The sequence below is a fragment of the Nyctereutes procyonoides genome, unplaced genomic scaffold, assembly GCF_905146905.1.
Source record: "Nyctereutes procyonoides isolate TBG_1078 unplaced genomic scaffold, NYPRO_anot_genome, whole genome shotgun sequence".
NCBI lineage: Eukaryota > Metazoa > Chordata > Mammalia > Carnivora > Canidae > Nyctereutes > Nyctereutes procyonoides.
This window is the reverse complement of record NW_026575139.1, coordinates 22,635,144-22,776,775: the sequence shown is the minus strand read 5'-3', so window position 1 is coordinate 22,776,775 and position 141,632 is coordinate 22,635,144. Positions and strand designations below refer to the sequence as shown.

General features: G+C 49.8%; 3 protein-coding genes, 1 long non-coding RNA gene and 1 pseudogene across 10 annotated transcripts; 2 read left to right on the top strand and 3 right to left on the bottom strand.

Annotated features, from left to right (window-relative positions):
* Positions 1-2,459: 2,459 nt before the first annotated feature.
* LOC129495926 (40S ribosomal protein S24-like) lies at positions 2,460-3,395 on the bottom strand (annotated as a pseudogene).
* Positions 3,396-49,717: 46,322 nt separating this feature from the next.
* IRF2BPL (interferon regulatory factor 2 binding protein like) lies at positions 49,718-53,894 on the bottom strand. The gene has a single exon (XM_055304532.1). The coding sequence runs from the start codon at positions 52,932-52,934 to the stop codon at positions 50,571-50,573; it is 2,364 nt and encodes a 787-aa protein (XP_055160507.1). The 5' UTR covers positions 52,935-53,894; the 3' UTR covers positions 49,718-50,570.
* A 26,056-nt stretch (positions 53,895-79,950) lies between these two features.
* LOC129496238 (60S ribosomal protein L17-like) lies at positions 79,951-80,543 on the top strand. Its single transcript, XM_055304303.1, has one exon. It carries the CDS (start codon positions 79,992-79,994, stop codon positions 80,541-80,543), a length of 552 nt encoding a protein of 183 aa, XP_055160278.1. The 5' UTR covers positions 79,951-79,991.
* Positions 80,544-102,738: 22,195 nt separating this feature from the next.
* LOC129495861 (uncharacterized) lies at positions 102,739-115,276 on the bottom strand. Its single transcript, XR_008661631.1, has 2 exons — positions 115,161-115,276; positions 102,739-103,761 (listed from the first exon to the last, which is right to left on the bottom strand). It is a non-coding gene; the product is annotated as an uncharacterized LOC129495861 (long non-coding RNA).
* Positions 115,277-115,625: 349 nt separating this feature from the next.
* Positions 115,626-134,269, top strand: CIPC (CLOCK interacting pacemaker). Of its 7 annotated transcripts, none has more exons than XM_055304164.1 (4): positions 115,626-115,722; positions 123,159-123,346; positions 128,576-128,745; positions 131,918-134,269. In XM_055304164.1, exons 2-4 carry the CDS (start codon positions 123,211-123,213, stop codon positions 132,809-132,811), a joined length of 1,200 nt encoding a protein of 399 aa, XP_055160139.1. In that variant the 5' UTR covers positions 115,626-115,722; positions 123,159-123,210; the 3' UTR covers positions 132,812-134,269. The 7 variants fall into 7 exon arrangements, with proteins under 7 accessions (XP_055160139.1, XP_055160138.1, XP_055160143.1 ...); XM_055304163.1 differs by lacking the exon at positions 115,626-115,722 and adding an exon at positions 115,744-115,859; XM_055304168.1 differs by lacking the exon at positions 115,626-115,722 and adding an exon at positions 115,956-115,979.
* The last annotated feature ends 7,363 nt before the right edge of the window (positions 134,270-141,632 follow it).

The window sequence follows — 141,632 nt, the reverse complement described above, 5'->3', positions numbered from 1 at the left end:
TGAGGTGAGCTGTACAGTAGGAAGACAGGGCATCCTGCAGTAGAGAAGCCCCTGGCAGAGAAGGAGCAGAAAAGAAGCTACAAGAAAACCCAATGCTTCAAGGAGCGTGTGGTCAATGGGGTGGCTGCCAGGTGTGGCGAGACCAGAAGAGCTTCCAAGAGACAGAGCAAAAGGAGGACATTTGTGAGCCGCAGCAGGAGTAGTCTTGGTGGTAGCCGAGGCACAGTGACATACAACAGTCTGGCTTTGAGGCTGGGGAGGGGGGGGTAAGAAGCAAAGAGAAGAGCCACCTGAGGCCAGGCCAGCTCAAAACAGTCCTCGAGGCCCCAAATAGCCTCTTCCCTTTTCAGCCTAGTATTATTTACGTCTTTACATTTTTTAAAAGATCATTTCTTTTGGCCAATAGACATATGAAGAGATGTTCAACATCACTCATCCTCAGGGAACGCAAATCAAAACTGTAATAAGCCATCACCTCAGGATCCCTGGGTGGCTCAGCAGTTTAGCGCCTGCCTTCGGCCCAGGGTGTGATCCTGGAGTCCTGGGATCGAGTCCAGCTTCGAGCTCCCTGCAGGGAGCCTGCTTCTCCCTCTGTCTGTGTCTCTGCCTCTCTCTGTGTGTCTCTCATGAATGAATAAATAAAATCTTAAAAAAAAAAGTGGTATACACATACACACACAATGGAATATTACTCAACCATAAAAAAGAATAAAATCTTGACATTTGCCACAACATGGATGGAGCCAAAGAGTGTTATGCTAAGCACAATAAGTCAGAGAAAGACAAATACCATATGATTTTACTCATATGTGAGGTTTAAGAAACAGTAAAGAAAAAAAAAAGAGAGAAAGACAAACCAGAAACAGACTCTAATGCTAAGAACAAACTGATAGTTACTAGGGGGAGGTGGGGAGGAGATGGGTGACATAAGGGCTGGGGATTAAAGAGTATGCATATGATGAAAAAAATAAAATAAAATGATTTTTAAAAACAAAATTTACAGGAGAGAGAGAGAGAAAGAGATTATTTCTTCTTTTGTGCCCAAACCTGCTGCCCTATAAATAAATTCTACTTACTGTTATGCTGCTCCTCCTGGAGGCAACACACAATATGACCAGTGCCCCCATTCCCCTTCAAGAGCCAGTCCAGGGATCCCTGGGTGGCGCAGCGGTTTGGCACCTGCCTTTGGCCCGGGGCGCGATCCTGGAGACCCGGGATCGAATCCCACGTCGGGCTCCCGGTGCATGGAGTCTGCTTCTCCCTCTGCCTGTGTCTCTGCCTCTCTCTCTCTCTCTGAGTGTGACTATCATAAATAAATAAAAATTTAAAAAAAAGAGCCAGTCCAGGTGTGCCCTTCCTCCTCCTCTCCCCCAGTCTCCTCTCCCAGATTAAAGCTCCCATTTCTAAAATAAAATAAAATAAAGCTCCCATTTCTTTCCATTCTTTCCCCTCTCTTCACGGGCCCATTTCTGCCTCAGTGGCTCTCCTCTGACCACGATCCAGTTTGTTGGCTTCTAGAGACATGTCAAGTTCTGAATCCTGACCACCTGCGTGTGTTCTGCTGACATGCAAGGTGAGAACATTACCTTCCTCTTTCTAGATGCCATTTCTGCCAAAGCAAGCTGCCTCTCCTGTAGCCACACTGCCCTTAATCATGGAACTAACTCTCAAACTGGAAGAGAAGTGAGATTCTTAACATCTTAATTTTTTTTTATTCATGAGAGACACACAGAGAGAGAGGCAGAGACATAGGCAGTGGGAGAAGCAGGCTCCCTGCAGGGAGGCCAAAGCAGGACTCGATCCCAGGACCCCAGGATCATGACCGGAGCCAAAGGCAGATGTTCAACCACTGAGCCAGCCAGGTAGCCTTTAACACCTTAATTTTTTAAAAATCCTAATTTTGCAGAATAAGAACCTGAGGACAGCCAAGGCCACAGGGCTAGTTAGTGACCTGCAGAGGAACAGGCACAGCCCCAGGCCCCTGCGGTGGGTGCGGCCAGCAGGGCCCACGTAAGCTCGCAACCGGACTGTGCTGGCTGCAGTGGTGGCAAAGTGCGTGGGAAAGCAAAAAGCAAGAGTCCGAGGGCTGCCAGTGGGAGCATATACTGCTAGAAGCATTTTGGAGGGTATCCAAGAGAATTCCATCCTACAAAAATATAGGGCTCTTTGCAGATCAATGTTTGAGGATGCTGTACCAGAGACAGCTAATTATCCCATACTAGATGTTTCTCTGCCTCTTCTTGTAGCAGTAGAACCCCTACTTCTTGTGGGGGCGCACACCTACCACTGTAGAGATTATATTTCCCAGACTCTCACAAGCCAGGTGTGACCACGTGGCCAAGTTCTGGCCGGTGGGTGTGAGCAAAGGTGATGTGCAACTTCTGGGGTATATACACTTAGAGGTAAGGGGCCTTCTGTCCTGTCCCCTGCCACCACCTTCCAATGGCTGGGATCTGGACCTAGACGAGATGGTGCTGAGTCTCTTTGACCACGTAGACAAAGACAGAGACGGAAGGGATCTGCACGCCTGACAGAGCAGAGGCACCCTGGCAACCCGGTACTGCTTACACCCCTACGGACAACCTGAGAGATCTCTTCTATCTTGTTTAAGCACCTGTTACTGTGGTCCTTTTTTTTTTTTTAAAGAGTTTATTTATTTATTCAGGAAAGACACACACAGAGAGGCAGAGACATGGGCAAAGGGAGAAGCAGGCTCCATGCAGGGAGCCCAATGTGGGACTCGATCCTGGGACTCTAGGATCACACCCTGAGCTGAAGGTGGGCGCTCAACCGCTGAGCCACCCAGCTGCCCGTGGGTCCTTATTAAAGCAACCAAACTGTTTATCCTAGCTAGCCCAGGTAGCACATTGTTTATAGGTTGTTTTATTTTTATTTCGTTTGTTTGTTGTTCTTAGTTTATTAATCTTCTCATGAAATATCTGCCCAATCACCACAAAGTCCCTGCACAATCTTTACTCCTTCTGTTGTCCAATGTCCAGCTCCCTTGTCGCCAGTGCCAGCAGTGACTTTTGCAACCCTACCCTTGACTTCCTTTATTCTGTTCTTTCATTCCTTTCGCTGATTCCTTGAGGTCTTTTTCTTCTCATGCAGGCCATGTCTTGCAAGTCTATGTTTGGGTTCATTTTTCTTTGCATAATCCAAGGAATCATAAATCGTGCCAAAGCCAGTTGTCTTGCACCACCAAAATGGGTTCTGTATCCAAATACAAAAATGACATCTGGTGTGGTCTTGTACATTTTGGCTAGTTTTTCCCTAATTCCTGTCTTAGGTACTATTGCCTTTCCAGAGTGAAGAACATCAATGAGCGTTTGTTTCCGCTGCAGTAGACGGTTGGTCATGGACTTCCTGATCTGGAGAGTTACTGTGTGGTTCATGATGGCAGCCAGGCTTCAAGCAGCCAGGGAGAAATAGCTATTTTTCTTTTTAAAAGATTTTATTTTTAAGTAATCTCTACATCCAACGTGAGGCTCGAACTTATAACCCTGAGATCAAGAATCACATGCTCCACTGATTGAGCCAGCCAGGAGTCACCAGGTTGTTCTGTTTTTAATGGAAACACCACAATATCCATCAAGAACAGAATGAGAAAAGAAGCCATGCTGGCTGTGTACACTTGAGTACATGAAGTCATTACAAAAAGAGTGAAATAGATGTGTTATGTACACTGACTTGGAACAATGTCCCTGATATAATATTAAAATGAAAAAGGCAAGTGACAGGACAGTGAAGAAGATACTGGTTTGCTGGGTTTCCTGGAACCAGTCATTTCCTTCCTCCCCTGTAGAGGCTACAGAGAACACGTTCACCCTTGCCTTGGACAGAGTGGTGCTGTGAGGGAGGAGGCCCCAAACCGTGGCAGCTTTTTTGTGCCATGTGGGAAGATCCTAGAGCTGGTAAAGGGGGGAGAGGAGCAAACACAGTGGAGCCTAAAGAGAAAGGCCACACCTCCAAAGACAGAGAACAGAGAACCAGGTCTGTGAGGACACCGAGTGGCTGCCTCAAGTCCAGACTTGTCCAGTACCTGAATCTTCAGACTCCATTTGCTTGTGGAGTTTAGTCAATTTTAGCTAGGTTTCCTTTCACTTCAAAAAGAAGACTCTTTAGAAGACTGAGGGTATTTGTTATAGCTTCATTTATAAGCAACATATTAGAAAATCTAAATTCCCCTTTTTAAAAAAAGGATTACAGAAGTAATGGTACTTCTAACCATGCAATGCTATGCAGCCAAAATTTTCTCAAAAAATAACTCTATCTGTGGTGATATGAAAAGATATACCCAAGATAGATCATTAAATGAAAAAAAGAAGTGCAGAAGATTATGTAAAGTACGCCACCATTTGTGTGAGGAAAAATAATGCATAAACTTACATGTTTATACAAGTGCTTGAAATATCTCTTGAAGGATACTCAAGAAGTTGATAACACTGGGGACCTGTCTAGCTAGGAAACTGAGAAGGATGCTTATTTTGCACTGTACACCCTTTTTTCCTTTTTAAATTTCATACCATGTGCATGTAATGCCTGTTCAAAAAATAAAGTCGCTTAAAAAAATTCTTTTTTAAAGGGGAAAAAAAAAAACCACGCCACCTCCTAAATGATAGAGTAGGCACACGGGAATATTTATAACTGTCACACGCACCCACATGCACACACAAGTTGTGTGTCTACATGTTCCAAAAAGTCTGGAAGGATATGCACCAAAGTGGCCACAGTGGTTTCCGCAGGGACAGGAGCTGGAGCGTGTGTGCAGGCAGCCAGGAATGATTTACCAGCTGAAAGGTCACTCCACGCTGACATTTCTTGCAGGCGCTGTTCTTAATGTTAGAAACTTCAAGTCGTTTCATCCTTACCCTAGCAGCTTTGGAAGAACAGCTCCATCATCCTAAATTAACAAGTGGTGGGACACCTGGGTGGCTCAGTGGTTGAGCTTCTGCCTTCGGCTCAGGACATGATCCCAGGGGTCCTTGGGATGGAGTCCCACATTGGGCTACCCACAGGGAGCCTGCTTCTTCTCCCTCTGCCTATGTCTCTGCCTCTCTCTCTCGAATAAATAATTAAAAACAAACAAACAAACCAAAACAAACAAAAAACCAGGTGGCAATGTCAAGGGCCCAAAGGGGTTCCCTCACCTGCTCAGAAACCTGTGGTTCGGGATCCCTGGGTGGCGCAGCGGTTTGGCGCCTGCCTTTGGCCCAGGGCGCGATCCTGGAGACCCGGGATCGAATCCCACGTCGGGCTCCCGGTGCGTGGAGCCTGCTTCTCCCTCTGCCTGTGTCTCTGCCTCTCTCTCTCTCATTCTGTGTGACTATCATAAATAAATAAAAATTAAAAAAATTAAAAAAAAAAAAAAAGAAACCTGTGGTTCTCCAGCGAGCCTGGGGCTGGTGAGCAGTGGGGCCAGTTAAACACCTCCCTTTGGGGCACTAACCCTGCCCTGCCGGCTCCTAGGTGGGGCTGCAGGGGCCCCAGGGCCATGCACCAGGCGTGTGGAAATCCCTCCCAGCCCTCTCATCCCTGAACTCCTTCCTATGCCACCACTGAAAGCGTGGCGACCCTCACCCATGTCTTCCTTCTCTCTTTTTGCATGTGGCAGCCAGAAATCACCCCCAGCCCCCCACTTTATCTCAGCTGGAAAATAGGAACCCGGAGGCCGTTGGGGCCCCCACCCCACTGCCTCGTGCTTAAGCTCTGCTCACATGCCCCATGGATCTTGGGAAATGTAAGGTGAACGGTTAGTAAGGTCTAGTGCTGAAGAGGTTAGGAGAAAGAGGGTGCTCTTGTGGGGAGGATGGTGCTTTGGGGCGCACAGTTGTAGACAAACCGACCCGTTAAGGAATGTGCATACTCTCAGAACCAACCGTTCCACTTTTAGGACGATATCCTACAGAAATACTTGAACAAGTGTGCTGTCGGCAGGCAGCATTCCCGTAATAGTTATGGGCTGTGAAATTCTATGCAGCTGTCAAAAGGAATAAAGTAGCTCTGACTTATGAACAGGCACAGAGGATGCCCATGGTGCTGTGTAAAAGACAAGCTGTAAAGCAAGATGGAGAGTGTAACCCAAGTTTAAAGAAAAAACAACAACAAAATAGACACAATGTGGAAACATGTATATATAGAAAATGGTCTGAAAGGACGTACACCAAAATGATAATACTGGGAAGCAGAATTAGGGAGGACATGGGAGAGAGGGAGAACTTTTCATTTTTTATCTGTATATTTCAACATTATCCATATTTTTATAAGAATATTTCATTTTGGGAGCACCTGGATGGCTCAGTCAGTTAAGCATCTGCCTTTGGTTCAGATCATGATCCCAGGGTCCTGGGATCCAGCCCCACATCGAGCTCCCTGCTCAGCGGAGAACTTGCTTCTCCCTCTCCCTCTGCTGCTCCCCTTGCTTGTGCTCTCTTTCTCTGTCAAATAAATAAACAAACAAACAAACAAACATACATACATAAATAAAAGAATATTTCAGTTTTGTAATTACACTTAAAAACTTAGTAACGGGGCAGCCCCGGTGGCTTAGCGGTTTGGCGCCGCCTTTGGCCCAGGGGTGTGATCTTGGAGACCCAGGATCAAGTCCCACATCAGGCTCCCTGCATGGAGCCTGCTTCTCCCTCTGCCTATGTCTCTCTCTCTCTCTCTCTCTCTCTCTCTCTGTGTGTGTGTGTGTGTGTGTTGTCTCTCATGAATAAATAAATAAAATCTTTTTAAAAAACCAACTTAGTAACAGAGATACCTGGGTAGCTCAGCAGTTGAGCATCTGCCTTTGGCTCAGGGTGTGGTCCCGGGTCCGGGGATCAAGTCCCTTCTTGGGCTCCTCGCGAGGAGCCTGCTTCTCCTCCTGTGTCTCTGCCTCTCTGTGTGTCTCTCATGAATAATCTTTAAAAAACAAACAAGCAAAAAAAACAACAAAAAAAAAAACAAAAAACAAACTTAGTAACAATACATGAACTTTTCATGGTCCAAGTAACAGCTTACCTACTGACCCTACTCCCTTATCTGTCCGTCCTGTCCATACAGTCTTCTCTGTTCCTTCTACCATTTGCTATCTTTGGGCCTCAGACCCCTGAGCTGGCTGCAAGACCCCAGAGCCTCATCCAAACCATACTCACTAATCCCTCCTTAATCTCGGCTCCCCAGCAGCTCAAACCAGCTGCTGTCTCCTGTGGGAGGTGGGCAGGAGTTCCCTTGGTTGATGACCATCATAAAAAGAGGAGCAGAAAAAAAAAAAGAAGAAGAAGAAGAAGAAGAGCAGCTGTGGCCCTATGGATGCTCAGAGCTCCAGGACTTGGGGCCCAGCTTCTCCCTAGACAGCATATTTCTTCCTCTCCTCCCTGACACACACAGTATTATCAAAGCTGTTTCTAAAGATTGTGTGGGACTCAGAGATGGTTTTGACCAATGCTCTCACCTGGCAAGTGAGGACGCTGCATCCAGGCCAAGCCTTTGTCATCTGCTTCTCTCCAAGTGGGGAGAATATTCAGAGACTGAAGACTCACTTTGTTAACTGCTCAGTAAAGGGATTGCATCAGACAAGCAGCTGTCTACACCCATGGTTCTCAGGCATGATGGCACACTGGAATCACCGCGGCAGATCTGTGGACAACTAACATCTAGATCGTACCCGGAGAGGTTCTTTTTTTATTTTCACTGGAAGGTGGCCTGAACACTGGGATTCCGTTACTCCCCGGGTGTTTCCAATGAACAGCCATAAATGAGAACCACTGGTTAATGCGTTGTGATGTGTGTGTGTGTACACCTAATATGTGCATATATAACCCATGGGTTGGAACCCCCCCACACACACACACAATATGCAAAACTGGATTTCCCAATTTGCAAAGTAACGTGTACTGCTGAGGTCACCCGAAAAGCAAGCCACCCGTCAAAAAGTGTCATATTTAAAAAATGAAAAGGTAGTCATAGGGAAAATCAGAATCTTTATTGGGCTTTTTTTTTTTTCCTTTTTTTTTTTTTTTTTTTTTTTTTTGCTTATTTTCTGATGTGTTTTTTCTTCTATTACATGTGGAGGGAAGGGGCCTCACAATCCTTTCCAAGCTGAGCTCTGATCTGGCCCCATACATCCACAAAGAGGACTGTTTGCCCAGAATGGTGCTCAGGTTTTGTGGTAGAAGCATCAGGAGAACAGTGCTCCCATATCTGCGGGTGGCCCATGCATTTTGGGTTTTGGCCTCAGGGCAAGGTGCACATATGTATGACTTGTACGTGTCGGCCTGCCTGAAGCAGATGAGAGTCCGCCAACCTCCAGGTCATTTCCAAATCTAAGTTTGTGAGTCAGGTATACAAAGCGAGTCTAGAGGAAGACCTTGCGAAAGTCCTATGAGGAATTGATTAGTTGATTTTGATCTGAGCAATCAGGGAAGGCTTCCTGGAAAAGATAACATTTGAACTCTGCCTTTAAAGATGAGGATTGGGCAGCCTGGGTGGCTCAGCGGTTTACCGCCTGCCTTCAGCCCAGGGTGTGATCCTGGAGACCCAGGATCGAGTCCCACGTCAGGCTCCCTGTATGGGGCCTGCTTCTCCCTCTGCCTGTGTCTCTGCCTCTCTCTCTCTCTCTGTCTTTCATGAATAAATAAAAATCTTAAAAAAAAAAAAAAGATGAGCAGGATTTAAGAAGGAAAGGAGACAAAGAAGGTAGGGCTGCTAGGGCTGTCCCGTTCCTTCTCTCCACCTTCTCCTCCTTGACCTCAGAGAACCAGGCTGTGACTCAGGAGCCTTCTGCAGCCTGAGGGCTCTGGAGTGGCCAGGAAAGAAGGCAGAGGATCCCTCCCTCTCACCTCCCACACCTATTTCACCTCCCAGTGGGACTATCTGCCCCATAGCTGAGCATGTGTAACAGGACCAGGTGGGCTCAGCCCTGGTCTCCTCTGCTCTGGTTTATTTTTTTTTAAGGATTTTATTTATTTATAAGGCATTTATAAAAAATATTTTTTTATTTATAATAAAAAATTATTTTATACACAGGCAGAGGGCGAAGCAGGATCCATCCCAGGTCTCCAGGATCATGCCCTGAGCCGAAGGTGGCGCTAAACCACTGAGCCACCCGGGCTGCCCCTCTGGCCTGGTTTAGACCCTCCATGTCCTTCAGAAGCATCAGAGCATCAGAGCTCCAAGTCAGAGCAGGTGAAATGCCCTTAGGCCTTCCTTGTAGGCCTTGGGGCCAGAATCTCAACCTGCCGCAGAAAGACCTAGAGAGCTTTAAAATAGCCAGGAGCCAGGACCCCAGCCACACCTGCAGCATCTGACTGTCCTGGGGTGGGGTAGGTGCTTCATGAAGGTCCTTCCAGGGCTGCTGATGGCCAGCCAGGACTGAGAGCTGTGGCCAGTGCCAAATGGTAGGGGAGAGAGGATAGGAGACAAGATGGAAGGGATGGGGTGGGGAGGGACAGCTGCCCAGGGGAAAAGCTCAGAGGCTCTGAGACAGGTGGAGTACAGGACCAGCAGGGAGGTGCTCTAGGGAAAACAAATGCACAGCAGGCAGCCCCTGAATTCTGCTTCTGTTTCCCAGGCTCACAGGGCAGGATCAGGGACAATCACCACCAACCAAAGGAGAAAGACACAAAGGCCCCCAAAGAGGGCCTCTTCCTTTCTATAGTTGGTGGTCCCGTGAGAGCAAACATGATGTCCTTTGGTCACTACCGTCTCCCCAGTGCCTGGCACGTAGTAGATGTTCAGTAAATACCAGTCGAATGAACTGGCTGGATGAATTTGTAACCCCAGCCCTTTACCTGTGTCAGGACTGTCACGGTTTTCTCAGTCTGTGGGTTTCCTGAACAGAAACAGGAGCGAAACAGTGGAGCTGAGAACTTTGGGAAAGTGGAGGGTGTTTGGCTTGGGTTCCCTCTCCATCCCCCCACTGACTCTGCTTCTTTGGTGTTTTGCATTCAGGATGTCAGTGGTGAAGAGCCCTTGGCTGCCCGCTGCTGCCCTTCCAAACCAGCAGGCTGGAGGCTGGAGGAGAAGGGGAGAGGAGGGCTGGGGGCGGAGAGGTGCAAGTGGAGTAGAGGGGTGTGCTGGGAGCACGTGGTGGCTGCCGGCACCCTGAAAGGTCCAGAGAGAAGGGGGAGAGACGAGGGAAGACCCCTACCTGGTCGCTGAGCTCCCAGGGATCTGGTTCCAGAGCCTCAGTAGAAAGGACCTAAAGCCCCAGCACTCAGCCACTCGGTGTCCCACATCATGCAGGCCCCACCCTGGGCGCATCCCTTCAGGCCCGGAGACACTTCCCCACGGGTGGCAGGAGCACAGGGTCGGCCTGCTGCCAGTCTCGGGGGGCCTGACATTCCCACACACCCCGACCTCCAGACCTCAGCCTCTAGCCACGGCCCATCCAGCCCTAACACATACACCCCAACAACCACCGCAACCAAATGTGTCCTGCCCAGAGGGGCCCTGCTGTCTCAGGGGTGGGGACAACTCAGGGCTAGTGAATGGCTCTACCTCACACCTCAAGGCCCGCAGGGGCACCTGCATGGAGCAGGTGCATGAGCCGCCAGCTCTTGTCTCCAGAGCCCCTGCAGGGTAGGGACGGGGTACGAGGGAGGAGAGCCAGCTGTGTGCTGCTCCCACATGTGGCCAGGGCCACCATGGTGTGGGCACAGAGTGCTGGAGTTGCAAAGGCCCCGAATTTCATAGTCATAGAAATTGTGTCAGCTGAAGCCCCACAGTTGGTGAGTGCAGACCCAGGACTCAGCCCCAGCTGCCCACCTTCTGGAGAAGGCTCCTGTACCAGCCCGCCTCAGAACCTTTGGCCTGGAGCCCTAGGGAGAACTGGTTACCTGGCTTGGCATATACATTGCTAGAACAGCTTTCTGTCTTTAATATATATATATATATATATATATATATATATATATATATATATATTATATATATAAATATGTTATATATATAAAGATTTTATTAACTTGAGAGAGAGACAAGAGAGAGCATAAGCAGTGGGAAGGGGAGAGGGGGAGGGACAAGCAGACTCCTCGCTGAGTGCTGAGCCAGAAACAGCTGGATCCCAGGACCCTGAGATCATGACCTGAGCCTAAGTCAGATACTTAACCAACTGAGTCACCCAGATGCCCCTAGAACAGTTTTCTGGAACATTCTATAAATCAATGAACAGGCTTTCCTGTGCCCCCACCCAGCCTGATGCACATAGGACTGAGTCACAGCCCTCCTTCCCCTCTCCAAAGTCTCTTGGCATCAAAATCATTGGGCTTCTTGATTTTTAAAAATTTATTTATTTATTTATTTATTTATTTATTTATTTATTTATTTATTTATTTTAGAGACAAGTGAGGGGAGGGAGGACCAGAGGGAGAGAGAGAACCCTGAAGCAGACTCCCCACTGAGCAGGGGGCCCCATGTAGTGTTCGACCCCAGGACCCTGAGACCATGACCTGAGCCAAAATCAAGAGCCACCCAGGTGCCACTGGGCTGCTTGATTAAAATGCAGATTCCAGAACCCTGTCTCAGCTTTCTAAATCAGAATGTTTGAGGATGGAGTCCAGGCATCTGCCTTTTTATCTAGGACCCCTCTCCTACCTCCACAACTACTCTCAACCAGCTCCCCAAATTTGGCCAATATGTGTGTCTAAATGTCCAGATCCATCCTCCAGAGATTCCGGTTCAGGATGGAGGAGGTTGGGCCTGGAACCTGTTTGTTGCAAGCATCCTCCCGGAACACTGGGAGACACCTCACCGTTCTGGTCAAGGTTTGTAATGAAGAATACTAGGGAGGGAGAAAAAGAATCCTAGGAAGTGTCCACAGATGGACCTGGGCTAGAGTAGCTAATGACTCTGTAGGATTATCTTCCTGGAATGGGGTCTATAGCTTTTCCAGATTCCTCAAAGTGGTCCCTGACCCCAAATAGGTTAGGAACAAGAAATCTTTGTTCTAGAGGGATGTATGGAGAAGAGGGAGCCTAAGGGACCTTCTCTTTGGGTGAGATATGACTGGAGGCCTGGGTTCAAATGTCCCCCTTAGCCAGTGCCAACACCCTAGGCCTGCCCAAAGCCCGAGCTGAAGCCTGGCCTCCCACACCCGTTGCTCAGACACACATCTTCCCACTCCTCCCTTCTCCTGCCTGCCCTCCTCCTCCCCACCCCTGCTCCTTAGGAGGCAGCTAATGTGACCAATGGGGATTTCAAAGGCAAAGCTGAGACTTGTGGGCTTTGGTCTCAGGAGTCCACCCCTCCTTGCCCCCGGAAGGGAACTGTGTGTAAGTCTGTGGGAGTGGGATGGAGACTTGGCCCTGGTATTGGAGACTCAGACCTAGTTAGGTCAACCCTTTCCTGCTAAGAGCCAGCCTCTGCCTCCCTGCCCACCCTTACTGAGTAGGGTGAGGGACGTGTGGAGAGGAAGTGAGGAAGAAAGGAAAGATTTCTCTCCCTGGTGTCTCCACCCCAACAGGAGATGACCTTGTGATAATAACGTGATGCTCTCTCTATGGCCTGTGGGCACCTGCTTTGGAAAGCCAGCTGGGCTTCGGGATTCAACTCTCTCTGTGTGTGTGTGTGTGTGTGTGTGCATGTGCGTGTTGTACAAATGCAGATGTGAACATGGCTTGGGTGTGCTCGTGGGCCGGCAGGCCAGCCTCTGAGAATGCAGTACAGGTGAGCCCAGGCCTGGAAGCACACGTCAGATCACAATGAGTGTGTATTTCAGCCCCCCATAGCTGCATTTGTTTGTCCCAAGCAGGGTGCACAGCAGGGCCAGGCCCTCTGGAGTTTGTTTGAAAGCCCTCTTGGATGAGCACACAGTCTTCGGTGCTCCAGGAAGAGAAGGTGGAGGCCCTGCCCTTGACATTGCATCGCACCTGGTCGCCCAGCCCTGTCTGAACACCGCGAGGTGTTTTGAAGTTACCTGCAGCCCCTCTCACCTGTGAGGATCTGGTTGCAGGCCTTGGTGTGTCTGGTGTCCCGGTGAACTCAAGGCTGGCCCTGGGGCACTGTGGAGAGGAGGGGGCCCGGCCAGAGGTGCTCTGATGGGGGGGCAGGGGGGCTGCGCAGGTCTGCCCCTCCCTGCCCAGGGCTGGACTCTGGATACACGCCCCTCGCCCCCCTCTGCCAGCTACTGAATCCAAACTCAAGAAGTGAGTTCAGAGGCCATCCCCATGTAGTAGCCAGGAATTAATGCAGGAATGGGGACAGTTCTCTTCCTGCCAACTCCTTCAACCCTCGGCCTGCCAGGGGGTAGCCTCCAAGCCACAGACTCCCAGATACACCCCAGACGACAAGCTGGGTCCATTGCCAGACAGCCAAGCCTCACTGCCGGACACCCTGTGTCACTCACCGCCCCACCGGAGCTGTCCCTGCCAGTCAGATCACCATCAGGTTCGGGTCCCCAGCACGGGGACTGCCCGGGCACCAATGCTGGAGGCTCCGTAAGGAGGATGGTGCTTTTGAACCAAGCCTCTCCACTCATCCCCATCTTTTACCCAAGATTCAGACTCAGCAGGTGCCAGGGGGGCCTGAGAGCATCCAGGTGGGTCTGCAGCCGCTGAGACCACCTGCCTTCCCACTGAGGTACTGGTGTTCCCAGGCTTTCCTCTGTGACATCTGCATTCCAGGAAAGGACAGTTAGCCAAGAATGGAATTTCAGGTCCTGGGGTGCAATGGTTCTGAACCTGAACTCAAGAAGGCCAAATTCCAGAGCCTGAGCAGGGCAAGTCGCTTAACCTCCTGGAGCTTCCACGTCCTCGCCTGTGGGAGGGGGGCGGGTAATAACACCCACCTCACACCTCCCAAAGTTGCTTTGAGAACAAAGTGAGTACCTGGCACCTGATGCCTGTGAGTGGAAGCAGGAGGGGCTGTTAGAATCTGTGCTGTTTCTGGGACCAGATCTGTTTAGAAGTGGAAATGTCTTTTGGTGCCTCTCAAATCACCTGCAAAGGTGCTTTCTTACCTCGTGAAAGGCTAACACAGCCCTCTGGCAGAGACTCACTTTCAGGGAGCTGGTGGAGGGCCTGTCTGAACTGGGTTAGAAAATCAAGGCCTTTGAAATGTAAATGAAGATTGTGTCTCGACACACCCAGTTCTCAGGGAAATAGGTGGACGTGCCTTAAACCCTAAGGTCGAGGGGGAAGGGAGGGGAGGTGGCCACTGGTCATCAAACAACTAAGTGGAGAGCTGAAGAAATCTGTGATGTACCAAGTCCTATCTGCCCATTGTACGGATGGAGAAATTGGGGGCCTTACCCACTGCTGAGTGAATATTTACCTCATCTGAGACTCAGTTTCCCTATCTTCAAAGCAGAAGGTGTAACCTCTGTTTTGCCCAGCTGCTGGGTAGATGTAGGAAGCAGAGAAGGTGAGGTGGTTGGCGAAGGCCCTTGAGAGAAGTGTGCTTTCTGCCATAGGAGGCCCGATGGGGGTGGTGGGCAGGCCTAGTCAGGCAGAGCTGGGGTGTGGGGCCCATGCCCAGGGTCAAGCAGTGCCAGGCCATGCTTCCTGCTGACCCATACCTGGTCCTCCCATAAGCCGGGAGAGCAGTCCAGGCCAACCCTGTGGGAGTATGACAAAGGATGAAGTGAGGGCAGTGGCCCCCCAAAGGACCCCTGGAGGCTGGTTTCACATCACCAGCCCCTGTTCTGTGTCCTCTCCTGGATCATATTTGTGCTGCCCTAATTTCCAAGACTTCAGACACTCCTTCAGGGAACCAAACACATCAGGGGAATAAAAATTCAATTCACTTCTCCACTACAACCATTTCCTCTGCTGAAATGTTTTGCACTGATGTCAGAATCTAACAAATCCAGATTTGAATCCCCATCCCACCACTTCCTGGTGGAACAACATAGAACAAACCTAGGTTCTTGGAGCTTCACCTCCATCAACAAAGTTGGGAGAGTCATCTCTGCCTTGCAGTCTTATTGAGAAGATTAAATTAATTCAGTGATTTATTTCGACAAATCTGTACTGAGCATCTGTGGTGTGCCAGGCCTTGAGAATACAGCTAAGAATATGAGACAGACAAACAGGGGCATGTGCTCCTAGGGCCTTTAGACAGGTATTAACCAATCATGACCCCAGTGGCGATGCTACCAACTGTGTGGAGTGCTATGGAGACAAAGTACTCATGAGGAAGTAGTGAGCTCAGTTTTTTTTTTTTTTAATTTATGATAGTCACACAGAGAGAGAGAGAGAGGCAGAGACACAGGCAGAGGGAGAAGCAGGCTCCATGCACCGGGAGCCCAATGTGGGATTCGATCCCGGGTCTCCAGGATCGCGCCCTGGGCCAAAGGCAGGCGCCAAACCGCTGTGCCACCCAGGGATCCCATGAGCTCAGTTTTGAAGGATAACTAGGTGTGATCTATTTCATTGGATCTCAAACACTGTTGATTGTTGTCATATTTTTATTTTAGGTAACACCAAGAAAGGAAATTTGTGCCAATTAAGCATGACGTAGAACATTCCTCCCCCTAGAAGCTTCTTTTGTGCTTACTGAAAAAAGTTCTTTTAGACTTTCCTTCAGCCCCAGAGGGCTAGATAGATAGATAGATAGCCCCAGATAGAGCCCTATCTCCCACCCAACTTAAAACCAAAGGGTAAGTGTGGGGGGGCACCTGGTGGCTCAGTGGTTGAGTGTCTGCCTTTCGTTCAGGTTGTGACCCCAAGGTCTGGGATTGAGTCCCACATCGGGCTCCCTGCAGGGAACCTGCTCTCCCTCTGCCTATGTCTCTGCCTCTCTGTGACTCTCATGAATAAATAAACAAAATTTTTCAAAAGAAAAACCAAAAAACCAAAGAGTAAGTGAAGGATCAAATCCAAGAGAAATGCACCCTTCCCTACAGGAAGTTGGCCTGGTGTAAAACCCTTGAGTTAGTAGCAGACAGGCTCCCAGGTGCAGGTTCCATGGAAGGGGGAGGACAAGAGGGAGGTGTGGAGCAAGCAGGAAGAAGGGCAGGAAGGGTGAGGACGAGGTCCTGGCTGGTGCTCACTGTGGAGCTCAGCTTTGGCCAGAAAGAGAAGAGTGGCAGAAGGAACAGGGCCGGGTGCCAAACAAGGGGAGTCTGTAAAATGCATCCTGCTGTCAGAGATTTAAAAGATGCAGCTTCCCCAGAAGCACAGAGCACCCCAGTTCCCAGATCTTGGTTTCTAAATACCATTCTCCACTTAACAAACAAACAAACAAAACCAAAAACAGGGCACTTTGGGGAAACAGCCAATTCCAGGGCTGGCTCAGGGAAAGTACAAGATGACCCTGGAACATCTGGTTGTGCTAGGAAGTGACGATGTGCTAAAAAAAAAAACTAATGAGGACATGTTAACAAGAATGGAAGCCAGTGTAAAAGGGTTTCTCCTGGACAAATTTGGCATAGTTTGAGCACTGAAATAAATAATAAGAGTTATAGATTATAAATCAAAGAATAAAAAAACAATCCATGAGTCCATCTGACAAAGAAATAAGTGAATAAATGAATGGGTGAAGAACACTCTTCCTTAGCAAAGAATGCTAAGAAACAAATGTAGAAAAAATGATAGAATTAAAAAATCAGGGGCACCTGGGTGGCTCAGTCAGTTAAGCATCTACCTTCTGCTCAGGTCATTTACCCAAGGTCCTGGCATTGGACTCCCTGCTGAGCAGGGAGCCTGCTTCTCCCCCCACCAGCCCCTCCCCCTGCTTGTGCTCCCTCCCTCTCTCTCTCTCTCTCTCTCTCTCTCTCTCTCTCTGTCAAATAAATAAAATCACCATGATATTAATCGTTTCAGGCAAGAAGCATGAATAGATGCTACTGGTAGGGATGATCAGAAACAGGATATTTCCATAGAGTAAGACAGTACACAGAACAGAAAATTCTTCTTGAGGTGCCTGGGTGGCTCAGTAGATTGTCTGCCTTTATCTTGGGTCCTGATCTTGGGATCCTGGGATCAAACCCTGCAGGGGGTCCCTGCTCATCAGGGTGAGGGGGTTCTGTTTCTCCCTCTGCCTCTCCCCCCACTCATGCTCTGTGTGTGTGTGTCTCAAATACATAAACAAAATTTAAGAAAAAGAAAGTTTATTTCTTTAAAAAAAAAAGAGAAAGAGAATTCTTCTTTTGCTATAAACACATTAGTAGGACAGTTGGAGATGTTTGAATAACGTATGTAGATCAGACAATAGAACCATATATGTACAAATTTCCTGATTTTGATAAACGTACTGTGGTTATTTGTTATATGAGAGCGCCCTTCTTTTTAAGAAATACATGCTGGGGGCACCTGGGTAGCTTAGTTGGTTGAGCATCAGACTCTTGGCTTCAGCTCAGGGTATGATCTCAAGATCATGAGATCGGGGGCTCCGACTCTATGTGGAGTCTGCTTAGGACTCTCTTTCCATCACCCCCTGCCCCTCTCCTCCACATGCTCTCTCTCTCTAAAAATAAATAAATCTTTTTAAAAAATTACATGCTCAAATATTTAAGCATAAAAGGCATGACTGTCACCTACTCTTAAACAGTTCAGAAAAAAAAATGTATACAAGTGTATATCTTTTTTTTTTTTTTATGATAGTCACACACAGAGAGAGAGAGAGAGAGGCAGAGACACAGGCAGAGGGAGAAGCAGGCTCCATGTGCCATGCGCCAGGAGCCTGACGTGGGACTCGATCCCGGGTCTCCAGGATCGCGCCCTGGGCCAAAGGCAGGCGCCAAACCGCTGCGCCACCCAGGGATCCCTACAAGTGTATATCATATGCACATCCTATCCTCTCACCTCCTCACACACACAGACACTCTCTGAGAGGAAAAAGATCTTGATAGAACGGTGGCATGCTGGTAAATGTATAACAACATTTTCCAGGGGAAAACAGCCCGATTACCAGTTTCCATGGTGTAAATACTCTGCCTCCATAGCCAATTTCAAGCGACCCACATGAAGTCACAGAATAGGAAGTTGGGAGCAGGGGCACCTGGATGGCTCAGTCAGCCGAGGGTCTGCCTTCCACTCAGATCATGATCCCGGGGTCCTGGATTGAGCCCCGCATCAGGCTCCCTGTTCAGTGGGGAGTCTGCTTCCTCCTCTCCCCCCACTCCCCCACTCATGCTCTCTCTCTCTCTCTGTCTCTCAAATAAATAACTAAAATCTTAAAAAAAAAAAAAAAAAAAAAGACATTGAGAGCAGAGCCGGACAAGTGGCTCTAGTATCTAGCACACCTGTGTGAAAGTCAACATAGTGAAACACTAACATTTGGGGAAACCGAGTACAGGGAATATTTGTGCTATTTTTCTGCGACTTTTAAGTAGTCTGAATTATTTCAGAGTAAAAGGGTTGGCTTTTTAAAATGTGGCTCTTAGAACTGATAAAATCCAGGTGAACTGGAGGAAGACAGTGAAGGAGCTTCCAAGTAGAGAACCTGAGTGTGTAAAAGCCCTAAGGCTGGAAAAAGCACCATTTGCTTGAAAACAAAAACCAAAGAGAGCCGGAGTATGGGGGCAGAGGAGCTGAGAGGTGGGGGTGGGAGGGTAGGGGTTCGTAGGCCATAGCGGTTCCTGGTGAGGACAGCAGGGAAAAGTCATCCCAGCACTTTGAGCGGTGGGTGGGGGGAATGTGGCCTTATTTGCTTTTATCACTCTGGCCCCTGGCTGACCCTCAATAAATGGTGGCCATTAATACTGCTCTGCTCTCTGCTGTCACTTCCCCTAGGGGCCTTTTTTGCTCAATTGGAGTTGACAGCAGGCGGCCCCAGGCCCACAGGCTACTGGACCCAGCCCCACCTTACCCCCTCAGACCCAGGCAGACCTGCCTTCTGCACACACAGGCCCTGCACAGGCCCTCCCCCTTCTCCATTAGCTTCCTTCTGTCTGTCTTGGTTTCTAGTCTGGGAGTCCCAGAGCCCCAGGGGTGGGGATGGGGGTGGTTGGAGGCTGGAGAGGTTTGAGTTCAAGGTGGAATGAATGGGCTGTTTGATGGGAATCTCCCAGGGCAACCTCCAGGCTTGGTACAGTTTGAGTGGCTGTGGGCTTCCTTTTTTCCAGATGAATCACTGCTCTGTGCGCCTGTGACGATGTGTGCCCTCCCCCTGACGTGCCCTGGGGCCCTGCAGTAACAGGAGTGGACTGGATATGCGAGGAGCAGCTCCTCTTGGGCCTACCGTTAACTGCAGCGTGCTGTGTGCCAAGCATCCTGCTAGGCATTCCCGGGCATTCCTCATCCACCTTGCCGGCAGCGCAGCGCGGCGAGGGGACACGTAATTATATCCATTTTGCAGGACAGAAAACTGAGGCTTACAAGGTTTACTAGGCTGTTCAAGTTCACACAGTTGACCCAAAGATTCAACCCAGGCCTTTGGACCCCCAGAGCCTCCACTTCTGCCCACAGTCCCTGTGCCATGTCTCTCAGCCTGGGCATCCAGGCCACCTGGCCAGGCCAGCTGGCAGTGACCGAGGACTCTGCTGTACCAGGAAGGGGTTAACTGGGATGCCCTCAGCAAGCTCTGGTTTGGCCAGGCCAGTTGCCATGGTGATAGCAAGGGGTTTTTTTTTGGGGGGGGGAGGTGGGAGGCCAGTAGGGCGGGATCTTCTGAATCACACTGGATGTTTTTTCTGCAGTCAACCCCCTTCCCGAGTCTTCTGTGGCTGCACTTGGCCACCAGGAATGGCTTGCAGGACCAGGGGTTCTCTGAGAGAGTGAGGCCCAGAGGCCTTGGCCAGGGTGCACCTCACCTGTCCTGCTCTCACCAGCCCTGCCCCAGGAGCCTTTCCCACCAGGAAGAACCCAGGCTTCTGCTTTCAGCTCCCAAATTGCTGAGATAGGTAGAACCCGGGCAAGAATGCAGATTTAGGGCCAGAGGGAGTTAATCCATCATTTGTTTATTCATTCTTTTTTTTAAATATTTTTAAAATTTATTTATTCATGAGAGACACACACAGAGAGAGGCAGAGACACAGGCAGAGGGAGAAGCAGGCTCCATGAAGGAAGCCCTACGTGGGACTTGATCCCGGGTCTCCAGGATCAGGCCCTGAGCTGAAGGCGGCGCTAAACCACTGAGCCACCCCTGAAAAGAATGAAGATCCTTCGTTCTTTTACCAGATATTTTTTTTGCCTGCCCACGATACACCAGTCACCGCACCCGGTGCTGTGCCCTGGGGTCAGCTTCTGGAAGCCAGGCAGGCTCCCCACTCCTGGAGCTGCCCTTCCCAGGGGTTGGAAGACCCTACCACAAGCTCTCTGTGTCACCTTGGGCACATCCCTTTCCCTCTTTGACCTCATCTGCAGAATGAGGCGCATAACATCCACACTGCAGTGTGGATGAGACCAAATATTTGAAGCATTCACCTGGGTGCCTGACATGTAGTGGGGCTAAACACACAGTCATCACATGAATGTCTGTAGACTGCCCACCTTTCCCTCCAGCCTCAGAAGGAGCCAGGTGAGGACAAAAATCACAAACTAGCTCTGGATCCTGAGGCTCGTTGTGAGCAAAATCTCAATACTGACCCAGTTAGAGAGACCAGCTCTTCCACCACCCTGACCTTGGCTTCAGGTTACCCATTTGTAATGCAGGACTGATCCTCCCGCACTTACCGGGAGGCCAAGTACCTGAGTTGATGGACAGTACCACAGTGGACCCCTGACCATTCTGTCCCACCCTCCGAGCCACTCCAGAAGAGCCTAAGGCCACTACCACCCAGGCCTGGTGAGACTCCACCCTGGCCTCCCAGGCCTGGCCTCCTTCTCCAGCCCAACAAGCTTTTTACCTAAGATCCAGGTTTCAGCAGTTATCTGTTGATTTGATTCCAATGTGGTTTTCTAAGCCAGGCTATGCTGGCCAAAGGGAGAGATCCCTCCCGACACCGATTCAGGCCTCTGACCCTCTGCTCCCTATTTGGGGCTAAACCGCTGAGCCACAGGGGCTGCCCACTCTGCTCCCTATTTGGCTCATACCCACCCCCGTTAGCCCCAGACTGGTGTGCCTTGGCAGTAGGAGCAAGAACCTGATTATGTGACCCACGTGACACTGCATACCAGGCCCATGTTCGTCAGCCCAAGAACCACTCCTCACCCTCCGTAGCTTCAGGGCAGGGCCGGCCTGCTGGGGGCCAGGAAAGTCAGCTAGGCTGATTACAGTGGGAGCAACATGCATGCAAACCCCACATTTTAGGGAACCAGCGAAGGAGAAAACCATTTAAGAATTTCATATTTGGGGGCATCTGGGTGGCTCAGCAGTTGAGCATCTGCTTTTGGCTCAGGTCGTGATCCCAGGGTCCTGGGATCGAGTTCCGCATTGGGCTTCCCGCAGAAAACCTGCTTCTTCCTCTGCCTACATCTCTGCCTCTCTCCGTGTGTCTCTCATGAATAAATAAATAAAATCTCAAAAAAAGGAATTTCATATTTGTTATTGCAGAAATGCAAAACTACAAAGTAATCACCATGGGAAAATTCAAAACTCTTCCACTTACTCTGTGGCTTAGTGTTGATATTATTTTGTACTGCTCGTGGCAGTGGGGATGGCCTGCTCTTTTTGGAGTTTGGTGCCTCTAGAAGTCTGAATCGAGGTCTGGGAAATGGAAGTGGGGTGCGCAGTCTGTGGGATCCCCCCCCCAAGTCTGCCCCTGGGGGACAGAGGGGAAAGATGTCTTCTGGCTTCTGGCAGATACCAGAGGAGGTGAGCTGAAGCTTGGCTGGAGGTGGTGCTGATGAGTTATCCAGGATTTTCTTCTCTTCTATCTTGAATTTCCTCCTCCTCAGGCGGGGTGTCAGGGTGCTCATTTATAGCAGGATGGGGCCTCCAGAGCAGATCACAGCTGTCATTTGTTGGTGAAAGGTCGGCAGGCTGGGAGGAAGCTGCTGGGGGTGCCTGGAAGGCCGACAGGAGCTGCAGAGATGAAGAAGCTCCCAGCCAGCCCAGCCCCTGAGCTGGAAAATCTTGAACAAAGGATCCAGCCAAACCATAAAAGAAAAGGATGGGCAGACAGACAGGCTTAGCAAACACATCCTCCATGAGGGGGTCAGAAAATGCTTGGACAGCAGAAGGAAAGGATGCAGATGGCCCGAGAGGAGGTCTGAGGAGTTCTGTTCTGTTCTATGCTTTTTTCTTTTCCTTTTTTCCTCCCTCCCTCCTTCCTTCCTTCTGTCCCTCCCTCCTCCCTCCAATTCTTCCTTCCTTCCCTCCTTCCCTCTCTTCCTTCCTTCCTTTCTTCCTTCCTTCCTTCCGCCTTTTTCTTTTTAAATAGGCTTTATTTTTTGGAGCACTTGTAAGTTCACAGCAAAATTGAACAGAGAGTACACACTTCTCATATAGCCCTGCTCCCATTCGCAGTCTCCCCGACCATCAACACCCTCACCAGAGCCAGACATTCGTTCCAGTCCGTGAACCAATGATGACACATCATTATCACCCAAGTGTAGAGCTTACATTAGGGTTCACTCTTAGTGTTGTACCTTCTACGGATTTTGATAAATATGTCACAGGACATATCAACCAACAGGGTATCATACGTCCTAGTTTCGCTGGCCCAGAAGTCCTCTGTGCTTCACCTGTACATCCCTCCCTCCCACCCAACCTCTGGCAACCACTGATCTTTCTACTGTCTCCATAGTTTTGCCTTTGCCAGAATGCCATAGAGTTAGAATGTATTTAGCCTTTTCCTATCGGCTTCTTTCACTTAGCAATGTGTATTCAAGTTTTCCCCGTGCCTTTTCATGGCTTGATAGCTCATTGTTTTTCAGTGCTGAATAATGTTCCATTGTCTGGATAGATCACAGATTGTTTATCCTTTCCCCTACAGAAGGACATCTCGGGTCGCCTTCAAGTTTGGGCAATCATGACTAAAGCTGCTATAAACATCTGTGTACAAGTTTCTTTTTTTTTAAGATTTTATTTATTTATTCATGATAGACAGAGAGAGAGAGAAAGAGAGAGAGAGAGAGAGAGAGAGAGAGAGAGGCAGACACAGGCAGAGGGAGAGAAGCAGGCTCCATGCAAGGATCCTGACGTGGGACTCGATCCCAGGACTCCAGGATCATACCCTGGGCCAAAGGCAGGTGCTGAACCCCTGGGCCACCCAGGGATCCCTGTGTACAAGTTTCTGTGTGGACATAATTTTCAGCTCCTTTGGGTAATACCAAGGGCTGTGATGGTCAGATTATATAGGAAGAGTATGTTTAACTTCGTAAGAAACCACCAAACTGTCTTCCAAAGTAGCTGCACCACGTTGTGTTCCCATCGACAATGAGCAATAGTTTTTTCTTTCTTTTTTGTTTTTTTGCAATAGTTTTTTCTTTTGAATTTTTTTAATGTAAGCTCTGCACCCATTGGGGGGCTTGAAGTCACAACCCCAAGATCAAGGGTCCCATGCTCTACCGGCTGAGCCAACCAGGTGCCCCAGGGCAAGGTCTTGTTGCTGCACTTCCACACCAGCATTTGGTGTCATCGGTGTTCCAGAATGCGGCTTCTCTAACACTGTGCAGTAGTATCTCACTGGTGTGTTATTTTGCAATTCCCACATGACACAGGATGTGGAGCATCTTTTCACATGCTTGTTTGCCATCTGTATATCTTCTGTGGTGAGGTGTCTGTTGAGGTGTTTGCCCTGTTTTTAAAATTGGGCTATTTGTTTTCTTATTGTTGAGATTTGGAGGTTCTTTGTATATTTTGAATAACAATTCTTTCTCAGATCTGTCTTTTGCAAATCCTTTTTGCCCACTCTGCAGCTTGCCTTCTAATGCCCTTGAACCTCAGCTTTTGAGCTGACAGTTCCAGTCAGATGTGGCCCAGCGTTCAGCCTTTTCCACCCAAATCAGGACTCCTCCAATGGGCAATTGTTGCTCTGGGTGCCCCAGGGGGCTGGCAGAGACCTTGTCATATGCTCATGCCACTGGTCTGATGGCACCACCCAATCCAGTGTCCTGCCTCCTCCTCCTTGGGGTTGATCCCACTAATCCCTGTGCAGGCCTAACTCTCAGGCTCTGCTTCAAGTCAGTGATGGACAAGGGACTGGAGGTGCCCATTACTTTTTTTTAAGTTTATTTATTCATTAAGTAACCCCTACACCCAGTATGGGGCTCAAATTCATGAAACCAAGATCAGGAGTCAAATATTTTTCCAACTGAGCCAGCCGGGAACCTTTAAATTGGGAAGTCAGGGCAGCCCGGGTGGCTCAGCGGTTTAGCGCTGCCTTCAGCCCAGGGCGTGATCCTGGAGACCTGGGATCGAGTCCCACGTCGGGATCCCAGTGTGGAGCCTGCTTCTCCCTCTGCCTGTGTCTCTGCCTCTCTCTCCGTGCCTTTCATGAATAAATAAATAAAATCTTTAAAAAAATAAAATAAAATAAAATAAATTGGAAAGTCAGAGGAGGCCCTGCAGATAATATCACCATTCCAGGCTGAAACCTGGAGCCAGGACAGCACCCTGTGACAAAGGGCCCAGGAGACAGAAAGTCAAGTGTAAAGGCCCTTGCCTATGTGGCTGAAGCAGGGGGTGCCAAGGAGTGGGAGGAGATGAGGCCACAAAGTTTCAAAGACTGGAGTGGAGGCAGGCCATAGTCAGAAGTTTGGATTTATTCCAGATGCAGTGGGAAGCCACAAGAGGGTTTTCAGCCTAGAAATGATATGGTCTGATTTGCATTTTTAAAAGCTTGCTCTGGCTGTTAGGTGGAGGATGGGTTACAAAGAAGCAAGAGGGGAAGCACTTTACAGTTGGGCACTTTACTGCTTCAGTTAATATAAATATCCCACCCCAACAGCATCTCCCTTGCAGACAACCATGGGAGCCAGTTGCATAGAATCCCATGCACACTCACTGCAAACCCACACACACCTCAGGTCTCCCCACACTTGTCATCACACATGGCCTGTCGACACGGGTGCACATGCACGCATTCATGTTCCATCACATGCACAGGCATAGAAGGCTCATGCACATATGTCACCATGCACGGCACCAGCAGAGATGTTTTCATGCACAGGCAAGTACATTTATGCCCTTCCTTACGCCTATATGAGGGACTTTCATCCACAGACGTGCATATAGCTACACATATTTCCACACAGCTACACCTATACCCTACTTTCCAAACAGAAGCAGGCCTGAGCAGGGGAAGTGGCTGGGGAAAAGGTGTGAGGGGTTTTATGAGAGGAAGAGGTAATTGCAAACCTTAGACATTGGGGAAAGAAAATGCTCGAACACCTGCTTTACCCTGAATTGCACCTGATGGTTGGGTCAGCCAGTTATTAGCAAGACTGCATTAAAGTCCTGGATCATCAGGTTGCGTGCTTCTCCCCCTCCCTCATTCTTACCTTGCAGTTCCTCCTCCAGCAGCCACTGTGGCCCGGCTGCCCACCCACTCCTGATATCAAGCAGCTATCACTGCACTCCTAGGGACTCAGAGGGCCTGGGGTTGGGGGCAGGGGTGGGAGGTGGGTGGGGCAGTCCCTGCACCCTAAGGCCTGAAAATCCCTGCAGCTCCCAGGACAGAGAGGAATGCCAGGTTTCCTTTCAGGGCCTCAGGAGTCAACACTGTGGAGGACAGACTGGAGGGAAGGGGGTGAGGTAGTAGGGGCTGCTTTGGGAAAATCTAGACTCCTGAGAACAACCTTTCAAGGCCCCTAGAGCCCCACCACCCTCCCTGACAATGCGTGACCAGCACTTTCCGCTTCTAGCTCTGAGATCCAGCCACAGTGGCCTGCCAGCAACCAGCAGTTCTTCCAACACACACCTTCGGATCTGTGCTTTTTTTTTTTTTTAAGATTTTATTTATTTATTCATGAGAGACACAGAGAGAGAGAGGCATAGAGACATAGGAAGAGGGAGGAGCAGGCTCCATGCAGGGAGCCCAATGCGGGGCTCGATCCCACATCCCAGGATCATGCCCTGAGCTGAAGGCAGATGCTCAATCGCTGAGCCACCCAGGCATCCCTGGATCTGTGTTTATGCTCCTCCCACGACTACCAGGAAGAGCTTCCTTATCCTTTCATACTCAGTTCAGAAGCCACCTCCTCAGGAGAGTCTTCCCTGATTGTCTCACTATGTCCTTGCAATTAGAGGTCCCACCTGTGCTCCTGTCTATACTAGCACTTTACCGTACTGCCCATCACCCACAGGGTTATACTTCTCTGCTTCTCCATCAGGGCAGAGAACACGTCCATTTGATGCATTGCTGCCTGGCACATTGTAGGTGCTGAACAAATATTTTTTGAACAAATAAAGTTGCTCTTATGTGCCAGTGAAAATAGAAAGGAGATTATTTCTGGAAAAAAAATTCCTTGCTCCCTCTACTTTCTTTTTTTGCTAGTCCAAGAACCACCTGGATGATTGCTAAGGCTCCAGTTCACATTGTAGGATACCTGTGGCCATGATTCTCTTCTACATCTTTTGTCTTCAACCAACCCTGGTGCATGTTGCTGGGGTTATGCCAGGTACCCTGGATTGGGGTGGGAGATAATGGGGGAGGTTTGGAAGGCGGAGTGACATAGGATGAAGACATTCAAGTTAAATGCATGTAATTCCCCATAAATTTCGATGGGGAGAGGGTAGTGGACACAGGGGTGTATGTGTAATCTGATGGCAGGGAGAATTAGGCTGGGCTTTTAGAGATGGAAAAAGAGCAAGAGAAGGTCCCCAGAGAAAGAAGACCTTCAACAACCTAGACAGGGCTGAGCAGTTTGCTGATTAAAGGAAAGTGCTGGCCAGAGCATCTGTCCTGCTGAGAAATCTGGGCTGTGCCAGGAGACGCAGCTCGATGACTCAGGACCTGGGCTGTGCTGGCGGTCAAACAGGGTCCTGGCCTTTGTGACCCCAGCAGAATCCAACTTCCTTTCCCAAGGAGCATAGAAATATAAAACCTGACAGCCATCATTTAGGGAGTGTTTATGACAGAGAAGGTAAGTGCATCCTACTGCCATTTCCCAGGCATGTGCCATGACAGACATCACTAATCAATCTTTTTTTTTTTTCTAAGATTTTATTTGTTTCGTCCTGAGAGACACAGAGAGAGAGAGGCAGAAACACAGGCAGAGGGAGAAGCAGGCTCCATGCAGGGAGCCCAATGTGGGACTCGATCCCGGGACCCCAGGATCACACCCTGGGCTGAAGGCAGCGCTAAACTGCTGAGCCACCGGGCGTCCCATCACTAATCAATCAGGAGTGCACCTGCCACTTCCAGGCCAGGAGATGTTGGAATCCTTCACCCAGTCTTCCAAGGAGCCCTTAACTGATCAGTGGGAGCTGGTGTATCAGGGGGGCCCTTTTGGTCATCATTGGTCTCCTGAGTGCCGAGTGCTTAAAAATTGATCTCATCCAATTCTCAACAGAAATCTATGAGATAAACATTAATTTTTATTTCCCAGATGAAGAACAAAGAAGGGTCAGTGTGACTAAGGAACTTGACCGAGTTCCTACAGGTACTAAGAGAAGGGCTGAAAATTCAGACCCTAGGTCTGTCTCCAAAGTCCATGCCCCTGGCCTCCCCTGGATGTCTGCACCACCACGTTGTGGGCATTTGCTGGGGCTCTGTTGCCTCCCAATCTCCAAGTGTCCTGTACCATTTGAGGTGCCAGCAGGAAAGAGGTGTTACACTCAAACAGGGCAATTGAGGAGCTTTTCAGAAAGGGGCTATTTGCCGAGAGCAAGCAGTGCTAAGAGAAACCAAGAGGAATGGTGAGGACCTACCCTGGTGGGGCAGGGAGGGAGATGACTAGAATCTGAAGAGAGCCAGAGCTGCAAACGAAAGAAACAAAGGGAAAAATACCCCCGTGTCTCTCTGCCCATCTTCCCAGTCTCCTCCAGGGGGAGACCCCGGAAGCCAGAGGCATGGAAGTTCGGCTGATGCAGCCCACACAGGTCAGCCTCCTGGACTTCAGAGTTGGGAGACAAGAATGGAAGGATGGAGCTCCAGAGGAACACACTGGGAAGGCCATCCAGAATGCTCCTTTCCTATATGGGGAGATGGGGTGGGGATTCCCCTCCCTGAGGAGTATTTATGGGCCAATACTGTACATTTCAGTCTGAATCCAAAGACCTGGAGGACCAAGAAAGCCAATAAGGCAAGTCCCAGTCCAAGGGCAGGAGAAGATCTATCCCTCTGCTCAACAGTCAGGCAGATAGAAAATTCTCCCTTCTTCTACCCTTCTGTTCTACTCAAGCCCACCAGCATTGAGGGTAATCTGCCTTAGCCAGACTAGGGATTCAAGTGTTAATCTTCTCCAGAGACACCCTCGTGGAAACACCTGCAGAATAATGTTTGACCGAATATCGGCTATCTCGGGGTCCAGTCAAGTCATTACATAAAATTACCCGTCATCACACCGTTGATGGTAGAGAGGTGGTAACAACAAAGGCATCTAGGCAGACTGCCCTATGGCATGACTTTGGCAATGACGCTGATTGCTGGTATCTCTTGGATGCTGCCCATCTTCCAAGCTGGGAGCCCAGCCTTCCTGCTGAAGCTGTGAGCAGCTCCAAATCTCTGCTTAAGAATGTCAGAGTCCAAAAAAAAAAAAAAAAAAAAAAAAAAAAAAAAAGAGAGAAAGAGAGAGAGAGAGAGAGAGAAAGAATGTCAGAGTCCAGGGGCATTTGGGTGGCTCAGTTGGTTAAGCATCCGGCTCTTGATTTCGGCTCAGATTGTGATCTCAGGGGTGTGAGAACAAGCCCGGAGTGGGGCTCTACACTCAGCAAGGAGTCTGCTTAAGATTCTTCCTCTTCCTCTGCCCCTCTGCCCCTCTGCCCTCCCCTAACCTGCTCACATGCTATCTCTCTCTCAAAAAAGAAAGAAAGAAAGAAAGAAAGAAAGAAAGAAAGAAAGAAAGAAAGTCAGAGTCTATTTCTGCTGCTTGCAATCAGACCCCTGACTGGCACAACCATCCAGGACAGTGTGATGATACATATAGCCATGACTCCTAACAGGTGGGGCGGGAATGCATCAGAGGAGGAGACATCCTCAGAACCTCCAGGTTCCCCTTCTGAATGTCATGGCTCTGTCATTCCCGAAATAAGGCAAGCTTGCTTTGAGGTCATTTTCAGCTGAGCTGCCTCTGGGACACCCCAAGGGATTTAATGCTACTATGTGTGCTCCACTCCCAGACATGGTTTGCTGTTGGAGGCTGAGAGAGATTAGACCACCTTGACCCCCAGAAAAGACTCTGCCATGACCCCTGTGTGGCCACTTTGAAAGTCCACAGTCATACAACAGATGCTCCTCCCTGAAGGCATCCTCTGAAGGTAGAGCCCCTCCCTGCCCACCGGGCTAGCACACCCACCCTCTCAGCAGCCTCCCTCTGCCAGAGGCCTGGGGCTGAGGTTGATCTTGACTGATTTGCCCAAAGAAGTAGCCAGCTGTGTTACCACGTCCACCCCTCCCCCATGCCTAGGACTCGGATGTCTCTCTGCATGTTCAATATTTGCTCAGAGAATTAGAAGAAAAGCAAAACCGTCGAGGTGTCAGGCTGGTGCCAGCGGTAACTGGGCCACTCCAGCCCCGGGGTTTCCAGGGAGGGCAGGAGGGGCCAGGGGCAGGGTGGCAGACAGCCTGAGGACTAAGGGGGGGAACCCAGCTGGCTCTGCTCCCCCTGCCACTCCCTCCCAGGGCTCCAGTCTGTGGACATGTCGGCGCCAGGGTCCCACTGTTGTGCAGAACTGATGCACTAAACCAGGACTAGGGCTCATGCAATCACGGGCTGCCCTGAGAGCAGTGTATCCCTGTTTCTTGTGCCCAGGAAGCCAAGTGCTTGTGGGGGACACAGCCAGATAAGTACTCTTGTGAGGGAAACACAGGCATGTCACAGGGGTGCCTTGAACCAGGTCCTCTCCCTGAGACCCTGACCCTCCTCTTTCTCCAGTCCCCTGGGTTCTGAGGACAAACCCTCTCATTGCCCCAAACACACGGTCTATCTCTTCCCTGGGGTGTCACTGTCCTGGCCAGCAGTCCCCAAGGTCTTGGAGAATGACCCCTTCCCAGGCCAATAGGGTGTGTACCCTGTCCGGGGGCGGGGCGACCGTCAGCCCCCCTCACACCCCCAGAGTCTTGCACCAAGCACAGCTTGGCAGTGTTTGCTGACGTTGCACAGAACAAGACCCTTGCCCATAAAGGGGAACAGGAACGGAGGGCCACTGGCCCATGCTTCCGGGACCTCATCAGACTTGAGCCCGTCTGTGTCTGGGCCACCTGTCAGCTCCCCTCATCTGAGGCAGCTGAGCACAGGGGGGCCCCCAGGGCAGGCCTGCCCCCCTGCCTCACCGATCTTCCCCACCTTCCCTCGCTGCCTACTCAGAACTCATGGCTCCAGGCTGCCCAGGACAAACAGGGGGCGGGGGGTGGTGGTGGTGGTGTCTAGGCACCTGTGAGCCCCTCTCCTTGCTGGGTTGTGTGGGTCCGGAGGGAGGGACTGGGGGACCGGGAACCCGAGTGCAGGAGAGTGGGCCTGTCATCTGGGCTCTGTAAGCCCAGCCCCCGCCCCCAGCCCGGAGCTGGCTGGCATTGGCATGCACCATAAATCTCCAGGACGTCGCAGCTGTGACTGGATTATTTATAGTTCCCGTCTTACATTTCTAACTCGAAAATATCACACAAAGGGAAAGGTAATGAAATCTCACCTCTCCTGCCTGTCCCTCACTTGCAAACTGCAGGGCTTTCCAGAAGCCCTCCTGGCTGAAGGAGGGATGAGAGAGGCCGGCCGCCCCCTCCCCTCCCTCCCTCCCCCCTGTCAGTCACCCGCGGCTCCCCACACCGCCCCTACACACTCTCAGACACACTCCCTCACGTTTCCCTCTCTCGCACAGACACTTCCTCCCAGATGCACAGACAGCTCAGTGCTCTGGCTCTGGCTCGCCCGCCCTGCCGCCTGCCCGAGCCCTTCCTACACCCCAGACACACCCCGCACCTCCTCGCCCTTTCCCTTCCACTCCCTTCCACCGCCGCTCCGGCTGGCTCCCCGGGTCCCTGCGTGACTAACTGCCTTCGCTGGTGTGTTTGCTTTTTGGCTTTGTCAATGGAGACGCGGGCACATTAATCACCAGGTCCGTCCTCAGAGAGGCACGTCAGCTCCTTGTCAGTAGTGGGTGGAAGTGTCGGCTTACATCCCTCCTGCTCTGCCTTTAAAACTCCCGTGGGCGCGGCCTCCCCCGGGGGTGGGGGACCCATTCTGTGGCACGTGGCAGCCAGGACACCGTTCCCTGGGCTAGACGTGCACCGACGTGCACCGACGTGCACAAAGCGGAGGCCACGGAACACGCCTCCCGCCGCGCAGGAGGGAACAGCTGAGGATGTGCTCAGCAAGGTGGATGCTGGGCCTGGGTGGGGGCACCGTATGGCGCAGGGGATGAGGAGGGGCTCCTTCTGCCTCCTGCCCCGCTGTCTCGCTGGTGTTAAGGGGGATGAGCTTCATGTGCCATCGTCTCACAGGCACAAGCCAGAAGCTCTTGGAGCCCTGCACAAGCTCTGGTGGAGAGAGCCAAGGCCTCTCCCTTCCCTGCCCGGCGCCCCCCACTGCCCACCCCATGCCCAGGCCCCAAGAAGAATCAGCAGAAAGTGACACTTCCTACTGCATCCCAGCCTGACATGGTCCATGACTCACTCACTTCTATCCAGACAGCCACAGTGACTGGGAACTCTGTGTCTGCGTGTGCGTGTGCATGTGCATGTGTGTGTAAATACATGCATGCATGGGCACACACACCCGCACACACTCATCCTTGTGCTGGACAGACTATGACAGTTCCCTGAGCTGGGGGCCAGGGGTGGAAGCCTGGGGACAGAAATCCTGCAACCCACCAAAAGCGTGGCATTCCTTGGAAGCCTCCTTTTTTATCTTAAAAATTCACCTGGCTTTTTGTGTTGTTCACTATAACATACGGCTGCATAAACATGTGTTCAATGACTTATAATTAAAATTTAATTTTTTTCTGAAATCTTTGCTTACCGCTGACCTCCCTGGAAGTTGAATCCCAAAAACCCTTCGGCTTCTCAGAGACTCTGAGAGCACCAGTGAAAGATTGAGGGGACCAGTGTAGGGGGCATGGATGCGGAGTATAAATCTCTGGGGGAAGAGTACGAGCGGGGGCTCTCGCGTTCACATCTTGGCTCGGCAGAGTATTAGCCATGTGACCGTAGCTGAATCACTTCATGTCTCCTTGACATGAAGCACCTGTAAAATGGGTGTGATAATAGCACCTGTCACCTAGGGCTTTTATGAGGATTAAATGCATTAATGTATGCAAAGTGCTTAGGACAGCAGCTGACATGATACAGATGTTTGCAATTATTTTTCTGTAGCAGACCAACAGAGCTACCACATCAGCCACAGGGACTGAAACTGGAGATCACTCTTGTCTCCTTCCTGGGATATGCTTCTGCCCTCGGCCTGTGCCACACACCCCGCTACAGGCCTCTGCTCACGCATTCTATTGTGTCTGCAAGGCAGTCAGTCCACCAGCGCTCTCCTCTGTCCTGAGCAATGTTGCTGGACTGGCATTTTGTATTACAGACGATCTTCCAGAAGGGGAGATAGAAACATGCAAACAGCTTATGGGCCATATTCAGAACGGAAGACCTAACAGGAGTAAATGTCATTCCTTCTTTCAAAGAGTCACTGCCCAGCTGCCGGGACTGGCAGGTTAAAGCAGTGTGTACAGTACAGTGTGATAATGATGACTTTGTCTCATGGCCGGGAACACTTGCCCCATGTCTATAGCAAGTCTCTTCTCTGATGTCATATCACCTGCAGGGCCTCCTAGGACCACCTTATGGTCCCACCCCAGTCCCCAATCCCTCTTCCCCCCTACTCTATCTGGCTTCTCAGCCCTTGGCACCACCTGACATATTTTGACATATTTATTTGTTGTTGGTCTGCTGCACCAGAATGTAAGCTTCCTGAGGACAGGACCTTTGTTTTGCTTCCTCCGAATCCCCTGTGCTTGGACTAGAAGCTGGCAGGTAGTAGGTGGTCCATAGGTATCTGTTAAATAAAGGAACTGTGAGCAAATCCCTCTTCAGTGTCTTGCCTTTCCCTTTGGTGAAGGAGGTAACGAAGTCCCACCCTTACTTGCCACATGGGGAAACTCTAATTTGAAAAGAGGTAAGACACAGGAGCACCTGGCTGGCTCAGCCGGTGGAGTGTGTGGCTCTTGGTCTTGGGGTCATGAGTCCAAGCTCCATGTTAGGCAAAGTGCCTACTTAAAAAAAAAAATAATAATAATAAATTATATTATATATATATATAGAGAGAGAAGAGGTAAGACATGATAACTGGATATTTGTTTATTTATTTATTTATTTGATATGCCTTTAATTCATTGAAAAAATTCAGCTGAGACCAAATCCATGGCTGGCTTTGCATTCCCTGCGGTTTTAGCAATGAGGAGTTGTGGTCACTAAGAGACCAGGTTGCCTGCTTCTCCAGCTCTGTCCTGCAGTTGGTCCATCTGGTCATGGAAATGATGAATCCTAGCTCTGTCATGTTCAAGTGGGTGACTGCCTGTGGGTACATAGTCAGGGACTGTGACTTTTATTATTCATGAGGACTTGCCTGAGAGTACCTAAGGCGGGGGGCTGCAGAATCAAACAGCTTTTTGGTGCAAGCTCAGGACCTAGGGAATGACAGAAAATAGCCATGTAGGAGTCCGGGTTCTGATGCCAAGTGAGAGAACTAGAATGGCAGGCAGGTCAGGCTTTGGCTGGGCTATTTTGGGACCAGGCAAGAGCAGGTTAAGAGGGATGTGGGTGCCCGGCAGGTGCAGTCAGGGCAGGGTGGAAGGTCTCTCATCTGTGTATTCACTCTCTGCAATGCAGAGACATTCTCCCTCGACCTCTGTGCTCCAGCTACAGAGGCACTGGATGGCCTCCTTAGAGAGAAAAATTTGGTTCAGGCCATATTTTCTTCCAGCTGAGCCCAGGGAAGAGTAGAGACCAAAATTACAATATCAGGGAGATTCACCTTCAAACCCAGAATGGCTTCATTCCTGAGTCATTCTTTCCCTCAAGCTTAGAGCACCTCCCAGAACTCACGCGTTCTGCACCAGGGCAGTTTCTTAGCTTAAGTGTTGGACAAGTAAGAGCTGGAATTTCTCCCTCACTGCTCATCGAACTCCTACTCACTTGTCAAAACCCAAGCCAAAGAGCCCAACCTAAAACCACGGCTCCTCCGTTACCAAGTTTTGTGTTTCTGGAACTCTTCCTCGCTAGGCTGAGCATATCAACAACAAAGACTTTGGCTTATTTATGACCACATTCCAAAAGTTGAATAAATGGTAATGGACTAGAAGACCCAGTAAGGCAAGGACAGGCCATGCTTCCTGACTCTGAGAATGTGATTACATCTCTCGTTCTTCCCAAATAACCCAAGCAGCAGCTCAGCTGAGGGGGGCAGGATGTTCCTGCTTGGCAGGGACTGTTCCAGGTTTTGATGACCTGCCCCAACCAGATTGGTATCTCCTCCAAGTTATCGCTGGTACATACTCCGCAGGGGGCTGAGGGAAATGTTTACATAATCTAAGGAGAGTGCATCAGCCTGTAGCAGCAGCACTCTCTTCCTCCAGCCACAGACCGTGGGCCCCATTTAGGCTGTTTCCATATATCCTCCAAGCACCCCACAGCTACCAGGCTCATTGGAACCCCGGACAGGTGCAGTCAGCTTCCCAGACAGGCCAGAGAGCCTCTCTTTGGGGAGGACCCTTGGGGTGGAGTCAGTTGGGAAGGGAATGTCACTGCTCCTGTCTGGCCATAGGCCCTGGGGCCCTGCACTCTGAAAGGGTCCATCTGTGCATTCCATCCTGGGGACAGTGAGCACCTGCTGCTCCCTCGCTTCTTCAGCAGGTTTTTTGCTACCCCCCAGGGCACCCAGGTAAGGCAAAGACCTGGTCCATCCGTAGCCTCCCTCCTATGGCTCGAAGTCTCCGGGCTCTGGGACACAATCCGCTTTGGCAACAGCCTCTCAGCTGAAGCTTGTCACTCCCCTAACTACCTTCCCTAACCCCCACACTGACTTTTTCCTTTAGGAAGATAATAACATCCACGCATTGCCAGGACTTCGTCGTTAGTTCACAATCATTTGATTCCCTTCATCATGCTTTGAAGGAAGCACTAGTCTTTCTGCTTCACAGAACAGAAATTCGAGGCTCTGAACGACTTCTCCAAGATCACTCTTGATACAGAAGAAATCCAAACCCTCTTCCATCTCATCCCAAGGTCTGAATGAATTCCTTCCAAACGCCCCATCTCTAGACTTTATGGCTTTTTCTGGGGGGAGCACTGAGGGAGGAAGGAAACGTACAATCTAATCGATCCCCCCAGGGCAATGGGGACAAGGCTCGAACTCCAAAAAAGGGCAAGAGAGCAAAAGACACACTTGTGAAGCTGCACTCCTAGTCCTTATCTGTCATTCCTCCTTGCCAAGCCTTTCACCGGAGTGGCCATCTGTCAACACCAGCTCCAGAATGAGGACCTGCAGCCCTGCTCTCCCCGGGGAGACTCCGGGAAGCTGGGCTGCAGGGCCTGTCTCAGGGATAGGGGTACTGCCCCAAGGGGCTGTTCTAAGGCTCAGAGTCCTGTAGGGGAAACCCCCTGCACTTGTAAAGAGCTCTAAATCCACTCATCCTTTCCTTCTCTCCCTGGGAATGTGAAATTTCCTGCAGAAAACATCTAACCTCTGGCTTTGGTTTCTTATCGAGAAGAATCTGTGGCTTTGTAGGGGCTGGATGCTGAATGAATGTCTGTTCCCTTGGTGAGATGAAGGGGGGAGCACGTTGGATGGGTGCAGAGTGCTGGCTGGCAGGCGGACAGCCGAGCAGGAAAGCAGTTGGGGGAGCAGTTGGGGATGCAGGGTGTCTCCCAGCTTCATCAGGGGGTTGCTCAGGGGAGGAGCAGACAGGAGGTAGAGGACTGTCCTCATGCCTCATTCAGGGAGAGGGGAGGACTGAGGCAAGGCCAACAGGGCTCTGTTCCACCTGCCATTTTCCTGCTGATCACCTTATGGAAACCACCTGCCCTTCTCTTTCTAGGCCTGTTTGCTCTCTGCAAAATGAAGTGCTCTGAAAGCTCCCACCCCCTTAGAATTTTCTAGGCTGCTCATCAGACTCTCTCTCTGGGGCACTCTCTGATTATGCTTAAGAAGGACTGGTCTTCCCGCTGGTGTAGAGCCTTCTGCCTGCCTTCCCTACCTCCCACCACGGCACCTTCCTTGCCAGGCACGTGAGGTTCAGTTTTAACCAGAGTTTACAAGCAGGATCCGGAAGAGCCAGTCTGCAGAAGAAATCCCAGCACTTAGCTGGCTTCCACCCAACAGGGAGGGCAAGTGGCTTGGGGTGGGAAGACCTGCCGGACAGGTGTGGAGTACAGGACAGCAGGCCTGGGGACTAACCTTGGCCAGCTGGAGGACTGGAAGGGGGCCCGGGCTGGCCCTGGCCACTCTAGTGGGAAGGAGAGGGTGTACTGTGGCCGGCCGGGGCGGAAGTGGAACCTTCTGGGCTTTCCTGACGTCACCTCCCCAGCAGCGGCTGATTGGCCCAGGGCTTCCCTCACGCGGGGGGGGGGGGGGGAGTCTCTGGACAGAGTGACCCAATGCCCCAGTCCTCTGTCCGGCTCTGGCACAGGGGAGGGGGCAGGCGAGGCCAGGTTGCCCAACAGACAGATTTAGTATGTGCTTAGGGCACTGGCAGTAAAAGGGCATCAACAGCACTCTGGTTTGGTTTTTTAAAGGGCTGATTCCTAGTATTTCAAAAATAGCAAGGAAGTAGTCATCCTGGGAAAAAAAACAGAACTCTGTTGGACTTCCTCACACTGATTTTAAGGTTTACAGTGATTTTTATTTTGAGATTGTATGTGAATAGCTTGTGGGTGGGGGGAGGGGGTCATACACCTCAAACTCTCAGCTCTCGGGGCTGCTTAGAGGTCTTAATCCAGCTCAGGGTAAATCAAGGATCAGAAAAGGGGTGGGGAGACCAGGGGGTTGAAAAGGAGGCAGCATGTGACCTCAGCCCATACTCTGTTCCCTGGAGGGGGAGGCCCTCCAGAGAGAAGGGCACTGATCAGGCCCGGCACTGATACAGGAAAAGCTGGGCTAGCCTTGCCACTGCATGGGCAGCGAGGCCTGTGTTACAGCAGACAGGGTCTCAGGGAAACTAGGGTGTGGAATGGTGGGGGGAGTGAGGGGCAGCGCCCTGCAAATTCCCAGAACAAGGTCTGGCGGCCTGAAATTCCAATCACTGGACTAGAGTTGCGATTTGTTCTCCCTCTGCTCACTCTGGAAATGGCAAAGCTCTTGGCCAGAAGGGGCCAAAGACAGTGGCCACTTTGGAGGGGGAGCTGGCCACTCATTTCTTTGAACGTGGTTCCTGGGACAGCAGGTAGGGGCCTCAGGGCCTCTTCTCTCCTACAGTGCACATTAGTCACAATCCAACTGCCTTTCTACCCCAACCACACACTTGACAGTAAATATTTGCTAAGCACCAACCATGAACCAGGTACTTTCCATACATTAATTAGCTAATTGAACCCTCAGGGCCCCTGGGTGGCTCAGTGGTTGAGCATCTGCCTTTGGCTCAGGTCATGATCCCAGGGTCCTAGGATTGAGTCCCTCATGAGGCTCCCCACAGGGAGCCTGCTTCTCCCTCTGCCTGTGTCTCTGTGTCTGTGTTTCTCATGAACAAATAAATAAAATCTTAAAAAAAAAATAGTTGAACCCTGGTACTGTTCCATGATGTGGTCACTCCCTCCCCATTCTACAGATGAGGAAATAGGCTCAGAGATGTCCCTTACCTACTTCAGAGCCCACAGCTGGCTGGTGGCAGAGTGAGGACACAAACCCAGTAGTCCAGCATACTAGAGTATCAATACCGCAGGTCTCACGCCTGCTCCAGCCCGCGGGAGGGCCGGAACCATAAGCTGCCTCCCCCACCCCCTCTGGCCTGTCCATGCAGCTCTCAGCTGCTGTCACCTGCAGCGATGGACCCTCTGATTCATCACGGGCAAGGAGACAGACAAGCACCCCAGGCCTGAGAACCAGGACCTGCGACAGAGTTAGCAGGCTCCCAGCAAAATGAAAATGTAGAGCTCCTTGTTCAAAATGATTAAGAATTTCAAAATGGCAACACCAAAGCATTAAAACATCCCTTTCAAACCTGGTCCATGTCTGTGAAGCCAGTCCTGCCCAGAACCCATTATCCCCTTGAACAAATTCCTCCCTTAACTGGGGAAATCACATAGGCAACTCGAGTGGGTTTGATTTCAAGGGGCCCTAAGAATTCAGGCCTTGGGAGCAAATCCTCCACTGGCCTGGAGGCTCTGCCACCCATCCCCTTACCACCCTAGACACTTATCTTCCAGGTCATGTGAGCATGCAGCCAGGGATCTGCCCATCAACCCATAGAGTGAGTGCTGTCCTGCAGGCATCTAATGGTGCGTGTTATGGAGCAAAGGGGAGAGGGGGGTGCTTACCCCCATTCCTCTTCTAATTAATCCTGGCACCCCCCCCCTCACCTGCCTGTTCCTTAGTCCTCACTGGAGACACCCTCTTTCCTCCTCTGACCAACATTTATGGAGCATCTAGGTACTCTGCTGAAACATCAAGGCAAATACTAATAATTTCACTCTAGAACAGTACCTGGCCCCTGCTCCATCAATGTGTGTAGGAGTGCAGGAGGGAGCTTCTATAGGAAGGGTTAGCATCCTTCCCACCCCACAGCTCGGCAGGTAGGTATCATCGCCTCATTTGGTCTGGGAGGAGGCTGAGGCTTACAGTAACATGAAGAGGGTCCCATAGTGACTGAGTACAGCACAGAAGTCCCCACGGCTTCTTCAATTCTACCACAAGCAGCTCCCAAGCCTGCTTCCAAGGGGCCCCGGCTGCCGCAGGAGAGGGCCCATAAATAGGCAAACGTGATACAAAAAGCCCTCCATCAGCCCCATGCTGGCTGCCTCCTGCTGCTTCCAGTGTAAGAGGCACCCAATTCTATCCTGGGGGAGCCCCTCTGCTCGTGCTTTCTATGTCCCGAGCCCTGCTCTAAGTGTTCCATGGGCGTTTACACATTTGATCCACCCAACAGCACTATGAATTAGGTATAATCCTCATGTCCATTTTCCTGGTGGGGAAACCGAGAGACAGAGAGGTGAAGCAAGTAAGTGGAGGAACTGAGATAAAAATCCAGGCTATTTGGCCCCAGAATCTGCTCTTGACCATGACATACCTCTGGCAGCACCATACCTGGGTTCAAGTCCTGGCAAATCAGCAGCATCATTTAGTAGGTTTGTAACCTTGGGCAAGCTGCTTAACCTTTCTATGTCTGGATCCTTCTTCTGGAAAATGTGGATAACTAACAGCACCTACTTTGTGGGGTCATCGTGTGGACTAAATGGGTTAGCATACATAAAGTACTTAGAATGGTGCCTGGCACCTAGTAAGCGCTGTGTAAATGGCCACTATCCATATGACTTTTTGGATCCTGTACTGCTTCTCCTGGGTGTCTCCTCCCCTCTTGGGGGCTGTCACTCATTAATCACCATCCGCCTTCTGGTAAATTCAACATCTCCTTCTCCATGAGCCCTTCCCTATAGCCCTGCTTCTGTCTCTCTCAGCGTGCATCAGAGGGACTCCTCCCACCTGCCCCCTGGCTGCCAAGTTCTCTTCTTCCCTTCAGAGCCAAGACTGGGACAAGCTGGGTCTCCTGCTGCCCCTGCACTTCCCGCCACCTCCATCTTGCACATGCTGCGCTGGCCAGGGTCTCCAGGGGCCCCCCTGCTGCCTTATCTTCCTTCTCAGCCAGCACCCAGCCCTATCCAGGACTCCGCCCTGTGCCATCTTCTTTGGCAGGCAGGACACTACTTCCTGTGGCTGTCCTCTCACCTCTCTGGCTACTCATCTCCTCCTGCAGCCCAGTGTCCTCAGTATTCCGAGCCTTGTCATTCTGTCCTCTTTCCCTCAGGGACCTCATCCAAGCTCACACCTCCGATAACCACCCACGAGGAAGACAACCCCTCTTTGCTCCTGCCTGGACCTGTCTGCAGAGTCCAAACAGGCACATCCACCTACTCACCTTGGCATTTCCCCGCACTTGGCCCAAAGCACCTCAGGCCAGTGTCCAAAGGGGACCAGACGTCTCCCCCTAAACCTGCTCCCATGCTGCATTCCCTGGGCACCCAAACTGAGGGCTAGCCCTGCCTCCTTCCTTCCTCTGCCTGTCCCTCATGCACCAGAGCACATCTTAGTACCAGAGCCTGCCTTCTCTCCACCTAACACCTCTGCACCCCTCCCTACTCCACAGCCCCTCCTTACTTTAGCTTCATCACCTCCTGCCTGGATCCTACAATTGCCTTCTAGCTAGTTTCCCAGCCTTGGTTCTCTTTCCGGGCTAATCTAGTCCTCACGCTACTGCCAGAAAGATCTTTTCAAATGGCAAATCAGACACTGTCCCTCTGCTCACATTTTTCAAAAGCCCTTTAAGATTAATTCCAAGCTCCTCAGTTTAGCTCAGGAGGTCTTGCTTGCTGGTCCCACCTCACCTCTCCCTACACACCAGACAAATCAAGCTAACTCCTTGCTCTTCTCCAGCAGAATCATCATCTCCTGCCTCCTAGTCCTCTTCTCCCCAATTTCTCCTTCCTTTTAGACCCAACCTTCTGGAAGGGGTCTTTCCTAGTGCCCCAGATGAGACAGGCCTCATCTGTGCTCCTAGGGTCAGGTGGTTGGAGCCCTATCCATCCTCTCCCCTCCCAGCACTAGGCAGGGGGGAGGAGGAATGGGTGGAGGCACAGAGAGGACAAGGCAGCTGAGCCAAGCAAGGGTAAGGGTAGCGAGAATGCCAACATTCATTGAGAGACTTGCCGACTTGCATTATGTGTTTAAATTCTTCCAACATCAAATTACAAACTTTGTATTGGTTTTATGTTGAAGTAATGATATTTTGAATGTAGCAGCTTAAATAAAATTTATTAAGTTCAAAAAAATTTTTTTCCAACATCCTTGTAAGGGGTAATCTCATTTCACAGGAGGACACTGAGGCCCCAAGAAATCAAGCAGCTTGCCTAACATGAACAGCAGAGTCAGGATTTGAACCCAGACATTAATCAGTCAGTGTCCGTTGGGTGGCTACAAGATGTCACCAAAGCACGGACTTTGGGAAGCACAAAAGAAGAAGCAGGCAAGCTGAGAAGACAAAAGGAGAGGGTGCAGCCTTGCAGCCAAGCAACAGCCTGGGCTCTAGGTGTCTCGGGCTGCCTCTGCCATCCTAAGGGAACAGGAACCCTGCTGCAGGCACTTGGCCTCAGCGGGGAGGAGAGAGACCCCTGGGAAGAAGCCACTGGCAGGTGGGACAGGAGATGAAGGGATAAGGAGGCAGCAGACTCTGACTCAGCTGCTTCTCAGGGAGAAGGGCTTGAGCTAAACCATGTGGGATTAAGAAAAGTTGGTGCAGGTTGTCAGAGGCCCTTGCTTCCCCAGGGTGCTAGAGGCAGTGGCTGCGGCTGCGGCTGGCTGACACCTGCTGACCCCTTCCTCCTCGGCCGGGGGAGGGGGGTGCCCGGTGGGGTGGGGAGGGGGCCAAGGCCTTGCCCAGGTAGGAGTCAGTTATAGGGCCTGTGCCGGGGCCCAGGCCAATGAGGAGCTGCAGGTGCCAGCTCCCTGAGCCTCTGGTCCCACCTGCCCCAGCCCTAGCTGAGTTGTCCCACTCACCTGAGTGGCATGGAGACCCTTCTGGGCCAGGACCCTGCTGGAGCCTGAGAACCTGCCTTCAGGCAGATGGCCTGGCCAAGCAGTTTAACCCCACGTAAGGGGGGCACTCCACAGCAGCTCTTGCCCTGCGCCCCCCACTTCTGTCCTACCCTGAGAGGCTCCCAGCTCTCTCTCCCCCTCCCCTAAAACGGTCCTAATTCCAGCGGGCTCCCTCACCCTCAAGGAATTGGGGAAGTTGGTTAGTGGGTGAGTCAGGCACCTAGGACCCCGTGGCCTGGTCCTAGCCAGACAGAGCCCTGTGGGCCTATAGCTCTAAGCAGACGAGGTGGGGCTGGGGTGGGGGGGAGTTTGTAGGAGGTGGTCATGTGACCGTCTGGGCTGAGACCCAGGGGCGCAGAGTTAATTCCTTCTCGTTCACGTGGCCGGCATTCCACAGCTGCTTCTCCCGGGGTGCTGGCCGCCAGCGTCCCACCACCCACCCCCTGCGCCCCAAACCCGAGGCAGCCAGACCCCCTGGCACCTGGCACTGCTGCGGCTCCCGAGCCATTCACCCCATTCACCCAGGGCCCCAGGATTCCCGATGCTTGCTCCTCACTCCCGGCCACACAACCCAGGCCTCCCTGGAAGGCTTTGCGCTCCTGCAGAGTGAGGTGTGGGCACAGAGCAGGGGAGGGCAGAGGGGCCTGTGGACCAAGGGAGGGGTGAGTGCTCTACTGCTCGGTGCTGTGGCTGTCTTGTCTGGAAACTGGGAGCCAACACAGTACCTAGCCTGGGTATTTTCCTGTCCTGGGAGAGTAATAGCAACAAGGAGCCGTAATAAAAGAGAAATAGTACATGACAATGCCTGACCCACTGTCAGCTCCAAAGGTTACACTCAATAATGTTCCTCCCTTGCTTTTTCTTTTCACCACAGGTTCCCGGTCTGTCACCCAGGGAAGCAGCTCTGCAGCCTCACCAAGCTGTCTGTCCTGGGCATTGGCAGAGCCAGGGGACGTGGCTATTGAAGGAGAAGGGCTCTGGACACTGCCGTGGACATCTGGCCTCCGTGGCCACCGCCCCACTTCTCCCCACCCCCATTCCCTCCAGAGAACCCCCTAAACAACACAGGGGCTCACTTAAGGAGCCCAACACACTGCAGTGATGCAGGTGCACATGCACACACGCACACACACACCCTTTGTACAGGAGCCTCCGAGGAATCACAGCTAATCTCTAGCTATGGGGTTAGGAGATACGCCAGGCCCAGACAGAGGCTCTGACCCAAGTCCATTTCCCTGCCTTGGACCTTCCTTCTTGTCTTTGGCTTGTCCCAATATCTATCCCCAGGAGATATATATTGTAAGCCTAGGTTTCTTCATGCATTGTATACTAAAAGTATACACCAGGTGCCTGGGCGGCTCAGGTCTGTTGAGCACCGGCCCTCGGCTCAGGTCATCATCCCAGGGTCCTGGGATCGAGCCCTACATGGGGCTTGCTGCCCAGCAGTGAGCCTACTTCTCCCCCTCCTCCCACTCCTGCTCTCTCTCACTGTCTCTCTCTTTCTGAAATAAACAAATTAAAAATGAATAAACGTATACCCCAAAGAGCTGCCAGTAGCGCTTCCCTTGGGAGAAGGAAGACTAAAGACCTGGACTGGAAGGAGACTGACCAACTTTTCTTGAATATCTTTTCATGCTGTTTGATGTTCTCTCTCTCTCTCTCTCTCTCTCTCTCTCTCTCTCTCCATGTATATGTAATGTCTTTTTAAAAAGTCAAATATCGGGATCCCTGGGTGGCGCAGCGGTTTGGCGCCTGCCTTTGGCCCAGGGCGCGATCCTGGAGACCCGGGATCGAATCCCACATCGGTCTCCCGGTGCGTGGAGCCTGCTTCTCCCTCTGCCTGTGTCTCTGCCTCTCTCTCTCTGTGACTATCATAAATAAATTAAAAAAAAAAAAAAAAATTTAAAAAAAAAAAAAAAAAAAAGTCAAATATCCTACTTCTGGCAGAGGAAAACAGTGAAGCCAGGGATTTGAACTTTATGCTGAAGGGCAACAGGAACCAAGGGAGATTTCTTCTTTTTTTAAAAAGATTTTATTTATTTGTTCATGACACACACACACACACACACACAGAGAGAGAGAGAGAGAGAGAGAGAGAGAGAGAGGCAGAGGGAGAAGCAGGCTCCATACAGGGAGCCTAACGTGGGACTCGATCCTGGGTCTCCAGGAACAGGCCCTGGGCCGAAGGTGGCACTTAACCATTGAGCCACCCGGGCTGCCTCAAGGGAGATTTCTTTTTTTTTTTTTTTTAATTTTTTTTTTATTTTTATTTATTTATTTTTTTTTATTTATGATAGTCACACACAGAGAGAGAGAGGCAGAGACATAGGCAGAGGGAGAAGCAGGCTCCATGCACCGGAGCCCGACGTGGGATTCGATCCCGGGTCTCCAGGATCGCGCCCTGAGCCAAAGGCAGGCGCCAAACCGCTGCGCCACCCAGGGATCCCTCAAGGGAGATTTCTAAGCAAGGATGTGACGTGCTCAGGTGTGCTACAGAGCCATGGTCTGAAATGAGCAGGAACTGCAGCCCACCCAAGACCAGCTGGGAGGCTGGGACACTTCTCTTGAGTCTAGCCTGGACTGGGGTCCCACATTAGGGCACTCACAGAGAGGTAAGTTTTCCTGGTCAAATCCCAAGACTAAAAATCACAGACTGCATACAGACTGCACACAATCTCTTACATGGGTGGATGCACATCTGTGACCCCAAAGAGACAGGACAACCAGGCCAGGCTCAAGAGTTCATTGCCACTTCTTTTCCCCTCAAACAAGCAAGAGTGCCAGAGAAGATGGAAGCTCCTGAGGCAGATGGTCCCCAGAGAAGAAATGTGCCTTAGAAATTAGAACCCCCATTTGCAGGCAGCCCCGGTGGTGCAGCAGTTTAGTGCCGCCTGCAGCCCAGGGCGTGATCCTGGAGACCCTGGATCGAGTCCCACATCAGGCTCTCTACATGGAGCCTGCTTTTCCCTCTGCCTGTGTCTCTGCCTCTCTCTCTGTGTGTGTCTCTATGAATAAAAAAAAAAAAAAAAAGAACCCCCATTTGCTTCCTGCCCACCTCTCTGTTCTGTCAAAGCTGAGACTGAGGTGGGCTCATTCTTTTTGTTGTTGTTGTTTAAGATTTTATTTATTTATTTAGAGAGAATGCGAGCAGTGGGAGGGGGAGAGGGAGAGACACTCCAAGCTCAGCACAGAGCCCCATGTCATGACCTGAGCTGAAATGAAGAGTCAGATGCTCAACTACTGAGCCACCAGGTGCCTGGGGCTCATTCTTGAATTAAGTCTGGGGGTAGCAGACAGCTGAGGGAGCCTTCACAACAGTCTTACTCTGACTGGACATACTGACTGGAGAGCACCACTGTGTGTCCCCAAAACACTGAGCCTAGGAAATGTCCACTCTTAGGGGTTTCCTGACAGCCCCTCCTGTGGACAGCCATGCTCTCTGGAACTGTCCAGGCTCACACTGAGGCACTGGAAGATGAAAGAGGACTGAGGATTTGAGACTTAAGCTCTCAGCCTGGATTCCCTGGGTCCTCAGGGTCGGAAGTCAGATGCTTTTTGCCGGGAACAGGCTAGGAGTCCTGGGAAGAGTCCAGGCTCCAGGCTGCCCTGGACTTGAATTACATAACAGGGATGGCCTTATGTATTGAACCTCTCTGGCCTCAGTTGGTGCATCTGTAAAATGGGAATCATCACACCCTCCTCCTAGGCTGTCCTAAAGCTTGGATGGGCTAGTGTGAATCTACTCAGCACATCCCACAACACGTGGGGTGCCACTTTTCTCCTTCGGTTCCCTCTTTGTCAGCCGGGGAGAGAGGGCCAGGCAGAGGATGGTGACAGGGAGAGAGGAGAGAAGCCCCAAACTAGCTCAAGGTAAGGCAGGAGGAGTCCTGGTTGATCTTTCTCTCTCCCTACTTTCTTTTTTTTTTAAGATTTTATTAATTTATTTGACAGAGAGAGAGAAAGAGAGCTCTGGCAAACAGGGGGAGCGGCAGGCAGAGGATGAGGGGAGAAGCAGACTCCCTGCCGAACACAGAGAGGGACCTACAGATGTGGGGCTCCATCCCAGGACCCTGGGATCATGAGGGAGCGCAAGGCAGATGCTTAACCAACTGAGCTACCCTGGAGCCCCTCTCCCTACTTACTGCTATGCCCAGATGGTCGCTTATCTGTCTAAATCATCAGAAGTTTCTGATCCGTAAAGAGGGAGGTGGCACGAAGATCCACAGCTTAAAGGTTAAGACTCTACTAGTTCAGATTCCCCCTCACATTTGCAGTCAGAGACCTAGAAACTTCTCTGAACATCCCCATCCCCAAGTGGAATGGCTACAAGAGACCAAGGGGCAAATGCTTGTTCCTAGTTTCCCAAGAGTCAGTGAAAACCCTGAGCCCTCCCCTGCCTGGTACTCACACTCCTTTGCCCACCTCATCATCACCTTTTCTCATATACTGCTCTAGGGTAAGCCATGTCCTTAAAAAAAAAATTTTTTTTTTAAAGAAAATGTCCATTAGAGCTGTTCCTTACAGGAACCTAGTCCAGGTTCTGCCACTGTATGACCCTACGCAATTTACTTTTCCTCTCCGTGCCTTGGCAGCCTCATCTTTATGAGGTGGACGGACTAGACCGAAGTCCCAAACTCAGGTTCTGTGCCTGGGCTTTAGATGTGCAGAGACCCCTTTAAAAATCGAGTAACACTCGTAGCATCCCAGAAGGGAACTGTGTGGCAGAGGGGCCAATTGCATAAAGCAGTCCTTACGGTTGTGCTATATTCCCCTTTGCACCTTCTGAATTTCGAGGCAAAGAAATGTTTTATCTATTTAAAAATACATAAAATTTATAATTAAAAAAGGAAAGAAAAGGTATGCAAATCCACGTGTGTGAGGGCACCTGTACTTTCTGGGAAGGATCCATAATTTCTATCAGATTTTTCTACGGTGTCTCTGACCTCAGGAAGGTTTTAGAAAGCATTTTACTAGACGACCATAAGGTCATTCCCAGTTTTCATTTCCTTGATTTGATAAAGTGTGAGAGAAAACAAAAGTGAATTTCTGTAGTCATTACACTACCAGCCCGGGCTGGATGCATGTGAAGATGCACCCATGAATCTTACATTTGATAACGCTGGCATGCATACCCGCAGGAGCCGAGCAGGTTCATATGCCAATGCAGGACACAGTGGCGCTCTCCTACGGTGCAGGCTTCAGAGATCAAGGTCCAACAATGACCCCGTCAGCCCATTGTCTCAAAACCCTCCTTGCCTGACCCCCGTGCCCACTGAAAGAAACATTCAGTTTGGATTAGCTGTACAAATAATGCATTTAAGTAAATACAACATGGATTATTAAATGTTGGCCACCTTGGCTCTGAGGGGGAAGGGACTGGGATGGATGGGAAGTGGAGGAGATGAGAAGCTCCATCCAGGGGCAATGAAGAGCCTAGGCCCATCCAGAGATCTCCATCTGAATCCATGAGAATCTTCACATGCAGGAGAAGAAAATGTTTTCTCGGTGTGCAATGTGGAAAGCTTCGGGGAAGGGGGAATCTAGCTGGGGAATCAAAGCAAGACTGGTGAAGAACAACCAGACTAGCTAGCGGTCAGAGCAAAGAGAAAGGTCACATGGTTCCAGAAAGGAGAAGGGAGAGCCGCCATTTAACAAATGGCCCCTGGCTATGGTAAACTTTAATTAACTGTGCCATTATAATTCACTTCCAGCCCGAGTTCCACCCAACTCTGGCTCTCCCTCCCACTTCCTCCCTCCTCTCCCCCAGGCCTCATCAAGGCAGCCTTCCTTTAGTGAAACCAAACTGGCCGCCTTTGCTGGATGCCTCATTATTACAGCCACTGCCTCTCCTGCTAATAATGCACCCAGCAACAAGAAGGGGAAGCAACGACGCTGCGGTTCTCAGCTCTTAATGACGGGCCCCCTTCTTACCTATGTGCACTAAAGCAAGGGTCTTGTGAATCCCAAAAGTTCCTGCGCATAATACGGCAGCAACGAGGGCAGAAAGGCAGGCCCCCAGCAGCGGAGGTGCACACAGAGACAGATCTCCGCACCCACGGGCTTCTGCTCGAGCCACTGGACCGGATTTGCAGAGTCCGCATCCCGAAAGGTGATCCACACATCGAAGTTCACATGTGCAGTTCAGGGCTGTGGCGGCACCCACGGCTCCTTCATTCAAGTGTGGTTAAATTACACCCATGACACTCTATCTCTATATTCTCGGGCTGCTGAGCTTTACCCATTTTTAAGAGTGTATGTGTGCTGGGGAGTGGGGGTTGGGAGCACCTTAGAGGATCTTCCAGGCGAAACATGCTTGGTTTTTATTAATGAGCTTATGAGAAAAGCCAACCTCAGACCTTTAAGTGAAATGCGTGATTGGTAGCCAGGCAAGGATGGGTTTTAGAATTAACTCTTCCTACAGTCTGCTATGCATTATCACCCCCAAGTTAATTACCCCTGAGGATGAAAATAGGTTTCATGACTCATAAACACCAATACAACACTTGGCAGCAGATGAAAATGCACGGACACATTTGCAAGAAGCTGACACGCATATCTATTTATATGTGGGGAGATTCTTAAAGAGGTGAGACAGGCACCTCCCATCTACCAGGATTAAGAGGCTGCAGCGGATCCATCAATTGCCAGTTATCCACACCCCCATAACACACGCTTGCACACGCACGCGCACACACACACACACGCACACACACGCAGCGAGAGAATCATGGTTTCTCCACTACTTCAATGATGGTGATAGCAAGGAACAGAAACTAAAAAGGTGTTATTAACAGCGAGTCCCAACACCAACCCAACCTCCACACCAGTGTTCTGGGCTAACCGGTGATTTGGTTTTCCCCAAACATGCCTGCACCCATACCCATCTCCCTAGCCTCCTGGCTCCTGCACCCTCTTTGATGGGAGTGGGGTGGAGGCACCAAGTCTCTTCCCTTATTCATTTATTCCTCACCTTGATAGAGACTGTCCTGGCCCAGCATGCCCCTCTCCCAGAGGGAGTCAGATATGACCAGGAATGAATTTCAGATAGGTTTTGTTTTGCTACCTCCCTCCTACTTTCTACTCTCTTCCATTTATTTGCCTCCCACAAGGTCCAAGGTCCAAGCCAGGTTTGTTTGCCTTGCCCTAGCTCTGGGACAGCTCCGGTCTGGTCTCAGCCAAGGGGGCTTAGAGCTCCAGTCTTGGTCCTTTCCCCTACCCCTCTCTGCCGCCCAAATGCTGCCCACAAGTTGATTAGACCAATCCTTGAATTTCCCCACCCATGGGAACAGGCTTTATTTGGTGTCAGACCAATCCTTGAATTTCCCCACCCATGGGAACAGGCTTTATTTGGTGTCGTAAGTGACCTTTGCCTCTGGACATGGGGTTTGGCTTTTTTCTCTCTTCCCCCATTCCCTGCAATCATCTTCCCACCAGCTAAGTGTCCTGCCCTTAGAAATACTTATCACAAAGGGGGTAGGGGGTGGGGAATGAGTGATGAATGAGGTGGCACTGTTTTTCCAATGCATCAGCTGGAAGCTGCTGGCAACTCTCCTGGCTCACTACATGCCTGTTTCCCTGTTGCCCACACCCCTCCTGCCTCCACTGACAGCTCCCAGCTCTGTGGCGTTTTTGCTTTATAATGTGCAGTAAGTGTGATTCCTGCCACATCTAAGAGGCAAAGCATCCTAGTTTCTTGTGTTTTTTTTTTTTGTTGTTGTTGTTGTTTTTCCCACTTGCACAAGGCACAGCTGCACTGGAGATCAGCACATACCCGAGGCCACAGGGCGAGTTTCTGACAATGCCATTTGCAGCTGGGGCGCTCAGGGAAAATAGAGATGCAGAAGAGTAAACAGAAATTGCTTAGTCAGCAACTGTCCTGCCCCAAGAGGTGAATGTAAATAGTCTGCTGGGGGGGAGGGGCAGTCCGCCAGCACAGGGCCTTCTACAGATGCCACCTCCCAGGCTTTGCAAAGACACCAGCATTTGTGCTCTACGTTGGCAGGGAGGGTGTCCCCTATGTTGGAACTACTACGTGGCCTCAGCTCTAGAAAAACACACTTGCTGACTCGGGGCAGAATTAATATCAATTGAATTTATTACAAGTTACTAAGCTCCAAGGCACATTACAGTGTTCTGTTAACTACAGAAATGTATAAAGGACAAACAGAGCAGATTCCCCATGTCTAGCATTTCGCTCTACTGTTCAAAAGCATCCGTGCATCAATAAAGCAAAAACAAAACAACACGTGAAGATCCAACACATTCAGGTCCGTAGAAACAAACCAAAACATTTTCCCTCACAAACTTGCAACAAAAAACACCCCGCCCCCCCAACAACCCCCCCCCCTTACCATTTTGCAAACAAAACAGAAAAACAAAACAGAACAGAACAAAATGGAACAAAATAAAGTGAAGACTTCAACACTTGGGGCTGTTTAGAAAGAAGCTTTCACCATTTTATAGCATCTTTTTTTTTTTTTTTTTAGGCAGCAACACTGGCCTTGGCAAAAAAAAAAAAAAGTCATTTTCTTTTGTGTTTTTTTTTTCCTTTCAGAGAGTGCATAACATTTACAAAAATACACACCAGCAGCAGTCGTTGCTAAGGGCTATTAATTCTGTACCTAGGCAAACACTCTGCCACCAAATAAATGCTAACGAAATGATGCAAATGACCCAACCAATATTATACTGCTTAACACAAACCAGCTTATCCTTCAAATGAAGAAGTTACATACCTTTTGTTTCAAAATATAGAAACATACGACGAAAATAATGTCTATACATAAGACTAACTTTTTGCAGTTTGTTATATTCACAATTCTACATCTTAGGGGCAAGGGGAGGGAGGGTCGCTGTGGGTGGGGGAGGGGCTCTCTGGATCGGAGAGGAGCTGGTCAGGGGCAGAGGAGGTGGCTGTCTTGTGGTTCAAGGGTCTCTCTCCTTTTTCACTTTAACATCTCCAGCTAAGATCGTCGCGATTTCGCCCTGCATGAAGGCCCAAGGTACATTCGACCCAACCAGGGGGCATTTCTCTCCGCTGGGGCAGTACACCTCGCCGGTGGCCCCCTGGGCCTTGATACTCTCTCTAGAGCAAGGGAAGCAGAATTTGTGGCTGGGGACGGATGGGCACTGAACGAAATGCGTGTCCTCCAAACGTTCGTGGCAAATGGTACAGCAGAGGGGCCCGCTGTTGGCCATAGGGGAATCCGGAATGTTTTGGGGGTGCACTTGGTCCATGCCCGGGTGGGTGCTAGGCGGCGGGGGCGCCACCTGTAAATTCAGGTCCCCGTTCCGTGATGCCAAGCGGCGCTGCCCGGGCACAGAGGCCGGTGACACCGGGCTGCTGCTGTTGCGCCTGGCGGACGCCGTGGTGGAGTGCACGGAGCTGCCGTCCTTCGGCGAGTGCGCCGTGCCCAGAGTGTCTGCCACCGACATGAGGGCGGCCATGGGGGACGGGCCGTTCTGAGGGGCTGACTCGGGCGGGGTGGTCCGGTTGGAATGGGGTCCCAGGGGCGGGGGCGGGGGGGGCGGACCCCCGGCGGCGTGCCCCGGCGCCGCAAAGCCGCCGGCCGACATGGTGAGCTTTAGTGCCTCGCTCTGGTTCGCCATCCACTGCTGCCTCTGCTGCTCCTCGCCCAGTTTTAGGGCGCCCTCGGCGGAGTCCGGGGGCTCGGGGGACGCCTTCCTCTTGCGGAGACTGGCGGCGGTGCCCCGGCCCGAAGGCGCGGCGGGCGGCAGGGCCCCGGTGCCCGGGGGCGCGCTGGGGGCGCGGCTCAGACTCACCAGGGCCGTGGGCAGCATGGGGCAGCTGGCGTCCAGGTAGGGCTGGGGCAGCATGTCGGCGCCGGGCACGCCCTCCTTGAAGAAGCGCACGGCCTCGGGCAGCAGGTCTCCCAGGAGGCGCCAGTCCCCGGAGCCGTGCTTCTTCTCGTACTCCAGGTACTTGAAGCCGGAGGAGAGACCGCGGCCGAAGTCCTTCATACAGTCCTGGTACATCTGCTTGGCCACCCCGGACGCGCTGGAGTACACGTTGCCGGAGCCCGTGGGGTACTCGATGAACAGCTTCAGCTCGTAGTCCATGCCGGGCTTGGAGACGGCGTCGAAGGCGAAGACGCGGCCCAGCAGCGAGTGGTCCTTCTTGAAACGCACCTCGTAGGGCGTGCAGCCAGCCAGCGTGAGCAGCGTGTCGCGGACCATCTTGGGCTTGTTGGCCCACTCCTCCGCGCGGTTGCGCAGGCTCTCGCTCAGCTCGGCCAGGGCCTCGGCGTTGCGCTGCTTCTCCTTCAGCTCGCGCTCCTGGTCGGTGCTCGACACCGAGCCGGGCCTTTTGCCGCCAGCACCCACCCCCACCTCCGCCACCGACGACGAGGTCGAGGACGCCGCCGAGGACGACGCGGCCGAGACGCCCGGGGCGCCCCCAAGACAAGCGGGGCCCCCGGGGGCCCCTGGGGGCGCGGGCGTCGGGGGCCCACGGCTGCCGAGGCCGTGGGGCGGCGGCGGGGGCAGCACCGCGGCGCTGGCCGGGCCGTTAAGTAGCGTCTGCGGCAGCAGGTTGGGGGGCACCGCGAGCTGGGGGCCTCCACCACCCCCCGGGTTGGGCAGCCCCGTCACTAGCCCACCGTGCGTCCCGCGCCGAGACGCCACCGACGCCGCGGCAGAAGAGGAGTTGGGGCTCTGGCGGTTCAGCTCCGGGGGTCCCTCCTCCGGTGTGGGCTTGGGGAAGCCGTTGGGGCCCCCCAGCCCGTTGGGCAGCCGCGCGGCGTGGCTGCTGCTCCCCAGGCTCACCGGCGGCGGCGGGTACTCGAAGCGGCTGCGCTGCTCCACCGCGGCGGCGGCGGCGGCGGCGGCGGCGGCGGCAGCGCTCAGGCCATAGCGCTCCAGGCCGGACGGGGCCGCCAGCACCGCAGGCTTGCTGGAACCGTCGACGTGGTTGAGCTGCTGCTGCTGCTGCTGCTGCTGCTGCTGCTGTTGCTGCTGCTGCTGCTGCTGCTGCGCGGCCGCCGCCGCCGCCGCCGCCGCGGCCGCCGCCTCCTTAGCCGACAGGGCCACCGTCTTGACCCCGACGGGCGGCGGCGGCCCGGGGGAGCGGCCGTCCTGAAAGCAGCCGTGCGCCCGCTTCAGCTGGCGCGCCGTCTCGATCACGAACTCGATGCGATCGGCGCCCTCGTAGTTGACGCAACCGCGGCATACGGGTTCCGAGAAGTCCCAGATCATGGCCCAGGGCATGCGGGGCAGGTCGCACAGGTAGCAAGACTGTCTCCGGGACGAGGACACCTGCGCCGCCGACATGATGCCCGCCCTGGGGAAGGTAGGCCCCCGCCCAGGCTGTCTCCGCGGCGCCTTCTCCTCCGGGAGGACTGGCCGGCTGGGGAGCGAGTCCGGCTGCGGGGGAGGAAGGGGGGGCGAGAAAGTTCTGCCCCAGGGGCTGGAGGGAGCGCGAGTCTCCACCGCCGGCGCAGCGCCTCTCCGTGGGGGCTCCACCGCCGGGGCGGCGGACGAGTGCTGCCCGCTCGTCGCCCCCACCTCCTACTGCGGCTGTGTCGTCGGGAGGGGAGCTCAGGCGCCTTCTTCCTGGTGCCGCGGACCCGGGCTGCGAGCTCCGGGCCCGAGGGGAGGGGGCGAGGGTGCCGGGTGCTGGCCGCCGCGGGCTCTGGGCCCCCTCCCCGGAGTGGCTGGTGCCTGGAAGCTCGAAAGGGGTGGTCTCTTCCTCTCCCTGGGGGCCCCCCTACGAGCTGCGTCCTCTCCCCGCCAGGCTCACTGGGGCGAAGGCTAGAGGGCTCAGTGCCACCCGGTGCCCGGGTCCAATCTTGCTGAAGTCGCCGGGGGAGGGAGGGGGTGGCCGCCGAGAGGAGCTTCTCCCCTCCGCAGCGTCGGCCGTTCCGCTGGCGGCGGCTGGGTTTGCACGGCCGGAGGGAGCCGCCGCGGCCACTGCTTCCAGGACGCACGAGAGCAGAGGAGAGGAGCGCACGCACGCAGGCTCCCGCCGCCCCCAGGCCCGGCCGGCGCCCCGGCCGCCGCGGCTGGCGGCGCTCACGTTGGCTGCAGGGCGCTCGCGCGGCGCCTCGGCCCGGGTCGCATCCCTTCCCGCTCGCACTCGCCCGGAATGTGGGGTTGTGATTGTTACTCTACGTTCCGGAGGCGCGTCTCGGCGCTCCCGCTCGCGCTGCGGCTCGCGCTGTCCCCGGCTTGGCCGCGCGGGATGCCGCCCGGGCGGAGCGCTGACGTCACCGCCATGCTCTGCACCACTTCTCCCCCCTCCCTCCCCTTTACACTTCCTCTGTCTGTGGAGCCACTTGTTGCTCGGGGAGGGCGCATGCGCGGCAGGGCGCCCAGATTCCTCCCCGGCGGCCCCGCCTCCGCGCCTCCGCCTTCCCCTCCCCCCTCCCCCCTCCCCCCTCCCCCCTCCCCCCTCCCCGTGTGTGTACAACAGCTGAGGCCCGGCGAGCTAATGCTGGACGTCCTGGGCTGGGGGTGGAAATTAAACAGACGATGACCTTTCCTTTCCCCGCCCGGCTTTCCCAAGTAAAAACGCATTTAAAAACCACAAGCGTCATTTCCGATCCCGCTCCCCACCCCACCCCGGGCAGTGCATTTAAATGTCCAGTTTCAGGATTTTCGTCGCGAATTTCATTCTCGTTTTATCTGTAATCAAATCTTCCCCCCCCCCACACGCCCCACCCCGTATGGATGTTACGTTCACTTGCTACCACCGATGCCAAAGCACCTGCAAAATTAGCTGTTTTCCATTTGCCCAGAAACTGCCTTTTCGATTTGTTTTTGTGCTCTGGTCTCGGAACCTGAGTTTCAACGACAGAGCTAAATGAATTCAGGGTGAGCCACTCCTCCCCCCCCCCCCAGTCGCATTCTAAAAATTTTGGCTGAAAGAAGCTACGAGCACCCGGAGGCCTTTAAGGAAAACAGTCTACTGGCTGCGCACAGCTGCAGTTGGGGCAGGGAGGGGGGAAGGTGCTGGAGAGGCCAAACAGGTGAGTGGTTTTTCCGGGTTTGATAAAAGAAGGTGGGGCAGCGTTTAATGATTTTGCTATCTCTTTGTAAAGCGCAGTGGCAGCTTTCAAAATTCTTTCTCACGTGCTGTGCTTTCATTCCACAGTGCCCCAGAAGGCTGAGCAAGGCCATGATTTCTTTTCCATTAGGGGACCGCTGCTCGTCATTACTGCTTATTGGGGAACAGGCATGTTGGTCATAGCTGTAGTCACGGCAGTTCAACCATTTCTTCTATGTACTGGGTCTGCCTCTCCCACCCCTCTGAAAATTGAAATAATTCTGGGCAAGGCTGGAGAGAGGAAGCAATATACCGGCATTTCAGGTTGTGGAGTTTGCGGGATCAGGTTGGAATTTCCTCTCTATCACTCTCTGGCTCTGTGACCTTGATCTGATTACTTTCTTTTACCTTCTCTCCGTTTTCCACCCGTACATATGGGATCATAGCTCCCAACTTATTAGAATTGTTTGAGATTTCATTTTGCTTCTTGTCATGATTAGGAGGTAACTCACTGAGGTTACTGCGAACCAGACACTGCTAGGTGATTTTCTTGCCTCATCATTAAACTCTCAATAGTATCCACAAGGTAGATTCTATCATGAACTCTGTTTTACAGGCTCACAAAAGAGGTTAAATAACTTGCCCAGGGTCACATGGCCATTAGAGATGGAGCTGAGATCGGAATCCAGTAAAATCAGAGAGGTAGCGTGTGACAAGCTACCTTGGGTTCTCAGGTTCCCAGAGGTGGTTTGCAGTGCTCCAAATTTCCATCAGTCCCCCCATTCTTCATTACATTCTCATGTAAAGTGCTATGCAAATACACCTTCGGAACCAACCTCCATCCTTCCCTCTCCAAACAGGTTGTGCCAGTGAGTTCTTTCACATGTACTGAAGTTTCGGATCTGCCGCTGTTGCCGCAGACTCAAACAAATACAGCATGCGCTGTGTAGAGCACCGTGTCAGGCCCACGGGAAGCCGTCCGTGAGTGTTGGTTATTATTAGTATTGGTATTAATACTGGTACTATTGCTAGTGAACATGTGAAAGTACTTTGTAAATCGCATAAAAGGTGAGGATCATTATTCTCATGACTACTATTCACTCCTACTTGTAATAAAGGTCAGTTGAAGAAACAAGAAGTACTTCTTTTTATTTTGACACTTGACCTCCAGAGCCTGCTCTCGGCTCTAGCACTCCTCAGCACATGGTTCTCCCACTCATTCTGGGGTCATAGGTGCAGAGGAAGGGGAGTTATCAGGATAGGGAGAAAGAGGGAAGGAAGAGCCCTAGGGAGCCCCTCTTTCATCTCAGAGCAGCCAGATTTCTGTTATTGCAAAAAAAAAAAAAAAAGTGAGCTCACTGTGTACCCCCCAACAAAAATAAACTTCCCCTGGCCCACTGGTTCCCAGTAGTGATTGCTCTGTCAAGAGCTGCTCCAGAGCATTGCCTCACCCTTCCAAACTTCAGCCCTCCCCACACCACAGCTACCCTGGGGTGAGTCAAAACACAGCGCTTTGGAAATGGAGTGACATCCCCACCAGCCCATGGCTCCAGGCTCATTAGCTTTGGCTAGGCTGCTTCACCCATTTCTTTACATTAATATTTACTCAGCCCATCCCTTTATTAAACCAGAAATACTGAGGAACAGCAACCTAGCCCCAACCCTCTAGCCAGGCTGCTAGAGAAAGCAAGTTGGAGACTATGTCACAGTGTTATGTTTGGTATGCGCGCACATATGTCTCCGTCTCCCTGTCTGTCTCTGTCTTCACTGTTACTAAAGGAGAGATATATATACACATACATGCCGGGTGTCTTCAGACACAGTTAGAAATAAACATGCATTTAAACAAACTTCCATTACAGCCTCATAATACTTTAATTTAAAAAGCGTAGCTCTCTTGATACCCTTCCCCCTGTCCAAGATTCACCCTCATTTAGTAGGGTGATCCGTTTTGTCCTGCCTGTCTGAGATGGCCGTGTTTGGGGATGTCAGGGATTGTGAGAGGCGAGAACATCAATGTTTTGGAGGTAGAGTTCCCCCTCAAGGCGAATCCCACGTGACAATACTGCCTCCACAATATGGAGAGGAAGGAAGCCCGGAGTGCTCAGCCTAAGGCATCAGGTGGAGAGACTCTTGACAGTGGGGTCTGGGAATCAGGCAAAGCCAGGTTCCACCAGGCTCTAGGGGAAAGGCAGGCAGTCCTCCCTAAATTTCCTCCCTAAGGCTGTGTCTTCGCCAGCATGCCTTCTGAGCTGGCAGCCTCAGAACCCATCCCCCACCAAAGCTGGAGCAAAAGGTCAGCTCTCCACTTGGCCTTTCCAGAGGCCGCAGCCCAACCTTAGGGGTGAGAAGGTCGCTCTCAGCGTGTCCACGCACTTCTAAGCTCCCTGCAGTCTCCCTTCTGTCCCCAAGCCGGTTTGTGGCAGAGATGGGTTGGCCTGGGGACTCTTCGGCCTGGCATCCCTGCAACCAACTGGCTCGGCCTCGAAGAGGCCCCGGCTGAACCTCGCATCACCCGGCTGCAAAGCTGCACGGGCCAAGCGCTCAGGCCCAGGCGGGAGAAAGGCCTTTTTTGGTAACGCTGAGCCGGGTGGTAAGCAGGACCCGGAGAAAACAAACGTCTGGGTTGGGTCCTCCTCCGGCCTCTCCAAGGGCCCCCATCCCGGGGAGCCAGGAGCCCTCCGGGGCTCTGAGGGTGGGAGCACCGGTCAGCACGGTAATTTACACATTTACTCCCAGGCGGGTTCCGTGGCGGAAGTATTGGCCTTTTCCTAAAGTATTAATTCTGGTATTTAAAAAAAAAAAAAAAAGTCTCAACTTAGGCCAGGGTTACGCAAGAGCCACTAGAGCGTGAAAGCCCAAGAACAACGCGATTCGCTGAGAGCCCCTGGGGAGGGGAGCCTGCGCGCCCGCCAGGACATGCCCAGCCCGCGCCCAGCCCGCGCCCAGCCCGGCGCTCCGGGGAGTCTGGGTGGAAGGGAAGGGAAGGGAAGGGGACGGAGTGGCCGGGGCTGGCGCGGCGGCCGCGGAGCGGGGCGAGCAGAGCCCGCACTGCTTCTTCCTGAAGGGGCGGGGAGCAAGGAAGGGAAGAAAGGCAGAGGGAGTCGCGTCTGGTTCCTGCCTCCTCCCCGCTTCCTCTTCGCCAGCGTGCCAGGGCAAGGGGGAGCCCAGCGCTGTCCTCAGCAAAAGCTGCTGTTTTTTTAGGTCCAAAAATAAAGGAACCCTAGAATGAGCCTCCTAGGGACCAGGCCTAGAGGAGAAAAAAGGAGAAGCGCCAGACAAGGGTGCTATTCACTGACCCGGTTGGGTTAATACAAACACCCACACCCCGCCCGGGAAGGAGAGTAGCGGAGACAGAGCTCGGAGGGCGAGTGTGAGCCGAGAGCCCGGCGGGGGAGCGGTCAAGGCCACAGGTGCGCAGACCCCGGACCCTCCCCGCGACCCCGGGGGCGCAGGCTTCCCACCGGGCCCACCGGCGCTGGGGATTTCCACAGCCCGGCCACTCGGGAGACCGGTCGCCGCCGCTGCTTTCCTGCTGGGGGCCGCCCCAAGGCGGGGCCTCGGGGCGGGAAGCCCTCCCGGAGGCCTCCGGAGGCCTCCGGGTCCCACGGTCAAGCCTGGTACAGCCGGGCAGCCGTCACTGCTGTCACTGGTTCGGGTGGATGGCCGCGATCTGCAAATATTTTGACTTGCCAGAGCTGGGCGGTCAACTCCTCACTCGGGGAGAGGGAGGAACAGAGGACGCTTACATTGCACATATTTACATTATGTTGTTCAACTTGGACTTGGCTGACCCTAAATAGCTGTCTGACCTTGAGCAAATCACTTTAACTTCGGTTTCTTAGTCTGTAAAATGGGAATGATTTCACTGCCTCAGTTGCCTGCCTCATTGGTCCGCATGGAAAATACAATATTATAAAAAAAAAAAGAAAATACAATATTACGATGTCCTTAATAAAAATGTAAGAGATTATGAACAATAAAATGAATGACATTTGTCTAGGGCCGTGAAGTGCATTCCCAGACATTATCTCACCAATCCCCACATAGGCCCTGTGAGGTAGGTGTTACTTTCATCACCCTCCTGTATAGGTGAGGAAAGCAGGTCCAGAGCTAGTTCAGAATTACTAGAGACCAAGTTCTCTTGGCTTTAAACCTAGTATTCCTTATTCAGACCCACCAGCTGCTAGCTTTTTTGGGGGGGGTGGGAGCTTGGGGGGTCGCTCCCTAGGTCCCTCTAAGAAACTGCAAGAAAAATTGCCTCTCCGCACAGGACTTTGCGGGTTAAGAATGTCACTGCTGTCCCAGTAGATGCAAAACTATGCACAAATGAACACCCATTATTTTGGAGGTAAAATCAGTCACTAGTCACCTTTGAGCAAAATGGTGTAACCATGCTTCCCTGGCATCCCTTGAGATTTTCTCTTTCTCTCTCTCTTCCTCCCTCTCTCTCTCTCTCTCTCTCTCTGGGTTTTCTTTTTTTTTTTTAATTTTTTTTTATTTACTTATGATAGTCACAGAGAGAGAGAGAGAGGCAGAGACACAGGCAGAGGGAGAAGCAGGCTCCATGCACCGGGAGCCTGACGTGGGATTCGATCCCGGATCTCCAAGATCGCGCCCTGGGCCAAAGGCAGGCGCCAAACCGCTGCGCCACCCAGGGATCCCCTCTCCCGGTTTTCTATACCCTGGCCCTAGGTAGGAGTAATGGAGAACAATCTGAAGCTCTAGAACACACCAAAGTTATTAGGAAACTTACTGAATTACCTTTCCCTGGGACAGATGCATTTTAAATGTCCACCCTGGAGGAGGATCCCCAGGCTGAATGATGAAGGCGAAGGACAAAAGTGGAGAGGGTGCATTTTATGGTGCAAGGAACCTCCTTCCAGTCCCACATGCCATATCATACAAGAAGCAAATCTTTGTTCTCACCTAATTCACAGAACACTGACTGTGCACACCTACCTAGTCTGTACTGTCCTATCGTTGGGCTAGAGGCTGCTTGATGACTCTGGCTGCTGCCCTCAAAACACTTCTATCCCAGGGGCGCCTGGGTGGCTCAGCAGGTTAAGTATCCTATTCTTGACTTCAGCTTGGGTCATGATCTTGGGGTCATGATCTCTGGGTTGTGGGATGTGCCCTGGGTAGAGCTCTGTGCTCATCTGGGAGTCTGCTTGGATTCCCTCTCCCTCTACTCCCCACCCCCTTACTGGCAAATAAGTAAATAAATCTTAAAACAACAACAACAAACCACTTCTAGCCCAGGGGAGGTCTACACCCCTGACAACCAAGCCTGGCATAGGCATCACTGGAGATAGCGAGGGAACAAAGGGTACCCCCAACCCTGATCCATCTAGAGGACCACCATGTTTTCACTTGAATTTCCCGATCTGGCCAGACCCAGAGGATCCCAGCCTGATATGTCCCTAGTGGGTGTGAAACTATTCTCATCACTTACTTTTGTTTCAAAGCTGAAACTGGGCCACCAGATGGCCTGATGGGTTCCCATTCCCCAGCTCCTTAATGTGTGCTCTTCCATTTGCCATTTATTCCGTTATTCAACTATTCCTCTAGGCAGCACTTTCTCAGTCCTGGGGATCTAATGATGAACTAGGTCTGCCTGGCTCCAGCCCCAAATCTAGAAGTCTCCATTTCCTCCAAGATGTCCTGGTCTCCTGAGGTAATAGCATAGAAGTCGACAGAGACAGTGCTTGTTCACCACTCCCGCCAGCCACTTGACTTAGAGCAATCTATTTCTCCTCTCTGGGCCTCAGTTTCCTCACACATTGAGTGTGAGTGTTGATATTAAAATTCCTTCTCCCTACTTCAGGGGCTTGCTGTGAAATTCTGTATGTTAATGCGTCAGGCCATAGAAAGGTGAGCCAGGGTCCCAAATCTCTTCCAGCTCCAAGCCCTTCTCAGTAAAATACCTGGAAATGGAGGCCTGATGCTAACTAAGGCCTGTCCACATTCACTCTGTCCCTGGAAGATTTCCTTTGGGGTGGCCAGTCTGCCATCTCTGTTCTTCTGGGTGGGCAGATGAGTAAGCAGTGACTGCCCCTCTACCTAAGAGCCAGAGTGAGAAAGCAGCCAGGTCAGGCTGTCTTCTCTCATCTTTCCTAGAGGGACACGGATTTCCCATCCCCAAATCCCTGGTGTGCTGAAGCTTGGAGCAGTTGGATTTATTTGGGGTTTTTACTTTTTTGTTTTGGTCAATTTGGAAAGAAAAGAGGCAATGACCTCCTCTTTAAAAAACAAAACTAAGGCAGGAAGTGTGCTGGGTCTGAGTGGCAGGGACTAAGGGTGTAATTACAGGGTTTTGTTCAGCATTTTCGTGTAATTAAATCCAAAGGAAAGTGAGCCTGGTCCAGGCTTCTTGGATGCAGAGTGGACAAGAGGGGTGTGTGTGTGTGTGTGTGTGTGTGTGTGTATGGGTGCCTGAGTGTGTGTGCAGGTTGGGGTGGGGAGGAGAGGCAGAAGGTGAGAGGTGGATTTGCTTTTCAAGCTGAGAAGACAAGGGTTTCTTGCCTTTATTGATATTTTTACATTTCTTTCCAAAAGGCAGCCGATTATTCACCTTGTATCCAGGGCCACTGCACTCTCCTTAGTGACATTTCCCAGCCGTGCACAGCCTTCTCGGCACTGATTTCTCTTCACCCACAGACTCTCCCCCTCCCCACTTTTTCAGATTGCTGCTTTCTGCCTGGATGCCCACACAATAAACCCACTGCAAAATCCACAGCCAGCTTTCTTGCCTACAGTTTCCGTACCAGCGCAGGGAAATCGTCCCTCCTTTTGTTTTGAACATCTTCTGCACACACACCCCCCCCCCCCCCCGTTCTGCTTGGCGATACTTCCTAGCACCATGGGCCCCACCCAGCCCCCAGCCTTCCCTGCGGCTGCCTCGGTTTCCCCTGGCCAGCTGCACACACCACCTGGTGGTCTGCAATGCCCAGGGTGCCCTCCCCTCACCTCCAGCTCCCCAAGGCCTCTGGGTCCTCCCCCCCACCCGCCACCCGCCCCGACTTTTCCTGGACGTTGTGAACTGGCAGCAAGAATGGATTCACTGTCTGCTCACATTCTTAAGGGCAGGAAACCTGACCCACCCCAAAACCACGAGCTCCAAGGAAGGGCACTTGCATTTTCCGGGAAGGCGGGCCTTTGCAAGAGTTAGCTAGGCTGGCCTCACACCCCCCTCCTCTTGGCGACGACCCCCCACCCACGGCACCACACCCCAAGATTACCCCCTCAATTTACGCCCCCTTCACCTACTCTTCCCAGGAACAGATTGTTTATCAGAACGGGCAGCCAAGAAACCTACTCCTGTTTCTGGCCTCTGCCAGAGATTAATCACACTTGGGAAAGGCACAAAACTTGACTCTGCTGGGGCGGGGTTGGGGGGGGTAGTTAAAAGACCAATAATTTTGACATTTGACAAGCTGATCAAATTGGTGCTACCTTTCCCCTGCTTTCTTTTAGTAAGTCAGTACAGAGGCCTGAATCACATTTCAGCCCCACCAGGTCTACCCCCCACCCTGTATTCCCCATCCTCTAGGTCTTGATGTTTGATGCTCTAATAGGACTGACTGGCTTTTAATTCTGATTAACATTCTCAGCTGGGTGTGTGTGTGTGTGTGTGTGTGTGTGTGTGTGTGTGTGTTGGGGGCTGGAAAGACACATTCACCAACCTGACCTCCTGACAAATCCCCCCTTTTCATCCTTCTCTTTGAAATGACATCAAGATGGACTAGGGAGGGGGATGCAGAGAGGAGGCAGGGGGAAAAAAAAAGAGGGAGGGGGAAACAATTTATGTGCTTTTCTAAGGCAGCTAGTAAAATTCCTAAGGGAGAACAAATGCCAAAATTGACTGTCTTGGTGTATTTTAGACTGGATCGTTGAGGTGAATCATGTCAGGGCTTTGCACTGGACCTGGAAGCCTGGGACAAGCACACAAAACATCCTGTGGCCGGGAGGTGCCCCCCTGAAATAGGCAAAAGATAGGTATTTGCTCTCACCCAGATTCCTTTCCATCAGGATTTTTTTTCCCCTCTAATTCATTGCAAGATAGATTTAAAAAAAAAAAAAACTGGGCCTGATAAAGAAAAACCAAGGATAGAAAATGCCCCATAAAACATGGCCCCCAAAGGGAAGGTGCAAAACCCATTTGATCCAAGATATAGATATCTCCACCCTGGATTTTTTTTTTTTCCCTTTGCTTTACAACTCTGCAGACATCAGGTTAGCAAAAGGTAATAAATAGTCCTTGCACAGCAGGGTCTGGACTAGTGAAAACAGTTTACTGAAATTAATGGGCCTCGCTTGAACCAAAACCTCCACTTTGGAATTAATGCCAGACATAGTTTTCCTGAACTCTATCCAACCGCCTAAGCGGCAGACAATTTTCGTTCTATTTGTACTGGAAAATAAAGCCCGGGCCCTTGATCTCAGTGTAGATTATAATTTTTTTTTTTTAAACCCAGCACAGTGAACGCTCTGCCAATTTCCCAGTTTCTGCTAGCAGAAGCCCTTGTGCTCTGCGTGACGGTCAGAAGTTATCTGGTAAACTTTCAACGGAAAGCCATCTCCGGACTCCCCCCCACCGGTGGCCTCAGAGCTTTCGCCGCGACACTCGAGAGATTCAGGGAAAGCTCTAGAAACGGGCTCCGTTCTCAATAACAACCCTCTTCCCCAGGGCTCTTGGAAAGGCTGGATCTGAACAACGCTGCCTGCATGACCTCCATTTTCCAGCCTCGATGAAGCTCCAAACCAGCCAGCCGAAACCCACCCTCCGCACCCCCACCCCCACCCCCACCCCCGTGCGCACGGTGTCTGCCCCTTCTGAAGCTGCCCTTATTTTTTATTTTCATTAATGCATTTTTAAGAGTGAAAGGCGCGCGCGCATGCACACGCGCGCCCATGCCCACGCGCGCGCGCGGGCTCGCACCCGGCGGTGGCGGCAGGTACGGCGGGGACCGGGTGCCCCGACTGTCAGTGCCTCCGATCCCGACCCGCCTCGGCCCCCGCGCCCCCCCCCCACCCGCCCCTTATTAATAGGAGCCCGGTCGCCCGCAGCCTGCGTTCTGGTTTTCATTGTACAGCCTGCACTGGTGACACAGGACATGTGGAAAATTTCGAGAGCACTGCGGTGAATGGCGTGGAGGGGGAGCGCGAGCAGGGGCAGGGGAGGAGGGAGCAGGGGAGGGGCGGGGAGGGAGGGGAGCGAGTTACTTTTTAGCTTCCGCTAAGTACTTGGCAGCGCGCCAGGCCCGGAGGATTGTGGGAAGCGAAAGCCTCCCCAGTATAAACTGCCAGCTTTAAGCAGCCCTGACAGTTCTGCTCCTTCCAAACTTGGCAGCCGTTCAAAGTGCTCTTTCATTTGAAATGCTGGAAGCCTGCCATGTGCAATGCAGATTTGCTGTGCCTGTGCGCAGAAGGAACTGATAAATGCCGTTGCAGTTGCCATGGGGACAGGAGGCTATCAGAATGGCCTTGTGATCCGCAGCCTCTCAGCGCGGCAGGCTCCCGCTCTGCCTCCTGCCCCTCCTCCCTCTAGTCAGTGAGATGGTGAAATAAATGTTCTGGAAAAAGGTTAACCCTGCCCGCTCTGGTTCCAAAGCCGAGACAAGGTTAACCTCCCAGCTCTTCCCGCGGGGGGTGGGGGCTTAAGTGGCAGCCCGGGGCCCGGGGCCCTCGGTGGGGAGGGGGGGAGGGGAGGGGAGGGGAGGGGAGGGGAGGGGGTGGGTCCCCACCCCCACCCCCACCCCCACCTCCAGGCATCACGCACCCCCTCCCCATCCCCCCCACCCACACCCACCCACCCCGGCCCGGCTTCCTGCTCCCTGGGGGCTTTCACAAAAGCTGTGTTTTTAATAGAGCTTTTCAGCAAGCCGGAGTCTAAGTCTTTGAGTCATCAAAACCCGGATGTAAACACAGCAGCCCTACATTCTGCACGGTTTGCGTGTATTTTATCTTTTTAATAATATTTTGCTGGCAACTTAAAACTGCAAGGATGCCAGAGAGTTAGCCAGCCGCTTACATCATGCAGCATCCATCTTAGGGAGAGTGGCTGCCTGCCCTGTCCTGCTCTGCCTCCCTCCCTCTCTCTCTCTCACTCACTCTCTCTCTCTCACTCACTCTCTCTCTCTCTCCTACCTTGAGACAGCAGGAAACGTGGGTCTTTCTGAAGCCATTTTATTGCAGGAGAGGTACAACCTAAATGAACCTTCAGGCCGAGTGAGCATGACATCACCTTGGGCAGCAATAACCAAGGGTATGTTCCTGTCGGGGGACAAGACACTGGGCAATGGGGGGGGGGGGGCTGAAACCGATCTGTCACTGACTCGGAGTGAGGGCGCACTAGTCGGGGATGGTCGCCCCCCCCCACCCCATTTTGCACAAGCTGCTCTTTGAAACACGGTCTGATTCAATGTACAGAAACAAAATAGCACATTCAGATTTGGTACATGTTCAGGTCTCTAATGCCAACTCTCCGGGTGGCCTGTTTAATGGGGGAAAAAAATGAAATACTCCGTTCCAGCCAAGGCCCAGGAAGGCCAAGGAGGTTTTAGGGATTTATTTACATTGAACAGTATTCCTCCTCAACCCAACTTGCTCTTTCCTGAAGGTTTCCTGAACCTAAACCTTTGTTAACATCCCAGGAAGAGAACATATTTTTCCAGTGGCTTTCAATATTTTCTGCTAAATATATTTCAGCCCACTGTTTGTCTAGGGTTTCAGCTTTCAGACCTTTATGTACTTTTGACACCTTGAGGCTGTTCCACTGAAAAATGGTGTATGTTTATTAAAGAGGACTTTATGTGCTGGGCGTTGGCGGGGGGGGGGGGTAAGTTTCTGTTTGGGTCTGTCTCTATAACGAGGGCTTCAGGATGAGATCCAAGTCCGAGGCCTGTTTGGTTTACGAAGCCCCTTTGACAAAGCGGGCCCTACGGAGCTCACACAAACCCTTGAGTACCACCGAAAGTAGAGGCAAAGGAGCTGTTTCTTCATAAGCGCATGGCTGACATGGAGGCCAGGACGGGGGGAAAGACGAAAAAATCCGAGTTCCCAGAGCCTAGCTGCAGTTTCTTTTAACCCACCTCTCTCTGGGTGTCTGCTTATGATTGTCACAACAATTCTGGCCGGGGCAACGCACTCTGTCTCGCTGGAATTTCCTGACTTCAAAGTAGCCCCTTCCAAATAAATAAATTAATCAATAAAAGCCATCTGCTTCACCTTGACAGCAGGCCCAGGGCTGGAAGGGGCAGTGCTAAGCACGATTTTTAGGAGTAGTTGGCCCTCGGGACATTTTGAGGTGGGTTTTGGCTTGGAATTAAACAGGAGGTGGAGGCACAAATCAGGTGATTCAGAAAGGCCCTCTTTCTCTACATCCCCCCCCCACCCCCACTCCAGCCACCACCTTCCCCAGACAATCCGGCAGCTGGGTTTTTGGCTCTGGCAGCTGCTAAGCTTTGGCAAGCCAAAAGCACATTTCGTGGCGGTGATTCCTTTCCCAAGTTGACGGACATGTTTCTGTACTGAGCGCAAGGGATGTTTCCTGACTGTGCGCATGAATCAGAGGCTGCATTTTTCATCCAGGGCTTCTGGTGACAGTTTTAAGCTGGAAGAACAAAGCAGATCACAATGAGCCCCTATCATCAGGGTCCAGAAATAAAGAATCCATCCGAAAAGCGTAGCCACGTACAGCTTGGATGTATGAGTTTTTAGGTTTTAGGCATGCGAAGAGCAGCCCATTCCCCCGGAAGACGAGGCCCACGTCCATGATTCCAGACACTGCCCTTCCTCTTTCTCTCCATGTCCTTGTGGTGTTTGCTGATTTGTTGGCTTCAGAAGTTCTTCCTTTTTTCAGCCTTCCTCTCCCAAGTGGGAAGATTTGCAAAAGCCATTTTGTGGCCTTTGAGTGCCTTCCCAGATGGAGGCGGGCTCCGAGATCCTGGGCAGCATGGACACCGCCCATGCTCTGCCCTGTTACAGCAGGGTGACGACAGAGGGGACGCGGTGGCGAGGCCCCTCCATACCAGGGCCTGAGGAGCCAGCTTCCCAGAAGTCCATGGATTAGGAAGGTCTGTCGGGACTGCTTCAGGAGCTGCCAGGGAACAACCCCCTTTTGTTTTGCTGTCTAGCATGTGACCAGAATGCTGCCAGCTAATTTTAACCCCACCAAAGTACTGCTGGAAAAAAAAAAAACCCAAAAACAAACAAAAAAAAAACCTATCTTGCATCTGGAGAGAGGAACGCGGTGGGCTGGAGAAAAGCTTTTTCAGCCTGTGTTCCTTCCTGTTTCAGTTTCCAGACTTGCATTATCGGTAACCTGAAAAATGATGAGTTTCACCAAATTCCTGGATATTGCACAAGAGGACAATGAGTCTATTTCGGGTGCTGTGATTGTGTCTGGCACAGACCCTGGAAGCCATTGTTTTCGGGAGGGAGAACGCTTTGGGGTTTCCTGGTGCTTTCCTTCTAGGGTCTCAAAGCCCCAAATGGTACGGGGGTGGGGCGCTCTCCATGGCAACCGAGCTGGGCTACTCTCTGAAAGGACCTGGAGGAGAAGTGGGTGGTTAGGTCGGGGAGGGGGGGGAGGGGGGGTGGCAGTGGCAGTGGTGGCCTTGGAGGTGTTAAAAAGGTGGATCACAGGCAGTGTTTGAAGTGGGACAGCAGGGGCAGGAAGAAGGGAGAGGGCACTTTCACAATAGCTGGGTGGCCCCCTGGGACACAGGCCACCAGCTCTCCAGCTAAATTTCCATATCCGCTTTCAGCACCAGGAATTAATGGAGGACTTCATGGGGTTCCTCACCCTGGATCCTGGATTCTCAAAGCATTCCCAGGGTGGCTAGTTGTTGCTGTCGGGGCGGCTGGCCGGGGTGGTATGGAATCTCAGGAGCCAGGAAATGAAGCGGTTTGGACAAGACAGCGTGTCGCTAGGCAGCTGCTGCCAGCCATTCTAAAGCCAGGTAGTGAGATGGTGTCATTAACCCGAGTGTCTAGCGAGCAGAACCAGAAGATAACACGATGGCGAGGAGACCGAGCGAGGGGAAAGGCCCCAGTGAGTGCCGCAGCGCTCCAGGCCACCAGGAGCACTTGGTGGCAGTTGTCCTGACAGCTGCTGAGGGCTTCAGCTGCCTAAAAAGCCATTTGCTCAGGCCTGCCCTGTCTAGCCAACTTCTATGTATTTAAAGGATCCTCCTTGGTCTCTGAAGCGCCCCCTCCCCCCCGCCCAACACCTCCTCCTGAATGGTCAGGTGCAGACACCACCTCTGGGAGGGCAGGGAGCCTCCTGGGAGACCTCCAGTCCATCATCTGCCTCTGAGCTGCTGCTGTAACCTGCCTGCAGTAGTCGAGATCGGTTGGCAAATTCCTAAATTAAGGTTCTGTTTACTCTGCTGTTCCAAAGGCTTGTTTTGAGCAAGATGTTGTGCTTTAATTAAAAAGAGGAGAGCTCATGAGTAAGTGAAAATATTTTTGAATCTTCACAGAAATGTCTGAATTCAGTTTCTTGTGTTTCACAGTGAGGGGAGTCAGGCTGGTCAGCACTTTTATCTGTGACACCACTAAAAAGTCTTTCTGTGAGCTGACAGCGGGCTCCCCTGCCCGGTAGACTTGGGAAGGGGACCCTAAGTCCAAAAAAAAAAAAGCATTCCTGCTGCTTCTCTGTTGGCAGGGTGAGCCGGTATTCAGGTGTCATTAGGACACATTCCTCATTTACCTTTCCAGCCAGAGGCTTCCTAAATGTTTCATAATCCCTCCACAGCTGGAATGCAGCTGCTGCTGGGTGGAGCAAACACAACTCCTTCTGGGTCAGCAGGGTGAGGGAGGGTAGGGAATCTTGGAAGATTGGGAAAGTCCTTCTTTCTGAAGCCAGCGCTCAGGAATGAGTGGGGCCTCTGGTGTGAAAACTTTCCAGATGGGGGAAGGAAGGGTAAGTTTTTGCCCTCTGAGTAGATTCCAAAAAATTGCTTTCGGGAGGCCAACTATTTTGAAATTGCCTTTAAAGCAAACAGCACAAATGTTTAAATTGACCTGGAAAACCCTTCCTTTTTCCTTTCCCTCCAATCCAAGAGTGTTCCCTTGAACATTAATCAACAGGCATTTGCCCAAACTTCTCTCCTCCTCCTACCTCTTTATTATTATTATTATTACTATTATTTTGGTTTGGAAAACTTTGGGAAGCTTTCCCAGGCTGGAGCTATAGAATGTTTCCAGGAAAACACATAAGGAGTGTCTGTGTTTTGAGTTTCTCTGGAGGGGACTGAACATGTTTTTTTTTTTTAGAGAGACTGAACAGGGGGCAGCCAGGTCTATACAAGAGTCCCGGCAAGCAAAGGAGCAGACCATGGGGAAACATCTGCGAGCATCCAAAAGTGCTGCCGCAAAGGTGTGGTTTGGTTGGCCTGCCTGTTCTCGACTTCTTCGAGCCTCTCATTATCACAGTTGCCTCTGTGTCGGTCTGTGCTCGGAAGCAGCCCGGCTCCAGGAGATATGCTGAGAACTGCTGGGAGCCAGGCTTTGAACTTCCTTCTCAAGCTAGCAGCACTTGTAATTTCTGTCTAAAGAACGAACACTCAGAGATTTAGATGGAGAAGAGTGGGAGTCTACCCACCCTGCAGGCAGGAGCCCCACCCAAGCGTGGAATGTAATACGCAAAAGGTGTCCGGGGCTTACTGAGGCTGCCAAGGTGGTGCCAACCCCTAACCCATGCCAGTGCAGTTCCACTCAGGCCCAGACACACACACACACACACACACACACACACACACACACACACGGCCTCATGCAGGCATGAGTCCGAGACATCCGTACATAAAGCCAGAAAGCACATACATGAGGCCCAAGTGCAATGGGGACTCGCAGGACCCCTTGCTGATGGATGTGGTTCTCGAAAGCAAAAGCTGCTGGAGTATCCTGGAAATACACCCCACCCAGGCTGGTTCATGGGGAAAACGAGGCAAAAGCTTCATAGAAAGGTTGTCCTGAGTCTGAGCAGAGCTGCCCCAGCTACTCTTCCAGTGGGAAGGTTCCTTTTCCCCTGGGTTAGTCCCCTGTGGCCATGAGGACCCAAAGACCTCAGGAGAGGAAAGAATAAGCAGAGGCTGGCAGTGCTGGAGACAAGAGGACATAGTTCCTGGCGCTCCCTTTGCCCTGTGAATCTAAGGACCATTTACTAGTAATGCTGATCTGGTTCTTGCAGTAAAATTTCTTTCCTTTCCATCCATGGGAAACACTGATTCCAGAAGGCATCTCCTTCACAGCAGGTTGGGAGAGGTGCTTCACAGTCCAAGCTTTGGAATATTAATAGCAGTGATGATAGGCACGACTAACGTTCATCAGACACCTCTTCCATGTCTGGCGTTGTGCTAAGTGTTTTAATGCATTCTCTCTTCTAACCCACACCTCATGAAGTGCGTTCAGTTATTATCCTCATTGTATAAGTGAAGAAACAGAAGCTCAGAGAGGTTAAGCAATTTGTCCCAGGACACATAGCTAATAAGTAGTGGCCACAGTGGGAGCTTAGGATTGCCTTACTCCAGAGTCCTTACCAGACCTGGGTTCTTCTTCTTCTTTTTTTTTTTTAATATTTTATTTATTTATTCATGAGAGACACACGGGAGGAGGGGGGCAGAGACATAGGCAGAGGGAGAAGCAGGCTCCATGCAGGGAGCCCGATGTGGGACTCAATCCCGGGTCTTCAGAATCACACTAGGCTGAAGGCGGCGCTAAACCGCTGAGCCACCTGGGCTGCCCCAGACCTTGTGTGAACTGAGCCAACCTCCAGGCTTCCTCATCAGTTTTCATAAATTAAACACATCAAATATTGGCAATTTTACATAATTTAGTTTAAACCTTCCTTACAAGGCTTAAATAAGAAATAAGACAGAGATGCCTGGGAGGCTCAGCGGTTGAGTGTCTGCCTTTGGCTTAGGGTGTGATCCTGGGGTTTCAGGATTGAGTCCCGCATCCGGCTCCAGGCGTAGAGCCTGCTTCTCCCTCTGCCTGTCTCTCTCCCCCCCCTCTCTCTGTGTCTCTTATGAATAAATAAATAAAACCTTAAAAAAAAAAGCATAAAATAAGACAACGCATATGGAGGACTCAACAGAGCACCTAACACGTAGCAAGCACTTGATAGACACTAGCTTTTAATAATAATCTCAGAGTCAGTGTGTTTGTTTAGTATGGATACATTAGTCAGCTACTCATGGTCTTTGGGTCTTCTCAAACCCTTGCAGGATCTGCACAGCCCTATCCAGGCACATTGGCCCCAATTACAGTTGGATACAGTGCTGATACCGGGGAGGCGTCACTCCTTGTCAGTGACTTAACTTATTCTGGAATCCACATATCTGGAATCTGTGTCTCAGCCACTACATTGTCCACTCACAGTCACCTGGACTCAGCAGGGGGTTCCAAATCTTCAAAATCATTCAAATTTGATCCCTTTATACTTTCCTGCTTCAAAATCTTTCAGGCGCCTAACAGAACCCAAGCAAACTCCTTAGCTTAGAAGGCAAGACTCCTGAGAAACTGCCTACAACCTTTTCAGCCTCCTCCTCCTCCTCATTAAGTCCCCCTTTGTTCCTTAAACCCAACAAGAACTTTCAAGCCCACACCTCTGCAGGGCTCTTTTCTCTGCCTAGAAGAAATGTTTGCCTCCTCCTCTGTGAGCAAACTTCCTTTTTGTGTGTGTGTGTGAGCAAACTTCTATGCATCTCTCAAAACCCCACTCAGTTTTCCCCTTTCCTGTGACATTGGTCTCCAGCATTCCCAGGCTCTTTACTCCCATGGCAATCTGCTTATGTGGCAGAGAGTTATACTTTTCCATATACTCCCTCACCAGAGAGTCTCTAAAGTTCGAGGCTAGGGCTTACCAGTCTGTCCCCAAAGTCAAAGTCTCTAGAAGGCCTTAGATAAATGCAGGTCAAATGAACATACCTGTCACTTCTTATGACATAATTTTATTGACAATAAAATGGTATGTGGGTGTATGTGGATATTATTTACACACACCCCTCTTTGTTCCATCAAGAATTTGAGGTAGATGCGGGTATACCGATCTTTCTAACTCATAAGCACATATAGAAGAGTGCTTCGTACATTCTATAGTAGAAAGAGCCAGGGCTTTGGAGTCAAACAATCCTGGATTTAAGTCCTAACTTGGTACTAAGTTAATGCCTCATCTTTCTTAGCCTCAGTTTTTCCATCTGTAAAATGGGGTGTGTGATAATTGCCCATATGGCAGACATCTGATTTATGGTCACTCCTGCTTTTTTCCTTAGGGCTCTGAATTTTTCTCTTAGGAGTCCACCCACTCCTGAAGGTGCCTGCGGTGGAAGGGGGAAATCCTAATTAGTGTAAACTAATCTTGGTATGTCATTCCCCTTGCCAGTGATTAATGGTCTGATGGATCTGTCAATGAGATTCAATTCTGGTCAATGAGATGTGAGGAGGGATCTTTTGGTAGGGGGTGGGGAATAGAGAGTTGTTCTAGGACCTTCTTTTTTTTTTTTTTTAATTAGAAATTTTTTTTTTATTTATTCATGAGAAACACAGAAAAAGAGGCAGAGACATAGGCAGAGGGAGGAGAAGCAGGCTCCATGCAAGGAGCCGGATGCAGGACTCAATCCCAGGAATCCAGGATCATGCCCTGAGCCAGAGGCAGATGCTCATCTGCTGAGCCACCCAGGCATCCCTCTAGGATATTCTTAAAACATGAGAGGAAGTAATTGTCCTTTTGAGACTCTCTTTCTCTCTCTTTATTTTTTTAAAGATTTATTTATCTTAGGGCAGCCCCAGTGGCTCAGCGGTTTAGCACTGCCTTCAGTCCAGGGTGTGGTCCTGGAGACCTGGAATCGAGTCCCACATCGGGCTCCCTGCATGGAGCCTGCTTCTCCCTCTGCCTGTGTCTCTGCCCCTCTCTCTCTCTCTCTCTCTCTCTCTCTCTCTCTCTGTGTCTCTCATGAATAAATAATAAATAAAATCTTAAAAAAAAGATTTATTTATCTTAGAGAGAGAGACCATGAGCAAGAGGGGCAGAGGGAAAGGGAGAGAGCATCTCAAGCAGGCTCTGCACCAAGTATGAAGCTCAATGTGGGCTCAATCCCATGACCCCCAGATCACGACCCGGGCCAAAACCAAGAGTCAGATGCTCAATCGACTGAGCCACCCAGGCGCCCCACTAATTGTCCTTTCGTAGCCGGATGTTATGTCTGGAATGATGGCTGGAGCAATAGCAGCCATCTTGTGATGAAGATAGGTAGCCAAGCCAATATGCTAAAGCCAACACACTAATGGAAACATGGCAAGAACCTGGGTCGTGGCAGCACAGTTCAGCAGCTGGAGCCGTCTACCTCTGGACTCGTCCCTGCGATCATCAGTTTCTTCATTGCTCAGTGAGATACCCCTGGTCCCATCCAATATTGTTGAGGTCACTATTACTTGAAGCCAAGAGCGTCAGCTCCACAGGGTTGTCATGTTAACTAAATAAAATAAAGTTTGTAAGGTACCTAACGTTTATAAAGCGCCCAGCACATAGTAGGCTCTTAAAAAAAGATTAAAGACTTTCCTGCTGAGACCTTCTGAGGTGAACGCATGAATGACTATGAGGAGCAGCCCCAGGAACTTGGCAGATGGTGATAAAGTTGAGAGCAGTTCAGAGGTGGGCGGGTGCTGGCATGACAGGGAAGATGGGGATGACGAGGAAATTCAAACATTATGTTAGTAAGTGTCCTGATGGAACTTCTTGGGGCTGTAACAGTGGTTTCCCTTTGTACTGCTCAGGCCCTTTCTTACCCCGGTCGGAGTTAAACCAACCCCACACAGGCTTTTCCAATTGTGGGCGGCCACACTTGCACGATCCGGGGTGGTCCCTGTTACCCTGGGGCATGGAAGCCCTGCTACAGGATGAAGGCTAGAGTGTAATTTGTAGCTCCGGGAGGAGCCAAGATCTGGAAGCAGAACTAACGTACCCACACAACAGAAAGCACAGACTGCGTCTGACAAAGGCACACAGAGTCCATCGACCGTCCCTGCCCCCCCCCCCCCCCCCCCCCCCCCCCCGTCAGCGTGCCCAGAGAGAAGCCTTGCAGACTTCTGCAGCCTCAGGAAGACAGGGGCCCGCCTGGCTTTGGGGCTGCTGACCAGGGTCACGGCCCTTTCGAACCTGGCTCCTGAAGGGCCCAGCCCGCTTGATGTCTGCCAGCCCCAAGTCTGTTGGCTATGTGGACAGCCCTGGCAGCAGGGGATGGGGCAGGGTTTGTGCAAGGACACTGTGGCCCCTGCAGGAGGGATGCAGGGGAGGGCAAGCTGGGAGGGAACCCAGAGGAGGCCCGGAACAGAAACCACAGACCCCAGGCAGCCCTGGCCCCTTTGCAAAGACCATCTTCACCCCACAAGCCTGTTCCAGGCCTCCCTTCCTTCCGGCCACCTTCTGGCCACTTACTTCCTGCTTGCTTGCCCCTTCTCTGCTTCCCAGCACTGCCGATCAATTCCATCCCCCAAATGTTTGTTGAGAATACTCTGTGTCAGATGCCATATTCCCGCCAACAACTAGGGTGGAGCGGGATGGGGGGAAGTGAGGGAAATACATTAACAAGATTCGAGTAGAAAGGACCTCAAAATGTTTTTTTTAAGAGTTTTATTTATTTATTTGAGATAGAGAGAGAGATAGAGAGAGAGCATTAGTGGGGAGGAGGGGGAGAAGCAGACCCCCTGCTAAGCAAGAAACCCCACATGGGACTGGATCCCATGACCTCTGGATCATGACCTGAGCCGAAGGCAGGTGCTTCACCTGAGCCACCCAGGTGCCCCTGTTTTGTTTTGTTTTGTTTTTTCTTAAAGATTTTATTTATTTGAGAGAAAGAGAAAGCACAAGCGGGGGAGGGGCAGAGAGAAGCAGATCCCCCAGGTCATGGCTGAGCAGGGAGCCATGACCCCAGGACCCTGGGATCATGACCTTAGCCGAAGGCAGAAGCTTAACTGACTGAGTGACCCAGGCACCCTCAAAGTTGTTTTCAAACCATATTCACCGCCTCAGACTCTTCCCCTCTGAAAGAACCAAGCAAAGAGTGCTGTAGCCGAATCTGGGCAGGGGCAGGGCCCTGTCCTCTGTGGCTAGAGGCAAGTCCTCCCTATGGACAGAATCTGAAAAGCACTGATCTAGACCAAAGGGGAAAACTGAGTCCCAGAGAAGTAAAGCGACCTCCCTGAGATGCACCGCAAGTCAGCAGTCCAGCCACACTCCAGGGCAGGTGTCTGAGCTCCTGGCCCAGTGCCCTGTCTTATAGCCTGCCCTACCCATCAGCACCTGTTTCAAACATCAGCGGCAGGGATGAGGCAAGTCAACCTGGCTTGGAAGGCACATGCTACAGGCTGAAGAGAGCAACTGGTTCTAGTGCAGGGAAGGAGAGCCTCTGGGGAAGTGGGGCAGGAGGCTGGGCCCCGAGCAGGGTGGGCAGGATTTGACATGGAGCATGGCCAGGATGTGATGGGAAGCTGGATGGTGGGAAGAGGGCATCTCCAGGCCCTGGAGAACACGGTCAGCTAAAGCCTGAAGAAAGCTTGGCAGCACAGAGACCTGGGTTCCAGCCCTGGCTCTCTCGTTACCAGTCAGGTGACCTTGGGGCACTGGCCTCCCCTGTCTGGGTCTTCTTGCACATAGGTCGGCAGAGGGGTTAGGCTAGCTGGTCCCACTGTGACATGCGTGCTGTGACGCCTTCTCCTCTCCCTTAGGGCTGGCCCTCCCCCCACACACACACCAGCGTCACCACCCAGGACACGCCTCAATGTGTGCCAGGGGGCTGGGAATGACACCAGGAGGAAATGTCTCTTGGATCCCCCTTGAGAGCAGCCTAGGGCTGGCAGGCCTGCTCAGGGGGCCCACTCAGAACTTTGGGGAGCAAACCACAAGGAGACAACAGTCCCGGGCAGAACTGGAGCCAAAAAATATTTCTCTTCTGAGAAGTTTTCTTTCCAATCCAGCTCCCTTTGGAAGCCCAGGTCTTGGCCAGAGTCTTCCCTGCCCATGTCCACCACCTGGGAGCAGACAGGTAAGTGAGACCATGAGGGTAGGAGTCACAAGCTACTTACCAGCCCCAAACTTCAGGACTATCTTTTTTTTTTTTTTTTAACAAGTTACTAATAGTTATCTTATTTATTTATTTAAAATTTTAAATTTAAATTCAGTTGGCCAACACATAGTATAAGACCTGGTGCTCATCCAATCAAGTGCCTTCCTTTTTTTTTTTTTTTTTAAGATTTTATTTATTTATTCATGAGAGACACACAGAGAGAGAGAGAGAAAGAGAGAGGCAAAGACACAGGCAGCAGAGACACAGGCAGAGGGAGAAGCAGGCTCCATGCAGGGAACCCCATGCGGGACTCGATCCCGGGACTCCAGGATCACACTCTGGGCTGAAGGCAGGTGCTAAACCGCTGAGCCACCCAGGCATCCCATGAAATAATCAATTTTATATATGAGAAGACTAAGGTACTCCTTTTACCTCATTTTACAAATGATAATACTGGGGAGGTGGGTTGGGGGATGGGGTAACTGGGTGACGGGCACTAAGGAAGGCACTTGATGGGGGGAATCGTCTCCCCGCGTGGAGCCTGCTTCTCCCTCTGCCTGTATCTTTGCCTCTCTCTCTCTCTGACACTCATGAACAAATAAATAAAATCTTTTAAAAAATTGATCATTTGGGATCCCTGGGTGGCGCAGCGGTTTGGCACCTGCCTTTGGCCCAGGGCGCGATCCTGGAGACCCGGGATCGAATCCCATATCGGGCTCCCGGTGCATGGAGCCTGCTTCTCCCTCTGCCTGTGTCTCTGCCTCTCTCTCTCTCTGTGACTATCATAAAATAAAAAAAAAATTAAAAAAAAAATTGATCATTTGAGTAGTTTGTGTGATGAACTGGGGTAATGCTTGTTGAGTGCCTAGCGTGGTGCCTGGTGGAGGAACCACTCAGCAAATGTCAGTCCTGCACGTTGCCAGAGGGCTGCCTGCTAGGGAAGATCACACAGTTTGAAGGCTCTTGACTATGAGCAGGCTGGTTCATCTAGGGCCCCAGTAAGACTCACACCCTGCTCTCAATCACAGGAGGGGAGAATGTGCTAGGCGCCTGGGGAGGTTGTGGGATGCCCACTGGAAACAATGTGTGCACGCCCCCTGCTGGCCGGGAGCAAAGGCGCAGGCCTCTGGGCTCCGAGTTTGGGGGGGATGCAGGGGGATCCTTGTTAGTACAACCTGCCGTAGCCTGGTATATTGACCCTTATTCACAGAGTATGCTCCAGGTGTTACCAGCCAGGCTTTCAGAGAGATGCAAAATGAATAGCAGAAAAACTAGGTTTTTGGAGCCGACTAAGTTTGGGGTCAACCAGGCATGGGTTCAAGCTTACCCCCACCCGCCCTCCCCTTTCTCCCCCCACCCCCAGAAACCATCTGTAGTGGATACAGCAGTTACAAAGTTCCTCGCATCTTGGACTGGTAGTGTCTGGAGTGACCTTCGACAAGCCATATAATCCCTCTGAAGGGGATATCTGTCCTCCTCTGTAACACAGAAGTCTTTTTCTTCTCCTTTTTTTTTTTTTTAAGATTTTGTTTATTTATTCATGAGAGACACAGAGAGAAAGGCAGAGATATAGGCAGAGGGAGAAGCAGGCTCCCTGTGGGGAACCTGATGAGAGACTCGATCCCAGGACCCTGGGATCACACCCTGAGCCCAAGGTAGACACTCAACCATTGAGTTACCCAGCTGCCCCTGCACAGAAGACTTCTTTACCCTTCCTTCCAAACCAGAGCGAGAAGATGCTGTCACCTGGAGGAGTTGAAAACAGTCATATCTTCTTTAGGGAAACCTCATGGCTTTGAAACTGGGCTGTCACTCATTTGGTTCATCGGGAAGGGACCCTGTCATGCTCCTGTGGTGTGCCAGGCTCCCCAGGTTCTCCTATCCACCAAATACCCTGGCAGAGCCAGGGCTCCCAGCCCTTCTGTTGGAGATTAATGGTGGAGCCCTAACCTCTCCTGTGAGGCCATCGGGATGGATGTAGCAGGATTGTGCAAACAGCAAACCTGACCACGCAAGTCCCCACACTGCACATTCCAGGCCACACCTGGTCATTCCTCCTTGAATTGCTTGGACTGCTTAGCTCACAGCGTCTGCCTGGTGTGGGCTATTTGCCCTCCTGTCTGCCTGTTCTCTCCTAGACTATCAGGCAACTTCTGTCACTTGGTATGGCTGCCAGGGTTTGAGAAGGAGAGGAAAATATATTCTTAAGGATTTTTTTTTAAGAGAGAGAGAGACCAGGGTCAGGGGTAGGAGCAGAGGAAAGAGAGAGAGAGACTCTTAAGCGGGCTCCATGCCCAGTGCAGAGCTGGATGGGGCTTTGTCTCATGACCTTGAGATCATGACCTGAGCCCAAATAAAGAGTCTGTTGCTTAGCCAACTGAGCCATCTAGGTGCCCCCGTTTTCTCAATGAATTTTTACTAACAACTCCCATCACTACCACAATAAGCAATTTCCACTCCCACTGGTCTTTACCACACACATGTACATGTGCACACACACACAAAGCAAAGGTGAACCCTGGAAACCCTCCATTCTAGAGAGATGCTTTAACCTCTGTATTAACACAATCCAAATTGTGTTCAGTTTCTTTTTTGAGGATGTGCTTACGTGCCTTTGCGTTTGTTCACATAACAATGTGTTATTGAGCTATTGATTGCAAGCTATTGGGACAATAGCAGTAAACGAAATAGACACAAATTCTTGCCCTCAGTGGAGTGTGTGTGTGTGTGTGTGTGTGTGTGTGTGTGTGGTGGGGGGCATGGGATAGAACATAAATAAATAAGTGGCATAACCACGTTTGATGGTTATGTATGCTAGGGAGAAAGCCAAGGCAGATAGATGGGGGATTTTGTGTGCTCCAGGGTGGGGGCAATTGTAAATGGTATGGTTGGGGAATGCTCTTAAGAAGGTGGCATGTGAGTAAAGATCTAAAGAAAGTGAAGGAGTAAAGCATGTAGTTACTTGGTAGAAGAGAGTCCCCAGCAGAGGGAAAAGGCCAGTGTAAAGGCACTAGGGCAGGAGCACACCTGTTGACAGAGAGGTTGTCCTGGAGACAGCAGGGGGGGAGGAATGGGACATATGTCAGAGAGAGAATGGAAACGGGCAGGGGGTGTTAGGCTTCGAGGGCCATTGGAAGGACACCAGTGTTTACTCTGAGTGAGCTGGGAGCCATGTAGTGTTCTGAGCAGACGACGAGTGACATCATCTGTCCTGAATAGGCTCATTCTTTTTTTTTTTTTTTAAGATTTTATTTATTTATTTGACACACAGAGAGAGCACAACCAGGGGGAGCTGCAGGCAGAGGGAGAGGGAGAAGCAGGCTCCCTGCTGAGGTCCTGGGATCACGACCTGAGCCAAAGGCAGACACTCAACTGACTGAGCCATCTGGGTGCCCCAAATAGGCTCATTCTGTAGGGGGTGAGGGTGGGAGGAGAGTAGGGGGACGAGGCTGTGAGAGGGATGTAGGCAAGGGGAATGGTGGCTGAAGCCAGGGTGATGGTGGCAAAGTTGTGAGAAGGGATCTGCTTCTGGAGGTCCTCTGAAGTTAGGGCAGTGAGTTTGATGAGAAATTATCCATTTTGATTAGTATAAATAATAAATAACCACTAATAAAATAAATGATCAGGGGTGCCTGGGTGGCTTAGTCGGTTAAGCGGTTGCCTTCAGGTCAGGTCATGATCCCAGAGTCCTGGGATCGAGTCCTGCATTGGGCTCCCTGCTCAGTGGGGGTCCTGCTTCTCCCTCTCCCTGGTCCCTGCTTCTGCTCTCTTCCTCTCTCATTCTCTCTCTCTCTCTCTCTCTCTCTCTCTCTCTCTCTCTCTCTTTTTAGATTTTATTTATTTATTCATGAGAGACACAGAGAGAGAAAGAGAGGCAGAGACACAGGCAGAGAGAGAAGCAGGATCCATGCAGGGAGCCCGATGCAGGACTTGATACCAGGATTCCGGGATCACGCCCTGGGCTGAAGGCAGGCGCTCAACCGCTGAGCCACCCAGGTGTCCCTCTCTCTAAAATAAATAAATAAAATCTTTAAAAAACAATGATCAAGGGTCCCCTACACCCTCTTTCCAACCAATATAGTTAATTTCAGCCCTCTTCTGAAAGTTCAGAAATTGGCAGGACATGACAAAGCTCTATTTAGAGAAATGGGGTGGGAAGAGGTTAATCAGGGTAGGCTTCCCGGAAGAGGAGCTGGCCTCCTTGCTTTTTTTTTCAAGTGAAGAAGCCAAGGTTTAGCTCCTATCCCAAGTGTCCTGAGGTGACCTCCGAAAATGGTTCGCTACTCGCTGGACCCAGAAAACCCTACAAAATCATGCAAATCGAGAGGTTCAAATCTTTGTGTTCACTTTAAGAACACACATGAAGCTGACCAGGCCATCAAGAGTATGCATATTCGAAAAGCAACCAAGTATCTGAAAGATGTCACTTTGCAGAAGCAGTGTGTGCCATTCCATCGCTACAATGGTGGAGTTGGTAGGTGTGCGCAGGCCAAACAGTGGGGCTGGACACAGAGTCAGTGGCCCAAGAAGAGTGCTAAATTTTTACTGCACATGCTTAAAAATGCAGAGAGTAATGCTGAACTTAAGGGTTTAGATGTAGATTCTCTGCTTATTGAGCACATCCAGGTGAACAAAGCCCCCAAAGTACGATGTAGAATTTACAGGGCTCATGGCCGGATTAACCCATACGTGAGCTCTCCCTGCCACATGATGATTCTTACTGAAAAAGAGCAGATTATTCCTAAACCAGAAGAGGAGATTGCACAGAAGAAAAAGATATCCCAGAAGAAGCTGAAGAAACAAAAAGATATGGCCCAGGAGTAAATTCTGCATAGAATAAATGCAAAAAAAAAAAAAAGAAGAAGAAGAAGAAGAAAGAAAGAAAGAAACCAAGGTTTAGAGATTTTTTTTAAATTTTTATTTATTTATGATAGTCACACACACACAGAGAGAGAGAGAGAGAGGCAGAGACATAGGCAGAGGGAGAAGTAGGCTCCATGCACTGGGAGCCCGACGTGGGATTCGATCCCGGTCTCCAGGATCGCGCCCTGGGCCAAAGGCAGGCGCTAAACCGCTGTGCCACCCAGGGATCCCAAGGTTTAGTGATTTTAAATAACTTGTGTGAGGTCACAAAGCAAGAAACTGGAAGAGAAGGGCTGTGCCCATGCTTGTCTGGGTCAGAAGCCACTGCTCTTAGCCAGGGGGCCACCCTGGTGACAAGTCATTCCCATTAGAGGAGAATTATGGCCACTCATGCAAGGACCTGGGATGATATGATCCACGTGGCCATCACTTAGGGTGGAGCCAGGAACGGGAAACCGTGGCACCACCTTGCTAACAGTCATACATTCTTGGTGTGAGCATGAGCTGTGTGCCGGGCCCAGGCCCCGTGCACAGCGGTTTGGATGCATGACATCACTTTACTGTCATGTTGCTCAGATCAGAAAACAGGCCCGGCAAGCTTACTGATCTCACCTGTGACTGTCTGAACTGAGACAAGAACCCAAGTGTTTCAGTAATCTATTGCTGTGTAACAATCAACTGCAAAAGTTAGTGGCTTACAACAACAATTTATTCGTTCTCATGATTTTGTGAGTCAGGAATTTGGGCAGGGCTCAGCTGGGTGGTTCTCGGCTGGTGAGTTACCTGGAGTCATTTGTTTGGCTGCGTTCAGCTGGTTGCTGGACTGGGAGGGAAGGGCCAGGAAGGCTTCATTCACACACCTGGCACCTCAGCCCTCCTCCACGTGGCCTGTCCATGTGGCCAGCATGGTGGATTCAGGGTAGCTGGATTTCTTACATAGCAGCTGGCTTCCAAAGGAATGAAAGCAGAAGCTGTCAGGCTTCCTAGGGGCTAGCACAGTGTTGCTTTTACCATGTTCTGCTGGTCAAAGCAAGTCATAGGGTCAGCCCAGATTCAGGAGGAGGGGAAACAGAGTTCTCCTCTTTTTTTTCTTTTTTTTTTTTTAAGATTTTATTTATTTATTCATGAGACACAAAGGGGGGGGGCAGAGACACAGGCAGAGGGAGAAGCAGGCTCCATGCAGGGAGCCCAATGTGGGACTTGATCCCGGGACTCCAGGACCACGCCCTGGGCCGAAGGCAGGCACTAAACCGCTGAGCCACCCAGGGATGCCCTAGAGTTCTCCTCTTGAAGGGTATGGCAATACATACATACCAGAATGGGAGACATTTGTGGCCATGGTGAGAGAATGACTAACCTCCCCAGCCTCCTCACCGCCCTCCTCCCAGACCCTGAGTCTGACCCAGGACACTCTTATTTTGGGGGGCTCTGAGCCTGCTAGATCCCTGCCACAAGGCACATGCCCATGTTTTATCTTCCTGGGCCCTCTTGCCCGATGACACCTTCATGTTCTGTACCTAGATTCACAAGAATTTATTATATCTTATTTCGTTGAGAGCAGGCACCAAATTTTTCTACTTCCTAGGTAGGGTCTCAGCACCTGAGTAAGCCTAAGCTTGTCTTTTGTTATTGTTAAGATTTATTTATTTATTATAGTGGAGGACAGAGGAAGGGGAAGAGTCTCAAGCAGATTCTGAGGGGAACCTGATGAGGGGCTTGATGCCACCACCCTGAGATCACAGCCTGAGCCAAAACCAAGAGTTGGACACTTAACTGACTCTGCCACCCAGGAGCTCCATTTTTTAAAATAAGCTGTATGAGGGATCCCTGGGTGGCTCAGCGGTTTAGCGCCTGCCTTTGGCCTGGGGTGCGATCCTGGAGTCCCAGGATCAAGTCCCACGTCGGGCTCCTGGCATGGGGCCTGCTTCTCCCTCCTGTGTCTCTGCCTCTCTCTCTCTATCATAAATAGACAAATAAATAAATAAATAAATCTTAAATAAATAAATAAATAAATAAATAAACCATTTGTTTAAAAAAAAAAAAGTTGTATGTCCAACATGGGGCTTGAGCTCTTGACCCCAAGATCAAGAGTTTCATGATTTATGGACCAGCCTAAGATTGTCTTATTCTCAGGATTCTAGAAGAACCTAACATGTGACTCCAGTCAACCATCTGAACAAAACTGGGTCAGATTCACCTTTGCAGACCCAGCCACGGGGTCTTTCCCAGAAGAAGAGCTTCATAAACTTGACTTTTTGGGCACCTGAGTTCATGTGGTTGGGCCTGGAACCAAGGAAGAGAGCGTCTTACTTTGCGACCAGCACTGTCATCACCTGGGAATGTGTTTGGGAAGGCGGGATACCCTACTCCCCGCACCAGAATTCACGATTTAACAAATGTCCAGGTGATTCCTATGCCGGTTGAGGAATAGGCATCAGTAGGATTCAGGCATCAAGTAGTTCCCAAGGTAGAGAGAAGAGGGCAAATTGGGAAGACAGATGCCAGTTGAGCCCACTGGAATTGAGCCCACTCATCATCAGAGTTTTCTGAAAGCTCCCTGGGTGATTTCAATGTACTTCCAGGGTCAAGAGCCACTGGTTTAGACTCTTAGTTCTTGAAGTATGGTACATGGACCATCTGCATCCAGATCACTTGGGTACACTTAACCAATCTGCAATTCCTGTGTTCCACACCAAGTCTCAGAGTCTAAATCACCAGGGAGTGGAGCACAGAAATCCTCATTTTTAACCATCTCTCTAGGTGATGTGAATGCACACTGAGGTTTGAGAGCATTGGTTTAGGGCCACGAATAAGGGAAGACAACAGCAATGAGGTTTGCGAATGCTACAAATAACAATGTGCAAAAGTTGGAAACTACAGACGAGCAAGAGCAGGAAAGAACAACTCTCCACGCTCCTACTGCCTGCAGACAACTGGAAGCCCCCTCGGCACCCACTCCAGAGACAGGAAGGAGCTCCCCCACCCTCCTCCTGAGAGGCTGCCCCCGTGGCCGCACAGTCGGCTGTGATTCGGGTTCTGTTCTGCTGGCAGGGTGGAGCTTGTCATCTGGCCTGGACAGAATTATTGCCTCAAATTACATGGTTGATTATCAATTACTTGTGTCCGTGTGAGAGCATGTGTGCGTGTGTGCATAAGTGTCTTTGCAAGTCATTAAGGGTCGTAATTCTGGATTATCGTTGATTAACGAGAGGGAGGCCTGGTACCTCCAGCAGCCGGGATGGCAGCCCCGCAATTATGTCCCAGCTGATCAGTAATTGGCGCATCGCAAGATGATTTCTCTCTCTCCGCTGCCTCCTCCCAGCCTCTCCTGCCGGCTCCGCAATTAGCACCATTGCTCATTCCCTTCCAGCCTGGGCTGAGTTCACGGGCCTGCTTTCTGGCAAGCGGCTGCGGGCCTGCTGCTGGTGGGGGGGGGGGGGGCGGAGGCGCAGTGGTGGGGGCGTGGAGCTGGCAAGGGCTCTCGCTTGCTGAGAACTGCTGTGCCCCTCTTATCATCATTCTGCCCAGGGAGCCCAGGAGCCCGCCTCTACCTCCTCGCCCCCACCCCTACGGCCTGGCTGGGGAGCTGAGACTCAGGAAAGGAGAGGGGCAACTTAGAAAAAAAACAACCAACCAACCCTAGGTAGCTCAGTGGGTTGAGCATCCATCCGACTCCTGCTTTCCGCTCAGGTCAGGACCTCAGGGTCCTGAGACCAAGCCCCACGTCATGCTCCATGCTCAGCGGGGAGTCTGCTTGAGATTTTCTTGTCCTCTCTCTCTGCTGCTCACCCTCTCTGTCAAATAAATATATAAAATCTTTTTTAAATGTTTATTTTATTTTTTTAAAGGATTTTATTTATTTATTCATGAGAGACAGAAAGGCAGAGACATAGGCAGAGGGAGGAGAAGCAGACTCCACGCAGGCAGCCTGATGTGGAACTCCATCCTGGGACTCTGGGATCATGTCCTAAGCCAAAGGCAGGCACTCAACCACTGAGCCACCCAGGCATCCCTAAAATCTTTTTTATTGTGATATTTATTTATTTTTAAAAATAAATTTTATTCATTTATTCATGAGAGACACACAGAGAGAGAGGCAGAGACGCAGGCAGAGGGAGAAGCAGGCTCCATGCAGAGAGCCTGATGTGGGACTCAATCCTGGTCTCCAGGATCACGCCCTGGGCTGAAGGGAGGCGCTAAATCGATGGGCCACCCGGGCGTCCCTGTGATATTTATTTTAAAAAACAAAGGGTATTTTTATTTTTTTAAGTTCTTTTTTCACATTTTAAAAAATTTAAATTCAATTTGCCAACATACAGTATAACACTCAGTGCTCATCCCATCAAGTGCCCCTCCTCAGTGGCCGCCACCCAGCTACCCCATCTCCCCACCCACTTCCCTAAGTATATTAAATCTTAAAAAAAAATCCAAACCCAATAACTCAGAATCGTAATGGCAACTTGACTCCAACCACACAGAGCCAAGGCAAGATCAAAGACATACCTCCTATCATCACTCCCATCCTTTGGGAGGCTGTAAGGTGGCCCTTGGGTGTCTCAGTTTTTATCCTGCAGAAATTGCAAATAGATGCTCCAGCTCCTGGGTGGGAGGAAGGGCGCTGAGGAAATGTGTGGTGTTAATTCAAGGCAGCAGCATCACCTGCGTAGATTATAGGACCTTTCTAATGTCCTGTTGCATACTCTGCAAGACCCCAGGGAACTCTCCAGTTCCTCAGGATAAAGTCCAAGTCCCCAGTCTTCACCCCACCTGCCCCTTCTGCCCCAGTGCAGACCCTTCAGCTCCCTCCCATCGCTTGCCCTTTGCCCAGCCTGGCCCCTCTCCCCGGGCCCCCTCTCCTTCTTCCTCTCTTCTTCCACCTGGGCACACACCTGCGGGGCGGCAGTGACATGGCTCACATTTGGGCTCCATTCCTGAAAGGAGCTCTGCCCTCCCCAGGGACTGGCAGTTAGAGAAGCAGAAACTTTAAGGACCGCTTTACAGGGGTTTGAGAGGATGGGGAAGGCGGGGCTGTTCGGGAAACCTTGCACATAAAAGACTCTGCAGAGCCACCAGGCAGTTTGTTTCGGAGCCTTGCAGCTGTCTTGGCCATTTTCATTTTTATCTACTTAGGGTGGTCAGCAGGTCATGGCAAGCGGGAGACGTGATGCTAATGACTCCAGCTCCACGTGGCGACCATTCAGGAAAAAGCTGCAATGTTCTCTCTGCCACATTAATCAGAGAAACACATCAAGAGCTGTTGCATGGAGACAGCTTTCCTCCGGGTACCTGCCCTGCATGCTAATCACCACCCCTCCTGGCGGTGAGTCAGCTCCGTGCCAGGGTGGTGAGGGAAGGCCAGGGACGCCAGCTCCATACAGTGGGGAGCAGCCAGAGGGGTGGGAGCCAGGCTGCACCCCAAACACACTGCCTAGGACCATCGATGAGGCCCCGGGCAGGTGGGGATAGCAAATCCTGGGAGGGTCGATCCAAATGTAAACCCTGCACTCCTTCCTTGGGTCTCGTTCTTAGCCCTGTCTACTAGAGAGAATTTTCCAGAAGCTGAGCCTGAGACCCTGAGAATTCTCCAGGGTTAAAGCAAGAGGGAGCTCACTGCTAGGCACTTTGATAACAACAAGACATGACTTCTGGTGGTGCTTAACGTGGGGCAGACACACCTGTAAGCATGCTCCATATATGACTCATTTAATCCTCATGCAGCCCTACAAAATGAGTATTGTTATTATTCCCACCATGCAGATAAGCAAGGTGACGCACAGAGAGGTAAGTAACCAACCCAAGGCCACACAGCTAGCAGCAACTGACTGGGTTTGAACCCCTGCAGCTATGGCACAAACCCCTCCCCATCACCGCCTCTCACTGCGCTGCTGGAGCTCAGAGTCACCTGAGCCCATAGTGCCTTTTGCACATATTCATCCGTTCACTCATACAGTTCCTGTATGCAGAGCACCTAGCAGGTACAAGGCACTGTACCAGGCACAGGGGAGACAATGAGAAACAAATCAGTCACAGCCTTCAGAGGCATCAATGTAATACTTCCACAAATTCATAGTAATTGCAAAATGTGATAAGAGTCATGAGAAGTACCAGGTTCCATGGAAGCGTATAATGGGAGGCCCTTTCACACATGAGAGGCCTCATCAGGTCTCCCAGGTTTTCAGATCCTTCTTTCCATCATTCTGTCCACAAATACATATCAATCGTTTGTTCGGGCACAGTGCATCAGGACACGGTGGTGCGCAGGACAGATAGTCTCATCCTCAGAGGCAGCCTGGTGGGGAAGATAGATAAATACAAATGTTCCAGAAAAGGAATTAGGGCTGGCTATGAGGGTTCTGAGTGTTATTACCTTTTTTTTTTTTTTTTTTTTTTTTAAGAAACACTTCATTTCTTTAAGGAATCTCTTGCAGGGAAAAAGAAACAAGGAGAAAACGCAGTCTGCTAAAGATGTTCACGTTGGCTTTGCCCACAGCTGCTACTAAGCAGGACCTGCCGGTGGTTGAGCTTGTCAGTGTGCCAGGCCCTTCGCATCTCTCTGAGGATGGGCTGGTCCACTTCCTCCTCCTCCCCCGGCTGCCCCACCTTTCCTTGAGGGCTCTTCCACAAGATGACCTGGAATTGCTGCATCTGCCTATAGAAAAGACACCCCTGCCTTCCCTCCCGGTGTGGAGTCCTGCAAACCTGACAATGAGCTATGGGAGGCCACAGGCTTTGGAGCAAGCAAGCAAAAAGAGAGTGTTTTTTTGTTTTTTTTAAAGATTTTATTTATTTATTCATGAGAGACACAGAGAGAAAGGCAGAGACACAGGCAGAGGGAAAAGCAGGCTCCATGCAGGGAGCCCGATGTGGGACTTGATCCCGGGTCTCCAGGATCATGCCCTGGGCCGAAAGCAGCGCTAAACCGCTGAGCCACCTGGGCGCCCCTTTTTTTTTTTTTTTAAAGAGTTTATGTCTTTATTTGAGAGAAAGGGAGCACGAGCAGGAAGAGGCACAGAGGGAGAAGCAGACTCCCCGCTGAACAGGGAGTTCAGGCTCAATGGGGCCCTCGATCCCAGGACCCCGAGATCATGACCTGAGCCGAAGGCAGACACTTAACCAGTTGCCCCCAAAAGAACGTTTTAAAACATGTCTCTGTTATTTCCCTCCCTGGCCTCCATCAGCTCCCCACCTGGCACATGAACTTGTTCTTCCCTTATATGGTTCTGAGAAAAGCACCATATGGCAGTTCATCAGGCCCATGGGCTGGTTTCCATCCAGCCCACTCTGATTTCCTCCCAGGCTTGGGTCTGCAGAATGACCCACCCTTCATGAGGCCTGTGTAGGAAGAGACAGTACCAGTGAAGACATACAGAGCTCGAACCACTGGCCAGGAGTTGTTCTCGTTACTCACGTGTGGTGATGCTATCATCATTTCTCTTTCACAGGTGAAGATGCGGACATGTGGATGTGTTCAGAGACATCCTCTAGGTCACATGGCTAGTGATGGCAGAGCTGGGATCTGAGCTGTACTAACCATCAGATTTTGCTGATTTGCTATCACAGAAAACCCAATCTTAGCTACACGGTGTTGGTAGGAAGGAGGCAGAGTTTGGAAGGAGGGGCCCTGCCCATGTGGCCAGGAGAAGGGTTGCCAGAGGGAAGGCGGATAAATCCATGGGGCCGGACAAAGCCTGACTGACCCCACCTCCAGCAGAGCAGAGTCTGAGCTCAATAAGGGAAGTCAGCACAAGCCAGGGAAAGCCAGGAGGATCCCTGCAAGCACCCCCCTTGAAGAGCTGGCGAGGTTGCTGCAGGAAGCTGCAGGGAGCCCCTGGAGACTGGTTTCCCCTTTGGGCTCCTTGCTGGGGTCCATACCACTGGCTCCCTCCATCACCTCTTTCTCTGCTCTCCAGGAGAGAGGGACAATGGCACCCTCCCTGAAGCCTGCCAAGCTGCGAGGCTGTGCTGGGGTGTGGTGGGAGCACAGGGATCTGTGCAAGGATCTCAGCTCCGTGTTTGCTCTTCGGCTGCGTGGCCAAGTGACGCCCACCCCCATGCTCCTGAGCCTCACCTACAGGGTGGCGTGGCAAAGAGGTGTGAATGAGCTAAGTGTCAAGAACCTAGGTAGGCTCCTGGCGCAGAAGAGGTGTGGGATCCATGTGTCCTGCCCTCATTCCCTGTTCTTCCTTCAAGAACAGGAAGGAGGAAGCAGAGGCTCCCTGGCAATTGGGGCTGGGCCTGTGGCAGGTCTGGCAGACACACGGGCCTGGGCTGGCACGTCCCCCCTAGAAAAAGGAGTTTTCTTTGACATGGCTCCACCCTTTGTATGCCTCAGCCTTGGTGGGCTCCTTCCCACGCGTCTCCCCTGCTGCAAGCCCGCAGAGGAAGGGCTTCGCCCCCCCACGGGCTGTCTCTGCAGTGTGTGCTGGGGGGCATGACCCCCATGTGCAGGACTCGGGTCAGAAGTCCGGGATGGACGGCAGCCCCAGTGGCCCAGCTGTTTGGCACTGCCTTTAGCCCAGGGTGTGATCCTGGGGCTCCGGGATCGAGTCCTACGTCGGGCTCCCTGCATGGAGCCTGCTTCTCCCTCTGCCTGTGTCTCTGCCTCTCTCTCTCTCTCTCTGTGTCTGTCATGAATAATTAGATAAAATCTTAAAAAAAAAAAAAAAAAAGAAGAAGTCTGGGATAGATGTCGGGCTCCTGTTGGTCCTCTCCAGTGTTCCAGGGGCCTTTGGATTAGAGTCCAAGCAACGTCGGCTCTCCTACCCAGGACTTCCCCTTCGAGAGGAAAAGCTAAGGGACCTGGGAGGAGCTCACTGTCCCAAGGAGAATGGCAAGAAATGGGAATTTGGTGGAGGCTGTGGTCAGGTGAGAAGCATACAGAAAAGGAGGGCACTTTTCTTTACACTATTTTTTTCTCTCCATAAAAAAAAAAAAAGTGCACGCAGAGGTATAGAGAGGAAAAAGCAAAATATTTCTTTTAGGGGCACTTGGGTGGCTCAGTGGTTGATCATCTGCCTTTGGCTCAGGTCGTGATCCCAGGGTCCTGGGGCCCAGTCCTGTATCAGGCTCCCTGCAGGGAGCCTGCTTCTCCCTCTGCCTATGTCTCTGCCTCTCTGTGTGTGTCTCTCATGAATAAACAAATAAAATCTTTAAAAAAAAAAAAGTGTTTGCCTTCAGCTCAGGTCATGGTCCTGGGGTCCTGGGATAGAGCCCTGCATAGGGCTCCCTGCTCAGTGAGGAGCCTGCTTCTCCCTCTCCTCTGCAGCTCTCCCTGTTTGTGCTCTCTCACTTTCTCTGTCAAATAAAATCTTAAAAAAAAAAAAAAAAAGAAAAGAAGAGTTCCTTTTATTTCCATCTCTCATCAATTATCACCACTTTCCACAGCAGTAACCTTCACTAGCAGTTTGCAGTGTATCATCAGAGACTTTTGCCAAGCATTTACACGCACACACACACACACACACACACACACGGACGTTCATGTGTACAGGTATATGGTGCCAGGGTCTTTGTTTTTCTTTGCTGTTACACAAATACTATTCTGTTGACTTTATTGCTCTGCAGTTTTCTCCCTATTAACAGTATGTCCTGGACATTTTCTCATGTCAACATATATGGAGCATCCTTGTGGTTTGTTTGTTTGTTTAAACTTCTGCATAATTTAGCACATGGATATAACAGAGTGGACTCAATCACCCCCTTTGCACTCACACCCTCACTCCTGATCCCCGTTGTTCCCTCAACTCTGGGGAGCATGAACCAAAAGGTTTCCATGGTACATGGTGCCTCTGGATGATTCCAGAGGATGCCCTTCACATTCAGAATGCAGCAGTCCCTCCCATCCCCCATAAACAGATAAGGTGTCTCCAGTTTTTTTTTCCACACAGACGATTCTGCAGCCAGCATCCCTGCCCATGCCTCTTGGTACACATGTGTGAATTGTCCTCTAGGCGTTGCTACCTCAAGGCGGAGCGGGTGGGCAGGAGCGCGTGCGTCCTACATTTGACAGACACTGCCATGATGTGGGAGGGTGGCTCACAGCCTCCTGTGCCCTGCCGGCCGCACCGGTCCCCCTAGCACACATCCATCATGTGGCTGCTGGCCGGCCAGCAGCTTCCAGGAAATCAATTGCAAAGACAGGCGATTGTCATCGGCTTGAACACTGGAAGCCATCCAGGGAGTAGATTCAATTGTAGGAGAAAATCATACTGGGCTCAAGACCGCTTGTAATGGAGACCCCATGGTGACCTTTCTGGAAAAGTTAAAAGAACACAGGCAGACACACTCTCTTTCTTGATCGTCTACCACCAGTCCAACTGCTGGGAGCACAGCCCTCTGCCCTTGGAGAAGCTGCTCCTAATTAGCAGCTGTGTGGGAAGGGCCTAGGCCGCTGGTGTGCAGGCAAGGAGGCCGGAGGGGCCCCTGCTCCCCTGGAGGGTGGACCTAGGTGACCACTGGGTCACAGTACCCGCCCCCTTCTGCTCACTGGATCTGCTCACTGGAGCTGGCTCACTGGATCTGCTCACTGGATCTGGCGGCCAGGTGGCGATCCTCCAGTGACCACTCACTCTCCACCTCTTTCCCAGGCCAGGGTCCTCCAGCTAAATACAGCCCTCTCTCCCCCACCTGCACAAACAGGTGCAGGTACTGCTACCTTGTTCCTCTTGTTTTTTTAAAGATTTTATTCATTTATTTGAGAGAGAGAAAACAAGTGGGGGGAGGGGCAGAGGGTGAGGGAGAAGCAGACCGACCCCCGCAACACCCTGATGCAGGGAGCCCACCACAGGGCTCCGTCTCAGGACCCTGAGATCAGGACTTGAGCTGAAGGCAGACACTGAACCGACTGAGCCACCCAGGCGTCCCTCCTCATTCTTATGATCCAGCCTGAGACCTTTGCCCTGCACCCCCAGGAGGAGGGGGCCTCTTCCAGAGCAGTAGGTAAGGGGGGGGTGTGGTATGGACACATCCAACATCTTCCTTAACTGGAAGGGTGACCAGAGCCTTTACCTGATTCCAAAGGGGCTATGGTGCTAAGCTCCCCTCTAACTCCCTTCCCATTACTTCCTATCTCTATCCCAGCTACCCGCACCCAAGCCTGGCCCTTACCAAAAACTCAGCCATAGCTATGAACTTGGGGAAATGCACATTCATCTTCTGTGCACAGCTCTCCAGGCCCACTTATCTGATGATAAAAATAACTCTGGCTACCATCGCCTGGGTACTGGAGGTCTGACTTAATTTTCACAAACTCGGTAAGGTAGGGCCCCTGGGCAGCTCAGTGGTTGAGCATCTGCCTTCGGCTCAGGGCGCGATCCCGGGGTCCTGGGATCGAGTCTTACATTGGGCTCCCCAAGGGGAGCCTGCTTCTCCCTCTGCCTATGTCTCTGCCTCTCTCTCTGTGTCTCTCATGAATAAATAAATAAAGTCTTAAAAATAAAAACCCAAAACTCGGTAAGGTACGTACCGCTATGATTTACAACTGGGGAATTGGAAGCTCAGAGGTTAAATAACTTGATCCAGGCCACACAGCTGGTTAGTGCCAAAGCCAGAATTGGAAGCCAGGTCCTTGTCAGACTCCAGAGCCTGTGGGCTTAAGCACTTGTGCAAACTTGGCTCCTGCCTACTTCACTTGCATTCCCCCCTTCTGTGCAGCTTTGTCCTTGTTCATTTCCTGCCCCAACCCCTACCCCGGAGGTGGGGTGGGGGTCCGGAGCAGGGCGGGGGGAGGGAGCCCTACTCTGTCAGGGGCTGGAGTGGTCAAGATCATCAAGATTCTGTTGGGAAAGCATGTCCTTTTTCTGCAACAGCTCTCTGCCCTGCTGTCTCCAGCCTGTCCCAGCTGCCCAAGGGCCAAGGTCCAGGCCCAAGCCCCATGCGGGTGCCCGGGTCCTTTTTGCTGCCGAGAAGAGACAGGCAGAGTCACCAGGGCAAGTTCCAACCACCAGTCACCACCCCAGAGCCAGGAACATCGAGAGATGAAGTACACTTACCTTCTGGTCCCAAAAAGATGTCCTAGTGTATTGTTCTGTTGACAAAGACAACAAAGCAGGTTTTCTTTTTAAAATTTTATTAACCTGTGTGTGTGTGTGTGAGAGAGAGAGAGAGAGAGAGAGAGCACAAGCAGAGGGAGGGTCAGAGGCAGAGGGAGAAGCAAGCTCCCCACTTGAGCAGGGATCCCGATGCAGGACTTGATCCCAGGACCCCGGGATCACAACCTGAGCAGAAGGCAGATGCTTAACCAACTGAGCCACCCAGGCACTCCAGGGTTTCTTTCTTTATTCTTTTTTTTTTTTTTAATTTTTATTTATTTATGATAGTCACATAGAATGAGAGAGAGAGAAGCAGAGACACAGACAGAGGGAGAAGCAGGCTCCATGCACCGGGAGCCCGACGTGGGATTTGATCCGGGGTCTCCAGGATCGCGCCCTGGGCCAAAGGCAGGCGCCAAACCGCTGCGCCACCCAGGGATCCCTCTTTTTTCTTTTTTTAAGTAATCTCTCTGCCCAATGTGGAGCTTGCACTCACAACCCCAAGATCAAGAATTCGACCAACTGAACCAGCCAGGCACTCCACAAGGCAGGTTTTTAAGCAATGTACAGTAGGAAAACACTTTTTTTTTTTAGTAAGAAAACACGTCATTGACCAAACAAAAATATTCTCTATGTATCTAAGCATAGAAAAGGGATATTTGCCAAGACGTTAACAAATGACTTTCGTTGTCTCCTCTTGGCTTATCTGTGTTTTCTAATTTTTTTTCAATGAACATAGATCATTCACATGATTTTTAAAAAGCAATAAAAACAAATCAATCCCAGGCTGGTTGTACGTCTCTGGGTCCCTGTCCCTACCTCCAATAGCTCTCCAAAAAACCCCACACTTCCAAGTCCTGGGCATTCCCTTCTCCTCCAGGGATTCCACCTCTCAGTAGGGGTGGGGGTCATCCTCCCTGCTCCAGGTCCACAGATGGGAGGTGTGAAGGCTGTTCCCCTCCCTAAACTCCTCCGCTAACTGCCTTAGTCAAAAGCACAGTGCCGGGAGGAGAAGGCCCTCTCCCTCTCCTGCTGCCCTTTCATGGAGGAGGAAATGCTCCACTTTGTACTGCATTGTTTGCTTTTCGGGCCCAGGCCGACTTCCCTGAGGCCAGGCCCTCCAGGTCATGTGGATTGGAGCCTCAGGGCAAGTAGCTCCTCTGCTGAGAGGTGATTCTGCCAAAATGGAGAGAGAGGGGAAAGAAATCACAGAACTCCCAAACATTTATTATCAGAAAAGAAAGACTAGTGTCTTGGGATGGGGCTAGGCTGGCCCCTTCTAGAAGGCTCCGAGGAAGCGCGGAAGGAGATGGGAACAGAGCTTCCCAGGCATCTACTGTGTACACACAGTGGACCCTCCACAAACATGCTCTCGTCCCCTCAGAACAGCCTTCCCTTTGTGCAAGTGAGACACCTGGACCATGGCTTCTTGCATCTCTGGTGCTTCCCTTCCAATCAGAGAGGGCTCCTAAGAATGGTTCTAGGTGGAGAAATTCATGCTGTCTGGCAGCCTCTTCTCACCAGAGTTAGACACTTGCCCAGGCTCCCCAAGAACCCTCTGTTCAGGAGCAGGGCCTGGGAGCAAGCATTTTTCTGAGGGGCTGGCTTTGTGAGCACCCTAGTTTGAGGATGAATTGCTAATTCTATTGTTCCTGCCATTAAAAGAGCAGAAATCAGTAGGCAGTCTAAGGGAAAGGAGCAGAGGCCCTCCCACGGCTCCCTGAACCCTCATCTTCATTTTTTTTACAGCTGAACCCCCACCTTCAAATCACATTCCCTGAGGTGGCCATCGCTAGGGACCCAGAAACCAGGCTCTTGTTCCCAACTGAGCCTTTTACACACACTGGACAAATGTAGGGTTGGCATACCTAATTGGGAGGCAGGAGGAGACCCTGGTACTCTTCTAGCTCTGTACCTCATTACCTGGGTCCCCCCAAGGCGAGGTCACTCCTGGCCACCACTTACCTCCCTTCTATTCACACCGTGTTGTGGTGTCAAGAACGGTTTCAAAGGGTCTTGCTGAAGACTGCTCAGCCCTTGGTAATGTCTCTTCCCCGACTGGGAGTCTGCTCCTGAGTTCCAGGCCCTGAGCATCTTGGTTTGGCGGCGGGGAGCAGAAGCATGATTGTTAGCGACATCCTGTGGACCCAATGGGTAACTGCACCCACCTGGACGGAAGCCACAGGGTGACATCCAACTTTCCTCATTATGTGGAGAGGAGCTGATTGCAATTAATCACACTCATCACCTTGCACAGGGAGCTGTCTTAGAGCTGGGAAAGAATCCCTCCCCAAAGCAGAAAACAACCTTCCAGCCACAAATTTCCATCAGCCTCCAATTTTATATCTGTTTCATGTAAATGTGTTCCTTTGCAAATATTGACCTGATAGAAGAGTCTGGTGGCCATGAAGGGACAGTAATGTCAATAATATTATTCATAGAAAACAAACATCATGGACTATTTACTCTTCCCATGAATTTCATGTATTATCTCATCTAATCTTCCCGACAACCCAAGGAGTTAGGTGCCCTTCTCTCCATCTTTCAGATGAGGAATCAGCAGCTAGGAGCATAATGGGAAGTTAGGCTGCAAACCTGGGCAATCTGGCCTCAGACTCCATCCTCTTTAGCTACCACTCTTTGCAGCCTCACTGCTCCGTGTCTACTCCTCCTTGGTAAGCCCCTGAGGCTGGAGAAGATTCCAGTTCCTGGGGCACTGGCTTTAATCCTCAGACTGAATGCCCCTGAGTGACCCTCTGGGGCAATGAAGGGCAGGTGGACATGAGGGGTGTTAGGGTTTGACAGGTCGAGGTTGGAATCCCCACTCTGCCCCTCATTAGCTTTGTGACCTTGTTCTTGAATATTACTCTTCAGAACTGCCAAATGTGGGTAATAATCCCTTGCCTTGGAGGGTGCTGGGAAGATTAGAAATCACTTGCTGCCGAGTAGATGCTGCAGAAATGGTGGCTATTCTTACCTGCAAGGTGTACAAGTTGCCTTGGGAAGGACCAGCCTGGAAGATTCCTGTAGGTGGCAAAATCTGACCTAACCTTTCTAGAAAATACCAGTACGAAGGGCTAGGACTGCGGAGGGCCAGGCTTCTCACCTTCAGGCTTTTCAGAATAAGTGGCTAATGTGTCATGGTTCAAAGGATCCCCAAAGGGAGGGACTTAGCCAAGTTGGCACACCAGACACAAGATCTGGGGACTTTGGGCTCCCATCTTTCCATAGAGACACTATGATCCAGACAACAGTGCCCCTGCAGGATTCAAGTCCCTGACTCCAAGTATCTGCAGAGACCCTGGTACCATGAACCAGTCTGTGAGCAGTTCAAGAAGCAGAACTCCAAGAGTGGAGAGCCGTGATGCTAGTTCCAGTGCTACCTCCCACTGCTCTGTGGACCTTCAAACTTAGTGCTCTTCCTGCCTTTACAGGATCCTACTGCTGAAGGCTCCTCTTCCTAGTGTCTCCATGCCCCCTCCTCTTCAGGCCTCTGCAAATGGGGGCAGTCTTCCTTGCCCATACCTGCCCACCAGCAGAGGGATGGCCATCATGGTGACTGGTCATGAACAGGACTGTTCACACCCATAGCCCCAGCCCCTAACACAGTGTCTAGCACAGGGAAGGTGCCCATTGGTAAAGGAATAACTGGGACACCTAACCACAAATGGTTGAAGAGCCCATTGCTGGAAATGTCCCCAAAGAGAATGGTGCTGCAGCCCCCAACCATTCCAATTAATTGTAAGCACCACTGCACTCGGACCAGCCTCCCCCAACCATTCCAAGTGATGTATGAGGACGCCACAGTGCAACTCTTCCTGTTTCAGGTTATAACAAGGCCCCAGTATAATGGATATCAGTATTTGTTATCTATCGGTGCATAAGGGATTACTTCAATACTTGGCAGCTTAAAATAATAATAATAAACATTGATCATCTCACAGTTTCTGTGAGCCAGGAACTGGGGAATGGCTTAACTGGGTGTTCTGATTCCATGTTTCTTAGGAGGTAGCAGTCAAATGTCAACTAGGATTGCAGCCATCTGAAGGCCTAACCGGGGCTGTAGGACCTGCTCTCCAAGGCTACTCACTCGCATGGAGGCAGGTTGGTGCTGGCTGTTGACAGGCCTTGGTTCCTTGCCATGTGGACCTCTCCATAGGTCTGCTTGAGGATCTTCATGACATGGTGGCCTGCTTCCCTCAGGATGAGTCATTTGAGAGAGAGCAAGGAAGAGATGACAATGTTTCTTACGACTGCATTAGTTTCTTAGGGTTGCTATGACAAAGTATCACAAACAGGGAGGCTTAACACAACAGATACATCTACTCTCTCAGAATTCTGGAAGCCAGAAGTGTGAGATCAAGGTTTCAGCAGGAAACACAATCCAAGACCAGAGTGGAGAGTCTGGATCCTAACTCTAGCTCTCCCACCAAAGGAGAGAATCCTTTCTCATCTCTTCCAGCTTCTGGTGGCCCCAGATTTTCCTCGGCTTGTGGCCCCCACAGGCCCATGCCAAGGGGATGCATGGCACTGGGGTTGGAGTGGGGCCCTGTGAAGACTTCCCTGGGGCGAGATGCAGGCTGTGGGACAGAGATCCAGCCCGGGGTCACTTTAAGCCCAGTAATGCCTCCTAAAGCGGTAAAGGGATCTTAGCAGGAAGAAGCTGGAAGGGCATGCTGAGTTGCCTAGGGGCTGAAGATGGAGTTGCAGGTGGCTTACCTGTAAAAGAGATGCAGAGACAGGAACCCCTGAAGAACCCGGGAGATGCCCCAGGAAACAGCTTTCACCATCTGCTGGGCCCAGAGCACACTGGCAACTCTGCCATGAAAGAATTGCCCTATTCCCCTGGTCTCACTTCCTCTCCCCCCACCAGTCCTCCCACTGAGACCTTGGAAGCAACCAGCAAGGAAGGGGAGGCAGTCAGGTGAGAAAAAGACAAAAGCCTACCACAGCCCTGTTCCTGAATGCCATCAGCCCAACCACAGACCCTAGAGCAGGAGGAGGAAGATTTTTTTCTCTGAAGGGAGATGAGTGTCATATCTATGACTGGATGCTTTTTTTACTTTTATTTTTAAAATATTTTATTTATTTATTCATGTGAGACACAGAGAAGCAGAGAGACACAGACAGAGGGAGAAGCAGGCTCCCCACTGAGCCGGGAGCCTGATGTGGGACTCAATCCCAGGACCCTGGGATCACGACCTGAGCCACCCAGGCTACACTGGATGCTTCTTTTTAAAAGAGAGAGAGAGAGAGAGAGAGAGAGAGAGAGAGAGAGAGAGAGAGAGAGAGATTTTGTTTTTAAGTAATCTCTATACCCAACATGGGACTCAAACTCAAAACCCAGAGATGAAGTTGCATGCACCACCCCACTGAGCCAGGCAGGTGCCCCTGTGACTGGAGGCTTTAATCTCTAAATGGATCAAAGATTTTTTTCTGTGACAGAAAATGACCTTACCTGAGCCTGAACAGAAGGGGCACATCTCCCTTGCTGAACAGCTCACGTGGACAGCGAGGGGCAACCATCGAGGGGCATTTTGATTACATCCCACATCTGAGGGATTGGCTTCACCCGACTCAACCTTTCTAGAGGGAAGTTGGGTCTTCCATTCCCCACCCTCCACCTCCGACGACAGATCCCTTGTCCCACAGGGAGGTTCCTGACAAAAATTTCATCTCAGCTTTTGTCCAAAAGTGAAGAATGTTTACTGCTTTTTCCCTTCCTATCTGTCTGGAAATGACACCAAGAACAACAAACAAAAAGGGACTCCTTGTCCCCAGCAAAACACCCACACCCTCTGAATTCTTCACCCTGTCTTGGCCTGACTTCACCCCTGGAGGGGGAGGCGAGGCCTGAGGTCCGCAGGCTGCATGTGGTGGAGGCAAGGTTCCTGGGTGGATACAGCTCCGCCTGGAAACCAGAGCTGTTTTTCGAAAGCTTTGTGCAGTCAACCGAGTGGGGGAGGGCCCCCGGCAAAGCCTGATTGAACACCAGGGGGGACATTTCCTCTAAAAAACAAAAACAAAAACAAAAACTCAATTCCCCAGGGTTGTTGGAGCTGTGGTCTGATCAGTGCTTTAAGGGTCTTATTTGTTAGTATTGGGAAAAAAGAGTAAGGTTGCCTCTGAGCCCCCGACTGTCAGTGTCCTTGCAGCAAGGTTGGGTAGCTCAGTCCCTTTTTGGGAGGCCGGCTTGTAAAGAAGGGCAGCCCTTGGACAGAAGGCGCCAGGACCAGGTGGGAGCTGGGTTTCTGCAGAGCCCAGGGTCTTCAGAGCACTGGTCTGCTGAGCAGACACCCACCAGGAAGCTCTTAGAAAGGACCCAGCTGAGCTGAGGTGTGGGCTGGAATGCTAGCAGGGATATGCGCCTGGGAAGCCAAGGCATTCCACAATCAGGGCTTCTAGAAAAGCCAGCACAGAGGATTCAGGGAGTAGAGACCCCTGGTTCTTCACATTTTAGTAAAAAGCATTTATCATGCTAAGGATAACAGTGGTATTTCAGACCTAATCAAGTCTTGTTTTTTCAGTCTGTTGGAGAGAGGGCTCCAACACTCTTTAAAAGATGCTAGGCCTTAAAAAAAATCTCTTTGTCACAGGCCTCCCATTTCTCACTCTCAGGTGCCAAGAAGCACTCATAACCCCCACCAGGCAATGGCTGGCCTCTTGGATCAGTTTCCCAAAGAGCTTAATCATGACCAAGTTGCGGTCACTCTGCCTGGGGCTGGCAAGCCCTGGAGGGTCTCGGGGTGAGGCCTCCCCTGGTGAGAACACAGCTCTTTCAGGGAGCTCAGTTTCCCAAGTGTGTTTGGGCTAGGGAGTAATTCCAGAGTGTCTGAACTCGGCATGGGGCTAGTGGGACTTCTCAACCTCGGCACTGCACTGACGACATTTTCAGCTAGATGATCCTTTGTTGTGGGGGCGACCCTGTGCATTGTAGGGTGTTTAGGATGTGGCCTCCACCCACAAGATGTCAATAGCATCCCCTCCCTCCTCCTTCCCTCTCACTGTGGCAATCAAAACTGCTTCTAGACATTGCCAAATATTCCTGGGGGATGAAGCCATTCCTGGTTGAGAACCACTGGTTAGAAGAAGTGCCCATTCAGCAATTAGACAGCTATGGAGATCCAGGGCAGAGCTAGGCTACACAGATCCCAAGAGAATTTTCCTCACTCTACATCATTGTATCAATACTCTCTTGGTTGCACTAAGTGACCGAAAATTCAACTCCAAGTGACTTACAAGGGGATAGATGTCATCTCTTGTAACTGAGAAGACCAGGGACTTTGGCATAGTGCTGGATCAGGCCTAGTTTGACCCAGGAACTCAAACAATATTACTGGAATTTGGTTTTATCTCTTGACTTTGCTCTTCCTCCTCTTCCCTTAGCATAGGGGCAAGACGGCTGCCAGTGTTCCAGTCCTGTATGTTCCTGGTTTGAGACTTGTGGAGGAAAAAATGCCAAGTATTTTTCTTTAAGATTTCATTTATTTATTTGAGAGAGAGAGAGAGTGAGCAAGGGAGAGAGAAAGAGAGAGCATGAGCAGGGTGAGGGGGAGAGGGAGAAGCAGGCTCCTCACCGAGCAAAGGAGCCTGATGTGGGGCTTGATCCCAGGACCCTGGGATCATGACCTGAGCTGAAGGCAGACGCTTAACTAACTGAGCCACCCAGGTGCCCCATCAAGTGTTTTTTCTTTATGCATTCCTAGCAAAAGTTTCATTGCAGTTTATTGCTCTGATTTGGTCAAGGGTCCATCACCAAGCAACACAACCAAGTTTTCTTCATGTTCTACTATCTCTGAAATTCACTATGTCGTTGGCTGTACAGTGCTCAGTAGGGACCACTTTAAGTCAGGCCCCAGGAAGATATATGCATGGGGCTCCTGTCTGTATAACAAACTAACTTAGAATCAATGCATTACAAAATGCATAAGTCCATATATAGTATAGTGATTTATCAGTGAAGATTTAGAGTAAGGTGTAGAGAAGACCTGCTTAGGTGTTTGTTTATTGTCCGATCGATGCACATGAAGGTTCCCTGTGGCCGGGCGCCATCTCTTCGTGTTGAGACCCAGAAACCATCTTTTCATAATTTCGTCTCAGCCACTATGAGAAAAAAATAGCCACAGCATCACGTTGATTAAACATTGGGCACCTAATCGTATCTTTTAAGAACACTTGTGCCAATGCTCTGCTTCAGCCTTGACCTGCTTTTGTCACTGACTGTTGATTGCTTTATGCTTATTGAGGCTTTCCTCTCCTTTCTGGAAATTGCATATTGGGTAGAAGTCACATTCTGCGTTCATTTGATAGAGATCTCATGTACTTCCAGCCCCAGACACCTCATTGGCCAAAGCTAATGTTGAATCAAGAGGGATTTTTTTTTTAAGATTTTATTTATTTGGGGATCCCTGGGTGGCTCAGAGGTTTAGCGTCTGCCTTTGGCTCAGGGTGCGATCCTGGAGTCCCGGGATTGAATCCCACGTCAGGCTCCCAGCATAGGCCTGCTTCTCCCTCCTCCTGTGTCTCTGCCTCTCTCTCTCTGTCTATCATAAAGAAATAAATCTTTAAAAAAAAGATTTTGTTTATTTATTCATGAGAGACACAGAGTGAGAGAGAAGCAGAGACACAGGCAGAGGGAGAAGCAGGCTCCATGCAGGGAGCCCGATGCGGAATTTGATCCCGGGTCTCCAGGATCATGCCCTGGGCCAAAGGCAGGTGCTAAACCTCTGAGCTACCCAGGGATCCCAAGAGGGATTTTTTTTTAAAGATTTTATTTATTTATTTATTTATTTATTTATTTATTTATTTGAGAGAGAAAGAGATAGCATGAGCGGGGCAGAGGGAGGAGGGGCAGGGGGAGAGGGAGAAGCAGACTCCCTGCTGAGCAGGAAGCCCAGCATGGGTCCTTGGAATCATGACCTGAGCTGAAGGCAGACACCCTAACCAACTGAGCCACGCAGGCACCCCAAAAGAGGGATTTTAAACAAGTAACAGTGGTAACAGAATATTTAGTTTTTTTTTGTTTGTTTGTTTTTGTTTTTTTTATGATAGTTACACAGAGAGAGAGAGAGGCAGAGACATAGGCAGAGGGAGAAGCAGGCTCCATACACTGGGAGCCTGACGTGGGACTCGATCCCGGGTCTCCAGGATCGCGCCCTGGGCCAAAGGCAGGCGCCAAACCGCTGCGCCACCCAGGTATCCCAGAATATTTAGTTTTGCACTTAGAATAAACTTAGACCATAAAAGCCAGTTTCTATACTCAGTTTCTTCCTTCCTTCCTTTCTTTCTTTCTTTTTCTTTTTTTAAGATTTTATTTATTTACTCATGAGAAACGGAGAGACAGAGAGATAGAGACACAGGCAGAGGGAGAAGCAGGCTCCATGTAGGGAGCCCGATGTGGGACTGGATCCCAGGATTCCAGGATCATGCCCCAGGCCGAAGGCGGTGCTAAACCGCTGAGCTCCCCAGGCTGCCCTATAGTCAGTTTCTTTCATCATTTGAAGAAGATGTAAAATTACTTATTGACTTGTTTTCTAGACTTTGGGCAGGACCCATTGCTAAGGACTCCTGTTTTCCAAGGCAACAGCACACAGGTCAAGTGCCCACAGACACCCACCCTTGCCCCAGTCCCAGAGAGCACTCTGCCAGCCATGCCTGTGCACATGTAGACACAGTAGGGGAGCATCCTTGCCAGCCACAGCGCCCCTCCCCTGACCCTGCAGTGCCCTGGGTGCTTCAGGTCGGAGGCCCTTGGTCCACATCATCCAGTGGGGTAGGGCCAATGGATGGCTTGGGCATCAGGGATGTAGAAGATGACAGAAGCCTGGGAGGGGAGGGGTATGATGGAGGAGGGCTACAGTATAGCTAGCCGCCAACAGAACATGGGTAGTAATACCCCTTCCCCCCATAAGGCCAAGAGCCTCAGCTTAGGGGCTGCCAAGAGACCATGAGACAGTGGGACAGCAAGGTAGCTATGAATGGATGAGCAACAGTCCACAAGATGTGCAGGATAAATATACAGAAACAGCAAAAGGGACAAGGTTCTAAGTGGGGAATGGCAGCATGTCAACAGACCCTTTATATCAAAGTCAATTTAAGGCCAATCTTTAAAAAAATAATAAAAGAAAGCCAATCCATCTGCTACTGTAATTCCAATCATCATCCAGTACAGAGAGCTTCAAAGCTCCCCCACTTAGATGGATCCAGCCCAAAATTTGGGAGATGGTTGAGGGATGCTCAGAGTGAGAATAGTCTTTGCTGCTGGGGTTGGGTCTTTGGCAGAGGCCATTCATGCTACAAAACATTGTTAATGCCAAAGTCATGACCATTTAGTGACACCCACTGGACTTTCCAAGGATATGACACAATATAGCATGCCTTTTGTTGTCATAATATATTTTTGTGCCAATGGCGAGTGGGTTGCAGGCAGGAGTAGGAGCTCTGCTTTTCCTGATTTCAGCAGTACTGTTGTTTGTCACTCCCCACATACGAAGGATCCTTCTGGTAAGATCAAAAAAGTGCCAGCATCAGACTTGAAGAAAGTGTCCATGGCTTGGAAAAAATCCCAGACATAATAGTGAAACAGTCTTTTAAGATATGCTGCATCACCAGTGCTCTCGGTAGGAAGAATGATATTGTTGGGGGAAAACACAGCAATGATTTCTGAGATTAGCAGTGGTTCAGAGGAACCAGCTTCCAGTGGAAAAGGGGATTTGACTGAGGCTAGATGTCAGTGAGCACATGCACATTCATCTAGCCACCATCATTCCCATTCTCTCTGGGTCTAGGACTGGCCTCATTAGACTGAATTTTTCACTGTAACTTAAAAAAATACTTTATTTATTTGAGATATATATATGAGGGAGAGGGAGAAGAGACACCCTGCTGAGCAGGGATCCTAATGTGGGGCTTGATCTTAGGACCCTGGGACCATGACCTGGACCGAAGGCAGACACTTAACCAACTGAGCTACCCAGGCATCCCTCCACTATAACTTAAGACAAGGTAGTACATCAGGATGGGCCTGTCAGTCCCAGGCCTCATATTTGTGCTGGAGACACAGGGTGGCATGATGTGTGGGCACAGAACCGCTCCCAGGAAAAACTCCATCAGTTTTGTGCCTGAGCTGCTGTGATTTCTTCCAGCTTTCCCTGTAGAGAATAACAGATACTTTACTTTTTTAAAGATTTTAATTATCGCATTTCTATTTCTGTTTTTTACATTATCTGGATCTACATACGTTTGATCCTTGAATGATGAGGGGATTAGGGGTGCTGACTCCTGGACAAAGATCTGAGTATAACTTTTGACTCCCTCAAAATGTAACTCGGAATAGCATTACTATTCACTGGGAGCTTTACCAATAACATAAGCTGTTGATTCACACATATTTTATATATTGTATGTATTGTATACTGTATTCTTACAATAAAGTAAGCTAGAGAAAAGAAAATATTACTAGGAGAATTGTAAGGAAGAGAAAATACATTTACAGTACTGTATTTATCAAAAGAAATCTCTGCATAAATGGACTCAAGCAGGGGCACCTGGCTGGCTTAGTCCATAGAACATGGGACTTTGGATCTCTGGGTTGTAAGTTTGAGCCCCATGTTGGGTTTAGAAATTACTTTAGAAAATAAAATCTTAAAAAAAAAAAGAAGTAAATATGTAAATGGATTCACACAGTCCAAACCCGTGTTGTTCAAGGGTCCACTACAGTTTTGCATTCATTCTGGGGGCAAATGGAAGTGGAGGGTGATGGTATGGATGTTTCTCAGAGTCTACAGAGAAAATTCTTATACAGCAAGAACCCCATCTGACCAAACGATGTTAACTTTGAACTGCAACCATTGCTAATTTCTCTTAAAATGGCATTCTCACAGATTGCCCATGAGATAGGAGCTTTTCATGCGTTGTATCCCTTAGGGAAGTAAGAGGTGCCTTTAAGAAGTGGGTGAGTAGTCTTGATCTCATTTTCAAGTCATATAAGAAACCAATACTCCTGAGTTTTATGAATTATGGGATGGAGTTCACAGAATACCACCAACAGCCCACAACCCAAGTATTAGTATCTGTTTGCAATCAATTGACACGCTTTTGTTATTTTTTATTGAAGTAGGAAGGTTTCGAGTTTTGTTTTGTTTTGTGGGAATTGCTTTGTTTGGGTGAAGAGCTCCCTGTAGAGAAAGACAAAGGGAAGAACTATCATATCCTCAGCCCCCATCTCGGCCTGAGAGACTCATTTTCAGCCCCAGTGAGGGGTGAAGTTGGGTGAGAGAGGAATAATCATGTAAGACTTCGAGCAACTGAAGGTATAAACAGTTTTGCTCTGGGACATAGGTAACAAAGTACAGCCAACCTGCCCCAGGAAAGAATGTGGTGCCCAGCAGAACAGAGTGACCAATACTTTTTTTAAAAAGATTTATTTATTTATTTTAGAGAGAAAGAGCACATAAGCAGAGGGAGGGGCAGAGGGAGACGGAGAGAATCTCAAGTAGGCTCCAACTCCCACTGAGTGGAGAGTCCTATGAGAGGCTCTATCTCACCACCCTAAGATCATGACCTGAGCCAAAATTAAGAGTTGGCTGCTTAACCAACTGAGCCACCCAGGCACCCCAAGGAGTGACCATTATAAGAATACTGTTCTCATAGAGGACACATATGCTGATGAGGTACCTCTTTTTAAGGGGATGTGAGAGGTAGACCACCAATGGGGAGGTTGTAACTGGAGAGCATTGTGCATCTGCTATGAACCAGATCCCTCAGGGGCATGCTCAAATCACTGAGGAGGAGTTAGCAGGGGAGGGAACCAGAAGAAAGCCCTATAGGCCTTCAAAAAGGCTCAGAACTAATACAATTTAGGTCTGGATGTCAATATGACAGCCCCTAGACTGGTGACATCTGGGAGCAGGATGCTGTGAAACACTGGACTTTATTTGTGTATGAGTCACTTAACTTCAAAAATTCTGTCTTTAGGGCAGCTCTGGTGGCACAGCGGTTTAGTACCACCTGCAGCCTGGGGTGTGATCCTGGAGACCCAGGATCGAGTCCCATGTCAGGCTCCCTGCATGGAGCCTGCTTCTCCCTCTGCCTGTGTCTCTGCCTCTCTCTCTCTCTCTCTCTCTCCTCTCTCTCAAATAAATAAATAAATAAATAAATAAATAAATAAATAAATAAAACATTAAAAAAATCTGTCTTTAGTAAAGATGCCACGAAACATGCTTCTAGTATAGACTCTTCCAAGTGCGGTTATCTGGGGCAGAGTCCCCAGTAGCTGATTGCCTGGTCTCCCTCCACCTTCCAGGCAGAGCCCTAGTAGGGCGACACCACTCAAAAACTCTTTCTAAGGTAGTGGCTGGAGAAGTCCAGCTGCAGGGTTTGGGGTGGGAGGAGTTTTTTCCTATGTTAGGGTACAGCACCAGATATGATGTGCTAGAGGCTTCTGAGTAATTAGGTTATTAGGCAAAGATTTTTGCTATTTCACCTGACATCGGAATGAGAGGGAATACAAGGTAAACTGCAAGGGAAAGGATTTCCTAACATTAAAGGGAACAGACGCTCTACTCTTGGCCCATTCCCAAAGGCAGATAGAGAGACCTCCCTTATCTGCCAGCCTTCCAGGTCTAGTTTACTGGCTCTCTGCACATCTTTTCCTGAACTCCCGCCCGCTACCTGAATTCACTGCTCTTTTGTGTTCCCAGTCCTCATTATATCACCTAACAGAACCCATCTGTGACCAGCTCAGGGGTAGAAACTGTGTTATTCTTTACTGTATCCCTGACCCTTAGGAGACACATAGCTCATAGTCAATGTTGGCTGGCTTGATCTTAAGTGAAAAGCTGCCTTGGGATGAGAATATGTTAGTCCTCAGTAGTGTGATGGGCACTTCTGGAGCTTCATCTGTGGAAAGGGCAGGAGGTTCTAGGGAGAAGGCGTGAGGATGGAATAAAGAAGCATGAGGCAAACATCAATGCTGTGTCTGCTTTGTCCAGTCCTCCTCTCCCTTCTGGCCTTTTTCATCTGCCCAACATGGGGTCTGGAAGCAAAGGTCAGGAGCTCCATGTGAACCCAAGAAGTCTGAACGATTTCTTGAGAACGGCAAAGGATCCAAGGCAATGAGATGGTGGAGACAATGAGCAAGATGCAGGTCCTGCACTGGGATCAGGGAGGGTGAGCAGAGCAACTGAAAGTGCGCTAATAGAATGTGCTGGAGCTGAACTCTGGTGCCACGCTACAATTGTCCTCAAAAGCTTCCTCTTTCTTTGTGGATTCCAGATATAGTCCACTCAGGAGGGTAGGTAATGAGCATGCACAGGATTCTGAGCCAAGGCTGTCAGGAGCAGGTACTTCACACCATGCCCTTGGACCCCTCCTGAGGAAAATGGGAAACCAGTTCACCAAACGAATCACCTCCAGAGACAGGGGATAGTCAAACTCCAGGTTCTGTCTAGCAACCGTCTCCCCATGGGGAAAGAACTTCGCTCAGGTGATTGGAAGATTCCCTAGCTCAAGATCTGGAACATTCTGAAGTCCCTCCTTAAGGGGAAGGAGGTGATGGCACTGCTGCAAAGTAGACAAAGAAAGGCCAGGGGCTTCGTTTCAACTGGAATGTGCAGAATAGAGGTGAGGAGGCTGTAAACACCTTGGCAGCAATTATGCAGGAAGCCTGCAGTATAGACGCAGGGCAGCATCACCCCACCCGATAACGCTGGCAGTGTCAGACTCCAACATGAGCTGTGTAAGAGCTGCTAATTGCTGAGATTCCAATAAGAGGATGTCTTAAAAGTGATTTTGAACTGACTGCAGCTTTTTGAACTGATTGTGGCTATAAGCTATAAAGGAAGGGATCTAAGTAAAAGTGAAAAATCCTTTGATCAAACACAAAGGAACTCTTCCAAATAAAAATACCTTCATTTTCCACACACATCACAGCTGTCTGTTTCACACGTGTAAACAAATGATTTATACACATCTACGACACACAGAAGCTCCCTGAGACAGGGAACTTGTTCTTCCTTATAACTCTTTACAGTATCTAGTATGGTATCTAACACCCAGAAGATGCTTCCTGAATTGAATTTAATTGAAGCAATTGCTGTATTCATGATTTGATCAGATAACTGTCATTTTTTTTACGATAATGGGCTACTACTATAAAATGAATACCAGGGTAAAGCAATACAAAAAGGCCATTCTAATAGCCTTACATCTAGGAAAACATACGGGTTTTTCTTGAGGCCCAAAAGAAATATGCAAATAGAGTCATTCTTGAAAGCCAACCACTCTACATTCCACAACAGAGACCGTGTAGATGGTGCCGAGTTGCTAGGCAACCACTTGGTAATTCCCTGTGTAATAGAGATGAACCTGTCATCTGCTTTCTTGGCTATATGTGACATGAGAAGACAACAGGTAAAGGACAGCCAAGAACACCTGCATCTGGATGACACAGTCACTCCTGAAGTGTGATGACACAAGAAAATCCCCATGCCCTGTCAGAAAATGCTGGAGGGAGAATTTTGTGAAACTATTAGCACAAGTCATTCTGGTGAATTTTCTTGGATTTACCCTGTGGGTAAATCCTGTGGGTTATCCTGTTATCCCTGTCCAGAAAGCAGGAGACCAAAAGCACTGTAGTTCTGCATACAGACGGCTGTCAATCCCAGAAGGGCTCCAGAACAGCGCGTCCCGTGACTCCAGCTGGGATGAGATTTTATCAGATAAAAGCATCCTTTTTACATCTTAAAAGGGACACTCAACATCTCAAAGAAACCAAAGTTCTGAGTGAATAAACTGCACCTTTTTTATACCTGAAGAAAATGCTCTTACTAATTTCTTTGTCTGGACGGGACTTCCCAGACCTTTTAGGCAAATGAGTTGCCTCTTAAAGACTTCACTCCACTGTAGGTATTGACAGCATTGTCTTTGAAATACGCTGAAAACCCGACAAAGCGCTGGAGGATGAATAAGGAACGTCTCAAAGCTTCTCTAACATTAAGAAAAATGGAAATCAAATTTAAATGCCACTTCAGATTTAGAAGGCTAAGAGTACTCATCTTCCTCATGTGGAGTTTTAAAAGGACCATCTCCCGGATTAGAAAAAAAAAAAAAGAATACTTGCCCACTCCCTATTCCCACAAATATATTTGAAACTTCTTCAGAAATTGCTTGTTTTTCGGTCTCCTGTTTGAGACTGAATTTTGAGATTTTGGACTCTGGAATCAGGCCATCAGTTGGAGAGAGAGCACAGCAGATTCTGAATTGAGATAAAATCAACCAGGTAGTTTCGATGAACAGTTGGGTAAGGCTTCAACCCAACATCTGGTGCCCATTTATCCAACATGTTTTGATGTTGCCCAGCTGGCCAACCGTGTGGAGCAAAGCCTGTCAAAAGCACCAGCTCTGCCTATCTGGTGCTGGAAAGAGGAGTGCTGGTGTGTGAAGTTCTGGGCTTGTCTCTGACTGCAAAATAGAGCCACTACATCGGTCATCTCCACTGACTGCTGGGTTTTATGAGTTTCTTCATGGAATTCCAAACAAAGCCAGCTATTCCAATAGAGCCCAATCAAATGTCAGGGAGGAGGATTCAAGGGCATTGTTGAGCAAATGCCCAGAACAGGAGAGACCTCCAATGACTGGGGTGGGGTGGGGGTTTAGTAGGAACAACAGATTCTTTGCCAGAATTACTAAGTGTGGAGCAAAACCTGTCAGCAGCGACCTTCACTCCACCTTTTAACAAGCCCCAGTGATACATATAGTTGTGTGCCAGAGGCTTGGAGGTGGGACAGAGCAGAGGGTGAGTCTGGGAACTGACAACAGAAAAGCTCTCCAGTCTGTTCTTGCACCAGTGGCCACATAAGTGACTCAACTCGCCTGGCTGGTGCAGTTCTCCTTTTCTAGAGCCTCGACACTGATGTGTGAGTACACTGTTAAATTTTCAGGAAGCAGGGGTCCCATTGACGACACCTTGGTTGAATATTTACTATGTGATGTTTTTTGCTTTGTGGAAGAAAAACATTCGATGTAATCCCTGCCCTGAAGGTGCTTGGATTCCAGTGGGGAAGACAGATAGGTACCCAAGAAGTTGCAACACGAACCAGTCTAGATGGAGTCGCCAGAGACAGCAAGTGTTTCATCTGAGGAATAATCAGTGTCTTGTGTAGAGGCTGCTCCTGATCTTGGGCTTTGTAGCTAGCTTCCTATTACTGAAATAGGTTCCACTGAAGAGCCCCAGCCCCCTCTGGCTTTCTGCTGGGGGTCCCCATGGTGGGGAACATAGCTGGGATCCAATGGCTATTTACAGAAGGGAGGGCAGCCCATAAGGCAAGATAGGAGATGTGGCCCCAGAGAACCTGTCAAATGGTAGAATCAAATGGTTCCACCCAAAGGGGAAATTGAACAGCTTTCTGGGCCATTGAGTGAAGGAGACGTTATGAGTACATGTCAAAAACTTCATATTCAGTGGGGGGAGAGGACACTTAAAAAAATTTCCACTGATAAGATTCAAGGTAGATCTAACAGGTAAAAGGCAGCTGTCACATCGTTTGGAAAGGTAAGTGGCTTGAAATCAGCACTACCTCCCATCCCCACCCCACAAAAAATATCTCTATCATGGGTGGAGTAGACAACAAGATGGAGGGGTTTTCTGCAAAGTTTACATTTGTGGCATCCGGTCTCCATTCCTGGCATCCTTTCCCACACAAGTGCTTGTACCTAGTGCCTTCTGGCTCCCCACTGGCCTCCCCTTCAGCACAGTAGGAAAGGGTGTGGTGGTACCACTTCCACTTGAACATGGAAGCAGTCTAGCAGGATGGCTAAAAGCATGGCCTATGGAACTCAAAGTCTGGTTTCACTACTTACTACCAGGGACCCTGGCAAATAACATGGTGTTTTTATGTTAGTTTACTCTGTAAAATGAGAATAATGATACCTCAACCGGGATCCCTGGGTGGCACAGCGGTTTGGCGCCTGCCTTTGGCCCAGGGCACGAACCTGGAGACCCAGGATCGAATCCCACGTTTGGCTCCCGGTGCATAGAGCCTGCTTCTCCCTCTGCCTGTGTCTCTGCTTCCTTCTCTGCATCTCTCATGAATAAATAAATTTAAAATCTTTAAAAAAAAATAAAAAAAAATGATACCTCAACCATCCCCTGGGACTCTGTGAGGATTAAATTAGTAAATCTGGGCAAGATATTTAAGACAGCGACTAACAAATAGTAAGCACTCTGTTAGTGGTCATGAAAAAAATTTGTCTTAGGTTCTAGAGTATTTTCAAGTCAAGCAATTTTACTTAAAGGAATTTCAGGTACAGGCAAGAAGACAGAGAGCTATTTGGTGGTGGGGCTTCCATTGCCCCTGAAATCAAACCTGTGCCTGTATATTAACGTCCTGATTGTGACTTAAATGTTATTGTCTTCCCTGCTTTTCCAGACAGCCCCTAAGAATATGAGCCCCAAACCAAGCTGGCTGATGGGGGCCTAGTCACCTGACTGCTAAGAAAAAAAGAAGCATGAATCCCACTGTCACCCACCTCTGCCCCTGCCAGCCTGGGACCTGTAGAACCCTCTGCCCATGCACAGGCTAGGGCCCCTGTCCTCTTCTCTCACCAACTCACGGCTCTGGGACTCCAGAGTACACACATACCTATCATCCCAGCAAATCCTCTTAAAACACTGTGAGTCTAATGCTAGATTCAGTCTAGAGGATAGCTATTTGACAGATGGCCAGACTAAGGTTTGGGAAAATACAAGATGGTTCTCAGGTGCTGGTCCAAGAACTGATGCCTTAAGGTGATGTTTTCACTGGTCCTCAACAAAACTGGAAAAATAAGAACCATGCAATGAATTTTTCATGAAGTAGAAATTATTTCATATTTAAATCATGAGATTATGGCCTATCTTCTTTCCTGGGTATATGTGGGGGAAAGATGTTAAAATGCCCTTATTTTTTTTTTTAAGATTTATTTATTCATGAGAGAGAGAGAGAGAGGCAGAGACACAGACAGAGAGAGAAGCAGGCTCCATGCAGAAGCCTGACGTGGGACTTGATCTGGGTTTCCAGGATCACACCCTGGGCTCAAGGCGGCGCTAAACCACTGAGCCTCTTTCAATAAATGTATCATTTTTGTGCACAGACAAAAAAAAAAAAAAACAAAAAAACAAAAACAAAAAAAACACTGAGCCACCTGGGCTGGCCAAAATGCCCTTATTTTATAAAATGATATTGATAGAAGCAGGGATTTGAAACTTCATCTTTTGAATACTTTCACTCTATTCACTATTTCAATTATTTTAAAATAGTTCTAAGCTAATTTTAACTTTAAATTCAACTTTACATATTAAAATAAGTATTAGACAATTAATTACAAGTGTTTTAAATTATAGACCATATTGTATACTTGAAAATATCTTCAAATGAAACTCAACACAAGGTTGACTCTTCCTGGCATCCTTGTGCAGGGCTGAAATGCAAATCTTCATATGGACAAGGGAGTCAAAAGCTTAATAAAGTAGGCTGGGTGGAAGTGCAGCTTCTGACTCCATGCTGCAGCACTCCAGGGCCAGAGAAAGGAAAAGAAGCCAATTTGCAAAACCTTAAGTGTAGCATTTAAGGGAGCAGGTCTCCCCCTGCTGGCAGTGGTGGTGGCAAAACGAGTCTTGAACCACAAGGGGTACAGAGAACTCCAACTGGAAAGGACTCTTCAGCAAGAAGACACTGTGCTCTGATACCCACTCTCCTCATAGGAACCTTAGCCTAAATGTAAGCATGACAGTAAAGATGAAAGAAGTCATGGCACCAAGGAAACCATCAACAAAGATGCTGATTTACAAACCCTGGCAAATGAACAAAGCCAGGAAGAAAATTTTTTACATTGGTTTAGCTATATAAAAATATTATTCATTTAAAAAAATTACCTGTTTTTATGAATTGCTTATTTTTTTTAAAGATTCTATTTATTTATTTATAGAGACACAGAGAGAGAAAGAGAGAGCGGCAGAAACACAGGCAGAGGGAGAAGCAGGCTCCATGCAGGGAGCCCAATGGGAGACTCGATCTGGGTCTCCAGGATCACATCCCGGGCTGCAGGCGGTGCTAAACCGCTGCACCAGCAGGGCTGCCCCGAATTGCTTATTTTATATCATTAGTTATATAAATCCATACTCAACAAAAATCACACCTATAAAATTAAATTTGTCTGATTTTGGTTCCATTAGCAAACTTGTCCTTAAAGTTCAAGTTATTGCTGCAGCATGAACGTCTGCTCATAAAACAGATAAAATAAGGTAAGTTTGGTTTACTTGCACCTTTGGGGGACTAAAATAATCCTCACGCTTTGCCTTATTTCATTGATTCCCTGTTGCCTGGTATGCATTATGCCCTCATCTACTTCCATTATCGTAAATCCAACTTTTATCTGTCCTTTTTTTTTCCTTTTTATCTGTCCTTAAAGCTTTACCTTCTGCTCTCTTCCTTCTCCGACAACAAAAAAACAACTGAAGGCTCTTTTTTTCTTCCTTGATTTTATTAATTAGCTTATGGTCAGAATCCCCTGACACTTAACAACATTCTCACATAGTTTATTAGAGCATGTCTTTCCCATATCAGATTCTAAGGTGTCTGAAGACAAAGACTGTTTTATTCCATCCCCCCCCCCATAAAAAGAAGCAATATGGTTAATGGTTCAGATCTCCGACTTAGTTTGTGTCATCAGTAGCATAAACCTCATTGCTCTCATATCTGTCAACTACAAATGATACGAGCACCAACCTCATAAATTTGCAGAAACATTGGGAGAGAATGCATGTTAAAGCTGCCTGCATCTTAATTGCTTGATAATTGTTAACTATTGTTTTCACTCCCTCCATCCCCTCAACAAAAGCCTTACATGCTGTAGGCATTCAATTATTATTTGTTGGTGGGGCTTAGGCTAATAAAAACATTGATGTGGAGTAATGCATTAGTATTATCTGTGTCTAGAGGACTAACGTGATTAACCATGACCTAGCAGCGCTTAAAAAGGCTCGGATTACCAACACGGGCGATTTCCTCCCCGACCCGTGATCCCGATCCGGTGGTGGAATACAACTCTGTGATATTGGCAACGTGCTGCTATCATCTGTGAGGCCCAATAAGGTAGCCCTTTAGCTACACGTGGCCATTGAGGGTTTGAAATGAGGCTGGTGCAAATGAAGCGCTGGAAATCTTAGATTTCTTTTATTTTTTTTTTATTTATTTTTTATTTTTTGAGAGCTAGAGCCTGAGCGAGCACCAGCGGGGGCGGGGCGGGGGGGGTGGGATTGGCCAAGGGAGAGGGAGAAGCAGGTTCCCCGCTTAGCAGGGGTCAGGGGCTGGACTCCGTCTCATGACCTTGGAATCATGGCCTAAACTGAAGGCAGAGGCTTAACCGACTCAGCTACCCAGACACCCCTGAAATTTTGTAATTTTTTTTTTAAAGATTTCATTCATTTATTCATGAGAGACACAGACAGAGGCAGACACGCAGGCAGAGGGAGAAGCAGGCTCCATAAGGGGAGCCCGACACGGGACTCGATCCCGGTACTCCAGGGTCATGTCCTGGGCTGAAGGTAAGGGCTAAACCACTGAGCCACCCAGGGATTCCCTGAAATTTTGTATTTTAAATACCCGCTAGTAAGCCAGCCTGGGTGGCTCAGCGGTTTAGCGCCGCCTTCAGCCCAGGGCCGGATCCTGGAGACCCTGGAATCGAGTCCCACGTCGGGCTCCCTGCATGGAGCCTGCTTCTCCCTCTGCCTCCCTGTGTGTCTCTCATAAATAAAATCTTTACTTTTTTAAGAAAAATTTATTTGTTAATCTTTTATTTCTATTTTTTAAATTTTATTATTATTTTTTAAAGACTTTATTTATTTTTAAAAGATTTTTTTAATTCATGAGAGACAGAGAGGCAGAGACACGGGCGGAGGGAGAAGCAGGCTCCATGCACGGGAGCCCGACGTGGGATTCGATCCCGGGTCTCCAGGATCACGCCCTGGGCCGAAGGCGGGCGCTAAACCCGAGCCACCCGGGCTGCCCTAAATAAAACCTTTAAAAACTAAACAAACCATCGCTAGTGATTAAGCGGCGACTAGACAGGGCAGCTCCAGAAGTCGCCTCCACCTGTCGGTCCCTGTGCATGCACCTTAGAAGGACCGTCTCCTAATGAGGAGCGCTCCCTGCTCCGATGCAAGAGAGGTGATCCCAGCCCCTCTTCCTGGAGCTTCTGTACACGCGTGCTCGCTGTGACCCGTGTCCGAGAGCTGGCGGGAGGGGCTGTACCCACTTGAGCCCGCCAGCTCGGGCGGTGGCAGGGGGCAAGGCAAGCAAGCGCGCGTCGAACGACGCGGAGCCACCGAAGAAGCACCGACCGCGTCCCTGCCTGGCGCACCACCGTCTCCAGGTGGCTGGGAACGCCCGCCCGCCCGCCGCGCCAGGCCCGCCCGCCCAGCCGCGCCGCCCGCCGCCGCCCGCCGCCGCCCCACGTGCCCGTCGGCAGGCCCGTCCGCACCGCCGGCCCGCGGGTGTCCCTGCGTACACACCGAGAGCCACTCCCTCGGCCACCTCCGTCCGCTCGGGTCCGCTCCACGCTCGGCCCCCCGCGGCTCCTCCAAACCCCGCCTCGGAGCCGTGCCCGCCCGGCCCTGCGCTGGGGGAGGGGGCGGGGCGGGGAGGGGTCCCTAACCTAACCTAACCCTAACCCTAACCCTAACCCTGTACAAAATGGCGGCGAACCCCCGGAACCAACCATAGAGACGCCCGCCTTCCGCGGAGAGAGTGTAGGCCTCTTAGGGACGCCCGCGCCTCCCTGAGAGGCGTCCCCGCCTCGCCTTCCGGTGGGGGCGGGGCCCTTCTAGGAGAACCGTCGGCGGTCTCCATGGTGCCGGGTCCTCCGAGCCGAGTCACGTGGCCGGAGAGCGCCGCCGCGGAGGCGGAGGGAGGAGAAATGGGCGGGAGGCGCGCGGGTGGGGGTGGGGGGGTGGGGGGGTGGGGAGTAGCTCGAGACCCGGCGCCGGCGGGGTTGTCATGGAGCCGCGGGGCCGGGCTCGCGCATGCGCCGCCTGACCCGCGGGGCCGGTCGTGGCGAGGCGACCTCGGCCCTAGGTGAGAGCGGGAGGGCTGGGCCCCGGGGTAGAGGGTTCGCGCCGGGAGCGTGGGGCAAGGCGCAGGAGTAGCGAGGAGGAGGGAGGCGACGTAGGCAGAAGAGAGGGCCAGACTTTGGGGGCACGGAGGGCCAAAAGGTGGGAGCAGGGGGCGGTGCGTCTGTCCCCCTTTTAGTTGGTTGCTGTGGCTGCGAGGGGCGCGGCTGCGTGGGAGAGGAGACGGCGGGGCCTGGGGGCCGAGTGTGCCGAGCGAGTGGGGTACGCCGGGGCGGCCGGGCCCTGGGCTGGGTCTGCTGGGCGTGCGGGCGGCGCAGAGCCGCAGGCCTCCAGGGGCTCTGAGCAGAGGCGCGGGGAACGGGCAGGTGAGCGGGCGCGGGGCTGGCAGCGCGGGGAGGGCCCCGCGCCTCCAGGGTGGGGGTGCGCGTAGGGCCCCTTCCTCGGCCCGGGACGCAGGGGTGCTGCTGCCTTTGCAGAGACCTGCTGTCACCCACTTGGCTGGCTATTTCTCCCGGGTGGCCAGCTTGCCAGGTATGGTGCCAGCGCGTGGGGAGGTGGGGGGGAGAAGGTGCGCAGCGCCAAGTAAGGAGTTAGTGCTTAGTGGGGGGGGGGAGGGTTTCGGGTGGTTCTGAGCCGGGCTCAGGGCACAGGCCGCAGCCAGGCTCCCTGTTCTTGCCCAAGTCCTGGCAATGCACATTGCCTGGGCGTTTGCCCCGGGAGTCTGGTGGTATGCCAGTCACAGCACAGTCCTAGGGTCTGCCCAGTTCTGCCCTGCTGAGCTGGCAGGCTGGTGGATGCCTGGAGGGTGCTCCTACTGTCTGGCACAGATGCAGCGTGGGCTGGTGCGAATGGGGAGGTGGGCACTGTTAATGTGAACCCTTCTGGGAAGCTGGGGATTTGGAGAATTTCTCTGATCTTATCTCCTCTTTAAAAGAGGAGAATGGAGGGAGCCATATCTGGTCCTCCAAACAGGGCATCGTGTGGAATCGGGGTTTGGGATCTTTGACATAAATTTGCAGCCAAGTTGGAGAATGGAAGTGGATGTGAAGGGGAGGATGAATATTTGAGATTTAGGTTGGGGGATGGGGTCCTCCCTCTGTTAACACACACAGACATTTCCCCCGAGTGGTATCTCCCACATGGACACCAGGAGAAAATAACTTCAGGGAAAAGCCAGTAATGTATTTATAATTCTAGCTGGGATTACTCATGATTTTCTGGGTGGTAAGGTCTTAATTTTTATGGCCTTGTGCTTTTTTTGTAATTAAGCCTCTGCTTGGGCTTTCACCTCACACCTCTGTCCATGCACGCATGTTATCCACGTGATGCATTTTAAAGGGAACTTGAGCTCTTGGGAAAGTCGCCAAGTGTCTATAAAAGGAAAGATCTGAGAGCAGCATTTCAGATCCTTTCCTTGTAAACCTTGGGTCTCCCTTTTATCAGAAGCCTAAATCTCCATAAAGATTGTGGATTAGACAACCTTTAATTCAGTTGGTGGATTTACCCCTGAGGTTTCACCTTAGAATAAGGGGTAGATGAGATACCTATTTCTCACAGGAGACCAGACCTGGAAGTTAGATCTTGAGGTGATCATGGTGTTTGGAAATGCAGTCTTGACCTTCAAGCTGTTCAGGTATTTCGGTGACAGCTAAGCTGCTCGGCTGTCAGCGAGACTCAGCAGGACAGAAGATTTGTTGGAATGTATTATTCTGTTGAGGACCTCACATATTAATTGTGCAGGGTTGAGGTTGCAAAGATAGAAAAACAAACAAACAAAAAAAAGACAACTCTTGAGGTTGAGGAGACAAATAACTAAACCCTAATGTAAGGAGTGTAAAAATAGAAGATCCAAGTGCTATGGAGCACTTGTTAGAATTTTATGTTATACTTATTTATATAAACTTCTGTATTTATCGATTCACTTTTCTTTTTTTTAAAGATTTTATTTATTTATTCGTGAGAGACACAGGCAGAGGGAGAAGCAGGCTCCATGCAGGGAGCCCGACGTGGGACTCGATCCTGGGTCTCCAGGGTCAGGCCCTGGACCGAAGGTGGTGCTAAACCGCTGAGCCACCCAGGCCGCCCTCGATTCACTTTCTATTATGAGTTTCATGTGTACTATTCCCTCTGGGAACATTTTGGACAATGTGTTACGGATGCACTTAGAAGAGGCCCCTTTAGGGTCAATTCTGACAGTCTAAGGGAACTTAAGCTGGAGTCCTTTCAATGGAAAGTCAGGCACGTGAGGACCTCAGATGTTTGTAAAGCAGGGTGCGTTAGTGGTTTCCAGTCTGTGCCAGGACGCAGGAGATGGCATGGTGGGTGAGAGCTCAGTAACCCATTTCCAACTGCTAGTCAGCTTATGAGCATCTAAGTTCAATGTAAAATAATATTGAAGAGGAAAAAAACCTTAAGGTTTTCAGACTGCTGGTTGCATGGCCTTGGATTTGAGAGCGGTGGTAGTAAGTTCCCCCGCTGCGTGCTTGTCTCATGTCATGGGCCTCACGTGGTGCTGTGCATGAGTGAGTCTGTTGTTCACTGGCTCATTGACTTCCCCAGCACCACACCCAGGAAGGCAGTGCCTCTCCTCTCAGAGAGGACAGGTCAAGGTGGGATGATGTAGCCCTTCATTACCCATCCCATGGAAACCTTCCCAAGGCTTAAAAAGAACTCTACTTAGGACAGAGGCTTCCATGTTTTTAGTCACTCACATCCAAAGTAGTTTGCCTTTTTTTTTCTTTTTTTTCTTTTTTTTTTAATTTTTATTTATTTATGATAGAGAGAGAGAGAGAGAGGCAGAGACATAGGCAGAGAGAGAAGCAGGCTCCATGCACCGGGAGCCTGACGTGGGACTCGATCCCGGGTCTCCAGGATCGCACCCTGGGCCAAAGGCAGGCGCTAAACCGCTGCGCCACCCAGGGATCCCTTTTTTCTTTTTTTTTAAGATTTTATTTATTTGAGAGAGAGCGTGAGCTGGGGGAGGAGCAGATGGAGAGGAAGAAGCAGATTCCCTGCTTAGCAGGGAGCCCAACGTGGGACTTGATCCCAGGACCCCAGGATCATGACCTGAGCCAAAGGCAGATTTTTAAACGACTGAACCACCCAGCCTCCCCTGTGTGCTGTTCTAAAGTGGATTGTGCATTCTTTATTTCCAGCTGCCACCAATTTTCTGGGGCTTAACATTTTTGCATCTGTTCTCCTTTTAACCTATTGGCCAATGTTTGTGTTTTGATTCCACAATTAGTATTGTCCTGCACATTCTCAATGAGCCAGAAAATTCCTACATATCTTCTGTAGTTCCGTTGACCACACTTTAGTAACAGTAGCAAGACCTTTTTCGTTGTCTTTTCAAAAGGATTATAGACCAAACTGGGGTGCTTTATCGAAAATACCTGTAAAATAATTCATATCTGTAAGGTAATGTGGAACTCTGCCAAGTGCTCAATTAGTTGCAACTAACATGAGCTACCCTTCCTGATCAAAATCAACAGCAGGGTCAGACTTGAATAAGTCTCATTGCCCATCCACAAGCTACATCTCCTTCCATTTTGAAGAAGCTTCGGGTTTACTTTCCATGGTATTACTTCAGGAAAATGCAACTATGCACATTTGTTGGGTTTCATACAAAAGGATCCTGATTTAATTAGAGATGCAGTTCTACATTTTGGTCTACTTTTTTTTTTTTAAGATTTTATTTATTCATGAAAGACACAGAGAGAGGCAGAGACATAGGCAGAGGGAGAAGCAGGCTCCCTGCGGGGAGCCCAGTACGGGACTCAATCCCAGGACCCAAGATCATGACCTGAGCCAAAGGCAGATGCTCAACCACTGGGCCTCCCAGGTCTACCTTTTCAATTGGATTATTCATGCTGTCAAACATCATAGCTACCCACTAGAGATATCACTTTTCTATTGTGCTATGCAAGATGGGACAGTGCCATTGTGTATCTTTTGTGCACATGGTACTTAACTTGTGACCTGTGTAAGAGTGTGTGGTTTGACTGACTGAAGCAGGGAAGCCAGTGTTTTTTTGTTTTTGTTTTTGTTTTAAGATTTTATTTATTTGACAGAGCGAACACACAAGCAGGAGAAGTAGCAAGCAGAGGGAGAGGGAGAAGCAGGCTCCCCACTCAGCAGAGAGCCCGAGGTAGGGCTCAATCCCAGGACCCTGGGGTCGTGACCTGAGACGAAGGCAGATGCTTAACTGACTGAGCCACCCTGGTGCCCCTGGAGTTGTGTTTAAAATTCAGTCTTATTCAGATGAGTTCCCTTTAGGGACACCTGGGTGGTCCAGCAGTTGAGCATTTGCCTTCGTCTCAGGGCGTGATCTCAGATCGTGATTCCGGGGTCCTGGGATCGAGTCCCACATCAGGCTCCCTGCCAGCTTTTCCCTCTGCCTGTGTCTCTGCCTCTCTCTGTGTCTTTCATGAATAAATAAAATCTTAAAAAAAAAAAAAGAAAAGAAAAGAAGAGTTCCCTTTAGTCCACTTCTACTGTATGAAAAGTAGGAGCAAGATGGTTGCTCGTAAACATCCTTGTCTTTAATTTTATCTTAAATTGCTCCTCTGCTTCTGGAGTAGTTGATGTTCTTCACTAGATCCTCTGCTAGGGAAATGTTCAGACGTGGCATTTCAGGGTATTCCAGATACAATGCCCGTTGGCAGGGAGCTCGTGTTTTGCTCCACTCAGAAAGACGAATGGATGGAGCCGCAAGTGGACTGTGAATTAAAACATCACCAGGCATTGTTTATACCTAATATCTTTGTGCATTCGTGGTGCTGTAACAAAACAGCACAGACTGCGTAGTTTATAAACAACAAAAATGTATTTCTCACAGTTCTGGAGGCTGGAAGTCCAAGATCAGGGGATGAGCACAGTCGTCTTCTGGGTCCCAGAATGTTCACAGTCCTCCTGTGGTGGAAGGGGCAAGGGATCTCTCTGGAGTCTGGTTTATAGTGCACTAATTGAATTCACAAGGGCTCCACCATCACGATTCAAGCACCTCCCAAAGGCCCCACCTCCTAATGCCATCCTCTCTAGGGGTTAGGATTTCAACATATGAATTCTACCCAGTTTTCATTGTCCTTGCCATTTTTCCTGTCCTCTTTATCTCTGCAATAGCCTTTGTGGTCTTATGCCATCCTAACCACTGCCATTCCACAGGACTCAGATGTCCTTGTTAAAATATGTAGAATGTTCTCAGCCTCTGCCAGCCCTTTGAAGGGTTCATTTGTCTCATTCTTTTCACTGCTAGCCAAATTCTGGATCTGCTATGGACGAGGTGTGTCACTGGGGCAAGTCTAGGCTTCTTTAGCTTCTCTGGGCTCCCCACTTGTACATGTGACAGTCTCCCCAGCGTCTCCACTCAGATGACCCACGGCCACTTCTCTCTACATGGCCAAGACTGGACCAGCCTAGCCACCCCACCCAGTCCCTCTGTGCAATTCTTGGGCTGCCTAGCTTAGGAAATGGTACCACCATCTACCTCCCAACGTGCAATGACCAATTCCCATCAAGTCTTCTTTCTGAATAGATCTCCAGTCTGTTTGCTTCTCTCCATCTCCACTGCTACAACTTTAATTCACCCTGGCTACTGTGGTAGTATCTGAGTGATCTCAGTGCCTCTCTTACCTCCCTTCACTTTAATCTCAGTCCAGCATCCAAAATGCTTTTAAAATGCTGATCGAGGGCAACCCCGGTGGCTCACAGGGTTAGTGCCGCCTTCGGCCCAGGGTGTGATCCTGGAGACCCAGGATCGAATCCCACATCGGGCTCCCTGCATGGAGCCTGCTTCTCCTTCTGCCTGTGTCTCTGCCTTTCTCTCTGTGTCTCTCGTGAATAAATAAAATTTTTAAAAATAAAATGCTGATCGATCATGGGTTATGAGGCACTGCCTGTTTGGCCCCCATCAATCTCTCTAGGCACAAGTGCATGGCCTTCTACCCCCCCACCCCACCCCCCTGCACTGTGCTCTGGACTCCCTGGTCTCCCAACTCTTTGAATGTTTCAAACTCTTGTTCCTTTAGGGCCTTTACATGGCCACATCCCCCCCATCCCCCCCCCAGGCTAACTCTTCCGATCCAGCTACATGGCATTTCCTCAGGAAAGCCTTCCCTTACTCAGCCCTCCCTCACCATCTCCGACTGTTAGCCCCTTCCCTTCATACCTATTTTTAAAAATAGTGATTAAGTAATTGTGTGATTACTGGATTAATGTCTTTCTGGCTCTCTAGATCAAAAGCTCCAGCAAGGTAGTGACCATGTCTCTTCTGTGCATTTTGTATTGGTCCTAGCACAATGCTTCATAGTGGGCAGTTGATAAATATTTCTCTTTTTTTTTTAAGAGTATTTATTTGAGAGAGGAGTAAGAGAGAGAGCACACATGAGTGGGGAAGGAGAGGAAGGGGCAGAGAGGGAGAAGCAAACTCCCTGCTGAGCAGGGAGCCTGATGAGAGGCTCATTGTAGGGCTTGATCCCGGGACTCCAGCCAGAATCATGACCTGAGCTGAGGGCAGACGCTTAATTGACTGGGTCACCCAGGTGCCCCTTGATAAATATTTCTAAATGGCTGTCACTTATATGAGCCTCAACTTCCTCCTCTGTAAAATGGAATAGCAACCGAGGAGGACATTAACAGAGTGATATTGTGTGTGGACTTGTATAGAATCAAAGCACTATTATACACAATCTTATTTATGCAGGAAAGTTCTTTTTAAGCCAAAATGGAACATGCATATATGAGTTGTGTTTACTTTGTTCAGTACTTCACCTAAAGAAGTGAAAGGTTAGGGATCCCTGGGTGGCGCAGCGGTTTGGCGCCTGCCTTTGGCCCAGGGCGCAGTCCTGGAGACCCAGGATCGAATCCCACATCGGGCTCCCGGTGCATGGAGCCTGCTTCTCCCTCTGCCTATGTCTCTGCCTCTCTCTCTCTCTCTCTGTGTGTGTGTGTGTGTGTGTGTAACTATCATAAATAAATAAAAATTAAAAAAAAAAAAAAAAGAAGTGAAAGGTTAATTTGAGCAACTATACTGTGGGAGTTGGCACTAAGTCCAGAGTCTGCCAGTGCATACTGGGAAGGCAAGCCTCGTCGGAGATGGGCATCACCACTCCTCCCTCCCTTGGGGCATGGGGTGAGTTACCCCTTCCAAAAAGCCTAATCAAGTGTGCCTTTGTTAGCACTTTACAAAGCTTCCACTGAGTGTGGTTTGTATGCCCTGAATTTGTAATGGAATTTGAGGGCAGGAGAGGACAGTGAACCTCCTTTTGGGTAGAAACCATTCTGCTGTGTAGCAAAGTGGAAGCTCGTATAAGCCCAGGCCTCTGAGAAAATACGAGGAAGTGGGCGAGGACAGTGTTCTCTGCTCTCACCCTCTTCACCGCCTGGATCACCTGTGTCAGCTCTCCAGGCACTGTCTTCTTACGTAATTGTTGTTGTTCCCAGGGCAATCCAGAGGAAAGGAGGCCTGATGCATCCACTTCCAGCCCCGTAAAACATGGAGAGGAAAAACCCATCCAGAGAGAGCCCCCGAAGACTCTCAGCCAAACTGGGCAAAGGCACAGAGATGAAGAAGGTGGCTCGTCAGCTCGGCATGGCAGCCGCCGAATCAGACAAGGACTCCGGATTTTCAGGTTAAAAATACCTTATTCCTTCCATGTTGCAATGAATGATTTGCCTGAAAAACGTCCCCCCTAAAATTAATTTGTGTGATAAACGTGGGAAGCTCTCATGTACAGGATAAATATCTAATCTCTTAAAATGGTAATTCTGGTGCCATATGGTGGGCTTCCTATCAGTCACCTGGGGTTGGTTCTGAAGGAATTGATCTGACATCTTTTTTCAACTCAGACTCTCTCAACTTTCAATCTTCTGTTTCCAACTGTTGCAAGTGGTTACTGGAAAAAAAATCTTTAAGTACTGGTAATCCTATTGTCTTAGCTCCTTTTTCATAGGAATAGCTACATGGCTGGAAAAAAAAAGTACTACTGCATGCTGTCACCCTGTAGCAAATGAAACAAAGTAGCATATGATTTAAGATAACTGTTTTTTGCTAAAAAAATAATAATAATAATTTTGATGTTTAAAAACATTTCCCTCCACAACACATCCCTGCATATCTGTGCATTTTGTATTTGGACTGTGGGACCCCTAGTGCGGTTCCAAACTTGAAAATCTATTAGAGACAAGAAAGTAGAACAGTTTTCAGTTTCCCTTGCTAGTTTGTTTTAAACCTTATCTGAAAGGGCTAGCTGCCTACACAGTGAACCTTTCCAATTTTCACTGTGCTGGGCACTTTTATTTCCAGGTTTGAGGGTAGTGGCTTAGAGATGGCTCTAGTGTCAATGTCTTTGGCTGAGAGGATGCAGAGAGATGATGGCAGGGAATTCTGGCTGGGTCAGCATCCTGAGAGTAGAGCCTCCTCCTAGAGGAGGATTTATGTTATCCAGCTTCACAGAGACTAATCAATCCATCTTGTTGATTTATTAATTTATAGTGAGAAATGCAGCTGTTAGGAAAATTAGACTTCTCTTATCCCTAGATTGGTGTGTTTTCTCCCTGTAGGCATCCTGCATGAGAAGCCAAATTATAAATAGATTGTTGCTCAGAGAGAAACAGCACCAGTAAATCGAAGGATTAGAATAAGGACAGTCCAGGGAAGGAGGGCCAATTTATTAGCCTTTGGGTTTTTCTTCTCTCTCAGCATTGTTTCCCAAGCTTGACTCATCATAAGGCTCATCTGAGGTTCTTGTTAAAAATAACGATCACCACCACCCAGGTATGTACTGATTCCCCTGAGGTCATCAATTGCCAAAGGAATATCATCAGTGTTATCATTTAATTAGCAGAATGCCTTCACAAACTCACAAGGGAGTTGGAGGACCTACTGAGTAATAATAATGATGTGGACATTTGTATAGAATTTACCATATAAATTCTGCATAACCAATGGCTGGCTGGGAAGCCAGCCCCTGATGGATAATGTTTGCCAGTTTCCATGGTGCATATACTCTCACCAGGACCAATTAATTTCAGGCTACTATGTGACCAAATATGGGGATGGGAAGATTTGGGGAATTAGAAAAGAAAAAGAAAAGTACACTGTCAGTCTTTGTGAGCTGGTAAGAACCAACTGCAGCACTTCAAGCTACATAGTTCACATAAAATTAATCATAACAACTATCCTGTAAGAAAGTACTATTATGTTCCCCATTTTAGAGATGAGGAAATTGAGGCACAGAATGATTACATAATTTCTGGAGCGCCTGGGTGGCTCATTCGGGTAAGCATCCAGCTCTTGATTTCGGCTCAGGTCATGATCTCAGGGTCATGGGATGGAGCCTGGAGTCAAGCCCTGCTTCAGGCTCTGCTTGGTGCAGAGTCTGCTTGTCCCCCTTCCTCTGCTCTTTTCCCTCCTCACTCACACGCACACACACACACACACACACACTCTCATAAATAAATAAATAAATAAATAAATAAATAAATAAATAAATAAATAATAGATAGATAGATAGATAGATAGATAGATAGATAAAATTTTAAAAATGTTTTTAAAAAAGAAAGATTATATAATTTCCAAGATCATGCAACTGGCCAATAGAGCTGGGATTTGAACCCAGAGATGTGTGATTCCAGAGGCCTCTACCTTTCTGGAACTGGGACACAATAACCCAGTTCTTAGTGGAAAGCTCTGATGAAATTCTTTAGGTTAATGTCAGCCAAATCCACCTCATTTATTCATTTATTCACTCAATAATTGATCGGAAGTACTCAATGATGGCGAATACACTTTGGCTGAGATGCTCACAGTTGCTGCACTGGAGTGAAAATATTCTGTGTGAGGACTAAAATAAACCTACATTTGGTATGACTGTCACACCTTTTGGTGTTCTGTAGGGCAGCCACAAGATTCCCTTGCTTTGGCATTCCGTATATACTGACCTTTGGCACAAACTCATCAGGGACTGGGCCAACATTATGGCAGAAGTTTGGGTAGGCACATGGATACGTATGTAGTTCCTGTTATCTGAGTGGTAAGAATATTGCCATGGTTATTCTAGCCAGACTTTTGTTGGCTAGGGTGGTGTATGAGTTTGTTTGGACTGCCATAACAGTATCACAAACTGGGTGGCTCAAACAGCAAATTTATCATCTCACAGTTCTGGAGGCTATAAGTCTGAGATCAAGGTGTGGGCAGGGTTCATTCTCTGAGGGAGAATGAAAAAAAAAATAGTGATCACCAGACTCCTCTCTGAGAGGTTGTGATGGCAAAGGTCTGGGGGAGAGCTTGAAAGGCAGGTTTTGCTTTTTACAAGTGTCTGGAGATTTCTGCGATCAGACTGGTTTGGGCACCATTGTAGGCCTAATGTCTCTCCTTTTTTCTCTTATTATCATGTTTGTTTTTCATGTTTTTCATGAAGGTAATAAGTGCTCATTGTAGAAGCTTAGGAATTTAGGAACATGCAAAGAAGAAATTAAACATTATCCGTCACACCACCACCGATTATTTCCAGTCTGTCGACATTTCAGTATTCCTTCCAACAACCTCAGCCTTGCCAGCCCACTTGTTTTGTAGTATGTCCCAAAGTCTAGATAGTTTTTCTGATAGTTGCCTTATTCTCTATGTAGAAGTTCTTTAAGAAGCATTGTGTTGTTCAAACATAAAGTGGGATTAAAAATAATCATTATGCCCCAGAAAGTGGCCCCAGTGAATGCCTCTGGCTGCTCCTGGGCCAGGTGCAAGCAAGTGAGTTCATCAGTGGCCTGTTACCTTGGAGTGTGATGGGATTCGTAAAACCAAGGTGGTTTTTCCCATTTGAATTATTTTCCCAACTTTATATTTTGAAAAATTTCAAATCTATACAAAAGGGAATGAATATCATGGGTGTCTTTCAGATTGAGTGATACCATTTTGCCATATTGCTTTCTCTCTCAATACACATACATACCTGTTTCTGAGGTTTCTATTTCATATATATATATATATACATATATATATAAACGTATATACGTCAGTACGAGTCTCCTAAAAGAATGACGTTTTCTGTATGATTACATCAGTGTCACCAAGAATTTTCACATCAATATAGTTATTAATTAGCCACTGTCCGTATTCAGATTTTCCCCACTGTCTCAGTAATGTCTTTTATTAGCTGTTTGTTTTTTTGTCAGTTTGTTTGGATCCAGGATCCAGCTGAGGATTGTGCATTTCATTCAGTTGTCTTTTTCAGTCTGATTTGGTCTAGAACAATGCCCTCATCTTTCCTTGCCTTTTCTTCCTTCCCTTCTTCCTTCTGTTTTCTGTTTTAATGACAGTGACATTTTTGAATGAATTAGGCATGTTGTTTTGTAGAATGTCTCACTCTTTGAATTTTTCTGGTAGTCTCCCCATTATTAGATCAGGATAAGCATTTTCGTTTTGCCAGAATACTATACTCTTGATGTTACATCTTTCTCCTTTTTCTTTCTCCTTTATTGAGTACACTATGGAATTGTGGAATTCTTTTGTAATTCACTTTGTCAGTGCTATATCATTAATTCTTTTGATAGTCAAACTGTCCCAAACTTGGCCAGTGGGAGCTCTTTCTAGATAGTTCCTGTGACTTTTCTACTTGACTCCATTTGTGTTTGAGCACTTCCTTGCTTTCTGGGGCAATAAGAGTCCAGGCTCATCATGTAGTTTTCACTGGCAAAGACTTGCATTGGACTAGCTGTTTCTCCAAGGACCCCTGTTTTTCTTTTTGGGCAGAATGGCATTTAGAAATCAAGATCCATGCACTAGGTATGCATTTTGCTTCTGAGGTCCTTTGTTTCTAGCTCTGTTCACCAGAGGTGCACATTTGGAATACTTGTGCTTTGTGAAAATCCACCTGCCTGGGCACCAGACAATCGGTTCAGTAGACTGAAGGGAGGACCCCCAACATCTATAAATTCTGAAAAGCATCACCAGAGATTCTGATTAAATGCAAGTGTTGACAGACTCATTTAAATTATGGTCACATTTCTGTCCTGCCTAAGCCAAATTACTCTGAGCTTCTTGATGAGCATTTAGTGTATTCCCAGACTCCTCTCTAGCAGGGTTAGAGCAGTCTCTTGGTTTACTCTGGCAGGTAGCTAATTAAGTCCTTTTTGTATGGATTTCACATCGGGGAAATCTCATTTTCTTTACCTCAGAGATTATCTTTCTATCTCTCATGAGGCAGGATCCCCAGAAGGCATGCTCAGCATGCATTTAGGATATCAGCACCTCCTTTGTTGGAGGTATTGGGTGGAGGTGGGGGTAATAGAGACACATTTTAAATTTCAGCTTTGATGATCTTGCCCAGAATTGTACAATTAACAAATTTAGGATGGAGCTCTTTAAATTTCATCATGAATGCATGTTTTGAGGTTTACAGGTTGGTTTTGTTTTGTTTTTATTATGCTATCTTGTGGTGCCCAGCCCCTCTACAGGTCTTCATCCTGCCCCACGGCACACACACAGTCCCCTCCCCTTTCAACGACAGATTCTTGAAAGTAATGATCTAACTTTGAAGCCTTCAATCTGTTTCTCCTGTAGTCTGGTGATGATGACTTTTACAGAAACCTAACTGATGCAAGTTTTTGTCTGTAATAGAAATAGAAAGGAAGTCTGCTGTCCTAGGGCAGTGCTTCATAATTTTTTGGGGGTAGGAGGGGTTATTGTGTTTGGTTGAGAATACAATGAAAGCTAAAGACCCATTCAGAAAAGTTCACAAAAACCACCTATCACAAATGTTCCATTCCATTCCATCCCGAGAAGTCTGTTAACTCCTTAGAAGATCTGCTTAGGAGCCCCTAGCCTAGATCCTATGCGAACTGACCATTCTTCTGCTCACCAGATGGGAGCTCAGAGTGTCTGAGCTCAGCAGAGCAGATGGAGTCCGAGGACATGCTGAGCGCCTTAGGCTGGAGCCGAGAAGACAGGCCAAGGCAAAACTCCAAGACTGCAGGCACGGCCTTCCCAGCACTGTCCCCGATGGTTGTAATGAAGAATGTGCTGGTCAAACAGGTGAGGAGGGCTACTGTCTCCTAATGTGTCTGCACATTAAAGTGTCTGAGCTTCCTGTACAGTGCCTCTCCCTCTCCGTCCAGGAGAGATTTTAGAAGCAAACCACTGGAACCACACTGATGCCTCCTTCTGTCCTGGGGAGATGATGTTTCCTTTCAGCTACTGACGGTGTTTTCAAAAGGACTACAATAATCATGACCCATGTTCCCGTTTTCCAGACAGTAGGACTCCTCTATTTCTGTGTTCCTGGTTCGTCCAAAGGGACCTCAGAATTCTCTAGTCAGGAGCAGGAATGTCGTAACTTTCAATGTTGCATTCCAACATATGGCAGAACTGACGATAGAAATAAAAGAATCTCTTTTTAACTTGAGTTGCCCTTGAATTGAGAAATGCAGGATGTATTAATTTGTCTGAGAAGTAGAGACAATTTCCATGTTCTCTCAAAGCCATGTCATTAGTGAGAAAGCAGCTCTTTGGTTTAGGTACAGTTATCCCAGTAGAGTCCATATGACATTGTTTTGGAATTGAAAAGTACCCTGTTTCAGGCTTTATTATACAACTATGCATATTACATGATTATTGTCTGGATATGAAAGAAAAGAAGACATAGAAATGAAAATGTAAGCTCAGCCCATTGTGTGGAAGTAGAGAATTCAATCATGTGAACTTGCCTAAAGAACATGTAGCCTCACCCTTCTTTGCTCTAAAGCCTATCAGTTCTCGCATGGGTCCACTGATGAGGCTGCTTGCAGCTAGTGAAGCTGAAAAATGTGGCTTTGTGTTGTTGACCTTCCCACCTTAGGTAGAAGAAGAACATGGGCGAGAGCCTGACAGGAAACCCTAAGGTCTGAACTGTTTACCTTGTTATTACAGAGGAACACAAACTGATTTTCAACAAGGCAACCTAGTGACTTTGAGGAAAGAACTTGAAGATTTTTACTTGGCAGATCACATCTCATCTGGAAGCATAGTTGTCCTTATTGAAACGAAGAGAGGAGATAAGACGTGAGATGGAGCCCGTAGTAGATTGTCCAGGTCCCCCCTCCCCCCCATGCTTGCTCCTTGCTTCTGGGGTTCCTTTTTCTCCCCGCCTTCCTCTCCTTCTCTCTTCTTGCTCTCTTCTGTTGTCTGTTTATGTGCCTTCTTTGTTGTAGGCGAGGCTGGCAGCTCCTGAGGGCTGAGGGTTGAGCAGTGAGGAGGCTTTTCCAGCAAAGCAGCATTCCTTAGGATCCTTTGGGAGGGCTGCCGGGCTCCAGGCTCTGTTGGGAGCTGGGGGGGGGGGGGGGAGGCTGACCTAGCTGAGCAGTCTAGGAGTTTTGTGTTTTCAGGCATGTTAGAATCCAGCACGTTCCAAAATTAAAATAATTGTATGCTTTAAAAAAAAAATCCCTGCCTATTGTGTAATGTCTTGATTATTGCTGCTTGCTTTTAGGTGTTTTTCTTTGGAGGGTCTGATTCCCTCTGCTGCTGGACTATGTGATCTTGCACATAATTACCCGACTGTGAACTTCAGTTTGCTCATCTTTAATGTGGAGGCTTTATGTGAAATGATTCTGAGATCCTATCTAAGCCAAAATTCTTGACCTGTGTTCCCTCAGATATAATACGTTGTCAAACCTAATAATCAGAACAAATAAGCTAAGTATCTATGAGGGCAGTGGGCACACGGCTGCATTGGGAAGAACGGTGCACCGAAATCATCTTGGGAGCGCAGTGAGTGAGTTTTTGGATCTGTTTGCCTTGTCAGTCTTGTCACTTATGGCATAAGTGACTAGGGGGATAGTTTTGCTGAAAACTGAAGTTTTACTCCTGACAGAGTGGGCTAGGCTGATCTCTGCTTCAAAAGACCCTTAATTTTGGATCTCTGACAAGGAAGTGTGGTTGCTGGGCCTGGCACTGCTTGCTTATGCATATGCCTGGGTGTGTTTGAACACCATCTGGGCTCCAGAATGAGCTCTCCGGGTCATCCTAGCCTTTGTACAGATAAACTGTAGTTGAATTTGGGCTAAAGTTCCTAGCCAGGCATCCAAGAAGCTGAAGTGTATGCAGCATGGTGTGCAGATGTGGGAAGCAAGTGCATAGCTCTCTTAAATGACCCCACTGGAGATTAGAACCTCTGTTGGATTCTCCCTTCCTAGCGTCATCTACATGCATATCTTTGGGTCTAGGTTTTAACTGGACTGGCTTTTAAATATTAGGGATAAGTAACTATGCCCTTCTTTGTTAGATTTCCATCTGAATCAATACTTTTAGAAAAAAGTATATATTTGAGGGGTAACATAATGAAAGCAGTGTAGCAAGTGGTTGGGATGGTTTTAGGCTCAGACCAAGGGTCGAATCCTAGCTTCACCACTTAGTAGCTTGGAGACTTAATGCAAGTTATTTCCACTTTCTGAACCTCAATATCTTTATTTATGAAAGGAAATGGTATAATTCCACATGGGTGTTAGGGAGATGAAATGAGAGTGCCCACATAAACTATGTCACACACAGTGCCCGCCCGCAGTAAGCACCATGTAAGCTTGAATGGCTTTCTGGTTACTGGGCATCACTGACATAAAAACAGGGGCCCCAGCAATATGTAACTCTCTAACCAAAAGTCATTTCAGGAACACTTGGGCGGCTCAGTCAGTTAAGCATCTGCCTTCGGCTCAGGTCATGATCTCAGGGTCTTAGGATCAAGCCCCGCATTGGGCTTCCTGCTCACCAGGAGTCTGCTTCTCTCTCTCCCTCTGCCTGCTGCTCCTTCTGCTTGTGCATTCTCTCTCTGTCAAATAAATAAATAAATACATCTTTTAAAAAAAACAAAACCCAAAGAGGTCACAGATATAACTAAATGAAGACAGACTTTGTTGTAAAGACACATTTATAGTCTTGAGATGAGCACATTATAACAGGTCAGGGCATCGTAACTGTCCATATTTTCATTGCCTCAGTTGTGACCTTAACCCTGTCATTACTTCACCTATCTACAATTTCTTTTCCTGAGAAAGGTTTAAAAAAAAAAAACCCAAACTGCTGATACCAGACTCTGTCAGATTTTCAAGCCACTTCTGCAGTCATGTTCTTGAGAAGGGCTACCCCATATGTGAGGGATGGGCACCTGACAGAGGCTTCAAGTGCCTCTCCCCTCGGCAGGTAATGGCAGTGTGCTGCTCTTCTTTATTTGCAGGGCAGCAGCTCATCCCAGCTCCAGTCGTGGACTGTCCAGCCCTCCTTCGAAGTGATCTCAGCACAGCCACAGCTCCTGTTCCTTCATCCACCCGTGCCGTCTCCTGTCAGCCCGTGTCACACTGGCGAGAAGAAATCAGACTCCAGGAACTACTTGCCCATTCTAAATTCTTATACGAAAATAGCCCCCCATCCAGGCAAAAGGGGCCTTTCCCTCAGCCCAGAAGAAAGAGGAGAAAGTGGGATGCAGAAGAAAGTCTGTACTGAGAGACTTGGGCCAAGTCTGTCTTCCAGTGAGCCAACCAAGCCTGGTGCCGTGTCCCCCAGCCCCCCGGCGCCGGCACCACCCGGCGCCAAGCTTGCCGAGGACTCTGCTCTGCAAGGTGTGCCCTCGCTGGTGGCAGGTGGAAGTCCACAGACTCTTCAACCGGTGTCCAGTAGCCACGTGGCTAAAGCCCCCAGCCTGACCTTTGCATCCCCCGCTAGCCCTGTCTGTGCATCAGACAGCACTCTGCACGGCTTAGAGAGCAGCTCCCCACTCTCTCCACTGGCAGCCAACTACAGCTCGCCCCTGTGGGCTGCCGAGCACCTCTGCCGCAGCCCCGACCTCTTCGCTGAGCAGCGGCAGAGCAAGCATAGGCGCTTTCAGAATACCCTGGTGGTCCTGCACAAATCTGGTCTGCTGGAGATCACTCTGAAAACCAAGGAGTTGATTCGTCAGAACCAGGCAACTCAGGTGGAGCTAGACCAGCTAAAGGAGCAGACCCAGCTGTTTATAGAGGCCACCAAGAGCAGGGCTCCTCAGGCGTGGGCCAAGCTACAGGCATCCTTAACATCAGGGTCTGGTCATACCGGTGGTGACCTAGAAGCGTTCTCTGACCACCCAGACATGTAACCCAGAAGGCATAGTTTCCTGTTACTTGAGTGGTTCTTTTTAACTCTTTGGCTGTTTTTACTCCTGTTTCCCAAAGCTTTTCCTTCTACACTTAAAGTGTTGGGCAGTTCACTTAGGAAGCCACAAGCCAGTACCTGGCTGCAATCTTAACCATGTGGTCTGTGCACAGTTTACATATGTCTCCATTCCTCTGAGGACCTCAGATTTGGAGCACTCTCAAGTCCCCTTTCCTTAGCCTGCAGGCACTTTGATGGGTCACAGCGCAAAGCAGGAGAGATGGTTGTGTGGGGCTCTTTTGGCTATCGCCTCCTACCATCCCACTCACTCACTGTGAGCAAGGGTACGGTGACGGAGGAGCACACGGAGTGATACCTGTCAAGCCAGGGAGTAGGTGACATAAGCATCCCTTTGTAGATCTTCCCTTGAACGTCTTAGTCACAGAGGAAAATACGAGGTGTGCTTGCATCCCACAAGGCATCGTGCCACCTGGGCAAAACCCAAAATGCCTCAGGCACAGGTTGGGCCAAGGGTGCAAGCGCTTAATCATGTGATGCTTTGTCTTCCTAAACTGGAAAGTCTAGAGGAGAGTAGCACCATTGAACTCTTAACACTTAAATCACAAGCCAGATTTCTCTTCACTTAAACTGGTAGTCAAAATACTTCAGATTTTTAAAGTATGGAATGGATTCAGTACCATCTGGAATTACAATTGCTGAATTGCTTTTTTGACTTAGAAGAAAGTAGACATGGCCAGCATCTCTTGGTTGGGAGCTGGAGGATTCTGGAAATTTATGCTTCCTGTCGCCCCCCCCCCCCTTTGAAACAATGCAACCTGTTTTATGTGTGAAAATCTCAAAAGATAGCATCATGGTTTCTGAGAATGTAAATTAACTCTCTGCTGCCACCTTTTTTCCCCCTTTTGTTTTTGTAAAAGAGGAAAGAAGTGATTACTGAGTTTGATAAACTTTGAATTAAAACCATCCTGAGGTTATGAAGTCCCCAGAATATTGGAAACCATTCTTCATACTGATTTTCTTTTCCTATCCAAAATTTTTGTTTGGCACATGTCATAGTGACGCAGAGCACTGTGGAGCAGAGTCTTCCGTGTTTCCTTTATGCGTTGGATGTCGGCAGCAAAGCCAGAGGTGTAGTGTTGGTTCTCTGAAGTTCATCTAGAAATGGAGAGTGTGATGGAATTCCCAGATGATTCCCATTCTTTCAGCTTCATGGTAAAGGTAAATGGGATTTCTGGTAGTACCATATCAGATTTTTTTTTATCTCATTTAAACATTTCATCCTCTTGAAAATCTCCATACAAATTACCTTAATAAGAAATTCTATCTGACCAGCTTCATCTTTTCTGCAAAGAAAAATGCCCTTGAAATTTTACCAAGGCCAGAAGCTAATGCTCACATTCACCTGGTAGTTAGAACTATAACATAGTTTTTAAATTTCAAGGCTTCAGGGATCCCTGGGTGGCGCAGTGGTTTGGTGCCTGCCTTTGGCCCAGGGCGCGATCCTGGAGACCCGGGATCGAGTCCCGCGTCGGGCTCCCGGTGCATGGAGCCTCCTTGTGTCTCTGCCCCCCTCTCTCTCTCTGTGTGACTATCATAAATAAATAAAATTTAAAAAAAAAAAAAAAAAAAAAAAAAAATTTCAAGGCTTCAGATGGCCCAGAATTTGTTATTAGACATGTATGATTTAGATATGACCAATTTAGAAATAGCTTGGTAAAATCTCTGCCCTGTCCTGATCAGTGCAGAATTATTACCTGCCATTTGCTTTCTGAAAGAGTTTCAAAATCCCAGCAAATGTGTCTTTAAACAGACTCTCCGCTCCTTTGAATATTCTCCTCTTGGCCCACTCCCTGTGCCTCCCCTGAATCTGTGTGGTACTACGACAGCTCTGCTCTGTGCACCATGCTAGGAAGCTTCCTTTTTGGCAGAAAGTATTTGGCAGCAAAGCTGCAGAGACAGGTGCATTCAGAACAGCCTGGGCGCCAGTCATGAGTCTTACTGAGTGTCAAAAATCTGAACATACTTGCTGAGAACCAAATTTATTCTATCGGAAAAACCCTCTGTGGAGCTATAAGCCTCTTGGACTCTTCTTCCTAGACTAAGGTTTGCATTTCCCTTCCTGTTATGGTAAAAGATGATGAAAGCTACCATTGATCCTCACTGCTGAGTGGCAGGGAGAAGCAGCACCTCCCCGGCTCTTCTCTGATCGTGTGACTTAGTGCTGGAAGTCTCTCTAGGCTGTTAGCATGGGTGTTCTTTCCCTAGTGGAGCTGTAAGCAGATGAAGCCAAAAAGGGAAGCTAGTTCTTGGAAGAAGAGGTCCACTGAAGCTCCCAGACATTTGGGGCCAGACGCCAGATCAGCAAATGGAGGAACCTCGGAGTAGACCAGAAGGATCTCCGTTGGTTGCACAAGGCTGTAAGTAGTGATGGTCTTAGCGAGCATGATTTGATCTGATATGAAGTACTGTGGCAGAGCTTCTGTTTTCTGAAAGTGAGAAGCAATTCTTAGTTTAGACCAGCCCTTAAAGAGAACTTTTGGCAGATCTGGTTGGCAGTGGTGAGACACATCTAGAAAAAGCTGCTCATGGAACTAGTTATGGGAATGGAGTTTAATAACATTTGTAATTTATTACACTCATGGCTTTTTATTGATTATAGTATTGTCTGACTTTACTATGATTCCTTCAACAGAAAAGTTAACTCTTGTGCATATATTGAAGTGTTTTTCCTGCTATGAATTCTTTAGGATAGAGATTTATTTACCAAATGTGAATTCTTTTGAGGAAGTATGAAGTTTTGTAGAAATTGACTGTGAAATGTCAGAGAAAAATAAAAGTCACTTACATGAAAACTATTTGGCCTTTTTGCTTTGTAACTGCTAAAAATACTACGTGAAATCTAGAGTAAGGGGGCATCTGGGTGGCTCACTGGTTGAGCGTCTGCCGTCCGGGGCTGATCCTCAGGTCCTGGGATCGAGTTCTGAATTGGGCTCCCCACCAGGAGTCTGCTTCTCCCTCTGCCTCTCTATCTCTCATGATTGAATAAATAAAATCTTTTAAAATTAAAAAAAATTTTTTTAATTTCTTTTTTTAAAATTTTTATTTATTTTATGATAGTCACACACAGAGATAGAGAGAGGCAAGGCAGAGACACAGGCAGAGGGAGAAGCAGGCTCCATGCACCAGGAGCCCGACATGGGATTCGATCCCGGGTCTCCAGGATCACGCCCTGGGCCAAAGGCAGGCGCTAAACCGCTGCGCCACCCAGGGATCCCATAAAATTAAAAAAAAAAATCTAAGTACAATCGACCTTTGAATAGCATGGGTTTGAACGGATCCACTTATCCATGGAAGTCTTTTGATAAAGGACAGTACAGTGCCGCACATGTCACTTCCTCATGGTTTTCATAACTTTTCCTTTAGTCCCGCTTACATAATTGTAAGGATACAGTCTATCATACATAGAACATATAGGTGTTCATTGACTGTTTATGTTACTGGTGAGGCTTCCAGTCGACAGTAGGCTTTTAGAATTAAGGTTTTGGGGAGTCCAAACCTATACATGGATTGTCAACTGTGTGGGGTGTTGGCACCCCAACATCCATGTTCAAGGCTCAAGTGTGTTTAAGTTTCAAACAGATGTACTCAGGTCACTTTGAGAATGTGGGGATTAGATACTGAACTGGTGTGAACTTGAAGTGCAGGCAATCTTAAAAGGCAAACGAAGAGTCCAGTGTTCCCCAGCATCTTGGAAGTTTATATTGGGTAGGTTGAGAGGGGTGAGAGGTGGATACAATCCAACGATTTCTCTCTTCTGACCTGACACTTTCACAGTTGTCTGGGAATAACAGTTGTCTGCTGAGATAAATTCATGCCACATTAAATGAAGTTCTATCATGGAGGCCGTTAGCAAGTACAGCTCTAGGCTTCCCCCCCACCCCGTGCTTTTTTTTTTTTTTAAGATTTTATTCATGAGAGACACAGAGGCAAAGACATAGGCAGAGGGAGAAACAGGCTCCCTGCGGGGAGCCAGATGGGGGACTCAGTCCCAGGGCCCTGGGATCACGACCTGAACCAAAGACAGACGCTCAACCACTGAGCTACCCAGGCGCTCTACTCTGCTTCTTTTTTTTTTTTTAATAAATTAATTTTTATTGGTGTTCAATTTACCAACATACAGAATAACACCCAGTGCTCATCCCGTCAAGTGTCCCCCTCAGTGCCCGTCACCCATTCACCACCACCCCCCGCCCTCTACTCTGCTTCTTAGAGCTGATTCCTAATGCTCTGCTCTTCCCTGCTCCCCAAGGCCAGTCAAGCCACTTCCTCCCCAGATTTTTAAGATGCTGGAAAAATAAAAGCTTATCCTCACTTAAAGGCCTAGAGGGTTGCCAGAGTCTGATTTTTAACAGCATTGTTTCTGTCCTACACAATTTTATAAGTGACTTTAAAATGTATGGCTGTATGACCACTTAGATGAAATGTCAAGATGGCTAGAGAAGGCCCCTTCTGAAATTGAGAACCATCTTCCCATAAGTGGCATACATAGAGGCAGACCACAAAAAGTGAACCTTGAGAGACTAAGGTGAGCAAGGTTATTTGAGCTCGTGGCCCCAGCCCCTTGGACTGATTCCTGTCCGGGGGAAATACTTGTCTGCCTAGGACGCCTATTTGATCCACCTCGTGGATGGTATCCCAGCAGGTTGTAGCCTGGTGCTACAGGGTCTAAAGACCCATGTCCCCTCTGTTAACTCACAAACAGGGTGGCTTTGGGTAAGTCATTTAGCCTCTGTAGACATCACTCCTTCTGGCTGATAACAAAGGATTCAAACTGGTTCTCCCCAGAGTTCTTCCCAGGCCTCACCATTTGAAAAATCTCTAGCTGTGTTACAGGTAAGCCATAAAATTAGCAGATTTAAAAATTTTTTTAAATTTATTTATTTATGATAGTCACACACAGAGAGAGAGAGGCAGAGACACAGGCAGAGGGAGAAGCAGGCTCCATGCACCGGGAGCCCGACGTGGGATTCGATCCCGGGTCTCCAGGATCGCGCCCTGAGCCAAAGGCAGGCGCCAAACCGCTGCGCCACCCAGGGATCCCAAATTAGCAGATTTAAAACAACCTGGGGTGCCTACAAAGTGGGTCCCTAGTGCTCTGGTAAGATGATTTTATTTATTTTTTAATTTTATTTATTTATTCATAGAGACACACAGAGAGAGACAGAGACAGAAGCAGGCTCCATGCAGGGAACCCGATGTGGGACTCGATCCAGGGTCTCCAGGATCACACCCCGGGCTGCAGGCAGCGCTAAACTGCTGTGCCCCTGGGGCTGCCCCTGCTAAGATGATTTTAAAGCATTCAGTCGGATTTTTAACTTGTATGTGGCTCTAAGGGAAGCATTTTGTTGGTCCACGTTGGTTTTGCCTTTCTTAAGATTGCCTGATTGCAGCAAATATGGATTTGCTAATTCCCATATAAAAGCCTGCTCTCAAAGAATTATGAGCCCCACAGGAGAATCCTTTGGGGTTAAGTCATGGCCTTCCTAGCCAGTCATTTGCAAACAGCCCCTTTCTTTCTTTCTTTTTCTTTCTTTCTTTTCCTTCCTTCCTTCCTTCCTTCCTTCCTTCCTTCCTTCCTTCCTTCCTTCCATTTTATTCAGAGAGAGAGAGAGAGAGAGGCAGAGTCACAGGCAGAGGGAGAAGCAGGCTCCATGCAGGGAGCCTGATGCGGGACTCGATCCCGGGTGTCCAGGATCATACCCCGGGCTGCAGGCAGCGCTAAACCACTGCGCCACTGGGGCTGCCCCAGCCCCTCCTTTCATCTGAAATGAAGGATAACGGGTTGTATATGTTGGAGGGCATGTCAGTGAGCTTGCATGTCAGTCCAGATCTCTTTCCCCCGACCAGGGAGGATGTTTCTGCGAGCCTTTTAGGTTGACTTCGTGTTGTTTTTAAGGGAAATAGTCATACACCATGTAAATGAGGTCCTGTTTTCTGGGTACCACTAAGCAAGCACACCACAAGAGAGGTGGAGGTGAGGTCAGTCTGGTGACACAGTGCGAACAGAAGGGCAGGAGAAAGAGGCAGCCAGAAGCAGACTTTCTCCGACCTCAGTTTCCTCTATCATAGGAGGGTTTGTGAGCTTTGCTGTCCACTTGGCCTCCCGAAGTTATGGTGAGGTGAGAAACAGTGATGTTTCTAAAGTGTTATAAAACTGCCCCACGAAGTGAGGCAGCCCCCTTGCACGCACACCCCATGGCCCCTCGAGGGTTGTCATTTGCTTGGAATAACGAAGACTATCGCCTACCAAAATCTCATTTCCAACTAACGGGAAGACGGCAGGTATCAACCCAGCCTTTGACTGGTTTCCTGGTGTCCTGAACCTCTCAGAATTCCTGCTTGGTTCTTAGAGCACGTGGCTTGCCTCCCTCCTTCTCTGAAGGATGGTTATGCAAGCCATTAGAGAATTGCTTGGAAGAACAGTCTGTATGGCTCCTGCCTCAAATTATGGCAGCTGGAGAAGATGAGCAAGAAAGAGAAAAGCCTGTGGAGTAGGAAGTTAACGCAGCAAGTGGGCGGAAGCCGTTAGGAAAGGGGGGGGGTATCTGAAACCTGGAGGCCTATCCCGAGGCCAGCCCCGTGAGCCCAGGCAGCTTGAGTGATTAGTGCTTGGAGCGGGAGTGAAAAGAGCTGCCTGCGGGTTTCCTAACTCACTTTATCTCAGGAATAGCAGTAGCTTGGAGGAGGGCTCCCTACTACTGGTGGAAGTCTCTGTAACAGGTAGGCGTCTCTTTTCCGCAGCCCCCCCCCCATCCCCATAGCCTTTGATCGCTCTGGGGCAGATGGGAGCACTTGGCTTGGAGCCTACCCTCCATTTGGGGCTAAGAGCCTGGCAAGCTTCCAGGAGCAGGCTGGGAGACCAGGAGCTGCTACTACCTGTAGATGGTACAAAACCCTAATACTCCTATGACAGTTGGGTTGAAATCACCCATCTTTACTCACCCCTCATACAAATTTGTAACCTGTCCTGAAATCAAGAGAAGACACTTCAAGATGCCCTCAAACAAAAAAGTCTCACCCTCAGCGGGCCTGGAATCAAATTTAACGAATGCGAGGAAAGCCTGGTTCCTGGAGGCCTAGCGGTCCTCCTAGCCAGTGTTTAAACCCCGGCTCCACTCTGCACTCCAGCAAGGCTTCTGGGCTTCTAGCCTGTGACAGGGCCACTCAGGAAATGCAAATGAGCATCACTTCAGCAAAACACACAGAGGAAAGGCAGTGAACCACCAAAACAAACATCCCAGGGTACCTGCAGCTGACCGCGAAGTTAAGGCATGGTTTAGACAGTGGGCTTTCACGGATGGTTTTCACGCTCTGGCACGCCGAGAAGGGCCAGAATAACTTGCAGGGGAAACCCTCTTTTTAAAAAAAATTTTTTTTTTGTTTATTCATGAGAGACGTAGAGGGAGAAGAAGGTCCCCCTGCGAGGAGCCCAATGGGGACTCAATCCCATGACCTGAGCCGAAGGCAGAAGATTAACTACTGCGCCACCCAGGTATCCCAAGAAAACCCTTTTTAAAAAGCCTATAGGTTGATCCTTGTCTAGTCAAGATCTATTTGGAAGCTGTGCTTCACAGTCTAGGCTGCTTTCATTCTTGAAGCATTTTCGGAGCATCAGTTAGTGAAGCCATTAGCTAGTAGGTTACTAATACTGCTGGTTGGGCCACAGTGACAGGACTGGCTTCCTGGCCCCACCGACCAGGCCGCAGAGGCTGAAGCAGTGTGGGAGCTCCCCCTCCATGGTAAGCGTCTGCCACGCTGACTTCTTGTTTTTTTTTTTTTAATTGAGAAGAAAAGGGCTCTGGGTCTCTGAGGGTCAGAAGTGAGCACGCATTGACAGCACAGGCCAGCCCCAGGGCAATTCCCACTTTGGGGACCTTTAAAAATCCTCAAACCTGGGGTCTTCACTTCTTGGTTTCACTCCTCTTCCTCTTCACTCCCCCCAAATTTATATTCTTCTCAACCCTGATTATTTCCACTTCTTCTAAAAGTCTGAATGACTCCCGAAGCTTACCCGACCAAGACATTGTCATTGTTACTTCAGAGTAACAGAGATACATAAAGTTCTTAACACATTTATGTCCCAGGTGCTGACCTAGTGGTAGGGTGGTACATGAAACAGACGTGGTCTCTGCTGATACTCTTGCGGGAGGCTGGGCGGCAGTGGCCATCAGTTAGTCATCCCTTTGGTGGTTTGGGCCTCACTAGGTCTTACCCATCCAAAGTTGGCCATGTAGGTCTAGGCAAGGGGATATGTCCTACTCCTACTTTTTATTTTAAAGATTAACATTTTGATAACTTTTGGGTTTAGTATCTGTTATTTAGGGCAAGGGTTTTTAATTTTTTTTATTTTTTATTTATTTATGATAGTCACAGAGAGAGAGAGAGGCAGAGACACAGGCAGAGGGAGAAGCAGGCTCCATGCACCGGGAGCCCGATATGGGATTCGATCCCGGGTCTCCAGGATCGCGCCCTGGGCCAAAGGCAGGCGCCAAACTGCTGCGCCACCCAGGGATCCCGGGGCAAGGGTTTTTAATGTTAAACTACTAGTTGAGAACAGAAGTATTGATACAGGCACAATGTATTAGTTAGGTTTACCCCAACACCCAGGCATACTAAGAGAGTTCTCAGAACCTGTTTGGTGACTCACCTTAAACATTTTTTTTAAAGACTTTATTTATTTGGGAGAGAGTCCGCATGAGTGGGGAGGAGGGGCAGAGGGAGAGAGAGAGGGCTCCCCCCTGAGC

Excerpts from the sequence above, each read along its gene's own strand:
- IRF2BPL (XM_055304532.1), bottom strand. The coding sequence starts at position 52,934 with ATGTCGGCGGCGCAGGTGTCCTCGTCCCGGAGACAGTCTTGCTACCTG.
- LOC129496238 (XM_055304303.1), top strand. The coding sequence starts at position 79,992 with ATGGTTCGCTACTCGCTGGACCCAGAAAACCCTACAAAATCATGCAAA.
- CIPC (XM_055304164.1), top strand. The coding sequence starts at position 123,211 with ATGGAGAGGAAAAACCCATCCAGAGAGAGCCCCCGAAGACTCTCAGCC. Across the intron at positions 123,347-128,575 it reads CAAGGACTCCGGATTTTCAG|ATGGGAGCTCAGAGTGTCTG; the intron begins GTTAAAAATACC and ends TCTGCTCACCAG. Across the intron at positions 128,746-131,917 it reads AGAATGTGCTGGTCAAACAG|GGCAGCAGCTCATCCCAGCT; the intron begins GTGAGGAGGGCT and ends CTTTATTTGCAG.